Source organism: Arachis ipaensis, chromosome B2, assembly GCF_059453495.1.
Source record: "Arachis ipaensis isolate K30076 ecotype BB chromosome B2, ASM5945349v1, whole genome shotgun sequence".
NCBI lineage: Eukaryota > Viridiplantae > Streptophyta > Magnoliopsida > Fabales > Fabaceae > Arachis > Arachis ipaensis.
This window is the reverse complement of record NC_142437.1, coordinates 82,775,089-82,919,267: the sequence shown is the minus strand read 5'-3', so window position 1 is coordinate 82,919,267 and position 144,179 is coordinate 82,775,089. Positions and strand designations below refer to the sequence as shown.

The 144,179-nt window shown below is 35.1% G+C and overlaps 3 protein-coding genes and 3 non-coding genes across 10 annotated transcripts; 1 reads left to right on the top strand and 5 right to left on the bottom strand.

Annotated features, from left to right (window-relative positions):
* Positions 1–21,331: 21,331 nt before the first annotated feature.
* On the bottom strand, positions 21,332–21,439 carry LOC148574618 (small nucleolar RNA R71). The gene has a single exon (XR_015906569.1). It is a non-coding gene; the product is annotated as a small nucleolar RNA R71 (small nucleolar RNA).
* A 41,164-nt stretch (positions 21,440–62,603) lies between these two features.
* On the bottom strand, positions 62,604–62,711 carry LOC148574617 (small nucleolar RNA R71). The gene has a single exon (XR_015906639.1). It is a non-coding gene; the product is annotated as a small nucleolar RNA R71 (small nucleolar RNA).
* An 8,357-nt stretch (positions 62,712–71,068) lies between these two features.
* On the bottom strand, positions 71,069–72,079 carry LOC148574616 (uncharacterized). Its single transcript, XM_088505922.1, has 2 exons — positions 71,999–72,079; positions 71,069–71,533 (listed from the first exon to the last, which is right to left on the bottom strand). The coding sequence occupies exons 1-2, from the start codon at positions 72,077–72,079 to the stop codon at positions 71,069–71,071; spliced, it is 546 nt and encodes a 181-aa protein (XP_088362048.1).
* A 10,020-nt stretch (positions 72,080–82,099) lies between these two features.
* On the bottom strand, positions 82,100–90,179 carry ARP (apurinic endonuclease-redox protein). Of its 5 annotated transcripts, none has more exons than XM_016328037.3 (12): positions 90,014–90,179; positions 89,677–89,860; positions 89,167–89,267; positions 88,987–89,069; positions 88,608–88,817; positions 88,150–88,463; positions 86,441–86,551; positions 85,564–85,701; positions 85,430–85,477; positions 84,760–84,840; positions 83,637–83,796; positions 82,100–82,327 (listed from the first exon to the last, which is right to left on the bottom strand). In XM_016328037.3, exons 1-12 carry the CDS (start codon positions 90,061–90,063, stop codon positions 82,206–82,208), a joined length of 1,602 nt encoding a protein of 533 aa, XP_016183523.1. In that variant the 5' UTR covers positions 90,064–90,179; the 3' UTR covers positions 82,100–82,205. The 5 variants fall into 5 exon arrangements, with proteins under 5 accessions (XP_016183523.1, XP_088359542.1, XP_088359543.1 ...); XM_088503416.1 differs by having other exon boundaries at positions 89,677–89,852; XM_088503417.1 differs by having other exon boundaries at positions 89,690–89,852; positions 90,014–90,175.
* A 10,670-nt stretch (positions 90,180–100,849) lies between these two features.
* Positions 100,850–104,967, top strand: LOC107625413 (Glycosyl transferase family 4 protein). The gene is made up of 11 exons (XM_016328039.3): positions 100,850–101,443; positions 102,184–102,271; positions 102,389–102,480; positions 102,575–102,693; positions 102,785–102,900; positions 102,966–103,093; positions 103,196–103,282; positions 103,690–103,750; positions 103,843–103,883; positions 103,971–104,091; positions 104,679–104,967. The coding sequence occupies exons 1-11, from the start codon at positions 101,040–101,042 to the stop codon at positions 104,736–104,738; spliced, it is 1,317 nt and encodes a 438-aa protein (XP_016183525.1). The 5' UTR covers positions 100,850–101,039; the 3' UTR covers positions 104,739–104,967.
* A 26,040-nt stretch (positions 104,968–131,007) lies between these two features.
* On the bottom strand, positions 131,008–131,115 carry LOC148574615 (small nucleolar RNA R71). The gene has a single exon (XR_015905836.1). It is a non-coding gene; the product is annotated as a small nucleolar RNA R71 (small nucleolar RNA).
* Positions 131,116–144,179: the final 13,064 nt, after the last annotated feature.

Genomic DNA, 144,179 nt, shown 5'->3' with positions numbered 1-144,179 from the left:
TTTGATTCTTGCAATTTATTTTCTTGTTCCTTATTTCAAAAACCCAAAAAGATACTTTCTTCCATAACCAATAATAAATCATACTACTCTGTAATTCCTTGAGAGATGACCTGAGGTTTAAATACTTCGGTTATAAATTTTATTGAGTTTTGTTACTTGTGACAACCAAAACTTTTGAACAAAGGGATTCTTGTGGGTTTAGAATCTATACTTATAACGGGAATTTAATTGCGAATTTCTAAACCACACAAAAGTCCTCTCATCAGTCCTTCTAGGTTGCTCATTTCTATTTGAATCCATGGTGAGCTCCTTCCTGTTTTTGCACACACACAAACAGAAAACAAGGAAAAGTGGAAATCTCTATGTCACAGTATAGAGAATTCCCGGTGAGGTATCCTATGTAAAAAGAAATAAAATAAAATAAAGCGAGCAATTAAACTAAGAATTTTGAAAACCAATAAGAAAGAGTAAACCAAAAATTTTGAAAATTAAACAAAGAAGAATACTAATATTCTCGAAAACTTCCAAAAGAAAATCACTAACGGGACACCAAACTTAAAATCAGAAATTAAGGGAGAATAAACAAAACCTAATTCGAAAACTTAAAGAAAAATAAACAAATAAACAAAACTAAGAAAAATACCTAATCTAAGCAATCAGACAACGAGTACTTGTTAATCACCGTCAGTCCCCAACAACAGCGCCAAAAACTTGGTGCGAATTTTTGGAATATCCATAATTGAACTGGGAAGTGCACCGAGTTGTCCAAGTAATACCTCAAGTGAGTGAGGGTCGATCCCACGAGAGTAATTCAAGAGTAAAAAAAGCAAATGAGAGAACTGGTGAGAAATTAATGAGAGAAAATAGTTAAGGTATCGGAGATGTTTACTTTTTCGGATTAAGTTTTCTTGCCAACTATTTTAATCATGCAAGATTCATTTCATGGCAAACTATAATTGACTAAACCCTAATGTCTTAGTGATTTAGACTCTTTTAACCTTCATCAACCGCCAATGTCTTGGTCACTTGATTCCGATTAGAGGGTTAAGTTCAAATCTAGTTTATGTCACGTATCCCGATTAGTTCAAGTAATTACAAATTTAGGAGGAATTTATTTTCAAGGTATTGTTCAGGTGAGATCCTCTTCCAAGGGTCACAAGAACGCAAATAGAATAAGGGTCATATTTTCTTTCCACCCAAATTCATAAAATAAAGAACGAAAGTAATCCTTGAAATTGAATTAATACATTAATTAAAATAGAAAAGCAATAGTCTTAATCCATAGAAATAAATAGAGCTCCTAACCATAACCAAGGAAGTTTAGTGGCTCATGACTTACAGAGAAAACAAGGATTCTGAAAAGTGTGAAACTGCCGAAGTGAGAAGATCCCCCTGAAAGGTGAATCTTTTCCCTTTTATATCTAACCTAATTTTGATTTGAAACTAAAAATAAAATATTAAATCCTAAAACTAAAAGATATTGTTTGTAAATAAAAATTACAAAAATAAAATAAAAGATAACTAATAAAAGCTAAATCCACTCGAAGATGCTTCATTAATGAGGCTTCAATTTAGATTTTCCAACGCTAAATGACAGGAGGGCGTTTAGCACCCAAAGAGGCAAAAAGCTTCCCGTTTTGTTGTGTTGCTAGCGCTAAACACCAGTTGGGCGTTTAACGCCTATAGAGGCAGCTTCAAATCTTCTCTTTTTAGCATAAAACTCTGTCAAATTGCTCCGAATCTTACCTGAAACTATAAAAATACTAAAACAACTCAAAGTAGCATCCAAAGAGAATTTTTTCACTAAAATATAATAAAACTTAATAAATTCTAACTAAAATTACTAGAAAACAAGGAAAATGGGTACAAGATGCTCACGCATCAGGTTGCATTACAAATGGCAAATAAATCTCTAAAACTGGCACATGGTATAGTGTAGAATGTCTTGGTCAAGATTGGAGAACTTTTCCTCCATGCAGATTTTGTAATCCTTGACATGGGGAGGATGAGAATGATTCCATTATCCTAGGAAGATCATTTTTGGCCACTAGGAGAGCTTTGATTGATGTGGAGCAAGGTAAATTGGTTCTGAAGATGCGTGAGAATTACTTGGTATTCAAGATTTTATATCTTTACATCACTCTGATGAAGGAGGCTATAATCCAAGTCTCTAAGTATCTTTGACTGAGGTAAAGCAAAGCTCACCGCTGAAGCCTCCTTTGGTGGGAGTTAATACCATCCCCTTTGACATCAAACCTAAGTTTGGTATTGGATGTGCATCATCCACCTAGGAGGGGAGCCCCAAGAAGAAGGTGCCCAAGGGTTAGAGGAACAAGAAAATTCCTACTGATGATTTTTTACCAGGAATGAAGGTGATAATTACTAAAAGTCCAATCCTACCTCATACAGTAAATAGGATCCTATCTCTTGAGCATATTGAGTTAATCCATGAGAGCACAGGAAAGAAGTTCATAGTGAGAGGTGAAGAGCTAAGTCCCTATGACTATCCCCCTCCTTAGTGGAGCTGACCATCAAGCTAGTGACGGTAAAGAAGGGCTTGTTGGGAGGCAACCCAACACTGAGTATCCTTCAATTTTTCTTTTAGTTTGTTTTCTTTATCTTTGATTTTTATTATTATTAGTATTCATAGTTTTCCTTGGTTTTCTGATGATTATGGTCATGCAAAGTGTGTAGAACAGGGACAGGAGGACTCTGGAGGAGAAGCAAAACACCCTGGAAAACAATTCACTTTAGTGCCTTGGCGCTAAATGCCAGGCTGGGCGTTTAGCGCCAGGAATGGAACCAAGGGCGCCAATGTTAAATTCCAGGAGGGCGTTTAACGCCCTGAAGGGCAGGAAGAAGCTGGCGTTAAATGCCAGGTGGGCATTTAACTCCCACAAGGAGCTTAATTTCAAGAATGGCCATACCCCCAAGGGCGCTAAACCCCAGGTAGGCGTTTAGCACTAGGCCTCGTCCCCATAAAAAAAAAAGTTTCAATTCTGGTGTTGAACGTCAGGAGTGGCATTTAACGCCCAGGATGACATGAGCAGTACCACGTTGGGGCGCTAAACGCTGGAGCTGGCGTTTAGTGCCAGCAATGTATATTTTTTAATTTTTGAAGAAACCTTTACCATTTCCAACGGTTAATATCCTCTCCCCCTCCCCCTTCCCTTTAACCATTCAACCTCCTTCTCCCATTCTCTCTCTCTCTCTCCCTTACCCACTATACCATCTACATTCATTCCCTATTTCCCAAACAACCTTCAAATCACCCTCACATCACCCAATCAACCCCCCTCAATCCCACCACTTCTTTCTCCTCCCCATTACCCAACGGTTACACCCCTCCCCCACACACCTCCATTAGTTTCATTAACCAACCAACCCCCTATCCCCTTTTACCGTAACCCCCCTCCATTCCATCTATATAAACCTCACTCCTCCCTCCTTTTACTTTTACCACACCTCCATACACCCCTCTCATTTCCTTACATCCATTTTTTTCCATTTCTTTTCCATCTTAACTGTGCACCCCTCTTCCCCCTTCCACTATTCTTCATTTTTTTTACTTCACTTTCACCACCGCCACCATAACTAAAACCACCCTCTCTCCACTCTCATCTTTCCATCACTTTTTTTCTTCACACTTGTAGCCAACCCCTATCCAGCATCTCCTTTCCCTCTTACATTTCTTTTCACTCTTCTATTTCTCTTTACTTGGAGACAAGCAAACTTTTAAGTTTGGTGTTGGAACACTCCACTTTTTCTTTATTATCATTATCCACATGGTTCCTAAAACTGGTAAATCTTCTTCAAGAAAAAGGAAAGAGAAGGATCCTGCATCCGGCCCATATGACTTCACCCTGTTTTTTTCTAAGACCTACGAGGATCACTTCAATGAAGTTGTCGGCAAAACGAAAGTGATCCCGGAGGTCCGCTTTGATCTGCAGCCAGGCGAGTATCCAAAAATCTGGGACCAGATTCTGAGAACAGGTTGGAAATTTCTAACCAACCCTGTGACCGATATAGGCGGGCTTATGGTTAGGGAGTTCTACGCCAATACTTGGGTGACTTACAAGCATGTCACAGACGTGAACCCAGACCCAAAGAACTGGCGCACTATGGTCCAAGGGAGCATCCTCGAGTTTAGTCAGGAGAGAGTGAGGGAAATACTTTAGTTACCACCTTCTAAAGACGACCCTCATTCTTACCCTCAGAGGATCAACACTGACCAGAGGCTGGACCAGATCCTCACAGATATATGCCTTTCTAAAGCACAGTGGAAGAGGGATGCTAGGGGTCAGCCATACCAGCTGGGCAAGCATGATCTGAGGCCAGTTTTTTGAGGATGGTTAGAGTTCATTCAGCGCTTTATCATTCTTACGAGTAATCGGTCCAAGGTTACTATTGACCGAGCCATGATGATTCATTGCATCATGCTCGTTAATGAGGTAGAGGTGCATCAGGTGATCCCGTAGGAGTTATACAGAATAGTCGAAAAGGCCTCCACCTCGGCTAGATTGGTCTTCCCCCACCTCATATTCCGCCTGTGTGAGGATGCCCGAGTCTGTATTGATGGAGATATCCCTATTGCTATTGATAGACCTATCACTAGGAGGGATATGGAGTATGCTAGGAAGATTGGACATGCACCACCTCAGGAGCCAGTTCCCACTCCTCAGCAGAAGCTGCCGGAGATGCCTCAGAGATTCTATTTCCCTCCTTGTGACTATTGAGTTCAGTTGACTACATCTCTAGGGGAGCTGACATCTTCTATTGATAAGCTGAGGATTGTGCATCATGACCACTTAACCCTCCTCTATTAGCTAGTATAGGAGCAGCTGAGGCAGAGGCGCAACTTGGATGAGCTGAAGTGCTAGAGAGGATTTCCGGGAGGGAGCAGCAGCCACCAGGACTGAGGTGGTTGAGTTTCAATATCTTCTGCTTATTTTATTTTCTGTTTTTCAGTGTTTATCTTATTTCCTGATTTCTGTTTGAAAGTTTTGCATGAGTAGTAGTAGTAGTTTATTGTTTTCTAGCCTAGTGATTTATTTTAATGTTTTATTTTTATTTTGAAAGAGGTCTCATGTATTTCTTACTGAGCTTAAAAAAATCAAAAGAAAAAGAAAAGAAGTAGTAAAATGCATGAGACTTAAGTTATATGTTATGAGTTATTTTAATTACTTTGATGTTGTGGTATTGTCTATGATTCTGAATATATGAACTGAATAGTGCATATTTGATATTGAAGTTAAGAATGTTGATTCCTGAGGTACAAAAACTTAGAGAAGTATTATGGATTCTCTAAAGTAAGTAAGAGATTGGTCTTGGAACCAAAATAAACAGCAAAAAGAAAAATAAAAATTAAAGTCCAAGGCTCTGAGAATCAATGGTTAGGAAGGTCAAACATGATTAAAAGCTCAAAGAGTTATTTTTCTTACCATATGCTTATGGTGTGAATCTGTCAAGTTACCCTTGAAACAGAGCACTAAGAGTCGAGACCAAGTATAATTATAGAGTATGCCAAGGGCTCTGAGCACCACTGACTAGGAGAAATTAAAAAAAATTCTAACTTCAAAAAGTCCCTAGTGATGTGCTTGTGGTGTTTTTGTGTCAAGCTAAATTTGAGACAAAACACTTAGAGTCATGGTTAGGCTCAAGATGAAAAGCACCAAAGAAAAGATAAGAAAAAGCTGTGTTCAAGGATTAATCAGAGCTTCAAGAAAAAGAAAGTCTATAATATCATTCGAGTTCTAATTCTGAAGGATATCAATATTTCTGAGCTTTAAAGGATAGTGAGATGCTAAACCAATTCAGAATTATAGTGTCATTAGCCCCACTGTGTGATTGGACATGAGCTTGAATGAGCACTCAAGTCTTAGGCATTTTCTCTTCTCAGTCCTATATTGTTTTTAGTTGCTTGACGATAAGAAACAGTTCAAGTTTGGTGTTGTGATATGTGAGCATCTTTCCCTTATTTTCTGTTTATTTTAAGTTAGAATTTATTGAGTTTAAGTATATTTTAGTGTTAAAATCCTCCTTGGATGCTACTTTGAGTTGTTTTGGTGTTTTAATTATTTCAAGTGAAATTCGGATCAGTTTGGCAGAGTTTTGTGCAAGAAAGAGAACAAATGGAGCTGCCCACTAGGGCGCTAAATGCCAAGCTGGCGTTTAGCGCCAGCAACTCATCGAGATCAGAGGAGTTTCTGCCCTCAAGGGTGCTAAACGCTGCAACTGGCATTTAGCGCCAGGCAATCTGGATCACACTTCACTCTTGGAGCATCTTTAGTTAGACTTAGCTCTTCTTAATTATTATCTTTTATCTTATTTTGGTTATTTTTTATTTACAAACAAAATTTTTTAGTTTTAGAATTTATTATTTTATTTTAGTTTCAAATCAAATTAGGTTAGATATAAAAGGAAAAAGATTCACCCATCGGGGAAATCTTCTCACTTCCGCACGTTCACATTTTCCGAACCCTAGTTTTTTCTCTGAAGCATGAGCCACTAAACCTCCTTGGTTAAGGTTAGGAGCTCTGTTTATTTCTATGGATTAAGACTATTACTATTCTATTTTAATTAATGTATTGATTCAATTTCAAAGATTACTTTCATTCTCTATCTTATGAATCTGGGTAGATCAGAAGAATAACCCTCATTCTATTTGTGTTCTTATAATTCTTGTAAGAGATATCTCACCTGAAAAATAGCTTGAAAGTAAATTCCTCCTAAATCGTTAATTACTTGAACTAATCAGGATATGTGACATACTATCCTCTTAGCTTTGGGTAATTAGAGTTTTTGTGGCCATAAACTAGAATTGAACTTAACCCTCTAATCAAAATTAAGTGACCAAAACATTAGCGGTTAACTAGGTTAGAGGAGACTAAATCACTAAGACATTAGGGTTTAGTCACTGACAGTTTGCCATGAAATGAATCTTGCATGATTAAAATAGTTGGCCATAAACTAAATCACTAAGACATTAAGGTTTAGTCACCTTAACTACTTTCTCTCGTATATTTCACATCATTATCACTGTTTGCGTTTTCTACTCTCTAAACTATTATGCTTTTTGAACCCTCAAAATATCACTTTCTGCTTGCCTGACTAAAGAATCATTCAACCATTATTGCTCAATCCATTAATCCTCGTGGGATCGACCCTCACTCACCTAAGGTATTACTTGTTACGACCCGGTACACTTTCCAGTTAGTTTGTGGTTTTGAAATACCCAACAGTTGGTAACTTGGGTAACCTTGAGTTACTAATGTTCAAGTTGATTGATAATATTGAGATTTTAATTAATCTTATTTCCATTGACGCTAATTTTTTGCTAATTCAATTAATAAGTTGGTTAAGACTTATGAATTAGGATTAATTAAGCTCATTTAACTTTCCTTCGATGTTGTGGATGACGAAGTGTGATTGCTCGTTGTAATTATCATGTTGTGGTTAGTGGTATGCGAAATTGTTACTCAGGTTGTGAATTATTGTTCAAAATTGATTCCCTGGCAATGGCACCAAAAACGGATGCACAGAACCATGGTCTAAACATATCTTCACAACTTCGCATAACTAACCAGCAAGTGCACTGGGTCGTCCAAGTAATAAACCTTACGTGAGTAAGGGTCGATCCCACGGAGATTGTTGGTATGAAGCAAGCTATGGTCACCTTGTAAATCTCAGTCAGGCAGATATAAAATAGTTATGGAGTTTTCGAAATTAATACTAAAATAAGGATAGAAATACTTATGTAAATCATTGATGAGAATTTCAGATAAGCGTATGGAGATGCATTCATTCCTCTGAACATCTGCTTTTCTGCTGTCTTCATCCAATCCGTCTTACTCCTTTCTATGGCTGGCTTTATGTAAGGATGTCACCGGTGTCAATGGCTACTTTCAATCCTCTCGGGAAAATGGTCCAAATGCTCTGTCACAGCACGGCTAATCATCTGGAGGCATCACCCTTGTCGTTGGTTGCATCCTATTCCTCTCTGTGAAAATGGTCCGATGCGCTGTCACTGCATGGCTAATCATCTTGGAGGTTCTCGATCATACTGGAATAGAATTTACTATCCTTTTGCGTCTGTCACTACGCCCAGCACTCGCGAGTTTGGAGTTCGTCACAGTCATTCAATCCCAGAGTCCTACTCGGAATACCACGGACAAGGTTTAGACTTTCCGGACTCTCATGAATGCTGCCATCATTCTAGCTTATACCACGAAGATTCTGATTAAGAGATCTAAGAGATACTCATTCAATCTAATGTAGAACGGAAGTGGTTGTCAGGCACGCGTTCATAGGGAATGATGATGATTGTCACGTTCATCACATTCAGGTTGAAGTGCGAATGAATATCTTAGAAGCGAAATAAGATGAATTGAATAGAAAACAGTAGTACTTTGCATTAATCTTTGAGGAACAGCAGAGCTCCACACCTTAATCTATGGAGTGTAGAAACTCTACCGTTGAAAATACATAAGTAATGAAGGTCCAGGCATGGCCGAATGGCCAGCCCCCAAACATGATCAATAGATCAAAAGATAATCCAAAGATGTCTAATACAATAGTAAAAGGTCCTATTTATAATAAACTAGCTACTAGGGTTTACAGAAATAAGTAATTGATGCATAAATCCACTTCCGGGACCCACTTGGTGTGTGCTTGGGCTGTGCTTTAAGTCTACACGTGGAGAGGTCATTCTTGGAGTTGAACGCCAGCTTTTGTGCCAGTTTGGGCGTTGAACTCCACTTTGCAACTTGTTTCTGGCGTTGGACACCAAAATTGGGCAGAGAGCTGGCGTTGAACGCCAGTTTGCGTCATCTAAACTTGGGCAAAATATAGACTATTATATATTGCTGGAAAGCCCTAGATGTCTACTTTCCAACGCAATTGGAAACGCGCCATTTTGAGTTCTGTAGCTCCAAAAAATCCATTTTGAGTGAAGGGAGGTCAGAATCCAACAGTATCAACAGTCCTTCTTCAACCTCTGAATCTGATTTTTGCTCAAGTCCCTCAATTTCAGCCAGAAAATACCTGAAATCACAGAAAAACACACAAACTCATAGTAAAGTCCAGAAATGTGAATTTAACATAAAAACTAATGAAAATATCCCTAAAAGTAACTAGATTCTACTAAAAACATACTAAAAACAATGCCAAAAAGCGTATAAATTATCCGCTCATCAGTTAGCAACAAGGATAGTACGTAATCCTTAACCATCAACTCTTGCCAAGATATTTCTTAGTTAATTTTCTTAATTGTCTTAGTTGAATTTCCTTTGCTATTTACATATTACTTACTTATTTAATTTTTTGCTATTTACATTTTTATTTATTGCTATGACAACTCCTGTCTCCTCCATAGCCAATGATATGTAAACCTGATTGCAAATCATTAGGAGAATGACATGGGATTTAAAACTTCCGGCTATTTGATTTAGATTGTGATAATTTTTTCTAAACTTTGATATGGTTATTTGCTGGTTTAGGACTATGTTTGCAACAAAATTCGAATTTTATAACTTGTGAAATTTTAAACTGGTATCTAGCCATCATCAATTTAATATCTAAAATTCGATACCAAATAATAAAAATACAAAAGGATAAAGAAGATAAGAATTGAAATTTAATAAAAAAAATAAAATAAAAAAGATATATTGAAATTGAATGAAAGAGAACCACTCTATCTTCTATACAGTTTCTTGACATAATAAAAAAGGAATTTATTCTATTTCACTTGTCCACATATTTAAAATAAATTGAAATTGAATGGATTCTACCTTCTATCTAATTTTCCGATAAAATAAGAGAGGAACTTGCTTAACGTTACTTGTCCGCACTTCGCATTATAATTTTATCACAAAATCAAAAGTAAGTTTTCACCTCTCTAGTTTGTCTATTACAATAGTTTAAGGAAAAAAAAACTAAGTCCACTAACATAAAAGTTTAATATACTAATTAAATAAATAAAATTAAAATACATAAAATTAAATTAAACATTCTAATATTTAAATATATAAATAAATAACTACTAAATAATACTTATACTCATCATATCACAATCTAAAACACATATTAAGAGTGACGATAACAATAGAAATTGCAAGTGACAATAGGTTCAATTCGAACCATAAAAAGAGAAAGGTGGTGGTTAGGGTCCAAGGGCCAGGAAGAGCAAGAGTGGTGGGAATGATGGATTAATTTTCATTTATTTGTTTGTTTACTTTTTGCAATGTTAGTGACAGTGAAACAAAAAATGACCAAAAAATAATTTTGAAATATTAAAAGATTTTTGGACAGTCAATAAAAATTTAAAGTCTAGATACTTTAGGCAAATAAAAATTTATCTTTTATAAATATGATGTTGATTTTAATTTTTTTTATGGATAATTTTATTAGTATTTTGAATATTCATTATTAAAAATGATAATTTACTCATGAATTAGTTATTAATTTTAAAAGTTAAAATAAGCATAATTTTCTCTAATGATCTCGTATCTCAGTTTGTGCGTATTTAATGGATGTGATACAAAAATACATAAAAAAATAAATTTTTTGTATCTATGAATTTTACAAATATTGATAAAAATATCCATTAAAAAAAATTAACTTTGTATCCATAAAAGATGTATTCTATATAATAAAAGTACTCAAATTTTGAATTTTTGTTCACTTGTTAATAAAATTTTTAAATTATTCTCATTCTTTATCTTCAACCTCAACTCCACTCCTATTTCTTCTTTTCAAAATCCCAAATTCTTACAATCTTTCATTGTCAGTCACCTTAACCACCATCTTTCTTCTCTGCTACTCCACCACCGCTGCCACCATCACCACACATCAACTACCTCAACTTTTTTACCCCATCAATTCCACATTCCTTTATTTTCACTATTACAGCCATAATTACATCATCCTTTAACAACAACAATAACGACAAGTAATCAAACCATAAAAGCATTCAAATTTTGTTTTTTTTTTTTTAAATCAAGGGAAGGATGAAGAAGAGAGATGGAAGGATCTTGGGTACCTTGAAGAAGATGGCGCTATTGACGACGTTAGCATTAATGGAAGAAAGATCCACGCCGACTACGTCGCGAAGGACAAAGATAGTGATCAAGTCACAAAGGTTAGGGTAACAGGCTACTATCACTGCCACCTCGGCTTCTCTCACACACACATGCGCACGCACACGCGCATACACACATCCTTCGTCGTTGTTTTTCTTTTTTCGTCTAGTTTGATCTATTTCTAACTTTAATTTGCTTTTTTTTTGTCTCTCTCATCTTTGTTGTTGTTAGTAAATGTGTGTGGATTGTGACAGTGGTGAAATAGTACCGTGAGTAGAAAAATATAATGTTAGGATTGATGTAGAGGTGAGTCATGAATGTAGTGAAAAGTGATGAGAAAAAGGTGATGAAATATATGGAGATCACTTTAATAAAGACACTAAAAATGTTTTTTTTTAAAGAGGTTTACACATGTCATGTTATTATTGGACATTATTATTGAACTAGTTAATAAAAATAAACCAAAATAAAATCAGTTTATTATAGCAACAATAATAAATTCAATTGTCTGTATTATAATGATTAGACCTGATTTGATCCGATCAAATTATACCATTTAAATCGAATATCTTTAAATTTTTTGATAAAAAAAATAATTATATTCCTGACTTTTTATTTTTCAGACATTTAAATCCCTAAAATTTAAAAATGCGATTAAATTCCTAAAAAAAATTAAGTTTATTGTTATTGTTATAAAAAAATTGGTTTTATTCTAATTTATTAAGAAATTCAAAAATAACATGTTCATTAATACGTCCAATAATAATTCGACACGTAAATATTTTTATAAAAAGACGTTTTACGCATTTTTACGAGAACATCCCCTACTAATAAATGATTAAAAATGTCCACCCCAACTAATAGTCATTTCACTCCTTTTTTTTGCCTCCATCATCAGATTGTACCCCATAGTGATAGTCTAGATGATGGTACCATGAGGGCAAATTTGTGTATTTTAAAAACAAGTATTTTTATTCATAAATTTTATAAACGTTAGTAAAAATATTTATCAAAAAAAAATTAACATCATATTTATAAAAAATAAAATTTGTGTGACAAAAATAGTAAAATTTTAAATTTTTATTAATTTTTAAATAAAATTTTTAAATTATTCTATTTTTTATTTTTAATTTCAATTCTACCACCCTTTTATTTTTAAATCTTAAACTTTTACATTTTTTTTATTATTATCACTTTAATTTCATCTTCCCTCTTCCACTAAAATTCTACATGATATGTGTAAACGTCTTTAAAAAAAATATTTTTAGTGTCTTTATTAAAGTGATCTCCATATTAGTATTGTAGCATTCTTTCTCTAAAACAAAGTCTTCGCCTTCTTTCCTATGCTCAAATCTTCAGAGGTTCCACGTTAATGTATCTCAAGAAAAGAAACTAATTGATAACGTGATTATGAATATTTACGTTAAACTTATTATTCATGTTTTTTAGCCGTACTCAAATGCTCAAAGTTTTAAAGAACTTGTTGCACCAGATGATTTTTATTGCCTTCATTTGATTATATGGGATCTCGTGCTCTAATATCAAACTATCCATCTAATGATTTAGTGTGTTTAGCATTTGCACAAATAGATGTTTGTATAAATTTACATTCTTTTTGGAATCAACTAGTACTAGATTTAGTACATATTTTCTTTTCTTTATATTTACTTTGCACTTAAACAAATCGAAAAAATTCTATAATTAAGTGAATTATTTAACTAAATTGTTATAATTATTTTTTTATTATGTTATGTTTATACTAAAATTAATCATTAAAATTAGTTATTAGTATAAAATATATGTTGGAATATAAATACATATTAAAAATAAATTAAATCACACATATATTTATATATAAATACATTATTGATTGATTTTAGTGTACAAATAATATTTTTACTATTTTTCACATCACGTATGCACCACTTATTACTGTATACTTTTCTTCATCTTCTTCAAACGCGTTTTTTTTTTCTTATTCTTCTTACTTACACCTTCCTACTTTTTCTTCTTTCTTTTTTCTCATCTTTTTCTTTCGTCATCGTCGTCGTCGTCACCACCACCACTTTCTCCTTCTTTTTTCATTTAATTTATTCTTTTCCTTTTTTTTTGTTCCTTCGTTATCATCACCATTGTCATTATCTTCTTCGTCTTAGTTAAATATCACATAATTAATTTAACGATAAGAAAATACATTATATTTCTATGTCATGGTTAAAAAATTTCAGTGCTAAAACTTTTTATGTAGTTAAAAATTTTCGGTGCTATTTTTCTGATAAATTCTACACAATTTTAATCTTCTTCATCATCATCGTCGTCATTATCATCATCATCAATTCATCATCTTCTTCTTTTTTTTTCTTTTTCTTCTTCTTGTTTCACATTCTCATAATTCTTGTTTCACCCTTTTAACAAGAATCCTGTATCACCGCTACGAAATTTCGGTGTTAAAATTAAGAAATTTCTGGTGTCACAGTTAAAAAGTTTCGGTGCTATTTTCTAATAAATTCTGCATAACTCAAAACTCTTCCTCCTCTTTTTCTTCTTTTTTTCAGTTTAATACACACAATCTATTCAATGATAACAAAACACATTATTTGGTTAAAACTAACACATAAATTTTTGGTAAATGACACAAGAAATCTTTAAAAAGTCACAAGTCCAAAATCTTAACTCAATCAACTATCAAAATATATTCAAATATGTTTTAGAACTAAAAAATATATCAATTTGTTATAAATACCACATAAATAACTAAACCTCTTATATATAAATTTAATACCATCCAATTAATTCAATAATAAGAAAAGTACATCATTTAGTTGAAAATGACACGGTTAACCAGTTTTGGTATTATTTTCTGATAAATTCTACATAACTCAAAACTCCTCATCCTCTTCTTCGTATCATCATCTTCTTTTTTTTCTTGTTCATTTTCTCATTTTTGTTTCACCTTCTGATAATTCTTCTTATTTTATTCTTTTAATAAGAATAAAAAAAGAAAAAATCAAATAAAAAGAAGAAATATATCAGCAATAAAAGAACGACGATGAAAAAAAAATATGCGAAGAAACAGAAGGAGGAAGAATGCGAGATATGAACGTTCAAGATAATGGAGAATTGGAGCGTGTAGATACACTTTCATTAACAAAACTGGTTTTTATTGGCCTTGAATTAACTTTGTTAAACTTAATTGCCAAAAAGATTTGGATTTGTAGTAGGACTGAATATTAACTAAATCTTTATTTTTTTTTTTTACTAAAAGTACTGAAACTTCTTTTTTTTTCCAAAGTTATATCATTTTATTACTAAAAGATAAAGCTAAAACCAGCTGTCTACATAGTATATAGAGAGGAGAAAATCCAAACATAGCCAAAGGCAAATATGATACTTAGATTCTAATCAGGAAGGATAAAAACAAAGGAAAAATGGAAGATAATGTCTTCTGAGAGACCAGAGCTTCTGTCTATGGCGACGAAGCTCTTCGAACTTGGTAGTGCCGGAGAAACTCCTCCTCTGCTTGCATGGCCCGAGACAGAACTTCCTCGAGAGGTATTTTCTTCTTGTCAAAAACGAAGTTGTTCCTGGCAAGCCAAGAAAGCCATAGAAGGTAAGCAAGTTGGGCACTTCTAATCTGATAATTATCTTGCTTCTTCAGTTCTTCAGTCGTGTGATTCCACCACTCCTATTCTTCTAATGTTGGGTCTCTGTTAATTGAACTGGCTAGAGGGGATAAATTCCACAACTCTACCATTTCAAGACATAGTACAGTGGCATGAATTAGGGATTCTGCAACGATAAAGCATCTGAGGCAATTAGCTGAAATTTTGGGTATTCTTCTATTCAACTTTTTCATAACTGCAATTCCTTCATGAATTAATTTCCACACAAATAATTTTACTTTCGGTTGTGCTTTTATGTTCCAGAGCATTTTCCATATTTCTTTATGCTGGAAGCGCTGATGGAGTTGTTCTTGTGGGGGATGGTAAAACGGGTACGCAATTGCATATCCTAATTTTATTGTAAACTCTCCAGAATTATTATGCACCCAATATACTGAGTCTTCTTCTTGTGTGATAGGGAGCTGACAAATTTTCTGTGCTGTTTCATGGCCAAAGTTTAGACTGACGAGTGTTTGATTCCATTTACCAGACTCTAAAAATAGTTGTCTAAGCCAGGTAAGGTTTTCATTTCTGCACTCTCCATTAGGTATAAGAAATGGTGGCTGAGCTCCAAACCATGGATCCTCCCTTATTCGAACACCTCCTTGTTTAGTTACATTCTATTTCACCCCTTTTTCTAGTACCTTTCGGCCCTCTAGTAAGCTTTGCCATGCCCAGGATGGTCTGTGTCCTGCTTTAGCTTCAAGAAAGGAAGAGTAGCGAAAGTATTTATTTTTGACTATTTTATGGAACAGTGAGTGAGGTTTCTTGAGCAATCTCCAGCCTTGTTTGCCTAGCATAGCCAGGTTAAAGGCTTTTAGGTCTTTGAATCCTAGTCCTCCATTAATATTTTTCCTGTTTAGTGTGTCCCAACTGATCCACTGCATCTTTTTTTCACGTTCTCTCTGTCCCCACCAAAATTGCAGCATCATCCGATGAAGCTCATCTAAGAGGGTGTCCGGCAATTTAAAGCAGCTCAGTGTGTAGACTGGTATGGCTGAACCTACTGCCTTAATCAATACTTCCTTGCCACTTGTAGAGAGAAAAGAGCGTTTTCAGTGAGCTAGCTTTTTTTATACCTTATCTTTAATAAATGCAAAAGTGCTTTTCTTAAATCTGTTGACTATTGAAGGAAGTCCTAGGTACCTATCTTGTGCCCCCATATTCGGTACGCCTAGAACATTAGATAGGTCTTCTCGAACTTGCTGATCTGTATTTTTGCTGAAAAATACTGCGGAGATTTTGTGAAATTAATCACTTGCCCACTCATGTTTCCATAGTTTTCAAGAAGCTGTAGTAAATTAAGACAATTTTGCTGGTTTGCTTTGCAAAATAGGAGGGAATCGTCTGCAAAGAGCAGATGGTTGATAGATGAACATCTAACATTCACTTTGAGTCTTTGAAACAAACTACTGTGGAGCAGATAGGACAAACTTTCTGCACAAAAAAGAAAAAGGTACGAAGATAGGGAATCTCCTTGACGGAGTCCCCTACTTGGTTTAAAGAAACCAGTTGGTGAGCCTTCCACAATAACAGAATAGGTGATTGTAGATACACATTCTTTCATCCACCCAATCCATTTAGAATAAAAACCCAACTTTCGCATCATAAACCAAACAAATGACCATTCCACCCTATCATATGCCTTACTCATGTCAATCTTTAGGGCCAATTCTTCTCCTCCATAGGTTTTATTTTTCAAGAAGTGCATGCATTCATGTGCCACCAATATGTTGTCACTAATTAATCTACCCCTTATAAAGACACTCTGGATATCACTTATAAGTAAATTCATGAGAGGCTGTAGTCGATGAACAAGTACCTTAGAGATAATTTTGTAGAAGGTTGTGTTGAGACTAATTGGCTGAATCTGCTGCATGGAGGTTGCATTTGGCACTTTAGGAATTAAACAAATTTGTGTATGATTAAAACCTTTTAGGATACTTCTTTCGTTAAAAAAACTTTTCGCTGCTCTGCAGACACCCGTTTTAATAGTCTCCCAATAAAATTGAAAAAACTTAGCTGTGAAACCATCTTCTCCCGATGCTGCCTCTAAATTAATTGAGAATACCGCTCGTTTTATCTCTTCTTCAGAAGCTGGCCTTGTGAGTCTGTGATTCATCTCTGACGTAATCTTCTGCTGAATACCAACAAATTCCTGTGAGGATTCTTGGGAAAGCGTGATGTGAATAACACCTGAAAATACCTCTCTGCTCTATTACCAATTGTCTCCGGAGTAGTACACCATGATCCATCCTCATCTTTCAGCTTCCAGATTTTATTTCTTCTGTTTCTTGCTTGACTTTTCATATGAAAAATCGAGTATTCTGGTCCTCTCCCCCCCTACTTAAGCCAGTTAACTCGAGATTTCTCTTTCCAAAAGCATTCTTCATTCATCATTGCTTTGGAGAGATTATCCTCAATCTGCAGAATCTGAGCTTTCTCTATGTGTAGGATAGATTCCTTTGCCACAGCTAGAGAAGCTTCAAGTCTCTCAATTTCTCTTCTTGAGTTACTTGCCCCTGATGATAGCCATTTTACTATTTCATGTCTGCATCTCTTAAGCTTCTGGAATAGGTTAAACATTGGGGAACTGATGAGCGGATAATTTATACGCTTTTTGGCATTGTTTTTAGTATGTTTTTAGTAGAATCTAGTTACTTTTAGGGATGTTTTCATTAGTTTTTATGTTAAATTCACATTTCTGGACATTACTATGAGTTTGTGTGTTTTTTTGTGATTTCAGGTATTTTTTGGCTGAAATTGAGGGACTTGAGCAAAAATCAGATTCAGAGGTAGAAGAAGGACTGCTAATGCTGTTGGATTCTGACCTCCCTGCACTCAAAGTGGATTTTCTTGAGCTACAGAACTCGAAATGGCACGCTTCTAATTGCGTTGGAAAGTCGATATCCAGGGCTTTCCAGCAATGTATAATAGTCCATACTTTGACCGAGTTTAGATGACGTAAAAGGGCGTTGAACGCCAGTTCTACGCTGCTGTCTGGAGTTAAACGCCAGAAACACGTCACAAACCAGAGTTGAACGCCAGAAACACGTTACAACCTGGCGTTCAACTCCAGAAAGAGCCTATGCACGTGTAACATTCAAGCTCAGCCCAAGCACAAACCAAGTGGGCCCCGGAAGTGGATTTATGCATCAATTACTTACTTCTGTAAACCCTAGTAGCTAGTTTATTATAAATAGGACTTTTTACTATTGTATTAGACATCTTTGGACGCCTAGTTCTTAGATCATGGGGGCTGGCCATTCGGCCATGCCTGGACCTTTCACTTATGTATTTTCAATGGTAGAGTTTCTACACTCCATAGATTAAGGTGTGGAGCTCTGCTGTTCCTCAAAGATTAATGCAAAGTACTACTGTTTTTCTATTCAATTCAACTTATTCCGCTTCTAAGATATTCATTCGCACTTCAACATGAATGTGATGAACGTGACAATCATCATCATTCCCTATGAACGCGTGCCTGACAACCACTTCCGTTCTACCTTAGATTGAATGAGTATCTCTTAGATCTCTTAATCAGAATCTTCGTGGTGTAAGCTAGATTGATGGCGGCATTCATGAGAATCCGGAAAGTCTAAACCTTGTCTGTGGTATTCCGAGTAGGATTCAGGGATTGAATGACTGTGACGAGCTTCAAACTCGCGAGTGCTGGGCGTAGTGACAGACGCAAAAGGAGGGTGAATCCTATTCCAGTATGATCGAGAACCTCAGATGATTAGCCGTGCTGTGACAGAGCATTTGGACCATTTTCACAAGAGGATGGGATGTAGCCATTGACAACGGTGATGCCCTTACATAAAGCTAGCCATGGAAAGGAGTAGGATTGATTGGATGAAGACAGCAGGAAAGTAGAGGTTCAGAGGAACGAAAGCATCTCTATGCGCTTATCTGAAATTCTCACCAATGAATTACATAAGTATTTCTATCCTTATTTTATTATTTAATTTTGAAAACTCCATAACTATTTTATATCCGCCTGACTGAGATTTACAAGGTGACTATAGCTTGCTTCATACCAACAATCTCCGTGGGATCGACCCTTACTCACGTAAGGTTTATTACTTGGACAACCCAGTGCACTTGCTGGTTAGTTGTGCGAAGTTGTGAATGAAAAGCGATTTATTAAGACGTGCGTACAGAGTTTCTGGCACCGTTGCCTGAGATCACAATTTCGTGCACCAAGTTTTTGGCGCCGTTGCCGGGGATTATTCGAGTTTGGACAACTGACGGTTCATCTTGTTGCTCAGATTAGGTAATTTTCTTTTGTTTTATTTTCAAAAATCTTTCAAAAATTTCTCCTTTGTTTTCGAAAAAAAAAATTTTAAAATAAAAATATTTTCAAAAATATATTTTTCTTCAGAGTTTTTAAGAATGAATTCTAGTGTTTCATGAAGCATGTTGAAGCCTGGCTGGCTGTAAAGCCATGCCTAATTCTTCTGGAATGGGTATGTCAGGCGTGTCATGTCTGAGTTACATACTAAAGCTTGGCTGGCTATTAAGCCATGCCTGACCCTTTGATTGGAGCTTTAGACTAAAGAGCATAAGATTCCTGGAATTCATATTAAAAATTTTGGAATCCTTATTTTTCTTTTTCAAAATGATTTTCGAAAAAATTAAAAGAAAATACAAAAAAATCATAAAATCGTAAAAATAAAAAAAAAATATTTTGTATTTCTTGTTTGAGTCTTGAGTCAGATTTAAAGTTTGGTGTCAATTACATATTCATCTTGCATTTTTTGAAAATTCATGCATTCATAGTATTCTTCATGATCTTCAAGTTGTTCTTAGTAAGTCTTCTTGTTTGATCTTGATGTTTTCATGTTTTGTGTCTTTTCTTGTTTTTCATGTGTATTTTTGCATCCATACAGTCTAAATATGAAAGATTTCTAAGTTTGGTGTCTTGCATGCTTTCTTTGCATTAAAAATTTTTCAAAAATAAGTTCTTGATGTTCATCTTGACATTCAAAGTGTTCTTGGTGTTCATCTTGACATTCATAGCATTCTTGCATGCATTCATTGTTTTGATCTAAAAATTCCATGCATTGAGCATTTTTAGTGTTTTTCTCTCTCATCATAAAAATTCAAAAAAAAATAAAAAAAAAATATCTTTCCCTTTTTCTCTCTTAAAATTTTGAAAATCAGATTTGACTTTTTCAAAAATTTTTAAAATCTAGTTGTTTTTATGAGTCAAATCAAATTTTCAATTTAAAAATCTTATCTTTTTCAAAATCTTTTTCAAATATCAAATCTTTTTCATTTTTCTTAGTTATTTTCGAAAATTACAAAAATATTTTTCAAAAATCTTTTCTTAATTTTATCTCATAATTTTCGAAAAAAACATCATCAATTAATGTTTTGATTCAAAAATTTCAAGTTTGTTACTTGCTTGTTAAGAAAGATTCAAACTTTAAGTTCTAGAATCATATCTTGTGATTTCTTGTGAATCAAGTCATTAATTGTGATTTTTAAAAAAAATCAAATCTTTTTCAAAAAACTAATTTCAATCATATCTTTTCAAAAATATCTTCTTATCTTATCTTTTTCAAAAATTTGATTTCAAATATCTTTTCTAACTTCCTAACTTCTTATCTTTTCAAAATTTGTTTCAACTAACTAACTAACTTTTTGTTTGTTTCTTATCTTTTTCAAAACTACCTAACTAACTCTCTCTCTCTAGTTTTCGAAAATATCTTCCCTCTTTTTCAAAAATTCTTTTTAATTAACTAATTATTTTAATTTTTTATTTTAATTTTCGAAAATTACTAACCTTTTTCAAAAACTATTTTCGAAAATCACTAACCCTTTTTCAAAAATAATTTTCGAAAATCCTTCTCCCTCATCTCCTTCTAATTATTTATTCATCTACTAACACTTCTCTTCATCTCACTTCACTGCTCCTATCCTTACCCTTGTGTTTGGATTCTTCATTTTTCTTCACCCCTATTCCTTTTCTTCTTCTTCTAACAATAAGGAACCTCTTTACTGTGACATAGAGGATTCCTCTTCTTTTCTTGTTCTCTTCTCTTTCTTTTGAGCAAGAACAAGGAAAAGGGCATTCTTGTTGAAGCTGATCCAAAACCTGAAAGGACTCTGAAGAGGAAACTAAGAGAAGCTAAATTGCAACAATCCAGAGACAACCTTATTGAAAATTTCGAACAAGTAAAGGAGATGGCAGCCGAACCCAATAACAATAATGCAAGAAGAATGCTTGGTGACTTTACTACACCAAATTCCAATTTACATGGAAGAAGCATCTCCATTCCTACCATTGGAGCAAACAATTTTGAGCTGAAACCTCAATTAGTTTCTCTGATGCAGCAGAACTGCAAGTTTCATGGACTTCCATCTGAAGATCCTTTTCAGTTCTTAACTGAATTCTTGCAGATATGTGATACTGTTAAGACTAATGGAGTAGATCCTGAAGTCTACAGGCTCATGCTTTTCCCTTTTGCTGTAAGAGACAGAGCTAGAATATGGTTGGACTCTCAACCTAAGGATAGCCTGAACTCTTGGGATAAGCTGGTCAAGGCTTTCTTAGCCAAGTTCTTTCCTCCTCAAAAGCTGAGTAAGCTTAGAGTAGATGTTCAAACCTTCAGACAGAAAGAAGGTGAATCCCTCTATGAAGCTTGGGAGAGATACAAAGGACTGACCAAAAAGTGTCCTTCTGACATGCTTTCAGAATGGACCATCCTGGATATATTCTATGATGGTCTATCTGAATTGGCTAAAATATCATTGGATACTTCTGCAGGTGGATCCATTCACCTAAAGAAAACGCCTGCAGAAGCTCAAGAACTTATTGACATGGTTGCTAATAACCAGTTCATGTACACTTCTGAGAGGAATCCTGTGAGTAATGGGACGCCTATGAAGAAAGAAGTTCTTGAAATTGATACTCTGAATGCCATATTGGCTCAGAATAAAATATTGACTCAGCAAGTCAATATGATTTCTCAGAGTCTGAATGGAATGCAAGCTGCATCCAACAGTACTCAAGAGGCATCTTCTGAAGAAGAAGCTTATGATCCTGAAAACCCTGCAATAGCAGAGGTAAATTACTTAGGTGAACCTTATAGAAACACCTATAACCCCTCATGGAGAAATCACCCAAATCTCTCATGGAAGGATCAACAAAAGCCTCAACAAGACTTTAATAATGGTGGAAGAAATAGATTTAACAATAGTAAACCTTTTCCATCATCCACTCAGCAACAGACAGAGAACTCTGAACAAAATACCTCTAATTTAGCAAACTTAGTCTCTGATCTATCTAAGACTACTGTAAGTTTCATGAATGAAACAAGGTCCTCCATTAGAAATTTGGAAGCACAAGTGGGCCAGCTGAGTAAAAAGATCACTGAAATCCCTCCTAGTACTCTCCCAAGCAATACAGAAGAAAATCCAAAAGGAGAGTGCAAGGCCATTGAATTGATCACCATGGCCGAACCTGTAAAGAAAGGAGAGGACGTGAATCCTAAGGAGGAAGACCTCCTGGGACGTCCAGTGATCAATAAGGAGATTCCCTCTGAGGAACCAAAGGAATCTGAGGCTCACCTAGAGACCCTAGAGATTCCATTAAACCTCCTTATGCCATTCATGAGCTCTGATGAGTATTCCTCTTCTGAAGAGAATGAGGATGTTACTGAAGAGCAAGTTACCAAGTACCTTGGTGCAATTATGAAGCTGAATGCCAAATTATTTGGTATTGAGACTTGGGAAGATGAACCTCCCTTGTTCACTAATGAACTGAGTGATCTGGATCAACTGACATTGCCTCAGAAGAAACAGGATCCTGGAAAGTTCTTAATACCTTGTACCATAGGCAACATGATCTTTAAAAAGGCTCTGTGTGACCTTGGTTCAGGGATAAACCTCATGCCCCTCTCTGTAATAGAGAAACTGGGAATCTTTGAGGTACAAGCTGCTAAAATCTCATTAGAGATGGCAGACAATTCCAGAAAACAGGCTTATGGACAAGTAGAGGACATATTAGTAAAGTTTAAAGGCCTTTACATCCCTGCTGATTTCATAATCCTTGATACTGGGAAGGATGAGGATGAATCCATCATCCTTGGAAGACCTTTCCTAGCCACAGCAAGAGCTGTGATTGATGTTGACAGAGGTGAATTAGTCCTTCAATTGAATGAGGACTCCCTTGTGTTTACAACTCAAGGTTACCCTTCTGTAAACATGGAGAGGAAGCATAAAAAGCTTCTCTCAAAACAGAGTCAACCAGAGCCCCCACAGTCAAACTCTAAGTTTGGTGTTGGGAAGTCTCAACAATGCTCTGCACATCTGTGAGGCTCCATGAGAGCCCACTGTCAAGCTATTGACATTAAAGAAGCGCTTGTTGGGAGGCAACCCAATTTTTATTTATCTAATTCTATTTTTCTTGTTCTTTCATGTTTTATTAGGTTCATGATCATGTGGAGTCACAAAATAAATATAAAAATTGAAAACGGAATCAAAAACAGCAGAAGAAAAATCACACCCTGGAGGAAGACCTTACTAGCGTTTAAACGCCAGTAAGAAGCATCTGGCTGGCGTTCAACGCCAGAACAGAGCATGGTTCTGGCGCTGAACGCCCAAAATGGGCAGCATCTGGGCGTTTGAACGCCAGAATTGCACCCTGGAGAAGAGCTGGCACTGAACGCCCAGAACAAGCATGGTTCTGGCGTTCAATGCCAGAAATGGGCAACAAATGGGCGTTCAACGCCCAGAACAAGCACCAATCTGGCGCTGAATGCCCAGAGTTGTGTGCAAGGGAATTTTGCATGCCTAATTAGGTGCAAGGTTGTAAATCCTTGAACACCTTAGGATCTGTGGATCCCACAGGATCACCTCAGGATCTGTGGACCCCACAGGATCCCCACCTACCTCCACTCACTTCTTCTCACTCCTCTTTCACACAATCCCATAAACACTCTTCCCCAAAACTCTTCACCAATCACCTCAATCTCTCTTCCCTATCACCACTTCACCACTCACATCCACCCACTCTTCCCCATAAACCTACCTCATAAACACCACCTACCTTCAAAATTCAAAATCAATTTCCCACCCAAACCCACCCTATATGGCCGAAACCTTACCCCCTTCCCTTCCCTATATATAGCCCTCCATTCTTCTTCAAATTCACACAACAAAACCCTCTCTTCCCCTTCTTGACCGAAACACATCTCCCTCTCCCTCTCCTCCATTTCTTCTTCTTCATCTCTTCTTTCTTCTCTTGCTCGAGGGCGAGCAATATTCTAAGTTTGGTGTGGTAAAAGCATAAGCTTTTTGTTTTTCCATTACCATTGATGGCACCTAAGACCAGAGAATCCTCTAGAAAAGGGAAAGGGAAGACAAAAGCTTCCACCTCCGAGTCATGGGAGATGGAAAGATTCATCTCCAAAGCTCATCAAGACCACTTCTATGATGTTGTGGCCAAGAAGAAGGTGATCCCCGAGGTCCCTTTCAAGCTCAAGAAGAATGAGTATCCGGAGATCCGACATGAAATCCAAAGAAGAGGTTAGGAAGTTCTAACAAAACCCATCCAACAAGTCGGCATCCTAATGGTTCAAGAGTTCTATGCCAATGCATGGATCACTAGGAACCATGATCAAAGTAAGAACCCGGACCCAAAGAATTATCTCACCATGGTTCGGGGGAAATACTTAGATTTTAGTCCGAAAAATGTAAGGTTGGCATTTAACTTGCCTATGATGCAAGGAGATGTACGCCCCTACACTAGAAAAGTCAACTTTAATCAAAGGTCGGACCAAGTTCTCATGGACATATGTGTGGAAGGAGCTCAATGGAAGATTGACTCCAAAGGCAAGCCGGTTCAACTAAGAAGACTGGACCTCAAGCCTGTGGCTAGAGGATGGTTGGAGTTCATCCAACGCTCCATCATCCCCACTAGCAACCAATCTGAAGTTACTGTGGATCGGGCCATCATGATTCATAGCATCATGATTGGAGAGGAAGTAAAAGTTCATGAAGTCATCTCTCTTAAACTCTACAAAAGGGCTGAAAAGTCCTCCCCCATGGCAAGGCTAGCTTTTCCTCATCTTATTTGCCATCTATGTTACTCAGCTGGAGCTTTCATAGAAGGAGACATTCCCATTGAGGAAGAGAAGCCCATCACTAAGAAAAGGATGGAGCAAGCAAGAGAGCCCATTCATGGAGCTCAAGAGGCGCAGGAAGTTCATCACCATGAGATCCCAAAGATGCCTCAAATGCATTTTTCTCCACAAAACTATTGGGAGCAAATCAACACCTCCCTAGGTGAATTAAGTTCCAACATGGGACAACTAAGGGTGGAACATCAAGAGCACTCCATCATCCTTCATGAAATTAGAAAAGATCAAAAAGCAATGAGGGAGGAGCAACAAAGACAAGGAAGAGACATAGAAGAGCTCAAGGACATCATTGGTTCCTCAAGAAGGAAACGCCACCATCACTAAGGTGGACTCATTCCTTGTTCTTATATTCTCTGTTTTTCGTTTTCTATGATAAGTGCTTATCTAAGTTTGTGTCTTATTACATGATCATTAGTATTTAGTAACTATGCCTTAAAGTAGTGAATATGAATCCATCACCTCTCTTAAATGAAAACTGTTTTAATTCAAAAGAACAAGAAGTACATGAGTTTCAAATTTATCCTTGAACTTAGTTTAATTATATTGATGTGGTGACAATGCTACTTGTTTTCTGAATGAATGCTTGAACAGCGCATATGTCTTTTGAAGTTGTTGTTTAAGAATGTTAAATATGTTGGCTCTTGAAAGAATGATGACAAGGAGACATGTTATTTGATAATCTGAAAAATCATAAAAATGATTCTTGAAGCAAGAAAAAGCAGCAAAGAATAAAGCTTGCAGAAAAAAAAAGAGAAAAAAAAATAGCAAAAAAAATTTAGAAAGAAAAAGAAAAAGCAAGCAGAAAAAGCCAAAAGCTCTTAAAACCAAGAGGCAAGAGAAAAAAGCCAATAACCCTTAAAACCAAAAGGCAAAGGCAAATAAAAATGATCCCAAGGCTTTGAGCATCAGTGGATAGGAGGTCCTAAAGGAATAAAATTTTGGTCTAAGCGGCTAAACCAAGCTGTCCCTAACCATGTGCTTGTGGCGTGAAGGTGTCAAGTGAAAACTTGAGACTGAGCGGTTAAAGTCAAGATCCAAAGCAAAAAAAGAGTGTGCTTAAGAACCCTGGACACCTCTAATTGGGGACTTTAGCAAAGCTGAGTCACAATCTGAAAAGGTTCACCCAATTATGTGTCTGTGGCATTTATGTATCCGGTGGTAATACTGAAAAACAAAGTGCTTAGGGCCACGGCCAAGACTCATAAAATAGCTGTGTTCAAGAATCATCATACTGAACAAGGAGAATCAATAACACTATCTGAACTCTGAGTTCCTATAGATGCCAATCATTATGAACTTCAATGGATAAAGTGAGATGCCAACACTATTCAAGAGGCAAAAAGCTACAAGTCCCACTCATTTAATTGGAGCAATGTTTCATTGATAGTTTGGAATTTATAGTATATTCTCTTCTTTTTATCCTATTTGATTTTCAGTTGCTTGGGGACAAGCAACAATTTAAGTTTGGTGTTGTGATGAGCGGATAATTTATACGCTTTTTGGCATTGTTTTTAGTATGTTTTTAGTAGAATCTAGTTACTTTTAGGGATGTTTTCATTAGTTTTTATGTTAAATTCACATTTCTGGACTTTACTATGAGTTTGTGTGTTTTTCTATGATTTTAGGTTTTTCTGGCTGAAATTGAGGGACTTGAGCAAAAATCAGATTCAGAGGTAGAAGAAGGACTGCTGATGCTGTTGGATTCTGACCTCCCTGCACTCAAAGTGGATTTTCTAGAGTTACAGAACTCAAAATGGTGCGCTTCCAATTGCGTTGAAAAGTAGACATCCAGGGCTTTCCAGAAATGTATAATAGTCCATATTTTGACAGAGTTTAGATGACGTAAAAGGGCGTTGAACGCCAGTTCTACGCTGCTGTCTGGAGTTAAACGCCAGAAACACGTTACAACCTGGCGTTCAACTCCAGAAAGAGCCTCTGCACGTGTAACATTCAAGCTCAGCCCAAGTACACACAAAGTGGGTCCCAAAAGTGGATTTATGCATCAATTACTTACTTCTGTAAACCCTAGTAGCTAGTTTATTATAAATAGGACTTTTTACTATTGTATTAGACATCTTTGGACGCCTAGTTCTTAGATCATGGGGGCTGGCCATTCGGCCATGCCTGGACCTTTCACTTATGTATTTTCAACGGTGGAGTTTCTACACTCCATAGATTAAGGTGTGGAGCTCTGCTGTTCCTCAAAGATTAATGCAAAGTACTACTGTTTTTCTATTCAATTCAACTTATTCCGCTTCTAAGATATTCATTCGTACTTCAACATGAATGTGATGAATGTGACAATCATCATCATTCCCTATGAACGCGTGCCTGACAACCACTTCCGTTCTACCTTAGATTGAATGAGTATCTCTTAGATCTCTTAATCAGAATCTTCGTGGTGTAAGCTAGATTGATGGCGGCATTCATGAGAATCCGGAAAGTCTAAACCATGTCTGTGGTATTCTGAGTAGGATTCAGGGATTGAATGACTGTGACGAGCTTCAAACTCGCGAGCGCTAGGCGTAGTGACAGACGCAAAAGGAGGGTGAATCCTATTCCAGTATGATCGAGAACCTCAGATGATTAGCCGTGCTGTGACAGAACATTTGGACCATTTTTACAAGAGGATGGGATGTAGCCATTGACAACGGTGATGCCCTTACATAAAGCCAGCCATTGAAAGGAGTAAGATTGATTGGATGAAGACAGCAGGAAAGCAGAGGTTCAGAGGAACGAAAGAAAGTGGTGGTGGTTGGGAGTGATTGGATTAATACTTGCCCCAGTTGTTGAACGGTTGCCTGAAATTTAATTACTGTCTCCCTTAGGCGATCCTCTGCTTCTCGGGTTGCCGAACTTGGACATGATACAAAAGAAAGTGGTGGTGGTTGGGAGTGATTGGATTGGAATTGGGGTGGTTCTATATATGGTTCATATTGCTCATAAGGTGGTTGGTATGGTGGATGTGGGTTAGGGTCGTATGGAGGTGAATGGCGGAAAGAGGCTTGTGAGTATGGCGGTCCCAAGTTGTGTTGAGGAGGTTCATAGGCATATGATGGTGGTTGTTGATAGTCCATTGGAGGTGGTTGTTGCCATGAGGGTTGATTAAATCCTTGTGACTCCTCCCATCTTTGATTGTTCCAACCTTGATGCCTGTTCTCATTGTAATTTCTTCTTCCTGCAACATAATTGTAACCAGACTCATAGCCAAAGGAGTGAGAGTTCATAGTAGTAAATAAAAATTAAAAATAAAAATAAAAATAAATTTAAATTAAAAAGTTATTTAAATTTTGAATTTGAAAATTAAATTTTGAAATTTGAAATTTTGAAATTTGAATTTTGACATTTGAATTTTTGAAATTTGAATTTTGAAATTTGAATTTTAAATTTTTTTTAGATTTGAATTTTTGAAATTTGAAATTTGAATTTTGAAAATTTTTAAATTTCAATTTTGAAAATTTTTAAATTTGAATTTCGAAAATTGATTTTTGAAATAAGATAAGATAAGAATAAAATTTTAAAATTAAAAATCTGAAAATATTATTTTTTTTCGAAAAAAATTAATAAAAAATATTTTTGAATTTAATGTGAAAAGAGAAAAACAATAAAATGACACCAAATTTCAAATTTTTAGATCAAAACGAAGAAAACAACTAAGAACAGCTTGAAGGTCAAGATGAACGTGAAGAACAACTTGAAGATCAAGATGAAAACTAAGAACAAATTTTTGAAAAAAAAAATTTTTTTAATAACTAAATAAAAACCAATAACCTCTTAATTTACGAAAAAGCAAAAATAAAAACAAAAATAAAAACAAATAAACAAGAAAAACTCAAAAAATATTTACAATAACCAATAATAAGGCACACGTTTGCAATTCCCCGGCAACGGCGCCATTTTGACGTTAGGATTTTTGCCAGTAAAGAATGTCATAAAAACAGTCGCGTTGTAGATATAGTCTCTAAACCGACAAAAATCCCTTCGTACAAACGTTTTGGTTGTCACTAGTAACAAACCCCTAAATAAATTGATAACCGAAGTATTCAAACCTCAGGTCGTCTTCTCAAGGAATTGCAAGGAGGTATGTTCTTATTATTGGTTATGAAGATTGTAAATTGGGGGTTTTGGAAGTAAGGAAGCAGTATGTTGCACAAAAAGAATAAAATAAAATAGTAATAATAAAATAAACTCTTGGCAAGGTATGAAAACTGGAGGTCCAATCCCAGTTATCCTTATCAATTGTAATGAGAATTGGATTTTTCTCCCACTTTATTAACCTCTAACTATGAAGGTAAGTTAAGTGGATGAATTAATTCTCGAAGAATTCCAATTCTCAATCAACAATGAGTTTGATAACTCAAGAGTTACCAATTATTTAACCAAAGCCAAAAGGAAGAAAATGTGTAAGTTAAATTGAAAGCACTTATAAATAAAGCAAAGCAAAATTAAATCTGAAATTACCTCGAATTGCATTAATAATAGAAGATCAATCTGAACATAAAGAGTTCATAAATTAAATTGAGAAAAGAAATAAAAATAAAGAACCTGGGATTGAGAGCTACTCCTAAAACTTAAGAGAAATCCTAAATCATAATCCTAAGAGAGAGGAGAGAACCTCTCTCTCTAAAAACTACATCTACTCCTGAAATTGTGAATGTGTGAGAGCCTCCCTCTGAATGGATGCATTCCCCCACTTTATCGCCTCTAATCTGTGTTTTCTGGGCCGCAAACTGGGTCAGAAACAGTCCAGAATTCGCTGGGTTCGAATTTTAATGCGCTGATTTCCGTCACTGCGACGCGGCCGCATGGATCACGCGGTCGCATCACCTAGCGTCAGGGGAAATATAGCATATTATATATCAAATCGAAGCCCCGGACGTTAGCTTTCCAACGCAACTGAAACCGCGTCATTTGGACCTCTGTAGCTAAAGTTATAGCTGTTTGAGTGCAGAGAGGTCAGGCTGGACAGCTTAGCAATTTCTCCAACTTATTGCATTCCTTCCACTTTTGCATGCTTTCTTCCCATCCTCCAAGCCATTCTTGCCTTATAATATCTGAAAACACTTAACACATATATCAAGGCATCTAATGGTGATAAGAGAGGATTAATAATAAGCAAATATAAGATCAAAGAAGCATGTTTTCAATCAAAGCACATAATTAGGAAGGCAAATGTAAAACCATGCAAATAGTATGAATAAGTGGGTAAAGAGTAGATAAAAACCACTCAATTGAGCACAAGATAAACCATAAAATAGTGGTTTATCAGGCACCAAGTTGAGCAGTGCAGTCTTTATTTCAAAGTCTGTAGCCACTGCTGGGTGATGCGCTTGAAACGGTTGCATTGTGAAATCAGGGGCTCCAGCCTCCTGGATAGTAATTTTCCTAGGTGCTGCCATGTCACCTACACGTAAATCAACCGAATCAGCAGAAAGGGAGCTTGTTTCTTCCTTAAGTGACGTTTCAGATTCGTCCTCAGAGAGGACTAACCGACGCCGAGCTTGTCTTATTCGTGAGATAGTTCTTTCAATCTCAGGATCAAATACTGGCAAGCTTGGATCAGGAGGTGAACGCGTCATTTAATGAAAGAAACATGTAGCTCATAGTAGCAAAAATAAAATAAAATACAAATAAATAAATTCCAATCAATAACTTAGCACTCAGTTGCAACTCCCCGGCAACGGCGCCAAAAATTGACGTAGCAGAAATTGGCGAGTTAAGAATTTATTATAAGAGATACGTTGCAAGTACAGTTCTTAACCAACCAAAAATCCACTTATCAATTTAGAAGGGTTGTCACAAAATTAAAATTAAAATACTGCGAGTATGAATCCCAGGTCGTCTCACAAAATTAAAAATAAAAATAGTTCTTATATAAATAAATTCTAGAAATAATCCAATAATAACTCTGAGTAAATACAGAACATGAAAGAGTAAGTGACAAGTAAGAAAACAAACTAGAATGATGAAGTCTTGATGGAGGTAATAACTCTTCCCAATGTTCCGATCCAAAAAGCAATAAAATCAAATCCTAAAAACTATGGATGTGTAGAGAGAAAACCTAGAGGAGAGGTAAAATCAGATCTAAAAAACTAAAACTATGTGGAATGAATGTTCTCTTTTGTCTCTGCATGTTCCCTGGCTCTAATCTGCTTTTCTGTGCCAAAAACTGGGTTAAAACAGGGCCCAAAATTGCCCCCAGCGAATTCTGCAGATTCTGCAGATCGCGCATGTCACGCGATCGTGTCATCCAGGCGTTCGCGTCATCCAGCGTTTTGCCTTGCCGCGCGTGCGCGTCGTCCACACCTTCGCGTCACTGGTGTAGTTTCCAATCCACGCGGTCGCGTGAGCCATGCGTCCGCGTCACTGCAATTTCGTCTATATCGCGCGGTCGCGTGAGCCATGCGTCCGCGTCACTTCTCGCTGGTCATCTCCTTAATTTCTTGTGTTCTTTCCATTTTTGCAAACTTCCTTTCCAATCTCCAAGTCATTCATGCCCTATAAAGCCTGAAACACTTAACACACAGATCACGGCATCGAATGGAATAAAGGATAGTTAAAATACAAAATGGAAAGTCTCTAGGAAGCAAGTTTTCAACCATAAAGTATTTTTAGGAAGGAATTATAAATGCATGCTTATTTAATGAATAAATGGGTAAAGATTTGATAAAACCACACAATTAAACACAATATAAATCATAAAATAATGGTTTATCAGGAGCCTCAGCAGGCAGAGCCCCAGCACGAGGAGCCCCAACAGGCATAGCCCCATCACGAGGAGCCTCCGCAGACACAGCTAGCAGATCCATCGGCCCCTATACAGGCAGAGCCTCAGGCACCTTCATTGCCAGAGCCTATAGAGACAGCATCAGCACACTATTCCGGAGGTGATGACTCTTCACACCCAGCTTGATTGAGCATCGAGGACGACGCTATTATTTAAGTGTGGGGAGGTCGCCATCTCTGGTGAATTTTATTTTGGTGAACTATTTAGACCCTTTTTATCCTATTTTGTTTCATTTTCTGTATTTTTATTTTATCTTATTTTCTTTACAGTACTTGCACATTTTCCTTTACTGTATTTCTGTTTATTTCTACTTTATTACATTTTGCACTTTGGGCTGTATATATCTTAGATATTTAGCTTGATTTGCACTCTTAGCTTATTAGTTGTGATATAGAAAATATAGATTATTAAGTTTAGTCTACTCTTTTTAACATATGAGAATTTGGTTTAATTGAAAATAGAGAGTAAACTAGAAATTTTTAGTTTTTCATAATCACAACAATCCACTTAGTATATATATAGATATATAATAATAAATGTTGGTAAATTGACGACATTTTTCAAGGAATATATTTATTTCTATAAAAGCCATTCAAACATTCACATTGATTAGAGTTGAAACTCTTTATTCTTACTTGCATGATATACGTAAATGTTATATGGTTTTTGAGCCAAAGAACACACAACCCGTAAGTTTTTGAGCTTAATTGCATGGTTACATTATTTAACCATAGTTTTCATTCCTGTGTGTTTCTTCACTATGATTGTAATCTTTTACTTTGTTCCATCCTATATGTCCAATATAGAATGTATTTACATGCTTGCATATGATTGAGGCCATTACTTATTTTTGCTCACTTATCCCAAATAGCCTACCCTTTTAAGTCACCCTTGTTTTCTACCTTGAGCCTTTTAATCCCCATTTATTCTGTATTTTATCACATCACTAGCCTTAAGCGAAAAAACAAATTATATCACCCCAAATTGAATCTTTGGTTAGCTTAAGATAGAGATTGTATATCAACTAAGTGTGGGGAACCGTGGGAACATGGGTTGATAGGAAAAGTATTCAATTGATAAATAAGAATTTGGGTACCTACTCATGTGAAACCAGAAAGTTTGGAAATCCATATGCATTGATAAGTTATATTTATGCTTCAAAAAAAATTCCTATAATTAAATAAATAAGCTTAGGGGACAAATTTACCCCAACAATGAGTTTAGTAAAAAAATCAATGCATCTGTGATAAAATTAAAAATAATTTGGTACATGAGTATGTGATACAAAAATGGAAAAATTGGGTAGCTAGGCATAATTTAAGAATTGTATAAGAGTATGTATATGTTAGGTGAGATCTTAGACTAATCAAGGATTCAATTTATAGCTTACTTAGCCATATATATATACCCTCACCTTTGCCTTAACCCCATTACAACCTTGAAAAGACCTCATGATGTTTGCATGTGTACATTAAATATTTGTTGATTGATTAGATGAAGAACAAAGTTTTAGAAAACATGACTAGAGAAGAGTAGAATGATTAACCCCAAACACTGAGTGATTAGAGTGTATATACAAATCCAGTGAGGGTTCAATAGCTCATTTCCATATATCCATGTTTAATCATTGATTGTCTTGCAAGTTTGTGAACTCTTTTGACTAACTCAACTCAACTGTGAATGTGTTTTAACATGATTTAGCCTTGGTTGTGCATATATAATTCCTTGAAAATTTTGACTCAATTTAACCACATATAAGCTTTATATATATAGGTGGATAATAATTAGAATTGCATGATTCATTTAGGTAGCTTGCATTTAGATAGATTGCATTGCATAGATTCCACCATTCTACCTTTACTCTTTTTTTTTTAGTTTCTCTTGAATTTAGCATGAGGACATGCTAATATTTAAGTGTTGGGAGGTTGATAAACCACTATTTTATGATTTATCTTGTGCTAATTTTAGTGGTTTTTATCAATTCTTCACTCACTTATTCATATAATTTGCATGGTTTTACAATTCCTTCCTTATTATGTGATATATGTGAAAACATGTTTCCTAAGCCTTAAAAATGTTAATTTTAATTATCCTTTATTACCATTCGATGCCGTGATCTGTGTGATTAGTATTTTCAGGCTTTATAGGGCAGGAATGGCTTAGAGGACAGAAAGGAAACATGCAAAAGTGGAAGGAACGCACAAAAATGAAGTTTTGAAGAAACTGACAGTGATGCGCGCGCATGGACGACGCATACGCGTGACAAGAAAAATCTCCAAATGACGCGCACGCGTAACCTACGCGTACGCGTGATAGACGCCATATGCAAAAAGTTACAGAAGTCGCCCCCAGCGATTTCTGAGCTATTTTTGACCCAGTTTTCGGCCCAGAAAACACATATTAGAGGCTATAAATTGGGAGAATCTATTCATTCATAGGGACAACTTCTCATTATACATAATTTTTAGGTTTTAGATGTAGGATTTATTCGTTTTCTCAATTCCATGTTCAATGTTCCTTTAATTTATGTGTTCTTCTACTTTTATTTATTCTAGTTTATCTATTTCTCCTATTGATCACTTTCTGTTGCTATTTGATTTATGAATTCTTATGTTTAATTTGATTTTCTATTTAATACAATTTGAGGTATTTCAGAGTTAAGATTGCTTTCTTCAAATTCATGTTATTGATGCTTTTTAATTTAATTTAGATTTTTCCCCCTTTGCTTTGGTTGAGTAATTGGTGACACTTGAGTTATCAAACTCAGCTATTGATTAAAAATTGGAATTTGTTGATTGATTTGGATTCCTCTAAAGCTAGTCTTTCCATAAGGAGTTGACTAGGACTTGAGGAATCAAATTGATTAGTCCACTTGACTTTCCTTTATTTAGTAAGGGTTAACTAAGTGGGAGCAATAAACAATTCTCATCACACCTGATAAGGATAACTAGGATGGGATTTCCGGTTCTTATACCTTGCAATGGTTTTCATGATTATTAATTTACTTTGATTCTTGCAATTTATTTTCTTGTTCCTTATTTCAAAAACCCAAAAAGATACTTTCTTCCATAACCAATAATAAATCATACTACTCTGCAATTCATTGAGAGATGACCCGAGGTTTAAATACTTCGGTTATAAATTTTATTGAGTTTTGTTACTTGTGACAACCAAAACTTTTGAACAAAGGGATTCTTGTGGGTTTAGAATCTATACTTACAACGGAAATTTAATTGCGAATTTCTAAACCACACAAAAGTCCTCTCGTCAGTCCTTCTAGGTTGCTCATTTCTATTTGAATCCATGGTGAGCTCCTTCCTGTTTTTGCACACACACAAACAGAAAACAAGGAAAAGTGGAAATCTCTATGTCACAGTATAGAGAATTCCCGGTGAGGTATCATATGTAAAAAGAAATAAAATAAAATAAAGCGAGCAATTAAACTAAGAATTTTGAAAACCAATAAGAAAGAGTAAACCAAAAATTTTGAAAATTAAACAAAGAAGAATACTAATATTCTCGAAAACTTCCAAAAGAAAATTACTAACGGGACACCAAACTTAAAATCAGAAATTAAGGGAGAATAAACAAAACCTAATTCGAAAACTTAAAGAAAAATAAACAAATAAACAAAACTAAGAAAAATACCTAATCTAAGCAATCAGACAACGAGTACTTGTTAATCACCGTCAGTCCCCAACAACAGTGCCAAAAACTTGGTGCGAATTTTTGGAATATCCATAACTGAACTGGAAAGTGCACCGAGTTGTCCAAGTAATACCTCAAGTGAGTGAGGGTCGATCCCACGAGAGTAATTCAAGAGTAAAAAAAGCAAATGAGAGAACTGGTGAGAAATTAATGAGAGAAAATAGTTAAGGTATCGGAGATGTTTACTTTTCCGGATTAAGTTTTCTTGCCAACTATTTTAATCATGCAAGATTCATTTCATGGCAAACTATAATTGACTAAACCCTAATGTCTTAGTGATTTAGACTCTTTTAACCTTCATCAACCGCCAATGTCTTGGTCACTTGATTCCGATTAGAGGGTTAAGTTCAAATCTAGTTTATGTCACGTATCCCGATTAGTTCAAGTAATTACAAATTTAGGAGGAATTTATTTTCAAGGTATTGTTCAGGTGAGATCCTCTTCCAAGGGTCACAAGAATGCAAATAGAATAAGGGTCATACTTTCTTTCCACCCAAATTCATAAAATAAAGAACGAAAGTAATCCTTGAAATTGAATCAATACATTAATTAAAATAGAAAAGCAATAGTCTTAATCCATAGAAATAAATAGAGCTCCTAACCATAACCAAGGAAGTTTAGTGGCTCATGACCTACAGAGAAAACAAGGATTCTGAAAAGTGTGAAACTGCCGAAGTGAGAAGATCCCCCTAAAGGGTGAATCTTTTCCCTTTTATATCTAACCTAATTTTGATTTGAAACTAAAAATAAAATATTAAATCCTAAAACTAAAAGATATTGTTTGTAAATAAAAATTACAAAAATAAAATAAAAGATAACTAATAAAAGCTAAATCCACTCGAAGATACTTCATTAATGAGGCTTCAATTTAGATTTTCCAACGCTAAATGACAGGAGGGCGTTTAGCACCCAAAGAGGCAAAAGGCTTCCCGTTTTGTTGTGTTGCTAGCGCTAAACACCAGTTGGGCGTTTAACGCCTATAGAGGCAGCTTCAAATCTTCTCTTTTTAGCATAAAACTCTGTCAAATTGCTCCAAATCTCACCTAAAACCATAAAAATACTAAAACAACTCAAAGTAGTATCCAAAGAGAATTTTTTCACTAAAATATAATAAAACTTAATAAATTCTAACTAAAATTACTAGAAAACAAGGAAAATGGCTACAAGATGCTCACGCATCAGGTAGCATTACAAATGGAAAATAAATCTCTGAAACTGGCACATGGTATAGTGTAGAATGTCTTGATCAAGATTGGAGAACTTTTCCTCCATGCAGATTTTGTAATCCTTGACATGGGGAGGATGAGAACGATTCCATTATCCTAGGAAGATCATTTCTGGCCACTAGGAGAGCTTTGATTGATGTGGAGCAAGGTGAATTGGTTCTGAGGATGCGTGAGAATTACTTGGTATTCAAGGTTTTATATCTTTACATCACTCTGATGAAGGAGGCTATAATCCAAGTCTCCAAGTATCTTTGACTGAGGTAAAGCAAAGCTCACCGCTGAAGCCTCCTTTGGTGGGAGTTAATACCATCCCCCTTGACATCAAACCTAAGTTTGGTATTAGATGTGCATCATCCACCTAGGAGGGGAGCCCCAAGAAGAAGGTGCCCAAGGGTTAGAGGAACAAGAAGATTCCTACTGATGATTTTTTACCAGGAATGAAGGTGGTAATTACTAAAAGTCAAATCCTACCTCATACAGTAAATAGGATCCTATCTCTTGAGCATATTGAGTTAATCCATGAGAGCACAGGAAAGAAGTTCATAGTGAGAGGTGAAGAGCTAAGTCCCTATGACTATCCCCCTCCTTAGTGGAGCTGACCGTCAAGCTAGTGACGGTAAAGAAGGGCTTGTTGGGAGGCAACCCAACACTGAGTATCCTTCAATTTTTCTTTTAGTTTGTTTTCTTTATCTTTGGTTTTTATTATTATTAGTATTCATAGTTTTCCTTGGTTTTCTGATGATTATGGTCATGCAAAGTGTGTAGAACAGGGACAGGAGGACTCTGGAGGAGAAGCAAAACACCCTGGAAAATAATTCACTTTAGTGCCTTGGCGCTAAACGCCAGGCTGGGCGTTTAGCGCCAGGAATGGAACCAAGGGCGCCAATGTTAAATGCCAGGAGGGCGTTTAACACCCTGAAGGGCAGGAAGAAGCTGGCGTTAAATGACAGGTGGGCATTTAACTACCACAAGGAGCTTAATTTCAAGAATGGCCATACCCCCAAGGGCGCTAAACCCCAGGTAGGCGTTTAGCACTAGGCCTCGTCCCCATAAAAAAAAAGTTTCAATTCTGGTGTTGAACGTCAGGAGTGGCATTTAACGCCCAGGATGACATGAGCAGTACCACGTTGGGGCGCTAAACATTGGAGCTGGCGTTTAGTGCCAGCAACGTATATTTTTTAATTTTTGAAGAAACCTTTACCATTTCCAACGGTTAATATCCTCTCCCCCCTCCCCCTTCCCTTTAACCATTCAACCTCCTTCTCCCATTCTCTCTCTCTCCCTTACCCACTATACCATCTACATTCATTCCCTATTTCCCAAACAACCTTCAAATCACCCTCACATCACCCAATCAACTCCCCTCAATCCCACCACTTCTTTCTCCTCCCCATTACCCAACGGTTACACCCCTCCCCCACACACCTCCATTAGTTTCATTAACCAACCAACCCCCTATCCCCTTTTACCGTAACCCCCCTCCATTCCATCTATATAAACCTCACTCCTCCCTCCTTTTACTTTTACCACACCTCTATACACCTCTCTCATTTCCTTACATCCATTTCTTTCCATTTCCTTTCCGTCTTAACTGTGCACCCCTCTTCCCCCTTCCACTATTCTTCATTTTTTTTACTTCACTTTCACCACCGCCACCATAACTAAAACCACCCTCTCTCCACTCTCATCTTTCCATCACTTTTTTTCTTCACACTTGTAGCCAATCCCTATCCAGCATCTCCTTTCCCTCTTACATTTCTTTTCACTCTTCTATTTCTCTTTGCTTGGAGACGAGCAAACTTTTAAGTTTGGTGTTGGAACGCTTCACTTTTTCTTTATTATCATTATCCATATGGTTCCTAAAAGTGGTAAATCTTCTTCAAGAAAGAGGAAAGAGAAGGCTCCTGCATCCGGCCCATATGACTTCACCCTGTTTTTTTCTAAGACCTACGAGGATCACTTCAATGAAGTTGTCGGCAAAACAAAAGTGATCCCGGAGGTCCGCTTTGATCTGCAGCCAGGCGAGTATCCAAAAATCTGGGACCAGATTCTGAGAACAGGTTGGGAAGTTCTAACCAACCCTGTGACCGATGTAGGCGGGCTTATGGTTAGGGAGTTCTACGCCAATACTTGGGTGACTTACAAGCATGTCACAGACGTGAACCCAGACCCAAAGAACTGGCGCACTATGGTCCAAGGGAGCATCCTCGAGTTTAGTCAGGAGAGAGTGAGGGAGATACTTTAGTTACCACCTTCTAAAGACGACCCTCATTCTTACCCTCAGAGGATCAACACTGACCAGAGGCTGGACTAGATCCTCACAGATATATGCCTTCCTAAAGCGCAGTGGAAGAGGGATGCTAGGGGTCAGTCATACCAGCTGGGCAAGCATGATCTGAGGCCAGTTTTTCGAGGATGGTTAGAGTTCATTCAGCGCTTTATCATTCCTACGAGTAATCGGTCCAAGGTTACTATTGACCGAGCCATGATGATTCATTGCATCATGCTCGGTAATGAGGTAGAGGTGCATCGGGTGATCCCGTAGGAGTTATACAGAATAGTCGAGAAGGCCTCCACCTCGGCTAGATTGGTCTTCCCCCACCTCATATTCCGCCTGTGTGAGGATGCCCGAGTCTGTATTGATGGAGATATCCCTATTGCTATTGATAGACCTATCACTAGGAGGGATATGGAGTATGCTAGGGAGATTGGACATGCACCACCTCAGGAGCCAGTTCCCACTCCTCAGCAGAAGCTGCCGGAGATGCCTCAGGGATTCTATTTTCCTCCTTGTGACTATTGAGATCAGTTGACTACATCTCTAGGGGAGCTGACATCTTCTATTGATAAGCTGAGGATTGAGCATCATGACCACTTAACCCTCCTCTATTAGCTAGTATAGGAGCAGCTGAGGCAGAGGCGCAACTTGGATGAGCTGAAGTGCTAGAGAGGATTCCCGGGAGGGAGCAGCAGCCACCAGGACTGAGGTGGTTAAGTTTCAATATCTTCTGCTTATTTTATTTTCTGTTTTTCAGTGTTTATCTTATTTCCTGATTTCTGTTTGAAAGTTTTGCATGACTAGTAGTAGTAGTTTATTGTTTTCTAGCCTAGTGATTTATTTTAATGTTTTATTTTTATTTTGAAAGAGGTCTCATGTATTTCTTACTGAGCTTAAAAAAATCAAAAGAAAAAGAAAAGAAGTAGTAAAATGCATGAGACTTAAGTTATATGTTATGAGTTATTTTGATTACTTTGATGTTGTGGTATTGTCTATGATTCTGAATATATGAACTAAATAGTGCATATTTGATATTGAAGTTAAGAATGTTGATTCCTGAGGTACAAAAACTTAGAGAAGTATTATGGATTCTCTAAAGTAAGTAAGAGATTGGTCCTGGAACCAAAATAAACAGCAAAAAGAAAAATAAAAATCAAAGTCCAAGGCTCTGAGAATCAATGGTTAGGAAGGTCAAACATGATTAAAAGCTCAAAGAGTTATTTTTCTTACCATATGCTTATGGTGTGAATCTGTCAAGTTACCCTTGAAACAAAGCACTAAGAGTCGAGACCAAGTATAATAATAGAGTATGCCAAGGGCTCTGAGCACCACTGACTAGGAGAAATTAAAACAAATTCTAACTTCAAAGAGTCCCTAGTGATGTGCTTGTGGTGTTTTTGTGTCAAGCTAAATTTGAGACAAAACACTTAGAGTCATGGCTAGGCTCAAGATGAAAAGCACCAAAGAAAAGATAAGAAAAAGCTGTGTTCAAGGATTAATCAGAGCTTCAAGAAAAAGAGAGTCCATAATATCATCCAAGTTCTAATTCTGAAGGATATCAATATTTCTGAGCTTTAAAGGATAGTGAGATGCTAAACCAATTCAGAATTATAGTGTCATTAGCCCCACTGTGTGATTGGACATGAGCTTGAATGAGCACTCAAGTCTTAGGCATTTTCTCTTCTCAGTCCTATATTGTTTTTAGTTGCTTGACGATAAGAAACAGTTCAAGTTTGGTGTTGTGATACGTGAGCATCTTTCCCTTATTTTCTGTTTATTTTAAGTTAGAATATATTGAGTTTAAGTATATTTTAGTGTTAAAATCCTCCTTGGATGCTACTTTGAGTTATTTTGGTGTTTTAATTATTTCAAGTGAAATTTGGATCAGTTTGGCATAGTTTTGTGCAAGAAAGAGAACAAATGGAGCTGCCCACTAGGGCGCTAAATGCCAAGTTGGCGTTTAGCGCCAGCAACTCATCGAGATCAGAGGAGTTTCTGCCCTCAAGGGTGCTAAACGCTGCAACTGGCGTTTAGCGCCAGGCAATCTGGATCACACTTCACTCTTGGAGCATCTTTAGTTAGACTTAGCTCTTCTTAATTATTATCTTTTATCTTATTTTAGTTATTTTTTATTTACAAACAAAATTTTTTAGTTTTAGAATTTATTATTTTATTTTAGTTTCAAATCAAATTAGGTTAGATATAAAAGGAAAAAGATTCACCCTTCGGGGAAATCTTCTCACTTCCGCACGTTCACATTTTCCGAACCCTAGTTTTTTCTCTGAAGCATGAGCCACTAAACCTCCTTGGTTAAGGTTAGGAGCTCTGTTTATTTCTATGGATTAAGACTATTACTATTCTATTTTAATTAATATATTGATTCAATTTCAAGGATTACTTTTGTTCTCTATCTTATGAATCTGGGTAGATCAGAAGAATAACCCTCATTCTATTTGTGTTCTTATAATTCTTGTAAGAGATATCTCACCTGAACAATAGCTTGAAAGTAAATTCCTCCTAAATCATTAATTACTTGAACTAATCAGGATATGTGACATACTATCCTCTTAGCTTTGGGTAATTAGAGTTTTTGTGGCCATAAACTAGAATTGAACTTAACCCTCTAATTAAAATTAAGTGACCAAGACATTAGCGGTTAACTAGGTTAGAGGAGACTAAATCACTAAGATATTAGGGTTTAGTCACTGACAGTTTGCCATGAAATGAATCTTGCATGATTAAAATAGTTGGCCATAAACTAAATCACTAAGACATTAAGGTTTAGTCACCTTAACTACTTTCTCTCGTATATTTCACATCATTATCACTGTTTGCGTTTTCTACTCTCTAAACTATTATGCTTTTTGAACCCTCAAAATATCACTTTCTGCTTGCCTGACTAAAGAATCATTCAACCATTATTGCTCAATCCATCAATCCTCGTGGGATCGACCCTCACTCACCTAAGGTATTACTTGTTACGACCCGGTATACTTTCCAGTTAGTTTGTGGTTTTGAAATACCCAACAGTTAGTAACTTGGGTAACCTTGAGTTACTAATGTTCAAGTTGATTGATAATATTGAGATTTTAATTAATCTTATTTCCATTGACGCTAATTTTTTGCTAATTCAATTAATAAGTTGGTTAAGACTTATGAATTAGGATTAATTAAGCTCATTTAACTTTCCTTCGATGTTGTGGATGACGAAGTGTGATTGCTCGTTGTAATTATCATGTTGTGGTTAGTGGTATGTGAAATTGTTACTCAGGTTGTGAATTATTGTTCGAAATTGATTCCCTGGCGATGGCACCAAAAACGGATGCACAGAACCATGGTCTAAACATATCTTCACAACTTCGCATAACTAACCAGCAAGTGCACTGGGTCGTCCAAGTAATAAACCTTACGTGAGTAAAGGTCGATCCCACGGAGATTGTTGGTATGAAGCAAGCTATGGTCACCTTGTAAATCTCAGTCAGGCGGATATAAAATAGTTTTGGAGTTTTCGAAATTAATACTAAAATAAGGATAGAAATACTTATGTAAATCATTAGTGAGAATTTCAGATAAGCGTATGGAGATGCATTCATTCCTCTGAGCCTCTGCTTTCCTGCTGTCTTCATCCAGTCCGTCTTACTCCTTTCTATGGCTGGCTTTATGTAAGGATGTCACCGGTGCCAATGGCTACTTTCAATCCTCTCGGGAAAATGGTCCAAATGCTCTGTCACAGCACGGCTAATCGTCTGGAGGCATCACCCTTGTCGTTGGTTGCATCCTATTCCTCTCTGTGAAAATGCTCCGATGCGCTGTCACTGCATGGCTAATCATCTTGGAGGTTCTCGATCATACTGGAATAGAATTTACTATCCTTTTGCGTCTGTCACTACGCCCAGCACTCACGAGTTTGGAGTTTGTCACAGTCATTCAATCCCAGAGTTCTACTCGGAATACCACGGACAAGGTTTAGACTTTCCGGACTCTCATGAATGCCGCCATCAATCTAGCTTATACCACGAAGATTCTGATTAAGAGATCTAAAAGATACTCATTCAATCTAATGTAGAACAGAAGTGGTTGTCAGGCACGCGTTCATAGGGAATGATGATGATTGTCACGTTCATCACATTCAGGTTGAAGTGCGAATGAATATCTTAGAAGCGAAATAAGATGAATTGAATAGAAAACAGTAGTACTTTGCATTAATCTTTGAGGAATAGCAGAGCTCCACACCTTAATCTATGGAGTGCAGAAACTCTACCGTTGAAAATACATAAGTAATGAAGATCCAGGCATGGCCGAATGGCCAGCCCCCAAACGTGATCAATAGATCAAAAGATAATCCAAAGATGTCTAATACAATAGTAAAAGGTCCTATTTATAATAAACTAGCTAGTAGGGTTTACAGAAGTAAGTAATTGATGCATAAATCCACTTCCAGGGCCCACTTGGTGTGTGCTTGGGCTGAGCTTTAAGTCTACACGTGGAGAGGTCATTCTTAGAGTTGAACGCCAGCTTTTGTGCCAGTTTGGGCGTTGAACTCCACTTTGCAACTTGTTTCTGGCGCTGGACGCCAGAATTGGGCAGAGAGCTGGCGTTGAACGCCAGTTTGCATCGTCTAAACTTGGGCAAAATATGGACTATTATATATTGCTGGAAAGCCCTGGATGTCTACTTTCCAACGCAATTAGAAACGCGCCATTTTGATTTCTGTAGCTCCAGAAAATTCATTTTGAGTGCAGGGAGGTCAGAATCCAACAGCATCAACAGTCCTTCTTCAACCTCTGAATCTGATTTTTGCTCAAGTCCCTCAATTTCAGCCAGAAAATACCTGAAATCACAGAAAAACACACAAACTCATAGTAAAGTCCAGAAATGTGAATTTAACATAAAAACTAATGAAAACATCCCTAAAAGTAACTAGATTCTACTAAAAACATACTAAAAATAATGCCAAAAAGAGTATAAATTATCCACTCATCACAACACCAAACTTAAATTGTTGCTTGTCCCCAAGCAACTGAAAATCAAATAGGATAAAAAGAAGAGAATATACTATAAATTCCAAACTATCAATGAAACATAGCTCCAATCAGATGAGCGGGACTTGTAGCTTTTTGCCTCTTGAATAGTTTTGGCATCTCACTTTATCCATTGAAGTTCAGAATGATTGGCTTCTATAAGAACTCAGAGTTTAGATAGTGTTATTGACTTTCCTAGTTCAGTATGATGATTCTTGAACACAGCTATTTTATGAGTCTTGGCCGTGGCCCTAAGCACTTTGTTTTCCAGTATTACCACCGGATACATAAATGCCACAGACATATAATTGGGTGAATCTTTTCAGATTGTGACTCAGCTTTGCTAAAGTCCCCAATTAGAGGTGTCCAGGGTTCTTAAGCACACTCTGTTTTTGCTTTGGACCTTGACTTTAACCGCTCAGTCTCAAGTTTTCACTTGACACCTACACGCCACAAGCACATGGTTAGGGACAGCTCGGTTTAGCCGCTTAGACCAGGATTTTATTCCTTTAGGCCCTCCTATCCACTGATGCTCAAAGCCTTGGGATCCTTTTTATTTGCCCTTACCTTTTGGTTTTAAGGGTTATTGGCTTTTTGCTCTTGCCTCTTGGTTTTAAGAGCTTTTGGCTTTTTCTGCTTGCTTTTTTTTTTCTTTCTATATTTTTTTTTCGCCTATTTTAAATTTTTTTTTTCTTCAAGCTTTGTTCTTTGCTGTTTTTTCTTGCTTCAAGAATCATTTTTATGATTTTTCAGATTATCAAATAACATGTCTCCTAGTCATCATTCTTTCAAGAGCCAACATATTTAACATTCTTAAACAACAACTTCAAAAGACATATGCACTGTTCAAGCATACATTCAGAAAACAAGAAGCATTGTCACCACATCAATATAATTAAACTAAGTTCAAGGATAAATTCAAAACTCATGTACTTCTTGTTCTTTTGAATTAAAACATTTTTCATTTAAGAGAGGTGATGGATTCATAGGACATTCATAACTTTAAGACAAAGTTACTAACTACTAATGATCATGTAATGAAGACACAAACATAGATAAGCACTTAACATAGAGAAAACGAAAAACAGAGAAAGTAAGAACAAGGAATGAGTCCACCTTAGTGATGGTGGCGTTTCCTTCTTGAGGAACCAATGATGTCCTTGAGCTCTTCTATGTCTCTTCCTTGTCTTTGTTGCTCCTCCCTCATTGCTTTTTGATCTTCTCTTATTTCATGAAGGATGATGGAGTGCTCTTGATGTTCCACCCTTAGTTGTCCCATGTTGGAACTTAATTCTCCTAGGGAGGTGTTGATTTGCTCCCAATAGTTTTGTGGAGGAAAATGCATATAAGGCATCTCCGGGATCTCATGGTGATGAGCTTCCTGCGCCTCTTGAGCTCCATGAATGGGCTCTCTTGCTTGCTCCATCTTTTTCTTAGTGATGGGCTTCTCTTACTCAATGTGAATGTCTCCTTCTATGGAAGCTCCAGCTGAGTAACATAGATGGCAGATAAGATGAGGAAAAGCTAGCCTTGCCCCAGGAGAGGGCTTTTTGGCTATTTTGTAGAGTTCAAGGGAGATGACTTCATGAACCTCTACTTCTTCTCCAATCATGATGCTATGGATCATGATGGCCCGATCCACAGTAACTTCATATCGGTTGCTAGTGGGGATGATGGAGCGTTGGATGAACTCCAACCATCCTCTAGCCACAGGCTTGAGGTCCAATCTTCTTAGTTGAACCGGCTTGCCTTTGGAGTCAATATTCCATTGAGCTCCTTCCACACATATGTCCATGAGGACTTGGTCCAACCTTTGATTAAAGTTGACCCTTCTAGTGTAGGGGCGTTCATCTCCTTGCATCATAGGCAAGTTAAACGCCAACCTCACATTTTCCGGACTAAAATCCAAGTATTTCCCCCGAACCATTGTAACATAGTTCTTTGGATCCGGGTTCTTACTTTGATCATGGTTCTTGGTGATCCATGCATTGGCATAGAACTCTTGAACCATTAGGATGCCGACTTATTGGATGGGATTTGTTAGAACTTCCCAACCTCTTCTTTGAATTTCATGTCGGATCTCCGGATACTCATTTCTTTTGAGTTTGAAAGGGACCTCGGGGATCACCTTCTTCTTGGCCACAACATCATAGAAGTGGTCTTGATGAGCTTTGGAGATGAATCTTTCCATCTCCCATGACTCGGAGGTGGAAGTTTTTGTCTTCCCTTTCCCTTTTCTAGAGGATTCTCCGGTCTTAGGTGCCATCAATGGTAATGGAAAAACAAAAAGCTTATGCTTTTACCACACCAAACTTAGAATATTGCTCGCCCTCGAGCAAGAAAATAAAGAATTAGATGAAGAAGAAGAAGAAAAGATGGAGAAGAGGGGGGAGGTGTGTTTCGGCCAAGAAGGGAAGAGAGGGTTGTGTTGTGTGAAAATGAGGAAGAATGGAAGGCTTTATATAGGGAAGGGAGGGGGAGTTAAGGTTCGGCCATATGGGTGGGTTTTGGTGGGAAATTGATTTGAATTTTAAAGGTAGGTGGAGTTTATTGGGTAGGTTTATGGGGAAGAGTGGGTGGATGTGAGTGGTGAAGGGTTAATAGGGAAGAGAGATGGAGGTGATAGGTGAAGGGTTTTGGGAAAAAGTGTTTATTGGGAATAGAGGATGATTGAGAAGAGAGAAGAGAGTGAGTGGAGGTAGGTGGGGATCCTGTGGGGTCCACAGATCCTGAGATGATCCTGTGGGGTCCACAGATCCTGAGATGATCCTGTGGGGTCCACAGATCCTGAGGTGTTCAAGGATTTACAACCTTGCACCAAATTAGGCATGTAAAATGCCCTTGCACACAACTCTGGGCGTTCAGCGCCAGGTTGGTGCCCATTTTGGGCGTTCAACGCCCATTTGTTGCCCATTTCTGGCGTTGAACGCCAGAACCATGCTTGTTCTGGGCGTTCAGCGCCAGCTCTTCTCCAGGGTGCAATTCTGGCGTTCAGCGCCCAGATGCTGCCCTTTTTGGGCGTTCAGCGCCCAGATACTGCCCATTTTGGGCGTTCAGCGCCAGAACCATGCTCTGTTCTGGCGTTGAACGCCAGACAGGTGCTTCCTCCAGGGTGTGATTTTTCTTCCGCTGTTTTTGATTCTGTTTCTAAATTTTTCGTTTATTTTGTGACTCCACATGATCATGAACCTAAGAAAACATGAAAAACAAAAATAAAATTAGATAAATAAACATTGGGTTGCCTCCCAACAAGCGCTTCTTTAATGTCAATAGCTTGACAGTGGGCTCCCATGGAGCCTCACAGATGTGCAGAGCTTTGTTGAGACCTCCCAACACCAAACTTAGAGTTTGGATATGGGGGTTTGACACCAAACTTAGAGTTTGGTTGTGGCCTCCCAACACCAAACTTAGAGTTTGACTGTGGGGGCTTTGGTGGACTCTGCTTTGAGAGAAGCTTTTTCTGCTTCCTCTCCATGGATGCAGAGAGAGATCCTTGAGTTGTAAACACAAGGTTGTCCTTATTTAATTGAAGGATCAATTCTCCTCTGTCCACATCAATCACAGCTCTTGTTGTGGCTAGGAAAGGTCTTCCTAGGATGATGGATTCATCCTCTTCCTTTCCAGTATCCAGGACTATGAAATCAGCAGGGATGTAAAGTCCTTCAACCTTTACTAACACGTCCTCTACTTGTCCATAAGCCTATTTTCTTGAATTGTCTGCCATCTCTAATGAGATTTTAGCAGCTTGCACCCCATAGATTCCCAGTTTCTCTATTACAGAGAAGGGCATGAGGTTTATTCCTGAACCAAGGTCACACAGAGCCTTAAAGATCATGGTGCCTATGGTACAAGGTATTATGAACTTTCCAGGATCCTGTCTCTTCTGAGGCAATGTCAGTTGATCCAGATCACTTAGTTCATTGGTGAACAAGGGAGGTTCATCTTCCCAAGTTTCAATACCAAATAATTTGGCATTTAGCTTCATGATTGCACCAAGGAACTTGGCAGCTTGCTCTTCAGTAACATCCTCATTTTCTTCAGAAGAGGAATACTCATCAGAGCTCATGAATGGCATAAGGAGGTTCAATGGAATCTCTATGGTCTCTAGATGCGTCTCAGATTCCTTAGGTTCCTCAGAGGGAAGCTCCTTATTGATCAGTGGACGTCCCAGGAGGTCTTCCTCCTTGGGATTCACGTCCTTCTCCTCTCTTGTGGGTTCGGCCATGGTAATTAATTCAATAGCCTTGCACTCTCCTTTTGGATTCTCTTCTGTATTGCTTGGGAGAGTACTAGGAGGGATTTCAGTGATCCTTTTACTTAGCTGGCCCACTTGTGCTTCCAAATTTCTAATGGAAGACCTTGTTTCATTCATGAAACTCACAGTGGCCTTAGATAGATCAGAGACTAAATTTGCTAAGCTAGATAGATTCTGCTCAGAATTCTCTGTCTGTTGCTGAGTGGATGATGGAAAAGGCTTGCTATTGCTAAACCTGTTTCTTCCACCATTATTAAAGCCTTGTTGAGGCTTTTGATCCTTCCATGAGAGATTTGGGTGATTTCTCCATGATGGATTGTAGGTGTTTCCATATGGTTCACCCATGTATTTTAACTCTGCTATTGCAGGGTTCTCAGGATCATAAGCTTCTTCCTCAGAAGATGCCTCTTGAGTACTGTTGGATGCAGCTTGCATTCCATTCAGACTCTGAGAAATCATATTGACTTGCTGAGTCAATATTTTATTCTGAGCCAATATGGCATTCAGAGTATCAATTTCAAGAACTCCCTTCTTCATAGGCGTCCCATTACTCACAGGATTCCTCTTAGAAGTGTACATAAACTGGTTATTAGCAACCATGTCAATGAGTTCTTGAGCTTCTGCAGGCGTTTTCTTTAGGTGAATGGATCCACCTGCAGAAGTATCCAATGACATCTTTGATAGCTCAGATAAACCATCATAGAATATATTCAGGATGGTCCATTCTGAAAGCATGTCAGAAGGATACTTTTTGGTCAGCTGCTTGTATCTTTCCCAAGCTTCATAGAGGGATTCACCTTCTTTCTGTCTGAAGGTTTGAACATCAGCTCTAAGCTTGCTCAGCTTTTGAGGAGGAAAGAACTTGGCTAAGAAAGCCGTGACCAGCTTATCCCAAGAGTTCAGGCTGTCTTTGGGTTGAGAGTCCAACCATATTCTAGCTCTGTCTCTTACAGCAAAAGGGAAAAGCATGAGCCTGTAGACTTCAGGATCTACTCCATTAGTCTTAACAGTATCACAGATCTGCAAGAATTCAGTTAAGAACTGAAAAGGATCTTCAGATGGAAGTCCATGAAACTTGCAGTTATGCTGCATCAGAGAAACTAGCTGAGGTTTCAGCTCAAAATTGTTTGCTCCAATGGTAGGAATGGAGATGCTTCTTCCATGTAAATTGGAATTAGGTGCAGTAAAGTCACCAAGCATTCTCCTTGCATTATTGTTGTTGGGTTCGGCTGCCATCTCCTTTACTTGTTTGAAATTTTCAATAAGGTTGTCTCTGGATTGTTGTAATTTAGCTTCTCTTAGTTTTCTCTTCAGAGTCCTTTCAGGTTCTGGATCAGCTTCAACAAGAATGCCTTTTTCTTTGTCCCTGCTCATAAGAAAGAGAAGAGAAAAAGAAAAGAAGAGGAATCCTCTATGTCACAGTAAAGAGGTTCCTTATTGTTAGTAGAAGAAGAAAAGGAATAGGGGTGAAGAAGAATGAAGAATCCAAACACAAAGGTGATGATAGGAGCAGAGATGAAGAGAAGTGTTAGTAGATGAATAAATAAATAGAAGGGGATGAGAGGAGGAGAGAATTTTCGAAAATAATTTTTGAAAAAGAGTTAGTGATTTTCGAAAATAGTTTTTGAAAAAGGTTAGTAGTTTTTCGAAAATTCAAATAAAAAATAAAATAATTAGTCTAATTAAAAAGAAATTTTGAAAAAGAGGGAAGATTTTTTCGAAAATTAGAGAGAGAGAGTTAGTTAGGTAGTTTTGAAAAAGGTAAGAAACAAACAAAAAGTTAGTTAGTTAGTTGAAACAAATTTTGAAAAGATAAGAAGTTAGGAAGTTAGAAAAGATATTTTGCAATCACTTTTTTGAAAAAGGTAAGATAAGAAGATATTTTTGAAAAGATATGATAGAAATTAGTTTTTGAAAAAGATTTGATTTTTAAAATCTCAATTAATGACTTGATTCACAAGAAATCACAAGATATGATTCTAAAACTTAAAGTTTGAATCTTTCTTAACAAGTAAGTAACAAACTTGAAATTTTTGAATCAAAACATTAATTGATGATGTTATTTTCGAAAATATGATGTAAAATTAAGAAAAAGATTTTTGAAAAATATTTTTGAAATTTTCGAAAATAACTAAAAAAATTGAAAAAAGATTTGATTTTTGAAAAAGATTTTGAAAAAGATAAGATTCTTTTTAAATTGAAAATTTAATTTGACTCATAAAAACAACTAGATTTTAAAAATTTTTGAAAAAGTCAAATCTAATTTTCGAAATTTTAAGAGAGAAAAAGGGAAAGATGTTTTTTTTTATTTTTGAATTTTTATGATGAGAGAGAAAAACAAGAAAAATGATGCAATGCATGAAAGTTATGGATCAAAACAATGAATGCATGCAAGAATGCTATGAATGTCAAGATGAACACCAAGAACACTATGAAGATCATGATGAACATCAAGAACACATTTTTGAAAAATTTTTAATGCAAAGAAAACATGCAAGACACCAAACTTAGAATTCTTGAATGCTTATACATAAAGAATTCAGGAATGCATATGAAAAATAAGAAAAGATACAAAACATGCAAATGCAAAGATCAAACAAGAAGACTTACCAAGAACAACTTGAAGATCATGAAGAACACTATGAATGCATGAATTTTTTCGAAAAATGCAAGATGAACATGCAATTGACACCAAACTTATAACATGACTCAAGACTCAAACAAGAAACACAAAAAATATTTTTGATTTTTATGATTTCTAATTTTTTTGTATTTTTTTTGAAAATTATTTGAAAAATAAAAATAAGGATTCCAAAATTTTTAATATGAATTCCAGGAATCTAGCATTCTTAGTCTAAAGCTCCAATCTGAGGGTTAGGCATGGCTTAATAGCCAGCCAAGCTTTAGTATGTAACTCAGACATGACACGCCTAGCATGCCCTATCTAAAAGAATTAGACATGGCTTTACATCCAGCCAGGCTTCAACATGCTTCATGAAACACTAGAATTCATTCTTAAAAATTTTGAAGAAAAATATATTTTTGAAAACATTTTTTTTTCGAAAACAAAGGAGAAATTTTTGAAAGAATTTTGAAAAATTTTTGAAAATAAAACAAAAAGAAAATTACCTAATCTGAGAAACAAGATGAACCGTCAGTTGTCTAAACTCGAACAATCCCCGGCAACGGCGCCAAAAACTTGGTATGCGAAATTGTTACTCAGGTTGTGAATTATTGTTCGAAATTGATTCCCTGGCGATGGCACCAAAAACGGATGCACAGAACCATGGTCTAAACATATCTTCACAACTTCGCATAACTAACCAGCAAGTGCACTGAGTCGTCCAAGTAATAAACCTTACGTGAGTAAGGGTCGATCCCACGGAGATTGTTGGTATGAAGCAAGCTATGGTCACCTTGTAAATCTCAGTCAGGCGGATATAAAATAGTTATGGAGTTTTCGAAATTAATACTAAAATAAGGATAGAAATACTTATGTAAATCATTGGTGAGAATTTCAGATAAGCGTATGGAGATGCATTCATTCCTCTGAACCTCTGCTTTCCTGCTGTCTTCATCCAATCCGTCTTACTCCTTTCTATGGCTAGCTTTATGTAAGGATGTCACCGGTGCCAATGGCTACTTTCAATCCTCTCGGAAAAATGGTCCAAATGCTCTGTCACAGCACGGCTAATCGTCTGGAGGCATCACCCTTGTCGTTGGTTGCATCCTATTCCTCTCTGTGAAAATGGTCCGATGTGCTGTCACTGCATGGCTAATCATCTTGGAGGTTCTCGATCATACTGGAATAGAATTTACTGTCCTTTTACGTCTGTCACTATGTCCAGCACTCGCGAGTTTGGAGTTCGTCACAGTCATTCAATCCCAGAGTCCTACTCGGAATACCACAGACAAGGTTTAGACTTTTCGGACTCTCATGAATACCGCCATCAATCTAGCTTATACCACGAAGATTCTGATTAAGAGATCTAAGAGATACTCATTCAATCTAATGTAGAACAGAAGTGGTTGTCAGGCACGCGTTCATAGGGAATGATGATGATTGTCACGTTCATCACATTCAGGTTGAAGTGCGAATGAATATCTTAGAAGCGAAATAAGATGAATTGAATAGAAAACAGTAGTACTTTGCATTAATCTTTGAGGAACAGCAGAGCTCCACACCTTAATCTATGGAGTGCAGAAACTCTACCGTTGAAAATACATAAGTAATGAAGGTCCAGGCATGGCCGAATGGCCAGCCCCCAAACGTGATCAATAGATCAAAAGATAATCCAAAGATGTCTAACACAATAGTAAAAGGTCCTATTTATAATAAACTAGCTACTAGGGTTTACAGAAGTAAGTAATTGATGCATAAATCCACTTCCGGAGCCCACTTGGTGTGTGCTTGGGCTGAGCTTTAAGTCTACACATGGAGAGGTCATTCTTGGAGTTGAACGCCAGCTTTTGTGCCAGTTTGGGCGTTGAACTCCACTTTGCAACTTGTTTCTGGCGCTGGACGCCAGAATTGGGCAGAGAGCTGGCGTTGAACGCCAGTTTGCGTCATCTAAACTTGGACAAAGTATGGACTATTATATATTGCTGGAAATCCCTGGATGTCTACTTTCCAACACAATTAGAATCGCGCCATTTTAAGTCCTGTAGCTCCAGAAAATCCATTTTGAGTGTAGAGAGGTCAGAATCCAACAGCATCAGCAGTCCTTCTTCAACCTCTGAATCTGATTTTTGCTCAAGTCCCTCAATTTCAGCCAGAAAATACCTGAAATCACAGAAAAATACACAAACTCATAGTAAAGTCCAGAAATGTGAATTTAACATAAAAACTAATGAAAACATCCCTAAAAGTAACTAGATTCTACTAAAAACATACTAAAAACAATGCCAAAAAGCGTATAAATTATCCGCTCATCAGTTAGCAACAAGGAGAGTACGTAATCCTTAACCATCAACTCTTGCCAAGATATTTCTTAGTTAATTTTCTTAATTGTCTTAGTTGAATTTCCTTTGCTATTTACATATTACTTACTTATTTAATTTTTTGCTATTTACATTTTTATTTATTGCTATGACAACTCCTGTCTCCTCCATAGCCAATGATATGTAAACCTGATTGCAAATCATTAGGAGAATGACATGGGATTTAAAACTTCCGGCTATTTGATTTGGATTGTGATAATTTTTTATAAACTTTGATATGGTTATTTGCTGGTTTAGGGCTATGTTTGCAACAAAATTCGAATTTTATAACTTGTGAAATTTTAAACTGGTATCTAGCCATCATCAATTTAATATCTAAAATTCGATACCAAATAATAAAAATACAAAAGGATAAAGAAGATAAGAATTGAAATTTAATAAAAAAAATAAATAAAATAAAAAAGATATATTGAAATTGAATGAAAGAGAATCACTCTATCTTCTATACAGTTTCTTGACATAATAAAAAAGGAACTTATTCTATTTCACTTGTCCACATATAATTTAAAATAAATTGAAATTGAATGGATTCTACCTTCTATCTAATTTTCCGATAAAATAAGAGAGGAACTTGCTTAACATCACTTGTCCGCACTTCGCATTATAATTTTATCACAAAATCAAAAGTAAGTTTTCACCTCTCTAGTTTGTCTATTACAATAGTTTAAGGAAAAAAAACTAAGTCCACTAACATAAAAGTTTAATACTAATTAAAAAAATAAAATTAAAATACATAAAATTAAATTAAACATTCTAATATTTAAATATATAAATAAATAACTACTAAATAATACTTATACTCATCATGTCACAATCTAAAACACATATTAAGAGTGACGATAACAATAGAAATTACAAGTGACAATGGGTTCAATTCGAACCATAGAAAGAGAAAGGTGGTGGTTAGGGTCCAAGGGCCAGGAAGGGCAAGAGTGGTGGGGATGATGGATTAATTTTCATTTATTTGTTTGTTTACTTTTTGCAATATTAGTGACAGTGAAACAAAAAATGACCAAAAAATAATTTTGAAATATTAAAAGATTTTTGGACAGTCAATAATATTTTAGTGTACAAATAATTGATTTTAGTGTACAAATAATATTTTTACTATTTTTCACATCACGTATGCACCACTTATTACTGTATACTTTTCTTCATCTTCTTCAAACGCGTTTTTTTTTTTCTTATTCTTCTTACTTACACCTTCCTACTTTTTCTTCTTTCTTTTTTCTCATCTTTTTCTTTCGTCGTCGTCGTCGTCACCACCACCACTTTCTCCTTCTTTTTTCATTTAATTTATTCTTTTCCTTTTTTTTTGTTCCTTCGTTATCATCACCATTATCATTATCTTCTTCGTCTTAGTTAAATATCACATAATTAATTTAACGATAAGAAAATACATTATATTTCTATGTCATGGTTAAAAAATTTCAGTGCTAAAACTTTTTATGTAGTTAAAAATTTTCGGTGCTATTTTTCTGATAAATTCTACACAATTTTAATCTTCTTCATCATCATCGTCGTCGTTATCATCATCATCAATTCATCATCTTATTCTTTTTTTTCTTTTTCTTCTTCTTGTTTCACATTCTCATAATTCTTGTTTCACCCTTTAAACAAGAATCCTGTATCACCGCTACAAAATTTCGGTGTTAAAATTAAGAAATTTCTGGTGTCACAGTTAAAAAGTTTCGGTGCTATTTTCTAATAAATTCTGCATAACTCAAAACTCTTCCTCCTCTTTTTCTTCTTTTTTTCAGTTTAATACACACAATCTATTCAATGATAACAAAACACATTATTTGGTTAAAACTAACACATAAATTTTTGGTAAATGACACAAGAAATCTTTAAAAAGTCACAAGTCCAAAATCTTAACTCAATCAACTATCAAAATATATTCAAATATGTTTTAGAACTAAAAAATATATCAATTTGTTATAAATACCACATAAATAACTAAACCTCTTATATATAAATTTAATACCATCCAATTAATTCAATAATAAGAAAAGTACATCATTTAGTTGAAAATGACACGGTTAACCAGTTTTGGTGTTATTTTCTGATAAATTCTACATAACTCAAAACTCCTCATCCTCTTCTTCGTATCATCATCTTCTTTTTTTCTTGTTCATTTTCTCATTTTTGTTTCACCTTCTGATAATTCTTCTTATTTTATTCTTTTAATAAGAATAAAAAAAGAAAAAATCAAACAAAAAAGAAGAAATATATCAGCAATAAAAGAACGACGATGAGGAAAAAATATGCGAAGAAACAGAAGGAGGAAGAATGCGAGATACGAACGTTCAAGATAATGGAGAATTGGAGCGTGTAGATACACTTTCATTAACAAAACTGGTTTTTATTGGCCTTGAATTAAATTTGTTAAACTTAATTGCCAAAAATATTTGGATTTGTAGTAGGACTGAATATTAACTAAATCTTTATTTTTTTTTTTTTTACTAAAAGTACTGAAACTTCTTTTTTTTTCCAAAGTTATATCATTTTATTACTAAAAGATAAAGCTAAAACCAGCTGTCTACATAGTATATAGAGAGGAGAAAATCCAAACATAGCCAAAGGCAAATATGATACTTAGATTCTAATCAGGAAGGATAAAAACAAAGGAAAAATGGAAGATAATGTCTTCTGAGAGACCAGAGCTTCTGTCTATGGCGATGAAGCTCTTCGAACTTGGTAGTGCCGGAGAAACTCCTCCTCTGCTTGCATGGCCCGAGACAGAACTTCCTCGAGAGGTATTTTCTTCTTGTCAAAAACGAAGTTGTTCCTGGCAAGCCAAGAATGCCATAGAAGGTAAGCAAGTTGGGCACTTCTAATCTGATAATTATCTTGCTTCTTCAGTTCTTCAGTCGTGTGATTCCACCACTCCTATTCTTCTAATGTTGGGTCTCTGTTAATTGAACTGGCTAGAGGGGATAAATTCCACAACTCTACCATTTCAAGACATAGTACAGTGGCATGAATTAGGGATTCTGCAACGATAAAGCATCTGAGGCAATTAGCTAAAATTTTGGGTATTCTTCTATTCAACTTTTTCATAACTGCAATTCCTTCATGAATTAATTTCCACACAAATAATTTCACTTTCGGTTGTGCTTTTATGTTCCAGAGCGTTTTCCATATTTCTTTATGCTGGAAGCGCTGATGGAGTTGTTCTTGTGGGGGATGGTAAAACGGGTACGCAATTGCATATCCTGATTTTATTGTAAACTCTCCAGAATTATTATGCACCCAATATACTGAGTCTTCTTCCTGTGTGATAGTGAGCTGACAAATTTTCTGTGCTGTTTCATGGCCAAAGTTTAGACTGACGAGTGTTTGATTCCATTTACCAGACTCTATAAATAGTTGTCTAAGCCAGGTAAGGTTTTCATTTCTGCACTCTCCATTAGGTATAAGAAATGGTGGCTGAGCTCCAAACCATGGATCCTCCCTTATTCGAACACCTCCTTGTTTAGTTACATGCTATTTCACCCCTTTTTCTAGTACCTTTCGGCCCTCTAGTAAGCTTTGCCATGCCCAGGATGGTCTGTGTCCTGCTTTAGCTTAAAGAAAGGAAGAGTAGCGAAAGTATTTATTTTTGACTATTTTATGGAACAGTGAGTGAGGTTTCTTGAGCAATCTCCAGCCTTGTTTGCCTAGCATAGCCAGGTTAAAGGCTTTTAGGTCTTTGAATCCTAGTCCTCCATTAATATTTTTCCTGTTTAGTGTGTCCCAACTGATCCACTGCATCTTTTTTTCACGTTTTCTCTGTCCTCACCAAAATTGCAGCATCATCCGATGAAGCTCATCTAAGAGGGTGTCCGGCAATTTAAAGCAGCTCAGTGTGTAGACTGGTATGGCTGAACCTACTGCCTTAATCAATACTTCCTTGCCACTTGTAGAGAGAAAAGAGCATTTTCAGTGAGCTAGCTTTTTTTATACCTTATCTTTAATAAATGCAAAAGTGCTTTTCTTAAATCTGTTGACTATTGAAGGAAGTCCTAGGTACCTATCTTGTGCCCCCACATTCGGTACGCCTAGAACATTAGATAGGTCTTCTCGAACTTGCTGATCTGTATTTTTGCTGAAAAATACTGCGGGGATTTTGTGAAATTAATCACTTGCCCGCTCATGTTGCCATAGTTTTCAAGAAGCTGTAGTAAATTAAGACAATTTTGCTGGTTTGCTTTGCAAAATAGGAGGGAATCGTCTGCAAAGAGCAGATGGTTGATAGATGAACATCTAACATTCACTTTGAGTCTTTGAAACAAACTATTCTGTTCTCCTTTGTGGAGCCGATAGGACAAACTTTCTGCACAGAAAAGAAAAAGGTACGAAGATAGGGAATCTCCTTGACGGAGTCCTCTACTTGGTTTAAAGAAACCAGTTGGTGAGCCTTCCACAATAATAGAATAGGTGATTGTAGATACACATTCTTTCATCCACCCAATCCATTTAGAATAAAAACCCAACTTTCGCATCATAAACCAAACAAATGACCATTCCACCCTATCATATGCCTTACTCATGTCAATCTTTAGGGCCAATTCTTCTCCTCCATAGGTTTTATTTTTCAAGAAGTGCATGCATTCATGTGCCACCAATATGTTGTCACTAATCAATCTACCCCTTATAAAGACACTCTGGATATCACTTATAAGTAAATTCATGAAAGGCTGTAGTCAATGAACAAGTACCTTAGAGATAATTTTGTAGAAGGTTGTGTTGAGACTAATTGGCCGAATCTGCTGCATGGAGGTTGCATTTGGCACTTTAGGTATTAAACAAATTTGTGTATGATTAAAACCTTTTAGGATACTTCTTTCGTTAAAAAAACTTTTCACTGCTCTGCAGACACCCGTTTTAATAGTCTCCCAATAAAATTAAAAAAACTTAGCTGTGAAACCATCTTCTCCCGATGCTGCCTCTAAATTAATTGAGAATACCGCTCGTTTTATCTCTTCTTCAGAAGCTGGCCTTGTGAGTCTGTGAATACCAACAAATTCCTGTGAGGATTCTTGGGAAAGCGTGATGTGAATAACACCTGAAAATACCTCTCTGTTCTATTACCACTTGTCTCTGGAGTAGTACACCATGATCCATCCTCATCTTTCAGCTTCCAGATTTTATTTCTTCTGTTTCTTGCTTAACTTTTCATATGAAAAATTGAGTATTCTGGTCCTCTCCCCCCTACTTAAGCCAGTTAACTCGAGATTTCTCTTTCCAAAAGAATTCTTCATTCATCATTGCTTTGGAGAGATTATCCTCAATCTGCAGAATCTGAGCTTTCTCTATGTGTAGGATAGATTCCTTTGCCACAGCTAGAGAAGCTTCAAGTCTCTCAATTTCTCTTCTTGAGTTACTTGCCCCTAATGATAGCCATTTCACTATTTCATGTCTGCATCTCTTAAGCTTCTGGAATAGGTTAAACATTGAGGAACTGATGAGCGGATAATTTATACGCTTTTTGGCATTATTTTTAGTATGTTTTTAGTAGAATATAGTTACTTTTAGGGATGTTTTCATTAGTTTTTATGTTAAATTCATATTTCTGGACTTTACTATGATTTTGTGTATTTTTCTGTGATTTCAGGTATTTTCTGGCTGAAATTGAGGGACTTGAGCAAAAATCAGATTCAGAGGTAGAAGAAGGACTGCTGATGCTGTTGGATTCTGACCTCCCTGCACTCAAAGTGGATTTTCTGGAGCTACAGAATTTGAAATGGTGCGCTTCCAATTGCTTTGGAAAGTAGACATCCAGGGCTTTCCAGAAATATATAATAGTCTATACTTTGACCGATTTTAGATGACGTAAAAGGGCGTTGAACGCCAGTTCTACGCTGCTGTCTAGAGTTAAACGCCAGAAACACGTCACAAACCAGAGTTGAACGCCAGAAACACGTCACAACCTGGCGTTCAACTCCAGAAAGAGCCTCTGCACGTGTAACATTCAAGCTCGGCCCAAGCACAAACCAAGTGGGCCTCGGAAGTGGATTTATGCATCAATTACTTACTTCTGTAAACCCTAGTAGCTAGTTTATTATAAATAGGACTTTTTACTATTGTATTAGACATCTTTGGACGCCTAGTTCTTAGATCATGGGGGCTGGCCATTCGGCCATGCCTGGACCTTTCACTTATGTATTTTCAACGGTAGAGTTTCTACACTCCATAGATTAAGGTGTGGAGCTCTGCTGTTCCTCAAAGATTAATGCAAAGTACTATTGTTTTTCTATTTAATTCAACTTATTCCGCTTCTAAGATATTCATTCGCACTTCAACATGAATGTAATGAACGTGAAAATCATCATCATTCCCTATGAACGCGTGCCTGACAACCACTTCCGTTCTACCTTAGATTGAATGAGTATCTCTTAGATTTTTAATCAGAATCTTCGTGGTGTAAGCTAGATTGATGACGGCATTCATGAGAATCCAGAAAGTCTAAACCTTGTCTGTGGTATTCCGAGTAGGATTCAGGGATTGAATGACTGTGACGAGCTTCAAACTCGCGAGTGCTGGGCGTAGTGACAGACGCAAAAGGAGGGTGAATCCTATTCCAGTATGATTGAGAACCTCAGATGATTAGCCGTGCTGTGACAGAGCATTTGGACCATTTTCACAAGAGGATGGGATGTATCCATTGACAACGGTGATGCCCTTACATAAAGCCAGCCATGGAAAGGAGTAGGATTGATTGGATGAAGACAGCAGGAAAGCAGAGGTTCAGAGGAACGAAAGCATCTCTATGCGCTTATCTGAAATTCTCACCAATGAATTACATAAGTATTTCTATCCTTATTTTATTATTTAATTTCGAAAACTCCATAACTATTTTATATCTGCCTGACTGAGATTTACAAGGTGACTATAGCTTGCTTCATACCAACAATCTCCGTGGGATCGACCCTTACTCACGTAAGGTTTATTACTTGGACAACCCAGTGCACTTGCTGGTTAGTTGTGCGAAGTTGTGAATGAAAAGCGATTTATTAAGACGTGCGTACAGAGTTTCTGGCGCCGTTGCCTGAGATCACAATTTCGTGCACCATGTTTTTGGCGCCGTTGCCGGGGATTGTTCGAGTTTGGACAACTGACGGTTCATCTTGTTGCTCAGATTAGGTAATTTTCTTTTGTTTTATTTTCAAAAATCTTTCAAAAATTTCTCCTTTGTTTTCGAAAAAAAAATTTTAAATAAAAATATTTTCAAAAATATATTTTTCTTCAGAGTTTTTAAGAATGAATTCTAGTGTTTCATGAAGCATGTTGAAGTCTGGCTGGCTGTAAAGCCATGCCTAATTCTTCTGGAATGGGTATGTCAGGCGTGTCATGTCTGAGTTGCATACTAAAGCTTGGCTGGCTATTAAGCCATGCCTGACCCTTTGATTGGAGCTTTAGACTAAAGAGCATAAGATTCCTGGAATTCATATTAAAAATTTTGGAATCCTTATTTTCTTTTTCGAAATGATTTTCGAAAAAATTAAAAGAAAATACAAAAAAATCATAAAATCATAAAAATCAAAAAAAAAATATTTCTTGTTTGAGTCTTGAGTCAGATTTAAAGTTTGGTGTCAATTGCATATTCATCTTGCATTTTTCGAAAATTCATGCATTCATAGTGTTCTTCATGATCTTCAAGTTGTTCTTAGTAAGTCTTCTTGTTTGATCTTGATGTTTTCATGTTTTGTGTCTTTTCTTATTTTTCATGTGCATTTTTGCATCCATAGAGTCTAAATATGAAAGATTTCTAAGTTTGGTGTCTTGCATGCTTTCTTTGCATTAAAAATTTTTCAAAAATAAGTTCTTGATGTTCATCTTGACATTCAAAGTGTTCTTGGTGTTCATCTTGACATTCATAGCATTCTTGCATGCATTCATTGTTTTGATCTAAAAATTCCATGCATTGAGCATTTTTAGTGTTTTTCTCTCTCATCATAAAAATTCAAAAAAAAAATAAAAAAAAAATATCTTTCCCTTTTTCTCTCTTAAAATTTCGAAAATCAGATTTGACTTTTTCAAAAATTTTTAAAATCTAGTTGTTTTTATGAGTCAAATCAAATTTTCAATTTAAAAATCTTATCTTTTTCAAAATCTTTTTCAAAAATCAAATCTTTTTCATTTTTCTTAGTTATTTTCGAAAATTACAAAAATATTTTTCAAAAATCTTTTCTTAATTTTATCTCATAATTTTCGAAAAAAACATCATCAATTAATGTTTTGATTCAAAAATTTCAAGTTTGTTACTTGCTTGTTAAGAAAGATTCAAACTTTAAGTTCTAGAATCATATCTTGTGATTTCTTGTGAATCAAGTCATTAATTGTGATTTTTAAAAAAAATCAAATCTTTTTCAAAAAACTAATTTCAATCATATCTTTTCAAAAATATCTTCTTATCTTATCTTTTTCAAAAATTTGATTTCAAAATATCTTTTCTAACTTCCTAACTTCTTATCTTTTCAAAATTTGTTTCAACTAACTAACTAACTTTTTGTTTGTTTCTTATCTTTTTTAAAACTACCTAACTAACTCTCTCTCTCTAGTTTTCGAAAATATCTTCCCTCTTTTTCAAAAATTCTTTTTAATTAACTAATTATTTTAATTTTTGATTTTAATTTTCGAAAATTACTAACCTTTTTCAAAAACTATTTTCGAAAATCACTAACCCTTTTTCAAAAATAATTTTCGAAAATCCTTCTCCCTCATCTCCTTCTAATTATTTATTCATCTACTAACACTTCTCTTCATCTCACTTCACTGCTCCTATCTTTACCCTTGTGTTTGGATTCTTCATTTTTCTTCACCCATATTCCTTTTCTTCTTCTACTAACAATAAGGAACCTCTTTACTGTGACATAGAAGATTCCTCTTCTTTTCTTGTTCTCTTCTCTTTCTTATGAGCAGGAACAAGGAAAAATGCATTCTTGTTGAAGCTGATCCAAAACCTGAAAGAACTCTGGAGAGGAAACTAAGAGAAGCTAAATTGCAACAATCCAGAGACAACCTTATTGAAAATTTCAAACAAGTAAAGGAGATGGTAGCCGAACCCAACAACAATAATGCAAGAAGAATGCTTGATGACTTTACTACACCAAATTCCAATTTACATGGAAGAAGCATCTCCATTCCTGCCATTGGAGCAAACAATTTTGAGCTGAAACCTCAATTAGTTTCTCTGATGCAGCAGAACTGCAAGTTTCATGGACTTCCATCTAAAGATCCTTTTCAGTTCTTAACTGAATTCTTGCAGATATGTGATACTGTTAAGACTAATGGAGTAGATCCTGAAGTCTACAGGCTCATGCTTTTCCCTTTTGCTGTAAGAGACAGAGCTAGAATATGGTTGGACTCTCAACCTAAGGATAGCCTGAACTCTTGGGATAAGCTGGTCAAGGCTTTCTTAGCCAAGTTCTTTCCTCCTCAAAAGCTGAGTAAGCTTAGAGTGGATGTTCAAACCTTCAGACAGAAAGAAGGTGAATCCCTCTATGAAGCTTGGGAGAGATACAAAGGACTGACCAAAAAGTGTCCTTCTGACATGCTTTCAGAATGGACCATCCTGGATATATTCTATGATGGTCTATCTGAATTGGCAAAAATGTCATTGGATACTTCTGCAGGTGGATCCATTCACCTAAAGAAAACGCCTGCAGAAGCTCAAGAACTTATTGACATGGTTGCTAATAACCAGTTCATGTACACTTCTGAGAGGAATCCTGTGAGTAATGGGATGCCTATGAAGAAAGAAGTTCTTGAAATTGATACTCTGAATGCCATATTGGCTCAGAATAAAATATTGACTCAGCAAGTCAATATGATTTCTTAGAGTCTGAATGGAATGCAAGCTGCATCCAATAGTACTCAAGAGGCATCTTCTGAAGAAGAAGCTTATGATCCTGAAAACCCTGCAATAGCAGAGGTAAATTACTTAGGTGAACCTTATGGAAACACCTATAACCCCTCATAGAGAAATCACCCAAATCTCTCATGGAAGGATCAACAAAAGCCTCAACAAGGCTTTAATAATGGTGGAAGAAATAGATTTAACAATAGTAAACCTTTTCCATCATTCACTCAGCAACAGACAGAGAACTCTGAACAAAATACCTCTAATTTAGCAAACTTAGTCTCTGATCTATCTAAGGCCACTGTAAGTTTCATGAATGAAACAAGGTCCTCCATTAGAAATTTGGAAGCACAAGTGGGCCAGCTGAGTAAAAGGATCACTGAAATCCCTCCTAGTACTCTCCCAAGCAATACAGAAGAAAATCCAAAAGGAGAGTGCAAGGCCATTGAATTGATCACCATGGCCGAACCTGTAAAGAAAGGAGAGGACGTGAATCCCAAGGAGGAAGACCTCCTGGGACGTCTAGTTATCAATAAGGAGCTTCCCTCTGAGGAACCAAAGGAATCTGAGGCTCACCTAGAGACCCTAGAGATTCCATTAAACCTCCTTATGCCATTCATGAGCTCTGATGAGTATTCCTCTTCTGAAGAGAATGAGGATGTTACTGAAGAGCAAGTTACCAAGTACCTTGGTGCAATCATGAAGCTGAATGCCAAATTATTTGGTATTGAGACTTGGGAAGATGAACCTCCCTTGTTCACTAATGAACTGAGTGATCTGGATCAACTGACATTGCCTCAGAAGAAACAGGATCCTGGAAAGTTCTTAATACCTTATACCATAGGCAACATGATCTTTGAAAAGGCTCTGTGTGACCTTGGTTCAGGGATAAACCTCATGCCCCTCTCTGTAATAGAGAAACTGGGAATCTTTGAGGTACAAGCTGCTAAAATCTCATTAGAGATGGCAGATAATTCCAGAAAACAGGCTTATGGACAAGTAGAGGACATATTAGTAAAGTTTAAAGGCCTTTACATCCCTGCTGATTTCATAATCCTTGATACTGTGAAGGATGAGGATGAATCCATCATCCTTGGAAGACCTTTCCTAGCCACAGCAAGAGCTGTGATTGATGTTGACAGAGGTGAATTAGTCCTTCAATTGAATGAGGACTCCCTTGTGTTTACAACTCAAGGTTACCCTTCTGTAAACATGGAGAGGAAGCATAAAAAGCTTCTCTCAAAACAGAGTCAACCAGAGCCCCCATAGTCAAACTCTAAGTTTGGTGTTGGGAAGTCTCAACAATGCTCTGCACATCTGTGAGGCTCCATGAGAGCCCACTGTCAAGCTATTGACATTAAAGAAGCGCTTGTTGGGAGGCAACCCAATTTTTATTTATCTAATTCTATTTTTCTTGTTCTTTCATGTTTTATTAGGTTCATGATCATGTGGAGTCACAAAATAAATATAAAAATTGAAAACGGAATCAAAAACAGCAGAAGAAAAATCACACCCTGGAGAAAGACCATACTAGCGTTTAAACGCCAGTAAGAAGCATCTGGCTGGCGTTCAACGCCAGAACAGAGCATGGTTCTGGCGCTGAACGCCCAAAATGGGCAGCATCTGGGCGTTTGAATGCCAGAATTGCACCCTGGAGAAGAGCTGGCGCTGAACGCCCAGAACAAGCATGGTTCTGGCGTTCAACGCCAGAAATGGGCAACAAATGGGCGTTCAACGCCCAGAACAAGCACCAATCTGGCGCTGAACACCCAGAGTTGTGTGCAAGGGCATTTTGCATGCCTAATTTGGTGCAAGATTATAAATCCTTGAACACCTTAGGATCTGTGGATCCCACAGGATCACCTCAGGATCTGTGGACGCCATAGGATCCCCACCTACCTCCACTCACTTCTTCTCACTCCTCTTTTACACAATCCCATAAACACTCTTCCCTAAAACTCTTCACCAATCACCTCAATTTCTCTTCCCTATCACCACTTCACCACTCACATCCACCCACTCTTCCCCATAAACCTACCTCATAAACACCACCTACCTTTAAAATTCAAAATCAATTTCCCACCCAAACCCACCCTATATGGCCGAAACCTTACCCCCCTCCCTTCCCTATATATAGCCCTCCATTCTTCTTCAAATTCACACAACAAAACCCTCTCTTCCCCTTCTTGACCGAAACACATCTCCATCTCCCTCTCCTCCATTTCTTCTTCTTCATCTCTTCTTTCTTCTCTTGCTCGAGGGCGAGCAATATTCTAAGTTTGGTGTGGTAAAAGCATAAGCTTTTTGTTTTTCCATTACCATTGATGGCACCTAAGACCGGAGAATCCTCTAGAAAAGGGAAAGGGAAGACAAAAGCTTCCACCTCCGAGTCATGGGAGATGGAAAGATTCATCTCCAAAGCTCATCAAGACCACTTCTATGATGTTGTGGCCAAGAAGAAGGTGATCCCCGAGGTCCCTTTCAAGCTCAAGAAGAATGAGTATCCAGAGATCCGACATGAAATCCAAAGAAGAGGTTGGGAAGTTCTAACAAAACCCATCCAACAAGTCGGCATCCTAATGGTTCAAGAGTTCTATGCCAATGCATGGATCACTAGGAACCATGATCAAAGTAAGAACCCAGACCCAAAGAATTATCTCACCATGGTTCGGGGGAAATACTTAGATTTTAGTCCGGAAAATGTAAGGTTGGCGTTTAACTTGCCTATGATGCAAGGAGATGCACGCCCCTACACTAGAAGGGTCAACTTTAATCAAAGGTCGGACCAAGTCCTCATGGACATATGTGTGGAAGGAGCTCAATGGAAGATTGACTCCAAAGGCAAGCCGGTTCAACTAAGAAGACTGGACCTCAAGCCTGTGGCTAGAGGATGGTTGGAGTTCATCCAACGCTCCATCATCCCCACTAGCAACCAATCTGAAGTTACTGTGGATCGGGCCATCATGATTCATAGCATCATGATTGGAGAGGAAGTAGAAGTTCATGAAGTCATCTCTCTTGAACTCTACAAAATGGCTGAAAAGTCCTCCCCCATGGCAAGGCTAGCTTTTCCTCATCTTATTTGCCATCTATGTTACTCAGCTGGAGCTTTCATAGAAGGAGACATTCCCATTGAGGAAGAGAAGCCCATCACTAAGAAAAGGATGGAGCAAGCAAGAGAGCCCATTCATGGAGCTCAAGAGGCGCAGGAAGCTCATCACCATGAGATCCCGAAGATGCCTCAAATGCATTTTCCTCCACAAAACTATTGGGAGCAAATCAACACCTCCCTAGGTGAATTAAGTTCCAACATGGGACAACTAAGGGTGGAACATCAAGAGCACTCCATCATCCTTCATGAAATTAGAGAAGATCAAAAAGTAATGAGGGAGGAGCAACAAAGACAAGGAAGAGACATAGAAGAGCTCAATGACATCATTGGTTCCTCAAGAAGGAAACGCCACCATCACTAAGGTGGACTCATTCCTTGTTCTTATATTCTCTGTTTTTCATTTTCTATGATAAGTGCTTATCTAAGTTTGTGTCTTATTACATGATCATTAGTATTTAGTAACTATGCCTTAAAGTAGTGAATATGAATCCATCACCTCTCTTAAATAAAAACTGTTTTAATTCAAAAGAACAAGAAATACATGAGTTTTGAATTTATCCTTGAACTTAGTTTAATTATATTGATGTGGTGACAATGCTTCTTGTTTTCTGAATGAATGCTTGAACAGCGCATATGTCTTTTGAAGTTGTTGTTTAAGAATGTTAAATATGTTAGCTCTTGAAAGAATGATGACAAGGAGACATGTTATTTGATATTCTGAAAAATCATAAAAATGATTCTTGAAGCAAGAAAAAGCAGCAAAGAACAAAGCTTGCAGAAAAAAAAAAGAGAAAAAAAATAGCAAAAAAAAATTTAGAAAGAAAAAGAAAAAGCAAGCAGAAAAAGCCAAAAGCTCTTAAAACCAAGAGGCAAGAGCAAAAAGCCAATAACCCTTAAAACCAAAAGGCAAGGGCAAATAAAAAGGATCCCAAGGCTTTGAGCATCAGTGGATAGGAGGGCCTAAAGGAATAAAATCCTGGTCTAAGCGGCTAAACCAAGCTGTCCCTAACCATGTGCTTGTGGCGTGAAGGTGTCAAGTAAAAACTTGAGACTGAGCGGTTAAAGTCAAGGTCCAAAGCAAAAAAAGAGTGTGCTTAAGAACCCTGGACACCTCTAATTGGGGACTTTAGCAAAGCTGAGTCACAATCTAAAAAGGTTCACCCAATTATGTGTCTGTGGCATTTATGTATCCGGTGGTAATACTGGAAAACAAAGTGCTTAGGGCCACGGCCAAGACTCATAAAATAGCTGTGTTCAAGAATCATCATACTGAACTAGGAGAATCAATAACACTATCTGAACTCTGAGTTCCTATAGATGCCAATCATTCTGAACTTCAATGGATAAAGTGAGATGCCAACACTATTCAAGAGGCAAAAAGCTACAAGTCCCGCTCATTTAATTGGAGCTATGTTTCATTGATAGTTTGGAATTTATAGTATATTCTCTTCTTTTTATCCTATTTGATTTTCAGTTGCTTGGGGACAAGCAACAATTTAAGTTTGGTGTTGTGATGAGCGGATAATTTATACGCTTTTTGGCATTGTTTTTAGTATGTTTTTAGTAGAATCTAGTTACTTTTAGAGATGTTTTCATTAGTTTTTATGTTAAATTCACATTTCTAGACTTTACTATGAGTTTGTGTGTTTTTCTATGATTTCAGGTATTTTCTGGCTGAAATTGAGGGACTTGAGTAAAAATCAGATTCAGAGGTAGAAGAAGGACTGCTGATGCTGTTGGATTCTGACCTCCCTGCACTCAAAGTAGATTTTCTGGAGCTACAGAACTCGAAATGGCGCGCTTCTAATTGCGTTGGAAAGTAGACATCCAGGGCTTTCCAGCAATGTATAATAATCCATACTTTGACCGAGTTTAGATGACGTAAAAGGGCATTGAACGCCAGTTCTACGCTGCTGTCTAGAGTTAAACGCCAGAAACACGTCACAAACCAGAGTTGAACGCCAGAAACACGTTACAACCTGGCGTTCAACTCCAGAAAGAGCCTCTGCACGTGTAACATTCAAGTTCAGCCCAAGCACACACCAAGTGGGCCCAAAAATGGATTTATGCATCAATTACTTACTTTTGTAAACCCTAGTAGCTAGTTTATTATAAATAGGACTTTTTACTATTGTATTAGACATCTTTGGACGCCTAGTTCTTAGATCATGGGGGCTGGCCATTTGGCCATGCCTGGACCTTTCACTTATGTATTTTCAACGGTAGAGTTTCTACACTCCATAGATTAAGGTGTGGAGCTCTGCTGTTCCTCAAAGATTAATGCAAAGTACTACTAATTTTCTATTCAATTCAACTTATTCCACTTCTAAGATATTCATTCGCACTTCAACATGAATGTGATGAACGTGACAATCATCATCATTCCCTATGAACGCGTGCCTGACAACCACTTCCGTTCTACCTTAGATTGAATGAGTATCTCTTAGATCTCTTAATCAGAATCTTCGTGGTGTAAGCTAGATTGATGGCGGCATTCATGAGAATCCGGAAAGTCTAAACCTTGTCTGTGGTATTCCGAGTAGGATTCAGGGATTGAATGACTGTGACGAGCTTCAAACTCGCAAGTGCTGGGCATAGTGACAGACGCAAAAGGAGGGTGAATCCTATTCCAGTATGATCAAGAACCTTAGATGATTAGCCGTGCTGTGACAGAGCATTTGGACCATTTTCACAAGAGGATGGGATGTAGCCATTGACAACGGTGATGCCCTTACATAAAGCCAGCCATGGAAAGGAGTAAGATTGATTGGATGAAGACAGCAGGAAAGCAGAGGTTCAGAGGAACGAAAGCATCTCTATGCGCTTATCTGAAATTCTCACCAATGAATTACATAAGTATTTCTATCCTTATTTTATTATTTAATTTTGAAAACTCCATAACTATTTTATATCCGCCTGACTGAGATTTACAAGGTGACTATAGCTTGCTTCATACCAACAATCTCCGTGGGATCGACCCTTACTCACGTAAGGTTTATTACTTGGACGAACCAGTGCACTTGCTGGTTAGTTGTATCGAAGTTGTGAATGAAAAGCGATTTATTAAGACGTGCGTACAGAGTTTCTGGCGCCGTTGTCTGAGATCACAATTTCGTGCACCAGGAACCTATCACTTGTGTCTTCCAAACCTCTATCACAATTTTGTCAATTAATTCAGAACCATACCATCTTTCTTGGAATCTGAAATGCCGCTTACTTTTAATAACATCCGGGTTTAAGCACAAGAGTAGAGATTTACGATCAGACCCGATATCTTCTAGGTGCATGATTGTTGCCATTGGATATTCCCCTCTGAGTCTGGTAGATATTAGCCCTCGGTCTAACCTTTCTCGAATAGCTCTCCCCTAACAACTTCTGTTCCACCATGTAAATTTTTCTCCAATGTAACCTATATCAGAGAGTTGTCTCCTATTAACAAAGTCTTGGAAACTTTAAATGGATTGGGCAGATTTCTTCCTACCTCCTTCCTTCTCGTGAGTAGCTAAAATGCGTTGAAATCTCCTATAAAAAATCATATAATTATCCCCGAGATTCCTACATATTTCTAGCAACCTCTCAAATTGTTGAGTCCAGATCAGATCATTGCTATTTAAATGCACACCCACTATCTTCCATGTGGTTTGTTGTTCATTGTCCTCTATTGAAAATGCAATGAAAAATTCCTCACTCTGAATAATCTCCACTTGGTCCCATTTCTCCATGCTAGTGATAGGCCACCTACTGTTCCCACAGGTTCAACATGATAAAACTCTGAGAAATCACACAATCTAAACTGTCTCTCCACATACGGAGGCTGCTGTTTTGTTTCACAGAGAAACAGCATCTCGGGGGAATGGGAAATCGACATCCCTTTGATGTTGTGAACTGCCAGAAATTTTCCCAAACTCTGGCAGTTTCACATTATCATCTTCATGACCGTAGGGGTGCCAATTGTGGGGTGGCACCCTGCTCCCGTTTAGCATTTATCATCATTATCTCTCCATTTATTTCATGTTCTGCCTCTGCTTCCACTGTCCAGTGCTTCTTTTTGCTCCCATCAGCTGGTGTACATTCTTTCTATCCTCTGTTCTCCTAGCCAAATGTTTTAGCTTAAGTTTTTTATAACTCCTTGCAGACTGCCCCTTATTACTTCCTAAATGAAAACTGCATGTGAAGTCCCATGGTGTCCCTATTGTGCATTCCTCTCTTCTTATTTTGTTGTCGACTGCAGTTATGTGAAGTAGGGAATTGGTGGGTTGTATTTGTGGCTGTGCTTGGGTGTTCTGAATTATGTGGCTAGTTGGTTCAGGGTAGGATTGTTGTGATGTATTTTGGGTATATGTGGGTTGGATTTGGGTAATTATGTGGCTAGTTGGATTTGGGTATAATGTTGGAATTTCTATGTGAAGGAATTGGTTAGGTTGTATTTGCTACTTTGAATGGTGCATTTGTGTTGATTTGTGACTATTGTTTTGCTTGACTACTGCTGAAGGTGTTAAGGCTTGGGTTTGTGAGTTTTGGTGGTTAAAACTAGGTGTATTGCCGGTTGGTTCATTGATTGAAAGTCTGGAAAAGCTTTCGAGGAGGTTGACTGGTGTAGGTTTTTTGTTGTAGTGGTTTGGACCTATCTCCCTCTTGGCCTGGTTTGGATTGAAATTTTCTTTCTGCTCCTCGACCCTCCACCTGATTTGATCTGCCTTCAATTCTGCACTCCATCGCTCTCTTTTTCTCCTTGTTCCTTTGCAGATTCATTATGGTTGGAACAAATTCAATTTTCATATCTAATAAAGCCACATAGAGTGCAATAAGTTCTTATTTTTTCATACTTCAGCAGTATCTCATATATCGACTTATCTGGACTATAAATTCTGATAGATTTGCTTTAGAATTTTTGTAATGTTGAGCACCACTCTAACCTTCATAATCCTATCCTCCCTTCTTTTCATTGAAAAAGTAGCAACATCAATGATTTCTCCAAGTCGCTCGGTCGCTCCCCTATCTTCCTTGCTACCTCTTTTGTTTTACAGAATTCTGGCATGCCCCACATCTGCACCCAGATTGGAATCAAGGTGAAGTCCTCATCTTCAATCTTTCTCGATGCATTCCATCTTTTTAGATGGATGACAAATTGCTTGAATAACCATGGTGAACCCTTTTCTACTCTAATTAGATCTGACTCATCGTTAAAGAAGAATTGAAAAACATTATCCCCATGTGCTTTAACCCGTAGGCCTTCTGGGTGATTCCAAATAGCACCAAATGCTGCATCCATCGTACCTCCACTGAATCCACGATCTGCCATCAGTCTACCTATCAGGCTTTTAGAACAATTTTCTATTCTGGCTCTAACATCTTCTGCCTCCAGACATACCACATCATCGCTCTTTGGTCCCAACAAATTAGAATTCTGCGTACATCAGCAGCAGCCATAGTTTTTGTTTCACTCACTCTCAAGATATTCTTTCACAAGGAATCCTCTCTGAATTACACTCAGAATGGTCAATGTGATTGTAGGTCAATTGGTAAAACCTTAATAGGCACACAAAATCCTAGCGCACACAAAACCTCATGGCACACTAACCCTAATGGCACAAGTACTGAAACTTCTTCTTAATAATAATAAGAGAAAGTGTATTCTAATTTAATAATAGATATAGTAATTTTGAATACAGTGAAAGAAAAATAACATTTAATTATAACTGCAAATAAATAATATTAGTTAGAATAAAATTTAGTTCAAAAATATTTTTTTTTTCAAAAATATTATTAACATTTAAAATTAATTACTATACATTTATATATAAATAGATATATTATTTAATTAATTTTTATTATATATTTTCTATTTTTAATATATATTGATAACACTTGCCATGGCCAGCTTGTGATCAAGAGAAAGACAAGTAGCTATCTCAAGAGGAGAATGAGGAGCAACATTGTTTCCCTTTGCCATATCCACAAGGCTAATATAACAATGGAACAAGCTTTAGTAAGCATTTAGGAAGATGAGTAAAGAGGGTTTAAATTTTGAAAGGAAAAATGGTTGACGCTGTATTTATAAGATAGCGTTTGAAAGGAAGATTGAGATTGAGACGGATAGACAGAAACTAGAAGATAAATACAAAAAGTTATAAACTAAATTAAGTTTTTATACTGTATTTAGCGTAAAATATGTAAGATTGAATTATGTTTTAATATCTTATTTGTTAAGATAAATACAGAGACGAAAATAAATAAAATTATTTAAATACTCTTATTAATTAAAAAATAAAAACAAAATAAGCGACCCTAGTCGGATTCTAATCACAACATCTGATGAAAGCTACTACACATCGAGGACGCTATTGCACGAAGATGTTCGAGTTTCTGATTCAGTTGCTCTGTATACTTTCCCTATTCAGGAAATATTTAAATGACATTCAACTTTTCGTTTTTTTTTTTAACAAAATTAAAAGAACATATACTTTAATGTGTAACAATATATATATATATATATATATATATATATATTAGTGACAATTATTTGTTTAATTCAAATAATAATATATTTATTATCATTATAATAAAGTTTTTATTTTTAATATTTTATCACGTAATATAAATTTTTGAACTTCTTACAAAATATTAGGAATGATAAGGAAGAGAAGATAGAAAATGAGTGTACGAGGTAAAACCTCCACTATTTCTTATGATTTAGATTTTTCGAAAAATTCTAACATCTCTTTTTTTGAATGTACTCTCTGCACGCCTTTGATTAGCTTTTTCACATTTTGTTCTTTCACATCTTATCTGCAGTGAAATTGGGGTTTTTCAATGATAGGAGAGTTATGATAGGAAGAAACAACGTACTAAAATAGTTTCTCCATATCAACCAAAAAACAAAAAAAAAATACTGTTAAAAATGTTAATTATATAAGATCATTTTAGTATCACCATGTTACGGTGATTATAATATTTAAGAAGTGTTTAAAATTAAAGAATTTTTATAATTAAAAACCGCTTTTTAAAAAGTATTGTTAAAAAAATATATTTAATTTTAAAAAAAATATGAGGAGCCAATAGAATATTTGTACAATATGTACAATGGAGGATTTAGGATAACCATACTTTTCTAGTTACCATAGCTATAGTAGTATAGAGTATAGAGATATTAGAATCCACCAATTATATATTTGTTATTCTCATCACAATTAGCCATTAATTCAACAGTAATATACTAAAACTGGGTTTTCCCCCAACTATTAAAGGTGACGTGTCGATCTCTCATGCTTCCGTTTTCCCTCCAAAACGAATAAAATTTTTTTTATTCTAAATTATTTTATTGTAATTATATTATAATTAATACTAAATTAATAATATATAATTATACTAATTTAGCAACATATTTTCATTATAATTATATTAAATCAATATTTAATGCACTATTAAACTACTTATCAATTATCAATTAAAATACTTTTAATAATTTTAATGATAATAATAATATCAATAATAGTAATAATAATAATAAAAAATCTTTGTTACCCTATTCACGTATATCAAATAATTTTTCTAAATTATTTTATAAAAAATATCTTTAATATAATTATATTATAATTAATATTTAATAAATAATATATAATTATACTAATTTAGAAACATATCTTCATTATAATTGTATCAAATCAAAATTTAATGCATTATTAAAAAATTACCTTAATAATAGGTAATTTACATATTTATTTTTGTTTTACTAAAGTCTATATATAGTATTTTTCTGTGGTACATGAATCTAAATTTGAGAACATATATTTTATTAGTGGCAAGTTGTTAACCCATTTATATTGATAATAATAATAACTTTATTAGAATAAATATCAAATTCTATTCCTAATATAAAAATATAAAATTTAATTCCTTCCATCTTCATTTTACCACTATAAAAGACCATGTATACTAGAAGAAAATATCATTCGTTTACCAATAAATCTTTCATTTGATAGCTTTTACAACAATTCTTTTTTTTCCTATGAGGCGTCGTTGCAAGAAGGCAACTATCGTGGACACAAACTACCACACTCTCCAACTTTCGTGCTCATCATTCGGAACTATATAAGATATGTTATCTATGAAGTATTTATAGACCATGGTGTTATCATGTATGCATAAATAAAAAATGTTTCGTATTTAAATTTAAGTCATTTACCTGTTTGTAGTATATTGTAGTGTGAAATTACTTTCAATATGTATTGTGTAACGATATTATTATGTTCTAATTTAAACTTTTACTTTAGAACTGTATTATGATTTTATCTCATCATTTTTTCTTAGATATCAAGTTGACGTATTTTTATTTATTATTATTATTGAAACGGATGTGATATGAAATGTACCCAAAAAAAACTCTCACATTCAATTTATTTTATTGTAGTCTTCTATCTATTCTATTTATTTTTATTTTCTTCTTATTCATTTTATTTTCTTTTTAAATGTTATATAATTTATTATAATTTATACCAATCTATCTACTTAATATACTAAAACTGAATTTTTTTCCCAACTTATGATGGTGAGGTGTCATTTTCTCGTGAATCCATTTTCCCTCCAAAATGATTGCACTATTTCTCTCTTTCAAATTTATTTTTAAAAATTATCTTTAATTGATATAATTGTATTATAATTAATATTTAATCAATGATACATAATTATACTAATTTAAGATAATCTCTTTATTATAATTATACTAATCTCTTTTAAATTTATTTCAGAAAATTATCTTAATTATAATTATATAACAATATTATACTTAATATTTAATGAATAATTCATAATTATACTAATTTAGAAAAATATCTCTACTATAATTATATAAAATTAATAATTAATGCATTATTAACCTAATTATCAATCAGAAATATTTTTAACTATTTTAATTATATTGATATAATTCTATTTTTTATTCATTATCCTAAAATTTTATTAGTGACAAGTTATTATCTTTATAGTGACCTATACATTATTAATAATAATAATAATAATAATAATAAGATAGAAAATAATATTTTAGAAAAATATAAATTGGTTATTAATAATAATAATTATATGATTAATTTTTAGTAATCATTAAATATATTTAATATAAATAACTAAGTTTAATTAGTTAACAAATGAAAGAAAATATTATTGCACGATTGTAGAAGTAACAATAAATATATATATATATATATATATATAACTAATTTAATATTAATAACGATAATTATCGTTATTATTCAATAATAATAATAATAATAATAATAATAATAATAATCTTTTCTTTAATTAAAACACTCATCTAATTGAATTAATATAAATATTTAATGAAAATAAAGGATGAATTTTTTGGTTTGAAGGATAATACAATCGAATATTCTTGAAGATTTTAAAGTTGTGAGTATATATTCTTTCTATATTAATATACGCATGCATATTACCTCCTTTTTTCCATAAATGGAAAATAACATTTACCCGTTAAATTTGTTAGTTGCTCAATCGATTCATCTTATTTATTGTGATTGAGATTGATATATAAACAAAGATTTTTTTTCTTTCATTAATTTTAGTAAAGAAATCCATGATGTAAAATAAAATAAAATAAAGTCAGTATCTACTTTTTTTCTCAATATTTTTTATATTTACGGTAAATATTAAATATAGAAAAGAAAAAAAATAATATTAATTATTATCACTTTTATTTATTTACATTCATAATTAAATTTAATATAATTATAGTAAGTCTCTATAATTATAACAATTTATATCTGTTACATATATAATAATTATATTATATATAATTATATATCTCCTCTTTTATATATACTTAGCAAGTATTTCTATTTATATAATCTACTTAATATATTAAAATTAAGTTTTTTCTCAACTAATGAGAGTGAGGTATGAATTTCTCATGAATTCATTTTTCCTCCAAAATGAATGCATTTAATGAATAATGCATAATTATACTAATTTAGGAAAATATCTTTATTATAATTATATAAAATCCATATTTAATATATTATTAAACTACTTATCAATTATCAATCAAAAATATTTTTAATAATAATAATAATAATAATAATAATAATAATAATAATAATAATAATAATAATATACTTCTACTTTATATATTAAAATTGTATTTTTTCCTAATTAATTGAAGTGATGTGTCAATTTTTCATAAATTTATTTTTCTTCTAAAATGAAATCACTATTCTCTCTTCTAAATTTATTTTAGAAAAATATCTTTATTATATTTATATTAAAATTAACATTTAATGAATAATGTATGATTATACTAATTTAGGAAAATATATTTATTATAATTATATAAAATTAATATTTAATGCATTATCAACTAATGAAAGCGAGGTGTCAATTTTTAATGAATTCATTTTCTCTCCAAAATAAAAGTACTATTCTCTCTTCTAAATTTATTTTAGAAAAATAAAAATTTCATGCTGAATATAGGTGGCAAGTTAAAAAAAATAAGCAAGTTAATGGAATCAAATCATATTTCTATAACATATATAAGAATGTATATTTTTATTATATAAAAATTGAATTTCTGTACTTCATGATGAGCGTGGGATACTTCTTAGCGTGTTTCTTAATTTATTTTTTATAACTCATTGAATACAATTTATTACAGTAAATTAATTATATCAACTAATTGATTTGATTAGGTATTTAAATATCACACGATTTATTATAATTTATATCAATCAAATAATTATAATTTATTATATCAATTATTTTAATTCATTGATTTATAAGGTACATAATAACATAAATGATTTGTTACTTATACTGATTAAATACAATAAATACATATTAATTTAGTTAAAAAAATTATTGTCTCCTATGTTTTCTATTTATTTTTTTTAATTCATTAAATCCAATCAATTATAATAAATTAATTATATCAACTAATTAATTCAATCAATTATTTTTAATTTATTTTTTTGAATTCAATAAATCAAATAAAATTAATTATATTAATTATTTGTATCGACTAATTGATTTGGTTAATTCTTAAAAATATTTTTATCTAATTTATTTTATTTATTTAAATATAGCTAATTAGTTATTTAATTTTATTAGGATAAATATCAAATTCTATTTCTAATATAAAAATACAAAATTTTATTCCTTCTGTTTTTATTTTACCACTATAAAAATACTAGAAGAAAATATTATTCATTTATAAATTACTCTTTTGTTGGGTAGCTTTTACAACAATTCTTTTTCTTCCTATGAGGCGTCGTCACAAGGCAACTATCATGGACACAAATCAGCACACACTCTTCAACTCATGTGCTCATCATTCAGAGCAATATATGATATATTATCCATTAAGCATTTATAGACCATGGTGTTATCATGTATACATAAATAAAAAAAATCCGTAAAAAATTCGTAATTAAGCTTAAGTTATTTACCTATTTGTGTGGTATATTGTAGTGTGAAATTACTTTTAATTTGTGTTGTGCAATGATATTATGGTTTAATTTAAACTTTTATTTTAGAATTGTGTTATGATTTTATCTCATCATTTTCTCTTAGATATTAAGTTGATGTATTTTTATTTATTATTATTGAAGCGGATGTGATATAAAATTTGTAAAAAGAAAAAAAAAAACTCACATTCAATTTATTTTATTTTAGTCTTCTATTCTTCTATTTCTTTTGTATTTTTTGTATTCATTTTATTTTTTTAATATCATATAATTTATTATAATTTATACCAATTAATTAATTATAATTCATTATATCAGTTAGTTTAATTAATTAATTTATAATATACATGATAAAATATATCATTTGTTACTTATACGTTTATTTTTCTAAAATCTAAATCTGAATAATTATATTTTCAGTTTTTGTTATGAACAAAATATTATTAATAATGAATAATAATTAACCACTCATACTTTTGATCAAAGTATTTAGATAATTTTTATATTTATTAATATTAATTATTGATTATTTTTTCATAAATAAATTATATTATAATTTTATGTTAGTTCATAATTGATCAATGATTAATGTTTATGAAACTATGTTATTCTAAATTTTATATTTTATAAATATTTTATTTAAATATAATTTTTTTTAACATAAAAATCTATTATTTTTAATAATATCATAATTTTATATTTTTTAATTATTCTAAATGAATATTTTATCAAATACTAATTAAAGTCATTCTTCTATTTGCTTTTACTAATTTATTATCTAACTATTATATAAAATTAAAACCGTATTAATTAATTTAATATTAAAATTAATTTGACTTTTTATTATTTAGAGTGTTTTTCAATCAATAATTTTATACTCTTTATTTTTCTTTTCAGTTTCATTTTGAATTTTAATTTAGTACACAAAGGTAGTGAAATTCCATTGATACTGAAATAAAGTTACAAAAGGGTCCATAGGGTAGAATAAGTAAAATAATGTGATACCCACATTGCAACATCTAAATAAAACAACTTAGAATCTAAAATGTTTATCTTTCTCTTTCTCGTCGTCTATTATATTATCTATTCTATTATATAAAAATCGAATTTTTACCTTTAATAATAGAATCAACATAGCATGCTTCTACTTTATTTTGTTTAACTCATTAAAGACAATTCATTATGATGAATTAATTATATCAACTAATTGATTTGAATAGATATTTAAGTATCACACAATTTAAAATTAGGTATATTAATTATTTGATTTAATTTTTATGATATATAAATTTAAGAAATAAATTAAAATAAGATAATTTATTACTTATTTAAATTGAATACAACAAATATAAATTAATTTAGTTAAAAATTTACTATTTTCTAATCTTCTATACATAAAAATGACAAAATAAAATTATAAAAATAATATTTTTATCACTTTTGCTATTTTAATTTTTTTTTTTTTGCTTTTTTATGTATAATTTTATTTTATATTAACTTTGTTTATTTAATAATAAAATATACTCATATTAATTCTATCATATAATAATATATTTTTCTCCTATATTAATCGAAGAATTTTAATAGTTATCAACTACATCTAATAGAATAACTAAGAAGTGAGAACTACGAGAAGTTAAACCTAGGTTCAAAATGTTGAAACAAAGAAAAGAAAACGGTGAATATATGATTAGAGAAAAATGTATAATAATGACAAAATATACTAAAACTAGATTTTTCTCCAACTAATAAAAGTGGGGGGTTAATTTCTCATGAATTCATTTTTTTTCTAAAATAAAATCATTATTTTCTTTTCTAAATTTATTTTAGAAAAATATATTTATTATAATTATATTACAATTAACATTTAACGAATAATGCATGATTATACTAATTCAGAGAAATATTTTTATTATAATTATATAAAATCAATATTTAATACATTATCAACTAATAAAAGTGAGGTACAATTCCTCGTGAATTCATTTTTTCTCCAAAATGAAAGCACTATTCTCTCTTCTAAATTATTTTAGAAAAATATCTTTATTATAATTTTATTACAATATTACAATTAGCATTTAATGAATAATACATAATTATAATAATTTAGACAAATAAAGTCCAGTAATTTATCTTCCGACTGCACACGTGTGTAGAATAATTTTTAAGAAGGAGTCATGTATAGTAAATACGGTCGATGATTGTAAAACTGTATGCTAATATTGATATAATATTATTTTAAGTATATATTTTGCAGGCATCAAAGAAAAGTGTTGAGTTGTTTTTTAGTAGATTTAAATTATTTATTGTTTATTAGAGAATTTTGTGCATTAGAATTCTCTAATAATTTATTATTTATTTTGAGTTAATTTTGATATGTTCTTACTTGACAGTAAAACAACATATAAAAATTTGTTGGTGGGTCTAAGTATTATTAAGTTATTTATGGTCACATTGAGTATATATGTTTGATTTATTGATGAAAGTAGATTACTAAAACCAATTAATAACTATTTTAAAATTAATATATTTAATACTAGATTAAGAAAAAACAAATAAATCATAACATATTATATTTTTATTAATCAAATTATTATAATTTAAATTAATCTTAACAAAATAATTTAAAATTATAATTTTAATCTTATCACGTGCATGGCATGGCACGGGTCATTTTGAGCTGATTTTGATATTTTCTTACTTCACAGTAAACTAACATATAAAACTTTGTTGGTAGATTTAAGTATTACTAGATTATTTATGGTCATATTGAGTATATATGCCTGATTTATTGAAAAAAGTAGATTAAATAACTATTTTATAGTTAATACAATTAACACTATATTAAAGAAAGAAAAACAACGCATACAAGTTATTCTTTTATTAATTAAATTATTATAATTAAAATAAAATTTAACATAACAACTTAAAATTATAATTTCAATCTTATCATGTACATGGCACAGGTGATTAAACTTGTTGTTAGATGAAAAGTTAGTTTTCTAATTGGAATAATATAGTTGTTTATTTGTCATTTTAAATATAATGGAACAATTTATATTCAAATAAGTTTCATTATTTCATCTTTTTCTTTCATCTTTCCTATTATTCTTCGTTAACCATTTGATCATTACATTTAAATGAGTTGTTGTATCATGTTTTTTTATGCATTGTAGTACCACAAATTTTCGTATGTATATATTCTACCTTACTTTGTTGAAAATACATGAACAACTACCAAAATTAAAATTAAAGTGTTATAATTTTGGGTCATTATTTACACATATTTACAATTTATTTGAAGTAAAAGCCAATAAGAATGAATTGAAATTTGTGTATGCAATACAAACTTTAAATTTCAACAATAATAACAATAGAATCAATAGAATGTACCGTCTGATGAAATAACTTAAGTATAATAAGAGCCGTTTGGAAAACTTTGAAAGTAACTTTTTTTAATTTTTGACTTATGAAAAGTAGTAGTATTAATGTCGGGTGCAATTTTCAAAACCAAATTGCAATTTTCTAAGAAGTTATTTAGGAGCTTATAGAGAAGTTAAAAAAATGACTTCTCTCATAATACTTCTACTTTTCATCACATTTTTATAAAATAAGTATTTTTAGAGTTAAAAATCCAAACACAAAATAACTTATTTATAAGTTACTTTTAATAGAGTCATTTATTATTTAAATTATTTTATCAAAAAAGAGCTTAATTAAGTTACCCAAACTGGACCTAAGTCAAGTTTATAGAAGTTTGATGCTGAGATATTATGACCATGATTACATTTTCTAGGAGGAAAGTGAGGGTGAGTATGAATGAGAATATATTGTGTAGTTAATGATTGAAATTATAAATAACTAAGACCGAATGCAATTGTAATAATTTATCGAATCGCTATGAATAGAAAGTAAGTTTGTCTGGCAAAGTGGCAATGTAAAGAAAAAAAATAGAATTATACGATGTCAATTACTCATTGTGTAACAATATTAATATTAACTTTTACATAACATAAATAAATTAATTAATTGATAATAGATTTTTATAAAATAAAATTTGTTCAACAAATAAGATATATAAATACAATACTAAATATAGACTTTTTATATGAACTAATGTTCTCTATAATATTTTTTTATATAATGTTAATTTGATGCAAAAAATTATAAAATTGATACCAAAATTATTATTTAGATGTACTCTATATGATAGTATAAATATAATTATGCAGATAGATTTTTTCTGTTGTTATAAACTAAATTTAGCAATAATATGGTAAATTAGTAGAAACTTAAAAGCTTTCGCTTAATACTATGTTGGTCTAATGTAGTTATATAAGTATATTTTTTTCTACGTAGTTACGAACTAATTTTGGTATTGATGTCATTTATTAAAAAAAAAATTCATGCCGTTTACTTACTATGACACTATTTTAATCTCTTTTATATATTATATAATATATAGATAGATAGATAGATAAATAAAAACAAAAGTAAAATAAAAAAAAAGTAAAAGTTCTGCCATTGATAAATAATCATTGATAATATAAAATAATAATTTAAACAAAAAAGGTTTTCCTACAAGGTCAGACCCAGTGTTCCGCTTTAAAGCTTAAGAATGAGGCCAATAGGACAATGATCACTCCCAGTAACATCAGGGATAATGTACGAGTCATGAACTTTGTCAGCTATGGATTCTGATACAAGGAAATAGTCTAGACGCCACCCTGTTTAACAGTTTGGAAATAAATAAATAAATGAACGAAAATCATTGAGAAACAAAGAATTTATTTGAAATGTAAGATGACAATAGCTAGAATATTTAAAGGCAAAGAATTAAAAAAAAAATAAGATTGTATGAAGAAATGCACTTTAAAGACAACATGGAGTAAGAAAGAAAGTGGAAGTATTCGTAGGGAGTAGATGTTTGGCTTCTATTTGGTGTATATCTGATGATCTTTATAGAAGACTTTCCCTTTCAGACATGGTGAGAGATTGGAATGCTATACTTTATAGATTGCTCTTCTGATTGTTTTCTGCTGTCGTATAGAGGACTTCTTATCCTCTATCTTGTATCATTCTTCTCTCCATCTTAATGAAACTCTCCTTTTATAAAATAAATATATAGTGGTGTTTCTTCCATTACTAGTGCTTAGATACCAAGTCCCTGATGGTATGTTGTGAGCCAACATGGAGTGCAGCTAGGAAGGTTGGAGAGGAAGACTGAATGGAATCTTATCGGCAGCCAGATTGTTAAAGATCAGGAGGGGGCTAATGAACATCGACAAAGGAGTAAAGCTGCAGCCAGACACAAAAATGGTAAACAAAAAGCTCTTCAAGGAAGATGAAACTCGATAAAGGAGGACATCCACCACGAAAGATTTGGCCCCTGAATCTACTCGTCTTGAAACAAAGAGTGAGAAGGGAAACAGTGACAACAATGAGAAGGGTGAACATTCAAGTTATCTGGGTAACATGGAAGAATGGAAGATCGCATACGAAAACTCTCACTTAACAAATTGTGACTCGAGCACCAAAGTTGAATGACCTGCTGAGGCATGATGAAGGAAAACAGAAAGACAAAAGGGAAGGAGTGTGCAATTCCATGGAGACCTCAAGGGAGCAAAAGTGAAAGGAAAATTAAAAGGAAGCCGCCAAAATGAGAAGAGTAGGCTGATGATAGATCTCATGCAAACCCTATTCTCTCTCTGCTATTTTCTTTACATTAAATGGATTCTTTTTTCTGCAAAACGTTTTTTTACCTATATCATAATGAATAGTTTAGTCAGATTTGATGCCAATAATCCAACTAGAGCCAAAGCACGCCCAACAACTTAGTTCTTACTGGGGTTCTTACATAATATCCAACAATGGAGATCTCACAGGAGAAATTGAACAATATGGACCAACTCCATGACCAGCTGTGCCACACTCCATTGGCAAAGGAACGTTATTTATTTTCAACCATAACACAAAAATTATACGAAAACCATTTAAGTATATAATGAATCAATTTTAGGCGTACTCATGAAATACCTTTGTTAGTCTTGCGCCCACCATGCCGATAACCCCAGTAAGTATATCCAACAACTCCAGGGTGCTGCCTTCTAAAAGTATCTACAAATCCCTTGGACAAGAAGTTTGTTGCAAATGATTGCCTCTCTTCATCTGTAAACCCAGCACTTCGTTTGTTACCCTGTATATTATGTTATCAGAAGAGATTTTTTAAGAAAAAAGTAGCTGATTTTCCATGCTCAGCAACCTAGCAGTTCATTATTTACCATGAATGAAACTGAAACGAACAAATTGTCAGTTTATTAAAAATTAAACCAAATAGACAAATTTAATAAGCCCAACCAGGTTAGCCAAAAAAGGTTTTTTCCGTGGAACTTCAGCTATTGAATATGCCTCATATGCATTATATTCTCATCAATTGTATGCCATCTAAACATACTCTCAGCTGATAGTTTCCCAAGATGTTGTCAACAATTCAACCCCGCATGGTTCTACCCATCTCAAGAAATCTACAATGTTGACATGGTTACAAGTTCGTTGTCGCACTGTGAATTTGAGACATTGATAGAAAATATGCCTACTTATGGTAGCTACTAGCACATAACTCCTACAGTTAAAACCAATTCATCCTCGGTCGTTAATAACAGGATCATTTATTCAAGTTTATGTCCTGCACACATCACATTGATCTGAGACTTTATCATTTATCACATACACCCACTCAGTTAAGGGATATCCAGTTCATATTTGCATCAAGGGATGTATCAAATAAATTCTAAATGACCAAGAATTCAAACAAGGGTAACCTTTTGTAACTTGAACAAAACAATGCAAATATAAGCATTTTTAAAAACGAAAATCAATTTAGAAAAGACGATCCAAAAAGTTGATTCAGGCAATCGAATAAGTACAAGTAGTCAAGTAGAATTCTTTTATAGTGATGTTGAAATATTCAGAAATGAAATTTTTCTTTCAAATTATAGAAAAATATATTTCAAATTTTCCTAGGTATACTAAACTTCTTGAATTCCTTCTCTACCCTTCCAGCCTTTCCAGATCCAGTAATTTCTACTTGAAACAATTGCCTCACTTCATTGGTGTTCTTTACTGTTTACAATGAAACTGTTAAATTTGAATTACTTACAGCAGGGTTATATATGTCAATCTCTTCATGAGCGCAGTTCAGATCACCAGTCAAAATTACAGGCTTTGATTTTTCAAGCTCCTGTAGAAAGCAGAAAATGAATCACGAATCCTGATAATGGAAGAAAAAATATAAATTTTATGATTCTGTTAATATTTCTTCTGAGAAAATAATGCCTACCCTAAATCAATAGCAAAGAGAGAGGAGGGAGTCTAAGAATGTAGAACATATAAAGCATCTTGCTAATCCAAAATTGTAACATTATAATAAAGCAATAGATTCCATAGTCAGTTGAATACGATGAGCATAAAGAACCATGTTAATTGGCATCTTAAATGAAGAACTAACAAGTAGAAATTTTTGTTACTCAGATTGCTCAACAGATCAACACCATTCACAAATTTGAAACCTATGCTCAGAATGCCCAACATCATAAACCATTTTTCAATTTGCAAGGAGTTTGTTAATACCAACACTCAGCATTATAGGAATTCGCTAGCACAAGTTATATATATAAACCAAATTTGACATAAAAGTCAAAAGGAAGCATTTGGATGGGTGTTGTTCTGACAAAAAGGGAAAATAACAAGGGGTAAAAGGAGCAATATACACAGACAAACAACAACAATTAACCTTATCTAACAAGGAGGAGGAAAGAAGCTCTACATACTTTCAAATAATTGCTGAGAGATGCATCCCATTCAGTCACCCTATATGTCTAGATTCAAATACAGAAACATAATCAGATAAGGATACTGTTCCCAGAGTGAAATGAAAAGATATAAAAGGAAAGCAATGTAATACCAGTCTTCTCAAGCCATCTCCAGAATTAGGGACGTATCCACATATCAAGTAAAATGTATCAAACTCTGCAGTCACAAGTCTCCCCTCACCATCATGATCAGATACACCAAGGCCATATCTAACAGAAAGTGGCTTTATCTGCCAGAATTCCATTTACAAGGAAATTAATATTTGAAAGAATTACTTATGTCAACACTAGTCGTGAAATTTATAATGACGATGCAAATGGTTAGACTATCAGATAGAATCAACATCATGTCACCTTTAGCTTCAACCTAAATTCTAGAAGTTAATGATTAAGCAATGGCCTATGATACTCTCATAATTTAGTAAAAAAATTAGCTATGTTGGGAAGGAATATTATTAAAGTAGGTAGCAGTAAGAGCTACATTGAAAGTAGGTAGAAATATTTTTTTTTCCCACTACGATTAAACTCATTACAAAAAAGTTTTTACCTGGAGAAAATTTTTGGGTCACAATATTTCTTATAATCACAAGCAGCATTAAATACGAGGCTTTTTTTTCATATTTCCATTTTCAATTAGTATGCTTTCATTGATAATTACAAAAACACCCCGTTCTGTTTGTTTTGTTTTCTATGTCATAAGTTTGTTGAAGAAAAGGATGAAAACAACTTTTCTTGTTTTCAGCATTTCCTTCACAAAACTTTTATGACAAGAAACAAAACAAAGAAGGTTTTAAGTTTACAATTACTAATGCAAACAGATAATCCAAACACCGTCTTATGTCCCCATAATAAATTTAGCATGAATCAGTTATGCAAGGAATAGTCTTTACAAAAACAGTCTTTATGGTAAAAACTATGAGTAGAAGTTCCATTATGTATGAAGAGACGGAATGAACGAGGTCAACATACCCTTGAGATTATGGATGTTCCAGAATAACCAAGCTTAGAAACACTACATGTCCAAAAGCTGTTATCATAGCCATCCACTAGACGCTGTTTGATTTGCTTGATATCTTTCTCCTGTTAGGATAATCAGAGCAATCACAAACATAATAAGAGAAAATAAGGGGTGATGAGTATGAATTTTAATATAAATATCCATGCCACAGTTCATCACCACTCAAATTTTTAGGATTTTCAAATGAACTATTAGAACTGGTATCAGTTAACCACGGAAAGGGTAGAAAAGCATGTATTAAATTCGAAATCCTTGACAATGTGTCAAGAATCTAAGGTAAAAAGCTAGGAAATTCTCTCCTCCAAGGAATGTGAAACCACAGCTCTCAGTTCAGTTACAGAAAAGTTAGGACATCCCAAACTAGCTAGCATTCACCTTTTGTATATTCAGCCCAGCCCCCAAATTTGTCTAACTGTTATCCCTCAAAAAATCCTACCAGAAACTTCCTAACAAAATCAGTTGCTTGCCACTACTTGGCCTGCCATGTCACTCCTCTGACTCTTCTTCCTTTTTCCGGCTATATACTAATATATTAATTTAAAATAAATTCCTAACATAAACATTAGTTGCTGATACTATGCAGCGATTTCAGTCTAGCTCTATCTGTTAAATGGCACAATTTCAAAATTTACCTGTTATACCATAAAGTTTTTTTCTGCTATACAACAACTAGCACAAGGATTCCCTTGGACCAAGAATGTTTTAAAGTAAGCCTGTTTCTCAGTCGATACCATACTGATTTTGTTGAAGAAACAGGGTTTTAACAGTTGATATCCATTTACAATTTCAAAAATTGTCAATTAATTTGAGGGATTATATTGTTGACAGAGAGCCTTGGAGTAATGGTTGAGTTGTTTCTTTGTGACCTTAAAGTCAGGGGTTTAAACCATGGAATCAGCCACTATGTATCATCATGTTAGGCTGCCAACATTACACACTTCGGGTGTGGCCCTTTCTAGGACCTTTTGTAATGCGGGATGTTTTGCACCCTGCAGTTTGGCCCCCTAACAAACAAGATTTATCTTCTAACATTTTTTTTCTCATTTCCCAAAAGTTAGAAATTCTTCAGAAAACTCTTGCACTTCAAATACATGCAAAACTGGCACCTTTACCAGATGTCTATAGTGATCAGCGTAGCTGAAGAAGTAGAAGGGATTGGCCAGAAAGATTAAGTGAAAATGGAACAAGTATGGTATAGTAAATCACAATAACTTTAGGGTCACTATCTTACAAAACATTATTAACTTTGTTTTATTGATGTCAAGAACATTCCAAAAGCCACTATAAGGTCATACAACAAGTAAACCCTGTTCACTTGGTGAGGTCGACTACATGGTCAGACAACACAACAGTGTTTAAAACATTACCATATCAATCTCTTTTAAGAGACAAAAGCAATTTATGTCGATCGTGACTCACAAAATGTTCATTCATGTTTTCCTCCACCCTTCTTTGTTTATTTTTGTCATACTTACCTACTTTTGTTACTCACTTGGAAACAGCTAACTGATGTCAGAAGCATCCACAAACCAGTCAAAAAGAAAAAGGGCAAATAATAAGTTATCAATGCTATTTTTATATACAAGCCACTCCTAGCTGAAACTGAGGACCGTTGCAAAATAAGACTCTTCAAGGCATAAAATGAGCACCAATATTCTACCTGCAGTTTAGTCTCTTGCAAGCACAATACATCGAAGTCTTCCCTTCGAGCAAGTGCAGAAAATCCTTCTAGTTTTAGCAATGCTCTCAATCCATTGACATTCCATGACAAAATCTTGACAAATTTTGTATCCTGAGTAAGAGGCGGGGGCCTCATAGTTCTAGGATTATATGCAATCCAACCTTTTTGTGGTTTCTTGTGTGCAAAAAGTGTCCATGGTTCAGTTTGAATAGCTGTACTGATCTCCTCTGATTGTGCAACAACACTAATGATATCTGAAGATACTTTTCTCTTTTCTCTAGAAGGCTTACAACCTGGCAATAAACACACGTATAAGATTAATTGAAAGTTGAATTACTCACACCTGAACCAAAACTGAAAAGTTAGAAAATAAAAGGCATTAAGAACTCAAAAAATAAACACTAAGTTATGTTCAAAGTTATATTCTACCAGACAACCTGAAACATCATCTGATTTCACTGACAACTTCTTCTTGTTTGCCACCTTGACAGTTTTCTTTGCAGATCTGGATTGCTTTAATCTTCTATCATTGACATCATCAACAGGGTCTTCATCAAATACCTTCTTAGTTGTCACTTCCATAGATGTATTTTCTGAAGCAGCTAAGAGTCTTTTCTCATGTTCTTCTCGTGCTTGAGGATCTAGCTCTGCTCATGAAGAAACGTGTTAACCATTGGAATTATACAAGTTTTTCAAGAGAGACATCAAGCTTAATGAGCATAATAATTGATGACTTTGATAGAAAGAAACTCTTAATTTCCTTATGTTCCCAGATACAATAAAAGTTCACATTACTAAGAGAACAGTATACAGTACCGCAAGAGTCATTATTGTCCATGAAACTCTTCAAGGCAGACAAAAGATCATCTTTACGACCTTTAGCGGGGACCTTTATACTCCTGATAAATATAAAAACCATTCCTGAGATATAATCCAAACAATATTGTTTTAGAACTAAAAAGCAACTGCTGGCTGAAAAAGGACCTATAATCTTACCTCAATGTTTTCCGTAGTTCCTCAACAGTCAATGTGTCCATTTTGGCCGGGTCATTCCTTAACCTCTCAATCTCAATGGAATGGCTGTTAACATCACTTTCCTACATTACCAATATCGACTTAAACCAAATAACCAATAATAAAAAAGGGTTAATGTAAGAGAGAATACAAAAACACAAAGTAGTATTAAGATAATGATAAATATTTACATTCTCCCGGGATGCATTTAATGTGTGTTCTATAAACATTTACTATCACTCACTCTTGATATCTATAGGACAACTGCATTAACACAGGGTCTGGAAAAAGGCCGCACTCAAAGAGCGTAACATAGGCAGCCTAGGCTAATAACCATGGCTTGAACACCTTGAGATCAAATGGAAATAACTCAACTATTGTTCCAAGCTTATATATATATACTGGTAAATGTTTCAGGGCACAAGTTAAATGTGCTACAGGAGAATGCAAGTATCTCTACTAAGCACAGAACCCTATAAGAATCAATTAAACCTTTGCAATATACTTTTTGGAAACTGGACTTGCTTCCAACCCCTTAAGCTTCTTATCTTTCTTGTTCTCAACAACTGGTAAAACAGGTTCTGATGAATTCGAAAAACGTCTTTTAGACCTCATTGCTTTCACAGTAGGAGAAACCAATGTCTTCGTATTCAAATGCTTCTGAATCACTGCAAAACTACAATATTCAGTTCAGAAAACCTAGATAGCTTACGATTAGAGTAAAATGCTGGAAACTAGGGACATTCAAAATAATATATTTCCGATTGAAAAGTTAAATGCAAAGATATAGGATATGGAAAATGAAGCGACGCAGAAACAGAAAACAAACCTGTTGAGATTGGTAGAGGTTGTAGACAGGAATTGCAAGAATTGTTTCATATCAGGTCTTTGTATCGAACCGAGAAAGATAGAAGGGGAACCACCAAAAAAGCTGAGAAATGAGAACGCAAAGGCCTGAAGTACGAAAAGTCGAAAACAGTGGCAAAGCTATGTATGATTAACGAGAAGATAACCCTTTATTTTAATTTTTTTTTTTTATTAATTAGCCATTTTGGATTAAGGCTATGTTTTTTTTTTTTTTGGATTAAGGCTATGTTTGATAGAGAGGAAAGAAATAGAGAGAAAAGAAAGGAAAGAAAAGAAATTGAGTGAATTTTTATTTTGTTTAGATGTGTTTGAATGGAAGGAAAATAAGAAGGAAAGAAATGTTATAAAAAGATAATTTTATCCCTATATTATAAAATATATTGAAAATAGAGAGAAAAATATTAGTTTTCTCTTTATTTTCTTTCCAATATTGGAAGGAAAAAATTAGTGGGTCCCACCAATTTTTTTCCATTTATTTTTTTTTTTTTTCTAATTTTTCTTTTCAACCAAACAAAGGAAAATAATCATTTTCCTTCCCATTTAAAATAAATGTGGTAAAATAAATTTTAAAAAAATAAATATAAAATAAATAAGTGTAAATAAAGAATTATAGGATTAATATTCACTAATATTATTATCTCAATATAATTGAGATAATTTATATATATATATATTCACTCTTTCATATGTTGATGAGCGTACATGTATACGACATACGGGAGACGAGTGGAGGTCTCACCCTCCTCCCCCAGCTTTTTTTTTTTTAAATTAATAGTAATAAGTTATTAAGTATGATTTAATTTTTTTAAAAATTTATTTAATATTTAATCTAGTATAAATAAAAGCCCGGTCCAACTTAAATATTAATGATTTTTAATATCTAAAATGTAAGTAATAATATTTAAAAAATCTAAAAAAGATATTATTACTAATTTTTTTAATCAAATAAAATTTTTCAAATCCTATAAAGTGGATTCTTTTTCTTTTTGTGACTGTCTTTCTTGATTCATTTGGTATTAATTCTCTCTGTTTCAACTGGTACAACTGAAAGATCTTTTTTAGTTATGAATATTGTGAAGAATGACTCAGAAATAAAATGAAAGATGAATTTCTTGCACTTGTCTTTTAATTATACTGAAAAGAAAATTGCTGAAAATTTTGACACATATTCTATTATCGATGAATTTTATGATACGAAGAATCGACCACTTCATTAGTAAAAAGTACACACATATTTTTTGCACTTTAAAAAATATATTCTCTATCAGTATATTTTTGTGATACATCTTACATTATATAATTTTTTGCATAATTTTTTAATATTATATATGTTATTGACCCCATAATAATATTTCTAGATTGGTCCTGCATGTATAGAGAGAAGTATTTTATGCTAGTATTGTGTATATTGTCTCAAACCATGTTATTCTATTTATATGCGTATAAAAGTCATTATTTTCAAACTTCATTAAATTCAATCTACCTTAATAATGATCCTTCCACTATTAAAAAATTGAACAGTTGATATTGTGAAAGAAATCATACATTATTAAATGGACATCTATATTACAATACTCTCCTTTGGATGTCAATTTAGAATTATGTCTCATTAAAATTTTACTAAAGAAAATCTAATAAAAAAAATTTTAGGGAAAAAAAATGAGTACAATATCTTTTGTAATGAAGATTACTTTGTTAAACACATTGTCAAGAAAAATTCAATAGGGACAAAAACTTGACCAAAAAAAAAAATATAGCCTCCCACTCTTATCACATTATTTAATATCTCAAAATCGATACACCCCAGTTTGATGTACCAATCTTTCAAAAAAAAATTTGAAAATAACTTTGTAAATAATAATAAAACCTAAAGAGTACGCAAGAAATAAGCAATATGCATTTCTTGATTGAATAAATTACAAAGGCAACGTTAAATATATAGGCTAAAATTGTAACCAAATTAATTCTATTGGGCTGAATTTATGGGTCGGTGTGAGACTTTTTTGTTGTTGTCATGAGTTAAGGTGAAAGAGTATTTTAAACGGGCCGCAAGATGGAGGATGAAAGATGTCTCGAACCAAACGACAATCAACCTCTAAATATTTTGTCCGTTTATGAAAAACTGGATTAGCAGCAATATGAAGGGTACTCTAATTATCACAATATAAAACTGGTGGACAGATAAGAGAGGTGCGTAAAAATTGTAACACATTTAGTATCCATTGAAGTTTACAAGTTGTGTTGCCAAGTGCACAATATTCTGCTTCAGCGGATGAGCGGGCAACGGTGGTTTGTTTCTTGGTCTTCCAAGAGATTAAAGAGCTACCCAAGAAGAAACAATAACCTGTTAAAGATTACCGAGTGTCAGGACATCCGACCCAATCAAAGTCACTAAAGTCGAGAAGCTGAATTTCTGATTCTCTTGGGAAAACAAAGTCCTTTGTCAGGGCTAGTTTTCAAATATCGTAACACACGCTTCGATGAGAGTCAGTAGGAGATACTATAAATTGACTTAATTGTTGAGTGGAATACATGATATCTGGTTGGGACGTGGTGAGATAGATACGACACCCAACTAAACGGAGATAAATAAAAAAGTTAAATAGCAGGAGATTATTATCTTAATATAGTCTTGTGGCACTATCCATTGGAATAAAGGCAGGTTTAGCACCTAATAAATTAGAATCTTCCAAAAGATCAAGACAGTATTTTTTTCTGAAATAAGCAAAATTTCTTTGCTGACCTCAATACCTAAAAAAGATTTTAACGGGCCAAGTCTTTAATTCGAAAGTGTTGGTGCAAAATAGACTTAATGCCAGTAAGTTCAGAAATGGAATTATCAGTGAGAACAATGTCGTTAACATAGACTAGAAGGATAGAAATTTGAGTACCAGTGAATTTAACAAATAGACTATAATCAGATAAGGCCTGCTGATATTCATGAGATAGCAAAAGATGAGAAAGTTTGTCATACCACGTACGTCCAAATTTTTGTAAACCATACAATGACTTCTGTAACATTCTACCACACAAAACTTTATGCTTAAATTGTAAATTATGGGTGGTGAGGTATTACGACCTCTAAAAGACAAAATACGTACTTATGTATATATATGAAGAATAGTTTTTAACTAGGAGCCTTGAACAAAGGATAACAAAATAAAAATAGAAAAATCGCTTCACACACGAACGGTTAAGAATAGAACGCGTAGGTAATAGTGAAACAGAAAAAACATAATACATACGAGATAAGATTTTCCAAAGAAATACATATTAACAAGCTCCAGACTCGACCTACGAAGTAAAGGTCAACCAGAGTTTATATATACATATATACAACCCATAGTTTATCAAAACACAAAATATAAATTCTGTTTTTTAAGTCAACCTCTAGGAGGGACAAAGTACAAATCTATACAAAGGTGGAGAGTACTACACATATATATACAAAATACAAAACATAAAAATCTCCAAAAGTAGATTTTCGCTTTAGCAGAGCCTCCAACATGCTCAGCGAAGTGCCTCATATCTTGCATATAAAAAAATAGAACATGTATAAAATGAGAACTGTAATTACTATAATCTTAATAATTAAGCTAATTAAAATAATAATTATTTAGGACTTATGTTAAAATGTAATTAATTATTTATTATGTGTGTGTAGAATAAACCTATTTATTAATTACATTCGTTTATATGTGTCGTTAGAAATAAGATCTATATGATTTTGTCTAGATATCGTTGATACAAAAATTAGTTATTATGATAATTAAGTTAAAATTAATTTACCGGATAATTTTATTACATATACTAGTTATTTTAGTATAGAGGTTAAATTTTTTTTTGTTAATATTCTTGTTAGTTTAATGTTAATTATAAGTCTTTTAATTTTTTATTAATTAATTAATTCAGACTACTTAAGTTACTATTTGTCCATAATTTATAAGGTATACGAAATTTGAGATGTTTTCACATAAATTCACCGGATGCATACAATTCAATTGTCGAACCTCTTCTGCGGGCCACTAGGTTTTATTATGCATGTATCTCAAATTAGAGTGATCTAAGATTAACCGGCCTTGGTAATAGCTTTGGTAAAGAGATGGCATCCAAACACTCATATCTTTTATCTTCTAACTAGTGAGTGTGCCGTTACATTAGAAGATATAGCTCTAATCCTAAGCATTTTGATAGATAATCTTCCTGTGATATGAATGACTATGACTAGTTACGAGGTTAGAAGTTGGAAGCTGAATTCAAGCATCAGTTTAGGATGCACCTAGGATCAGTAATTGTAAAGAAAATTATATCAAGTTAACCTGGATTAGAAATGTGAAAGATGAATTACATTTGAATGATCGAGTTGTCATTGAGAGGTACATGAAGTATCATATCTTGTTGTTGTTTGGGTCAATCTTGTTTGCTGAAAAGTCTAGGTCAATGGTTCACTAGAAATTTATGCCGTTGCTTCACGACTTTTCTCAGATTCACGAAATTAGTTGAGGATCGGCATCCCTAACACACTTGTACAGAGCGTTGTGTAGAACATCTTGCTTTGACTGTAAAGAGATTGATGGTCCACTAACATTATTACATCTTTGGGCTTGAATTCGTATGTCATTTTTTATCCCAATTCCTAGTTTCTCGTGACATTTCCCACTTGCTAACTTGTAACATTAATTGTTAAGAACTTTACACTGTATTTCACTTTGTATTTTAATGTCTAGTCACATAGTTTATGAAAGAAAAAAAATGATGTCAGGTGGCATAACTGGAAGTATGCTAATCGGCCGTATGTATTTCATATTGTTGCTTACTTTAGGGGTTTATTAGATGAGGTGGAAGAAGGAAGTATATTCTCATAAAATAATATAAAATCATTTTGATATCCATGTATGTTGAACCTTTGTGTTATTTGGTGAATAATCCTCTATTTTTTATACAAAATTGACCCACCAATTTGTCAATGGGTGAAAATTAAAAAAAAAATCCTTCACAAATCAAAGCCTTTTATTTAGGACAATTTACTGAAATAAATATTTTGGCCTCCAAATTTATCAGAATACACATTTTGCAAAATGGATACTGAAATGCATTTTTTCCATAAACTATGTAAACCGCTACAGGGGTCCCGCGGTTTACGAATGCACGTAATCTGCTACAGGGGTGTCGCGGTTTACATTCGAAGCAAACCTTCACATAATCCGTGGTAGGGGTGTCGCAGTTTATGTGTGATTTGCAAACCTGCATAAACCGCTACAAGGGTCTAGCGGTTTATGCTTTGTCAAATTCGCTTATATATACCATTCAAGATAGGGAGTGGGGTAATTGTAGAGAGTCATTTTCACACTTTCACAAATGGATAGTGAGGAGAGCTTTTTGGTTCTAGTCCACTACTCTGGTAAAATAAAAAAATTAATAGGCATAGTGTTAAGTTTACTGATAAAGAACCGCTGAGCGTTTTTATCCGTTTGACTAATACTTTGTCGGATCTAAAGAGGAACATATTGCAAAAGGCAGGGTTGTGTGGGGCCAAGTTGGTAAAGAAGGTATTCTACAAAATTCCAATGGCAGTTATGTCAAGTGGTGTCCAGTATGAAACATTTGTGATAGGGTCGAATGAAGACACGGAGGTCTTGTTTCATTGTCGGCGGAGTTTTCCGGAGGTGAGAATACACGAGTTGTTTGCCAAATTGGAAGACGGTGTCGACAGTTCTGGGGCTTCAGCGCCAAATCCTCAGTCGACGACGGTGGGGGTGCTTCTACTTCGATGCCTGTCGTTGCACCTGGTTCTCTCTTAGCTACACCTCCACTTGTTCTAGCACCGGCAGCTAGGTCACCTGGTTTGATTACTGGTCTTGTTAGTAGTGGTGAGCCAGATCACGTTGAGGATGCGATGTGGGAAGATGATTCAGACGATGAGCCTGATCACATATCGGGGGATAGTGAGGAGGAAACCTCGATGGCCCCACCTGCACCTCAGGGGACATCCAGTTTTGGGTCCCACCAACAACCATCACATTTCTCGATGCTGAACTTGAAAGCAGTGAGTCAACAATCGGATGAGGCACACACCTTCGGAGGCCAAGGATTACACGAGGACAATACTTCTGGGGAATTTCAGATTGGCCAATCTTTCCAGAAGAAAATCGCACAGATCTATGGGGATTGCGAAGAATCGTATGCCGAGTTGCCTCAGTGGATCCTTGGGATGAAAGCAATGATGGACGGAATTGTTGCTTTGTTGAAGACTTCTCCAGTGCGTGTAGGTGATGAGGTTGATGAGTCTACAGAGTACTTTCATCGTCTTTTCTGGACATTCCCTCCATGCGTTGAGGCTTTCAAACATTGCAAGCCACTAATCAGCATTGACGGTACGCATCTGTATGGGAAGTATGGCGGGACTTTGCTTCTGGCTATTGCGCAAGATGGAAACTCGAATATATTGCCGGTTGCGTTTGCACTTGTTGAGGAAGAGAATGTTGAGTCGTGGGCTTTTTTCTTATCCCACTTGCGTCAACATGTGACCCCACAAAAAGGCATTCTAGGGATCTTTGACAGACACAACAGCATTAAGGCTGCACTGGAGGCATCAGACAGTGGTTGGCTACCACTTCATGCATATCGAGCGTATTACATTCGACATGTTGCAGTTAATTTTGCTCTCAGTTTCAAGGGCCACGATGCAAGGCGAATGCTCGTGAATGCGGCGTATGCCAAGACTGAGGCAGAATTTGACTACTGGTTTGATATTATGAGGACTGAGAATCTGGCCATGTGTGATTGGACCAACCGACTGGAGTACGATAAGTGGACCCAACACCAGGATGGAGGCAGACGGTTCGGCCACATGACGAAGAACATATCCGAGTGTGTTAACTTTGTATTGAAGGGGACACGGAATCTGCCAGTTACTGCACTTGTGAAATCTACATATGGGAGGTTAGCAGAGCTTTTGTTGTCTGAGGGTAGACAGTAGAAGCGCAATTGGGATAAGGCCAACAGTTTTGCCAGGCGCTGGTCAAGGCGATAGAGCGCAACGTGAAATATTCGAGGTGCTTCACGGTTACTCTGTTTGACAGACATCAGTCTGAGTATACCGTGGCTGAGACGAGTCCTACCGGTAACTTTTCGCTTGGGACTATCGGGTTTCCCTTAGAGATTGCACTTGTGACTGCGGGTACTTTCAAGCTCTCCATTACCCGTGCTGCCATGCGATTGCATGCTGTGCTCAGTCTCAGTTAGAGTGGGCTACATACGTCCATGAGGTTTATACCATGAGTAAGGTGTTCAGTGTATACCAGATGGGGTTTTTGCCCCCTGTTCCAGAGGGTCTGTGGCTACCGTTCGACGATCCTATTGTCGTTCCTGATCCTTACATGAGATGTACCAGAGAATGGTGACCGAGGTCAACAAGAATCCATAACACCATGGATGAGGCCGATACTAATCGGCCGAAGCGATGTGGGCTATGCAGACACACGGGACACACTCGCAGTCCTTGCCCTCAGCGATGATCCGCACCCATAGCCGAGGTATACGTGTCATTAGGTCGTCATGATTAGCTTTCATTTTTCTTTTCTTATTTGTGTTGTTGTCCTGTTTTAGTCTATGCTTTTCCATGTATGAATGTAAGTAAAGTTGTACTTACTGTTCGTTTTACGCTGATGTGGTTATTGTTAGCGATTTTCTACGTAGTTGTGATTCTCTTAAATAAAGGTGTTCTAATTTTGTTGGTAATTCTATGAGTTCAAGAGACTAATTTCAATTAAATCAAAGCACCAACCTATGTTGCACCATACATAAAAAAGGCATACCAAAATTTCATCCAATAACTCATACTCCATGGAAAATGAACTAAGTCCACACTAAAGTATAAACCGCTAGACCCCTGTAGCGATTTATGCAGGTTTGCAAATCACACATAAACCGCGACAGCCCTACCACAGATTATGTGAAGGTTTGCTTCGAACGTAAACCGCGACACTCCTGTAGTGAATTACGTACAATTGTAAACCGCGAGACCCCTGTTGCGGTTTACATAATTTATAAAAAAAATATATATTTCGGTATCTATTTTACAAAATATATATTCTGATAAATTTGGAGTCTAAAATATTTATTTCAGTAAATTGCCCTTTTATTTATGTTCCCTACCTATCGAACTCACATAGCTAAAAATCTAATCCTCAAATTTTTATTCAAATATTACCTCTTGCAAATCTGAGGCTAGCATTTGGTAATTAAATTAAAAAATATTCTTTCAATATGGATTAAATCACACCATTTTTTCATAACAAACGATAACACAACAACTTCATCCGTTATTAAAAAAATGAGCCAACATGCGAAACTCTTTATTTTAATCTATTTCATATTTACAGTAAGCGAATTATGTTGACGACAAAAATAAGAGATAATATGTAAAATGGTAACTAATTATATTTTTGTATAATATAGTAAGGATAAATCACTAAAAATACATCTGAATAATTTTGTCACTGATAAAAATATATTCAAATTTTGTTAAATGCCCTCAAATAATTTAAAAACGCAATCAAAATGTCCAATATTAAATATGTATTCTCAAAAAATACCTGAAAGATTGAATTTTGATGTGCTTTTTTGTAAGCATGGTTAAAAAGATGGGATATTTTTATCTTTAAAATTTCGTAATTTTTCATTAAGAATATATCTTTTATTTTTTTTTGTCAACAACCAATAATACTTTTAAAAAATAAAATAAAAATATAGAGATCAAATTTTCATCTCATTTTTTATGTGTATTTCTTAAACAGTTATCTAAACATGCTTATAAAATTTTGGATCAAATTCATAAGTGATTTGTTAAATACAAAAGTTATTTGCCACTTACAAAAAATAATATTCTTTTTGAATATTTTTGTCATGATTTTAAATTATTTAAAAGTATTTTTGTGAATAATAAAATTTGAGCATATTTTTGTTAGCGATAGAATTATTCGAGTATATTTTTAGTAGTTTATCCAAATGGTAATTGATAAATATGTAATTTTTTGTTTATCAAAAAAGGAATATTCACCTATTTTGGTCTCCAAAGAATTTCGAACCAGATACTTTAGCTGCGTTTATTTACAGGGACAGAATACTGAGACAGCGATACCGAGACACAAAATCGTGTTTGACAGAAGAAATATTGACGGAGATAATGTGTCCATGGACACTGGATTAGTGTATTTTGTGTCCTTCATGACAGAAACGACACATAGACACTAATAATGGACACAACTTATTTTTTATTTTTTCTTTCATTATTTTTGTTAATTTTTTATAATTATATTTTTTATTATTATATTTTTGTCTCAAATTTTTTAATAAAAAAAATAAGAATAAATTAGATTTTTATAATTTGTTCCAATTTATCACCAAACAGGATACAAGAACACAAAATTTTGTGTCTCTGCCTTTTATGTCTTGTTCTCAGTGTCTTGTCTTATTCTGTTCTAAAAAACAAACGCAGCCTTTAGTCCCCAACCAAAATTAATTACTCAATTGGTCCTTAACAATTAACTCCGTCGGTCACTTAGGTCCTTTGCTCCGTCAACTCTAACGGAGGACAAAATGGTCCCTGACAACTCTAACAGGAAAAAATGGTCCCTAATCCCCTCTGTTCGAAAATGATACCGTTCTCTCCCAATTTCCATCATATCTCACATAACCCTAACATTTATACTCTCCTTCTTCACCTTCAGAGTCTTCTTTTCCATCTTCTCCTTCCTCCTCTACAACTCCAAGATCAAGCCATGGTGTAACTGCCACGCATATCGCACCTATATCAACATATCATGGACCACACACTTTCCAAATTTCTGTGACTAATACACTACCCACCTCCTTCGCACTTCACCCACCAGAACCATTCACCTCCACATCCTCGAAAATAGTATCACCTCCAACCACAACAACGTCCACCATATCTTCAAGACCAAGTTTCACAACTATTCCAAGGGCACGCCTTTTTCTACTCTCCGGCAAGCAACATAGATTGTTGGATATTATGACATCATATGCAAATTCTCATTTGAAATGGACTCCAAGTCCTTCATTCCTTCTCTCTTGGAGTTCAAGCTAGCAGACAGTTTCGACCTTGCATCCAAGCTATTAGTACAGCGAGCAATGTTGCTATCACCGCTCATATGAAAACTGAAGTGATTACTGAACATTGGTTCAGAGAAGAAGTTGAAGGAAACGATCAGAGTGGTGGACAATGTGGCCATGAAGATGATAAGGCAGAGGAGGAAGGAGATAGCGATGGCGACAAACGACGGATCTTAACAAATCGGATTTGCTATCTAAATTCATGGGATCTATCGAGGATGACAAGTACTTGAGGGACATAGTTTTCTGAGTATAAATTGCTTGAGAACAAGTTAAGGATTTTTCTTCTTGTGAATATTGAAATTACAAAGTGTGCATTATGAAGTTTGAAATTGCAGTGTTAGACTGTTAGGGTTATGTGAAATATGATGAAAATTAGGAAAAAACAATATCGTTTTTGAATAGAGGAAGTAGAGACTATTTTGTCTCTTATTAGATTTATCAGGAACTATTTTATCTTTCATTAGAATTAATAAAATAAATAATTTAAATAATTGACAGAATTAATTGTTAAGAACTAATCATTTAATTAATTTAATTAAAAATTAAAATATCTAACCGAAAATTTGTTGGAGACCAAATAGATAAATACTCTTGAAAAAACAACAAACCGAAGAGAACACGCTTATTTCTAAACACAATTTTTTCTCCTTTAATTCTTATTCCGCCCAAAAAATAGTAAAGTTTATACAAAGACTGCACCATTGCTCTCTCTGGATGACTTGGCACCTTCTCATTGGTGCTAGTGACCACTAATGAAATGAAACATTGAAAACCGAACACTTTCTTGCAAATCTCCAATGTCCCTCGCATCCTGAAAGGGAAGAAAAACAACACCACCAACGGCATCAATGGCTCCGCGAAAGAGAATCTCCAAAACAGAACCTTCGTCACCCGAACACCCTTCTTCTTCATCAAAGGGAAACAACAACGTCACCACCACCGTTGCCGCCGCCCCAATCCCCACACACCGCAAGCCACCACTGCAAACCAATGACCCTCCAATTGCGCCTCCAAAATGGGGTCTCATTCTGAAACTCTCTCTGTTTTCTATCCCTTACGCGTATCTTCTCTTCTACCATTACAAAATCGAGCCCGAGCTTCAAAGATCCGTGATCATCAACGCTGGGATGAGCGTCGCGGGGTTCCTTGTGACCGTTAAATTGATCCCTGTCGCTTCCAAATACGTTTTGAAGAGGAATCTATTTGGTTTTGATATTAATAAGAAGGGTACCCCTCAGGGCAATGTCAAAGTGTGAGTCTTCCATTTTTAATTGCGTTTTGTTTAATGTTTATATTTCCAATATATGAAATTGGTAGGTTGCCGATTTTGGTTTTTAAGATCTGGAATTTTCCAATTTTGTATGGCTTAGCTGCATTTTGGTTTTCTTTCGTTTTGATTCTTGATTGAGCATTTTGGTTGGATTTTGGTTCAAATTATGTTACTTCTTTATATATTTGTGAAACATAGCTGCTGTTTCATTTTGCAGTTCACATTTATGCACTAAAATTTGAGATTTGTGCAATTCCATGTAGGCTGTTATCTCCCTTTTTGGGAAATAATTGGTTTCTATTATTTATATGTTGATGTTGACTTTTGCACGAGGTTCTCTTTGGTTTCAACTAGTATGCATTTTGATTCATAATTTCTAAAACTTCTATGATATCACCATCTATTAGATGAATCAAGTATATGTTAATTATCAATTCTATTTTTTCCTTATTCCTTTGTCCTTGGTGTCCTTGAATTGACATTTGCAATTTATGTTTTGTAATTGAAAACATATGAACCATAATGTCCGCAGTATAGTTACCCTTCCTATGCATAGTGTTTTGTTAAATTTCCGAAATAGCACTATGGTGCCAATATAGCATATATTTGTCAACCTTGGTTGAAGAAGTGGTCATTTCCAAAATGAGGGAGAAGGACTATTTCATATGTCATAATGTCATAAATTTAGTTCTCTGCTGACTTTGCTACATTTTTCTGTGCAGGCCTGAGTCATTGGGTATAGTTGTTGCTATTGTCTACTTAGTTGTGGCAATCTTATTTCAGTATTTTAACTTCACAGCAGATTCAATCGTAAGTATATATTGTTTTACAAGTACAGTAATCTGGCAGTGCTCGTACTTTCTGAATTCTGACTGATATCAATAAAAGAGCTGAGCATTTAATTTATGTACTATTTTGATATTTCAGTGGCTTGTTGAGTACAATGCAGCATTGGCTTGCATCTGTTTCATGACATTGCTTGGATTTGTTGACGATGTCCTCGACGTCCCATGGAGAGTGTGAGTATGTAAATTCATTGTTTGGTTACAGGATTTGTGTCTGTAAACTAATTTTAGAATGGTTATTTTTAATTAATGGCAATTCGAAGAGCAGAAAATTAGTACTCCCGTCTATTGCTGCGCTGCCTTTGTTAATGGCATACGCTGGACACACAACAATAGTTATACCAAAGCCACTTGTCCCACATGTTGGGATGGAGGTTTTGGATCTTGGTATGCTTTCCGTATCTTCATGCCACTGACACTTTTGTAGCTACTAGTTAATACAAAGATTCGCTAGTTTGACTATTGTTTGATGAAGCAGGATGGATATATAAACTGTATATGGGATTGTTGGCTGTTTTCTGCACAAATTCCATCAATATTCATGCCGGATTAAATGGCCTTGAAGTTGGGCAGACAGTGGTTATTGCAACAGCTGTAAGCGTCAAAGCTTTTCAAAGTAATTTTGATCATAAAATGTTATACTTACCTTTGATTCGCAGATTGTGGTACACAATATAATGCAAATTGGAGCATCATCAGATCCTGAATATAAGCAAGCACATGCATTCTCTATATACCTTGCTCAGCCCCTGCTAGCTACATCGCTGGGTTTACTCTCTTATAATTGGTAATTACTCCTTAATCGATATCAAGATCATGTCTTTTGAAATCTTCAATATTGCATGATCAAGAGCAGTTTACCAAAAGTCTGTTGTGCTTGTCTTTCTAGGTATCCTTCTTCAGTTTTTGTTGGTGACACATTCACTTACTTCGCTGGAATGACAATGGCTGTGGTCGGTATTTTAGGCCATTTTAGGTATTTACTTACTTTTTCTGACTGAAGTATTAATCTGGCTATTATTGTGTGTGTTTTTGTCTGACACTTCTACTTGAGCATAGTACAAAAAAGCAACATCGGGGAAAAGGAAAGAAAGGAAGAGAAGGGGGGGGGGGTGTTTACAAATAGAATATTTCTTTCCTTGTCTTAGTTTTCACTTTGGTATGATGTATTTAATAGAAACTGGACCAGAATCTGAGAAAGAAATGTGAATAATAGTCCCGTGGTTTCTCTCTAAATTTTCCTTAACCTTCTCAATTGATTTCTCATTCTACTACCCTGTTCAATTAACACCTCATTCTACGTGCGTGCAATTACTCTTCTCAAATTCAGTTTGTGTGATATTTGAGCAATCTTTTGATTTTATTTTTATTTTTTTTCCTCAGTGAAACGCTTTTGATTTTCTTCCTGCCTCAAGTTTTGAACTTTCTCATGTCACTTCCCCAGGTTTGACACTAACCAGTTTTCTGCATTTTTTTTTTTTAATTTGTGATACTATATTCTTCTCAATATGCCTTAACATATACATTTTCCTCCAGCTTTTTGGGTTTATTCCATGTCCACGCCATAGACTGCCAAGGTAGGCTTTAAATTTAACCTATTGATTGTTTCAGGCATCTTGGTGTTTTTGGGTTTTGATGAAACCTTATATTGTCTGTTTATTCAGGTTTGACCCTCAAACTGGACTATTGACTGGGACAAAGGATGGGACACTCGTTAACTTCTTCCTAAGAAATCTTGGCAGGAAGTCCGAAAAGGCACTTTGCATTTATCTTCTTGGGTTCCAGGTGATTTTTTCTTTCCTTTTTTCTTTCTGTTTTTCACTCTGTAGCTGCATTTATGGTCTCCTTTTTCATTGTTTACTTTTTGGTTTTCACATTATAAACAAAAATTTAAGTCCATGGTCTTGACCTAAGTCCTAACCCACTTACCCAGATAACATTGAACTTTATTTTGTTTAGAGCTACTATGAAGAATTCCCTAACTGGCTAAAACTCTTCAAAATTTCATCAATATTTTATCCATTCATGTGCTTGTAATTTGTTTTGTTTTCATGCAGCTTGCATTTTACAATCGACTGTGAATTATATTGAATAAGGCACTATCGTTAATTTTGCATATTAACTTATTTCTTCAATTGAGATAGTACTGACTACTGATAATTTGCACATATATAATTATTAGAACTCACATTTATTTTGTTTTTTTGACATTTATTTGATTGTTATGATAATAGTAACCTGTTCAAATAGCAATGTAAAAAGTTTGCAACAAGATCGACATAGACAGAGTTAACCTGTTAACCTGTTGTTGGATTTAGAAATTTCTATTGCAGTTTTTAACCTGTTTTTTATGCAAACACATTATTGGACAGGCTATTGCATGCTGCTTCTGTTTCTTGCTGAGGTACTTCCTTGCTGGTTGGTACAAATGAAAAAGGCAACTGGCATATAGAAGGCAGATATGGATGAGAACCACCCAGGAAGCAGGAATGTGTTATATAATCATTTTTGTAGATTAACATTTATTCTTTTAGTGTCACTGATAAGGATATAGGATTTGATTCCGTTTTTGTTATTTGAATGCTATGTACTAAATATTAATTTAAGTGCACCATGCCGCTTTTGATCCGGAAGGTGCTTAATACAACAATTTTGTTTGTCAATCGCCTATGATGCACGGATACTGACATAGAACATGACACGATACAGAACACGCAGACACACGAAATTAAAATTCTTATAAGACATGGAGACATGTTATATATATAAATATAAAGTATTTTTTAAATAAATTGTAATGATATTTTAGTATTTTATTAATATTAAAATATAAATAATTTTTTAATTATTTTTAATGTTTTTTTTTTAATTATATAAAATATTTAATTTTTTTTAATTATATATTATTTTTAAACTCATTTTAAGAATACATGTTTTAGAATAAGACGTGATGGTATTTAGGTATGTCCAAACGTATTTGGAGAAGAATTTTTTGTTTTTTATTAGATGTGCGTGTCGGACGAATGTCAGTAAGTGTTGTATTTAAAATATATCCAACATGCGAATAAGAAAAATGAGGATGCTGTTTGAATATATTCCATGTGTTTTGGAGAACAATATGATATCTATAACAATATAAAGGAGATTCTCTTCAAAAAAAATAAAAAATAAAAGTCAATTTGGTGTCCAAATTATTTTCCAATTTTGTCTTTAGAAATGTCTTTCCAGTTTCCATGGATCAATAGTAGAGTATAAAAGGATAAATAAGTAAATATCCTTACCTAACCCACTATTTACAAATTATAGTCACTACATTTCCACCAACCGCTTTTTTCTGTTATTTTTCATTTCAACATTCACAATTCAGTTACTAGTTTACTACACCTTTTTCTATTTCTCTTATTCATATGGATATAATTTTTTTTTAATTTGTAACAGCAACACAATATTTTACATACATTTTGACCCTCTTTTTAGGTTGAATAAACAAATATAAGAAGGCACTATTGTTTATTATAAGACTCTGGATTTTTAAAAAGTACATAATAAATTATTTGTAATTTATTATGTTTATTTATGATATCAGAATAATCTTTCTTGTAGAGCCCGAAAAATGAATTTATTATGCTTTATTGCATACTCTGAGTGTCTGTCATATTGTAAATCTTGTCGGAATGACGAGAATTAGAGTATTATGTTCATGACTGTCTACTGATTAACTTTGTTAGTCTACCATACACATTTCATGGTATTTGCTCCGGCCAACCTAATGCTATTGATTTGTGTATTTGGGGACACTAATAGGTTATCATAAACAAATTAAAATCAATAAGTCATGGTAATCGCTAAGTTTGGAAACGTTAGGTATTCTTCTTCAATTAGTTTACATTGACGAATGTGTTTTAAACGTGCCGTGTGATCTTATGAATCGTTTATTCTTCTATTCTTCATCTTGAAATTCTTTGTTTCACTACCTCTCTATCTGATTATATTCCTGGTTATTTCTTAGATTCTTGACATTACAGTTCTTGACTTTGTATTCCTCTATATGAACAATGTAGCCCTTTAATGTAATCTGAACTTGTTTTAGTGGATGTATTATTTCTTACAATATCCTCTTGAAGTTCTTGTTTCAGATCTTTATTGAAAGAGTTTTAATTTGATTATTATCTCCTGATCGTATCTCCTAATCATTTCCATAAATCTTTGTACTTCTCTTCTTAAGTTTTCTATCCCTTTTGAGTAAATTTGAGTTTGTTTCAATGTCATGTGCGATCCCTAAATATAGCAAGCGATACGTTAGTTCTTTAGGACACGACTTGTGAACGTGGAAGGTGAGACTTGTAAGTGTGCAACGTCCAAGAAGTTATGAAGATAGGTTATGCTGAAGTTTGGAAAGTTGAAGCTCTGAGGATTGGCGTGAGACCAGTGTACGAATGTTAACTACGTTGTTTTAACGCAAACCCATTTTGTAATCTTTTCATTGCATTATACATCCATCTCATGTTTAATAGTGATAAAACTATGTGATCTTTTATATATTATGTTAATTTTTGAGGACAAAAATTTTTGTAAGTGGGGTAGAACGTAAGACTCTGGATTTTTAGAAATTAAATAATGACTAAAAATCTTTTGAATATGCAATTGTATATGAGTAAGTGAAAAATGGGTTTTTAGAAAATAAAGTAATAACGAACACAAGCTTCTATAAAGAAGAAAGAAAGAATAGAAAAGTTTTGCCACTAGGGTTCGGTGAAGAACAAAAGGGTTGTTACCAATTTCAAGCAAGTTTCAGGACAACAACAAGAGGAAAGATTTCTTCAAAAGGAGAATCACAAAAAGGTGATTTCTCCATTTGTGCTTCATCAAGGATTATTGAAGAAATCAACTGGGTCACAAGCACCGTTCTGGAAATATGAAGAAACTGAAGTCAATGGTACTCTGCTTGAAATCTATGGTCAAGAAACAAACTTGGGGCCAAAGCAAGAACGCACGGCTCAGATTCAAGATTCTTGAAGAAAAAGGTTGAAAGAGAAGATTGAAGGTATGGTTGCATGTCACTGCTTCTACCCTTTCTCTCCTCTGTGAACGCCGTTGCTGCATCTGTGTATTAGGAGAAGAGAACCAACATGTGTTGAAGAAGGTTTCAAGCCCTGGAAGCTTCACTCCTCTATAATAGGGGTGAACGGCTAAGGATTGGGGCAAGGAGTGAGAGCACAAGTTTAGGTTTTCATAGCTCTTTGAGCTGTTTATTCTTCTCTTTCATGGTTTTCGTTAAATATTTCTTTTTTTCAGTTTAATCTGTCTGTGTTTCATTGGTAAAAGGAAAAATGTGACGTTTTGTAAGAAAAAAGCCAATGAGTGGAAAAAGGCAGATAGTTAAACTTGGAGAAAAAGCCATAGTTATCTTAGAAATCCTTTGTATGTATTTCTGTTTTGTTATCATGATCCTGAGGGGATTCCCTTGCAAGTTGGGTTAACACTTTGCTGTTGAAAGCTAGGTTGAGTCCTAGTCAAATTCAGGTTAGGTTAGAATCTGGACTTGTCCCAGATAGGATTGGGTAGATCCTAGGGAGAATTGGTGAATGTAATTTTGTTGAATGATAGTGAAATTCCATCACTGTTGTGATGGAGACTGGATGTGTAGGCTACATTGCATTAGGTAGCTGAACCAGGATACATCTGTGTGTCACTTCTTCTTCTCTACTTCACTTTTAATTCTGTTACTTAGGAGAAAAAAATTAAAGTGTCTCTCAACTCGTTACAAGACAAAGGCAAAATATCTCCTAAATTTCATTGAAAAAGCAAAAAATAATTTTCACAAGAGAAGGAGCCTAAGATTCAACTCCCCCTTCTCTTAGCCACTGATAACCATCAATTGGTACCAGAGCTTAGTTTGGTTTCAAAGCGATCAAGCTTTACAGCTTGGAGGAAAGATCCTGATGGTGAACAACAATGGTTCCAATGTGGTGGCTTATACTTTGATAGAAGGACAGTCCAACAACAGACATTCATTCTTTAATGAGAAAACCAATGGTTTAGTTAGTGAATAACAACCTGTGGAAGATAATCATAAATGGTCCTCAAATCCCTACAAAAACTGGCGCTGATGGTGTTGTCACTCCCAAAGCTGAAACAGAATGGAATGAAGATGATAAGATAAAGGTGAAACTAAATGCCAAGGATGTTTACATGCTGAACTGTGCAATCAGCTTCGAGGAATACCGGAAGGTTTTAAGATGCAAAACATCAAAGGAAATCTGGGATAAACTCTAAGTCACACATGAGGGCACCACACAAGTAAAAGAAATCAGGATTGACATGCTAAGCAAAGAGTATGAGATGTTCTTTATGAAGGAAGGAGAATAAATTAATGACATGTTCGAGAGATTCTCTATCATCATCAATGGCTTGGATGCTATGGGATTACTCATTCTGAACAGGTGCTAGTGACGGAAAGTCTTGAGAAGCCTGACAAGAGAGTGGAAAACTAAGGCCACTGTTATCTCTAAAAGTAGTAACCTAAGTCAAATGACCTATGATGAGCTAAGAGAAAAGTTACTAGCATATAAAATCACACACATAAAAATGATACAAAAAGAAAAGGAGTGGCCCTTAAATCTTGCACTGAATCATTGGATGATGAATCCAGTGACTGTTTATCAGATAACGAGTTTGTATTTTTTACTAGGAAACTTAGAAGGATTATGAGACTCAACGGAAGAAGCGAAGGTGGCATCTCAAAGGAACCAAAGAAGAAGGTACTTATAGCTTCTTGGGAGGATCTCAAGATTGACTCAGATGAGGAAGAAGACTCCGAAGATGAAGCATGAATCTATTTCATGGCTGATGAAGATCAACAAGAAGAAGTAAATTACTATGACTTATCTCCTGATGATTTGCATGTTACTATTGATGATCTCACTCATTATTCTAAAAAATTGCTAAATAAATACAATAAATACAAATCGAAAATATAGTTTTGAAAGCTGAAAATGAGTTTTTTGAAAGAAAAGGTGAAGGAGACCAAATATGCTTTTGATCTCATTGAAGAAAATAGGTTTTTAAAATCTGAAATTAAAAAGTTCATAGGAAAGCACATTATTGATCTCTCTCAAGAACCTGTTGCTGAAAATAAAATGATCAAAAGTTTGAATAATGATTTAGCAAAATCTGCACATAGTTTAAGCAACTTGGACAAATTACTTGCTAATCAAAGACCTTTGTTTAAAAAATCAGGTTTAGGGTATGTAACAAAAAATTATGCAATTTTTGAAAAATCACTTGCAAAATTCACAGCATCATCTTCAAAAATAAAATCATCATTTGATAAATCTGGTCTTGAATATTCATCTAACATTGATGCTGATTTTGAAAAGCCATATTTTGATAAAAATGCATCTTATTTAAAATCTGAACCTGCTTCAAAAAACTCTGGTCTGTGTTACATCTTTACCAATGAGGCCTTTTTAGAAAATTCCTCTTTCACAAAAGAGCCTCACGATCTAGAAACCCATTTGTGTCAAGAAATTCTAGTTTACGTTTTTTTGCAAGAAGAGGTGCTAATGTTAGAAATGGATCTTCCAAAAGAAATACACTATTCTCAAATACCAGAAAAATCAAACCTTTCATTCACCATCAGCATCATAACTTCAAGCATCTTCAGCAACATGTTCACACAAATCACTATTTTAATTGCAATAAACCTAGTCACTCTTCTTCCGAATGCTTTATCGACAAAAGAAATTGTGTGATTTATGTTATTTGGTTATTTTCAAGAAATTAAAATGCTTGGTGGTGTAAAAAAAAATCAGTGAAATATTGTTTGAAGCTAAAAGATGCAATAATGTGTGGACCAACCTTAGAGGAACTAAGAGAACAAAATGTAGCTTATTTTACTTTCATAGAATCTGAAAAATGGTTATAGCACAAGAAATTGGGACATGCAAGCATATTTTAAATTACTAAGCTTGTGAAAAAGAATTTCGTTAGAGGTCTTTGAAAGAACTGGAGATTGATGGTTTAGAAGTTATAGTAAATACTCGTTGCAAGTATAGTTACTAAACCAAGCAATCAACCTTTCTTACAAATATTTTGGTTGTCACAAGTAACAAACCCCTTTAAAATTGATAACCGAGTATTTAAATCTCGGGTCATCTTCTCAAGGAATTACAGGGAGGTGTTCTTATTATTAGTTGAGTTTGTAAATTGGGGGTTTTTAATGTATAAGATAAAAAGCGAGAATAGTAAATGGCAAGAAAGTAAATTGTATTAAATTAAATAGATAATAAAACTTTTGGCAAGGTATGAAAATTGGAAGTCCTATCCTGGTTATCCTTATCAATTGTAATGAGAATTGGATTTCTCTCCCACTTTGTTAACCTCTAATTATGAAGGCAAGTTAAGTGGATGAATTAATTCTGATTCCTCAAGCCCTAGTCTTTCCTTGGGAAAAGTTAGAGTTAGTAGAACTCGAATTAATTCTTGAAGAATTTCCAATTTTTAATTAACAATGAGTTTGATAACTCAAGAGTCTCCAATGACTCAACCAAAGCCAAAAGGGAAAAATTCAAATTATTTATATAATAAATAAAAGAAAGCAATCATAATTCTGAAATACCTCAATTAGCACTAATAAAGATATCAAATGTAACATGGAAGAGTTCATAAATTAAATTAGGAAAATAAATAAAAGGAACATTGAACCTGTGATGAAGAAGAAATAATCCTGAATTCTAAAACTAAATCCTAAGAGAGAGGAGAGAACCCCTCTCTCTAAAAACTACATCTACTCCTAAAATTGTGAATGTGAAAGCTTGTTTATGAATGGATGCATTCCCCCACTTTATAGCCTCTAATCTGTGTGTTCTGGGCTGAAAACTGGGTCAAAAGCAGCCCAAAAATCGCTCCCTGCGATTTCTGTTACGTTCAGGTTGCGGGCAAGTGACGCGGAGGCGTCGTCCACGCGTCCGCGCGGATTGAAGTTCGCAGATGCGATGCGGGCGCGTCATTCACGCGTTCGCGTCGCCTAACTTCGGGGCAGCTATGACAAATTATATATCAAATCGAAGCCCCGGACGTTAGCTTTCCAACGCAACTGGAACCGCGTCGTTTGGACCTCTGTAACTAAAGTTATAGCCGTTTGAGTGCGAAGAGGTCAGGCTGGACAGCTTAGCAGTTTCTCCAACTTCTTGTATTCCTTCCACTTTTGCATGCTTCCTTTCTATCCTCTGAACCATTCCTGCCCTGTAATCTCTGAAATCACTTAACACACATATCAAGGCATCTAATGGTGATAAGAGAGGATTAATATTAGCAATATAAAGGCCAAAGAAGCATGTTTTCAATCATAGCACAAAATCAGGAAGGAAGACATAAAGCATGCGATTAGTATGAATAAATGGATAAAGAGTTGATAAAAACCACTCAATTGAGCACAAGATAAACCATGAAATAGTGGTTTATTAACCTCCCCACACTTAAACATTAGCATGTCCTCATGCTAAGCTCAAGAGAAGCTATAAAGGTGAAGAGGAGTAGTAGAATGTATGAAATGCAACCTATCTATATGAATGCAACTACATGCAAAATGATTCTACCTACTTTGTTAAAAATAAATAAGTTCTCCAAGACAAACATGAATCAGATTTCACTAATTCAAATTATTCAATAAAAGACAAGTAAACTTGTAAGAAGATAGCTCATAAAAGCAGGGAACATAGAATCAAGCACTGAACCCTTACTGGTAGTGTATATGCACTCCAATCTCTCAAGTGTATAGGGTAATTCACTCTACTCTCCTCTAGTCATGCTTTCTAAACTTTGTTCTTCATCTAACCAATCAACAATATTTAATATACCAATGCAAACATCATGAGGTCTTTTCAAGGTTGTAATGGGGCTAAGGTAAGGGTAAGGGTATATGTATATGGTTAAGTGAGTTTTATAAATTGAATCTTTAATTAACCTAAGCTTTCACCTAACATACATATACTCTATATACTGTTAAATTCATGCCCAGCTACCCAAAATTCTCACTTTTGTATCACATACTCATGTATCAACTTTTCTTTAATTTTATCACATATGCATTGATTTTTTTTTCATTAATTTAATATTGGGGTAATTTTGTCCCCTTATTTAATTTGCTCTTTTTCTTTTCTTTTTCTCTTTCTCTCTCTTTTTTTAATATAGAAAAATAAACATAACTTATCAATGCACATGTATTTTTAATTTTTCTAGTCTCATATGAGTAGGTACCCAAATTCCAAATATTTTATCAAATTAAAAATATAACACATTCCCTTATTAACCAATGTTCCCACAATTTCCCCACACTTAGTTGATGCACAATCTCTATCTTAAGCTAACCAAAGATTCAATTGGGGTATTTTAATTTGTTTTTCTGCTTAAGACTAGTGATGTGGTAAAATATAGAATAAATGGGGATTAAAAAGCTCAAGGTGGCTAACAAGGGTGATGTAAAGGGTAGGCTTATTTGGGATAAGTGAGCTAAATCCAAATAATGGTCTCAATCATATGCAAACATATAAATACACTAAATAATGGACATATAGACTGAAACAAAGTAAAGATCACAATTATAGAGAAGTAAACACACAAGAATAAAATATTTATGGTTAAATAATGTAACCACGTAAATAAGCTCAAAAATCTCACAGGTTGTGTGTTCTTTGGCTCAAAAACCATGTTCCAAATACAACTTCTAACAAATTTAACACAAGTTTTAATTTAAATTAGTGAAATACTATAAAAATTTCCTGAAAAAGAAAATATTACTTCAACCAAGTAGTAACTAAATGCATAAAATCAAACAAATATGCAAAATATGCAAATGCAACAATGAACAAACAAAGAAAATAAAATATTGGTGTTGAGATAGAAGAGTAACTAACCCATGGAGATCGGTATCGACCTCCCCAGACTTAAAGATTGCACCGTCCCCGGTGCATGCTGAGATGTGCAGGTGGACGGGTTGTTCCAACTGGCGCTTTTCTTCAAAGATTGTGCAGATGGACTTGTCTTGTTTCCCCATGTAAACGTCTTCCGGTTCCCTTCCGGGTGGCCATCCTGAAAGAAAAAGAGAAGAAAAGTAACCCAGAAATAGAGATAAGAAAATAAATGAAGTATGGGTGGGTTAATGCCAAATGAAAAGGGTCTCATTTACATGGAAGCTTCAACATGTACGTGAGAAAATAATAGAAGCCATGACATACCAGTGGTACAAAATTTGTAACAATGGGGAAGAGTGTGGGTAAGGAGAGGTAATGTAAATTCATGTCAATGCAAAATTAATACAGGTATAAAAGATTGGCATTGATTTAAATAATATTACCTAACTAGAATAAAACAGGTCACTAAGCACCCAAAATAATTCAAGAAAAGATGCAACAGTTAAATAAGAAAATTTTAACACCAACAGAAAAGTAATAAATTTAGAAAAGAAAGTAAAAATATACACAAAATTAAAATGCAATGAATGAAAGTATGCAAATAAATTAAGTAAAAATAGAATGAAGGTGAAAAAGAATGACAAGTGAAAGAAATAAAGTCAGAAAGAATAAGAAAAGATAGAAAAATTAGGATTAGAGAAGAAAAGATAAGAAAATTGGCTGATCTGGATATTCTGTGCGCCGCTTGTGACGCGGACGCGTGAGTGACACGGTCGCGCGGATAGCGCTTCTATGAAATGACGCGGACGCGTCATCCACGCGGTCGCGTGGATCGATCTGTGCCATTAGCGCGAGGGCAGCCGCGCGGTCGTGTAACTTTCTGTTTGAAGCTCATATTGCTAAATTTTAGGGTGACGCGGTCGCGTGGGGGACCAATATTGGGATATGACGCGGACGCGTGGGGCACGCGTTTGCGTGGTAAGGTCTGGGCGTCTAGCGCCAGTCCAACATCACTCCAGCTCATCTTTCGGCCATGCACCATTTTGACGTCGATTTTCAGGTCACGCGGCCGCGTGGGTGACGCGGTCGAGTGGGAAGCCAATGTTCCCACCTGACGTGGACGCGTCAGCGACGCGGTCGCGTGGGGTCAAATTATGCTAAAGGCGCGCCTCCAGCCACGCTCTCGCGTGACTTTCTGTTCGTTTTTTTTCTTTCCATTGCACTGGTGACGCGGACGCGTCAGCGACGCTACCGCGTCGCGTGAGTTGCTTTTTTTTTAATCTCAAAAAAATGCAGAATGCAGTGTTAATATGAATGTGATGCAAAACTCCAGGTTCAAAATAATAAAATAAAACTCGAAAACAAATAAAACTAAATAAAAATAAAAAAGGAACGATCATACCATGGTGGGTTGTCTCCCACCTAGCACTTTTAGTTAAAGTCCTTAAGTTGGACATTTGGTGAGCTCCCTGTTATGGTGGCTTGTGCTTGTATTCATCCAGGAATCTCCACCAATATTTGTAATTCCAATATCCTCCGGGATCCCAAACTAGGCGCAAAAAGCCTTCAAGTAAGTTAAAGCAAGTGACAAAGTCCCAAGAGTGTTGATTTCTAGATTGAATTCCGGGGTCCCAGACCTTGCCTTTGCACCCCTCTTCTAGTTGATTATCATGATTCCATCCGGGTGGTTCAGTTTTAGAATTCTCACTGAAGCGTCCAAACAACTTCCCAGACCCATTCAATTGAGCTCTACACCAACCTTTGCGTTTAAACTTAAAGCTTCCAACCATAATGAACCTTGCAGGACAATTCTTACCACTGACCATCTTCCTCTTACTCTTAATGTCACAAAGAGCTCTAAGTTGACCATCCGTCTCCAGTAGCCCATATTCAAGTGGAATTAGAAAGCTAAGGGGTATGAATTTTACCCACTTGAATGTTGTGAAGGATGATGGCAACTTAGGGGGAGGGGTCTCCAATAACTTTGGCAAGGTGATTCCAAGCTCCACTCCCTTGTGCTCTTTGACAACTTCCACCTCTTTGCAAGCTTCTTCAATTTCAACCTCTTCCTCTTGGTAGCTTTCTTCCAATTCAATCTCTTCTTCATTGCTTACCGAGGGCATGGGAGGCTGTGCTTCTTCTTCGTTAATCTCCATCTCTTGATCGACCTCTTCCAAGTCCTTAATCATGATATGCCTTGGAGGTTGTACACCCTCCTCAGCATCAATTTCAATCGCCTTGGAAGGAGGTTCTATAACCTGACTTTCCCATGGAGGTTCAGCATCTCCTAAGTCTGCAACCACTTCTTCCTCTTCAATAATTACAGCTTCCTCCACTTGTTTCAGTACAAAGTCATGCTCCGTACTGTCCATTGGAGTTTTTAGTATCTCCTTCATGCTATGTTCTTCATTAGATTGTCCACATGAAGCCATGGGGGTTCCTTGAGTGTCCGAAAGTCGGGAAGCTAATTGATTTATTGCTTGATTCAATTGATGAAGTGTGGCATTAAATTTTTCACATGTTTCCTTGAGTTGCTCCGTTGATGCTTGGGGTGATGGATATGGACATGATGCATAGGAAGGTGGTGGTTCTTGGGAGTAATTGGGTTGGAATTGGGGTGGTTCTATATATGGTTCATATGGTTCATAAGGTGGTTGGTATGGTGGATGAGGGATAGGGTCATATGGAGGTGAATGGTGAAAATGGGCTTGTGAGTATGGTGGTCCAAAGTCATGTTGAGGAGAGGGTTTATAGGCATATGGTGGTGGTTGTTGATAGTCCATTGGAGGTGGTTGTTGCCATGAGGGTTGATCAAATCCTTGTGGCTCCTCCCATCTTTGATTGTTCCAACCTTGATGCCTGTTCTCATTGTAATTTCCTCTCCCTGCAATATAATTGTAACCAGACTCATAGGCAAAGGGGTGAGAGTTCATAGTAGCAAATAAAAATTAAAAACGAAAATAAAAACAAATTTTAAATTAAAAGGTTATTTAAATTTTGAATTTGAAAATTAAATTTTGAAATTTGAAATTTGAAATTTTGAAAATTTTTAAATTTGAGTTTTGAAAATTTTTAAATTGAATTTTGAAATTTGATTTTTAAAATAAGATAAGATAAAAATTTTAAAATCAAAATCTGAATTTTTTTATTAACTAAATAAAAACCAATAACCTCTTAATTTATGAAAAAGTAAAAATAAAAACAAAAATGAAAACAAATAAGCAAGCAAAAAGTAAATATTTACAATAACCAATAATAAGGTACACGTTTGCAATTCCCCGGCAACGGCGCCATTTTGAAAGAACTGGAGATTGATGGTTTAGAAGTTATAGTAAATACTCGTTGCAAGTATAGTTACTAAACCAAGCAATCAACCTTTCTTACAAACGTTTTGGTTGTCACAAGTAACAAACCCCTTTAAAATTGATAACCGAGTATTTAAACCTCGGGTCGTCTTCTCAAGGAATTGCAGGGAGGTGTTCTTATTATTGGTTATGAGTTTGTAAATTGGGGGTTTTTAATGTATAAGATAAAAAGCGAGAATAGTAAATGGCAAGAAAGTAAATTGTATTAAATTAAATAGATAATAAAACTCTTGGCAAGGTATGAAAACTGGAAGTCCTATCCTGGTTATCCTTATCAATTGTAATAAGAATTGGATTTCTCTCCCACTTTGTTAACCTCTAATTATGAAGGCAAGTTAAGTGGATGAATTAATTCTGATTCCTCAAGTCCTAGTCTTTCCTTGGGAAAAGTTAGAGTTAGTGGAACTCGAATTAATTCTTGAAGAATTTCCAATTTTCAATTAACAATGAGTTTGATAACTCAAGAGTCTCCAATGACTCAACAAAGCCAAAAGGGAAAAATCCAAATTATTTATATAATAAATAAAAGAAAGCAATCATAATTCTGAAATACCTCAATTAGCACTAATAAAGATATCAAATGTAACATGGAAGAGTTCATAAATTAAATTAGGAAAATAAATAAAAGGAACATTGAACCTGTGATGAAGAAGAAATAATCCTGAATTCTAAAACTAAATCCTAAGAGAGAGGAGAGAACCTCTCTCTCTAAAAACTACATCTACTCCTAAAATTGTGAATGTCAAAGCTTGTTTATGAATGGATGCATTCCCCCACTTTATAGCCTCTAATCTGTGTGTTCTGGGCTGAAAACGGGGTCAAAAGCAGCCCAGAAATCGCTCCCTGCGATTTCTGTTACATTCAGGTTGCGGGCAAGTGACGCGGAGGCGTCGTCCACGCGTCCGCGCGGATTGAAGTTCGCAGATGCGATGCGGGCGCGTCATTCACGCGTTCGGGTCGCCTAACTTCGGGGCAGCTATGACAAATTATATATCAAATCGAAGCCCTGGACGTTAGCTTTCCAACGCAACTAGAACCGTATCGTTTGGACCTTTGTAGCTAAAGTTATAGCCGTTTGAGTGCGAAGAGATCAGGCTGGACAGCTTAGCAGTTTCTCCAACTTCTTGTATTCCTTCCACTTTTGCATGCTTCCTTTCTATCCTCTGAGCCATTCCTGCCCTGTAATCTCTGAAATCACTTAACACACATATCAAGGCATCTAATGGTGATAAGAGAGGATTAATATTAGCAATATAAAGGTCAAAGAAGCATGTTTTCAATCATAGCACAAAATCAGGAAGGAAGACATAAAGCATGCGATTAGTATGAATAAATGGGTAAAGAGTTGATAAAAATCACTCAATTGAGCATAAGATAAATCATGAAATAGTGGTTTATCAATCTTCCTAAAATAAAATTTGACAAAGACATCACTTGTGATGCTTGTCAAGTGGGTAAACAAACCAAAAAATAAATCTTTCAAATCCAAGGATGACATCTCTACCAAAAGACCATTAGAAATGCTACATATTGATCTTTTTGGTCCTACAAAGACTCAAAGTCTTGGTGGTAAGCACTATGACTTAGTGGTGGTTGATGATTACACTAGGTTTGATGAACTCTTTTCTTAGCTCATGAGAATGATGCCTTTCTTGCTTTTTCAACTCTATGCAAAAAGGTTCAAAATGAAAAAGATTAGAAAATAGATTTCATAAGAAGTGATCATGGAAAAGAGTTTGAAAATCAAGACTTTGAATCATTTTGTGATGAATTTGGTATTTCACATAATTTTTCATATCCTAGAACACCTTAACAAAATGAGGTTGTTGAAGGAGAAATAAAAGCCTTCAAGAAAATGATTAGGGCTATGCTTTGTGAAAATGAAATTCCAAAATTCCTTTAGGTTGAAGTTATTTTGAACCAAACTATCATTAGAAAAATTTTAAAGAAAACACCATATGAGCTTTGGAAAGGAGTACCACCCAATCTTAAGTACTTTCATATTTTTGGATGCAAATATTTTGTGTTATAACACTAAAGATAATCTTGAAAATTTGATCCAAAAATCTTATAAAGGTGACTTTGTTAGATATTCAACCACTAGTAAAGCTTATAGAGTTTACATCAAGGAACATAGAATAATTGAGGAGTCCATACATGTCACTTTTTGAGATTTTAACTCCATTTCAAGTGTTGTTGAGAAAATTGATGCAGGAACCGAGATTGCACAAAATTCAGATAGAATTCAAGGAAAAGACAGACCTGAACCTACAATGGAAGATGTTGTTTACGATTCTGCAGACCAGAATCTAGGAGACGATTTTGTTTTGTCTCCTCTTGATACAGAGATTTCTGAAAATCTCAATGGAACTGATCCTGTTCATACTCAAGCTGAGATCACCTCACCAAAGCCAAAAGAATGGAAGTTTTTAAAGAACTATCCACATGAATTCATTATTGGAGATCTCTCTCATGGAATTACCACAAGATTCTTAAGTAGAAAGAGAGCCGAACTCAATAACTTTGCTCTTACATCACAAGTGGAACCCCAAAATGTGAAGGAAATACTTGAAGATCCCTCTTGGATAAAGGCAATAGAGGAAGAGCTAGTCCAATTTGAGAAAAATGAGGTTTGGACTCCAGTGTCTTATCCGAATGGTAAGAAGGTAACATGTATCAAATAGATCTTTAAAAATAAATTAGGAGAGGATGATAGTATTGTTAGAAATAAAGCTAGATTAGTAGCTCAAGTGTATGATCAAGAGGAGAGAATTGACTTTGATGAGTCATTGGCTCCAGTAGCTAGAATGAAAGCAATAATATTATTGCTTGCCTATGCTGCCCATAAAGGACTTAAACTCTTCCAAATGGATATTAAGTGTGCCTTTTTGAATGGATTTATTGATAGGGAAGTATACGTAGCTCAATCCCCCGGTTTTAAGAATAAAGATCTTCCAAACTATGTTTTTTAACTTTTTAAAGCTCTTTATAGTTTGAGACAAGCTCCAAGAGCTTGGCATGAAAGACTTAGCTCTTTATTATTGAAAAATGGCTTTCAAAGGGGTACTATGGATACAATCTTTTCATTAAAGAATCTAATGATTATTTCATACTCATTCAAATTTAAGTGGATGACATTGTGTTTGGATTGGCACATGAAGCCTTGTCTGATGAATTTGAAAATTTTATTACTAGTGATTTTGACATGAGTATGATGGAAGAAATCACATTTTTTTCTAGGACTCCAAATCAAACAAACTCCTAGTGGAATTTTTGTACACCAAAGGTAAATATGCCAAGGAGTTAGTAGAGAAATTTGATTTAGAAAATTTCAAACCAATGAGTACACCTATGCATCCAAATTTTAAACTTGAAAAGGATGAAAAAGAGAAAGATGTTGATGAAACAAGGTATAGAGGAATGATAGGATCTCTCATATATTTATCCTCCTCTAGACCGGATATTGTTCATAGTGTGGGTGTGTATCTAGATTTTAATCACAACCCAAAGGAATCACATCTTTCAGCTGTTAAATGAATCATTAGATATATTAAAGGCACATCCAACCTCCGTTTATGGTATTCTAAAACTAATGAATTTTGTGTAGTTGGGTATTGTGATGCAGATTTTGCTGGAGATCGTGTGAATAGAAGCAGCACTTCAGGGATTTGTTGCTTTCTTGGATAATCCTTGAATGTGTGGTCAAGCAAGAAGCAAGCTACTGTTGCTCTGTCAATGGTTGAGGCTGAATATATCTCAACTTCCTCTTGTTCTCAATTGACTTGGTTTAAAACACAACTTGCACATTACAAATTACAAGTCAATAGTATCCCTATATTTTGTGACAACTTGAGTGCAATAAATATTTTTAAAAATTCTGTTTTACACTCAAGAACTAAGCACATTGAAGTAATATTTTATTCCATAAAAGAACATGTGCAAAAGGGAACAATTGACATACAATTTGTGAAATCTGAGGATCAATTGGTTGACATTTTTACAAAACCTCTATGTGAAGATAGATTTTGTAAATTGAGAACTACTCTAGGGACTGTTGATTGCTGAGTTTTTGAACTAAATATGCTTAGAGATTTTTCTGGTTGTTTTTGTCTCTCAGGTTACAGGGAGACAAAACTAGGCAGATGATGCCTCTCTCTAGGTTTCATGAAGTTCAAACTATGTGTTGATAATTTTAAATGAATCTGGATCTGAACTAAGTCCTTGGTGGTCAAATGTGTTTCCTTAAAACCATTACCAAGTCCAATAGGAAGTTGTTTTGTTTTATGAAGTGGGTCTTATTGCTTGTTTTGATCATATACACAAAAAAGAGAGTATTTGCATACATCATTTTTCAAGTCAAATCAGTGTCAAATTATTTTCAATTTTTTATTTGACTTGTCATTTCAAAATTACTTGCATTGTTTTTAAAATTCAAAATTCTTTAAATCTCATTTTATTAAATTGGTTTGTGTTTTTAAAGGATTTTTGAGCATTTAAAGTAGTTATTATGATAACTTCTCATCTTCTCCACTACTCGCATTTTTCCTTACATATGGAATATTTTTAACTTACATTTTTGAGTATTTTGGTATTGATATCAGCAATGAAACCTAAGACAGAATTTTATATCTTAAGAGTAGTGGTGCTGTAAAGTAATCTAAGGAAAATGGCACAAAGGCAGCCAAGGATACGATTTTAAAAGAAGAAGAAGATTCTCTTACAACCGAAGATGAGGGATCTGATGTCTAGCCTAATTTGATGTTGCTATTTTCTTAGAATCTGTTTTCGGATGATACAATTTTTTATAATTTCTGATGACACTAACACTATTACCTATTTTGCACTTGTGGTTTGCATATTGAACTGTTTTTTTTTTTGTGCAGGTTTACTATCCTTGATAATAACAGGAGGAGTAAGTATTGTGTGAAAATAAATCAAAATAGTTATATTAAAACTGTTGAACTTATGATGCTTGAGACTGACTGCAAATTTTCTTTGTTTTAAACCATTATTTCACGCAACTATGATTATGCATATTGCTCTGATTGTGAATATTGCTTATACTTATTATAGCTTTTTGTTTTATTTTGGTATCTGAGTTTTTGATTAAGGATGCTCCATGATGTTGCTGCTGAAAAACTGCTTCTAAAGCATTGGTTTATCATTAGTTTTTATTCTATTTCTGGATTTTAGTTGTTGAACTCTGTTGGGTGACTGTAACTTAACCTTTCACTTTTACCTGCTCTACATTTTTTTGCATATGTGTTGAACTGTTTTTCCATGTAGGTGTCCCTCCTTAATGACAAAAGGGGGAGAAAGAAAAATGAATTGGAAGGCTGCTGTCTGTTTCTATCTTGATCTATGATGATGATGTTTGAAGCTACTGTTATAATTTGAATTTGTTGCTATTTATTATTTAAATTTTTGTTTAAATATTTTTAGTTTGATTTGGTTGCGAATATTGTTTATAGCTTAGCATATGAGCTCTTGAATAAATAGTATTTAATTAATATTTGGATTAACTTTGATTCATGCTTTTTCCAAGACTGGCTAATGATTTTTGTGAATTGATAATAGCCTTGTAATCTTTGACATATGATCGAACAGGTTCCTTAAGATACAAATTAGTTTGAAAAGTATTGAATGTTTAGCATTATTTCAGTGTAAAACTTGTTGGTATCAGGCTATGAAAAGTAAACATTTAGGGGGAGTTTGGAGATCAAAAGAAAGGGGGAGTTTCAAACCAAAGAAAACATCAAAGGGAATTTTCCAAAAAAAAAAAAAACTCCTCTCATTCAATTTCAATTTATTTAATAATGTTTGTAATCAAGAGGGAGATTGTTGAGTTTAGAAAACTAAACTATGATTAAGATTATGACTAAACATTATTGGGTTATTAGTTTGTATGATTTTGTTGTGTTTGTGTGCAGGAAATTAATTAATTTACATTGGCCAAAAAACATGAAAAACAAGCCCATATTACATTTGGCCCAATGTGATTTAAACAAAGCACTCATATCATATAACGAATGGCTATGAAAGCAAGCAATCTGAACAAGGAAGATAAGAAAAGAAATACGGTCCAATATCAAGTTTAGCTTGAACAAACTATTCATTCCAACAATCTTGATCCAAAGATTGAATGGCTGATCCATGAGGAAGAAAGAAAATAAATAAGCCCAAGAACATAAGCAAGCCCATAATCAAACCAAAGTCCAATGCTAGTCAACATTCAAATCTACTCATTCATGTAGATAGTAGCTAAGTGATTCAAATTCTATCTCATTGGAACCATCACATGACATTACTTCATTTCAATTGAATTAATTATATTCACTTCATCCACCGAAAAGTCAAACTCTATTTTCTCTCTCCTCTCACATTTATCACATCACTCTTTGAACAAAGAAGAAAGAAAGAATAGAAAAGTTCTGCCACTAAGGTTCGGTGAAGAACAAAAGGATTGTTACCAATTTCAAGCAAGTTTTTCCATTTGTGCTTCATCAAGGATTATTGAAGAAATCAACTGGGTCACAAGCACCGTTCTGGAAAAATGAAGAAAGTGAAGTCAATGGTGCTCTACTTGGAATATACGGTCAAGAAATAAACTTGGGTCCAAAGCAAGAACGCACGGCTCAGATTCAAGATTCTTGAAGAAAAAGGTTGAAAGAGAAGATTGAAGGTATGGTTGCATGTCACTGCTTCTACCCTCTCTCTCCTCTGTGAACGCCATTGCTGCATCTGTGTATTAGGAGAAGAAAACCAACATGTGTTGAAGAAGGTTTCAAGCCCTGGAAGCTTCACTCCTCTATAATAGGGGTGAATGGCCAAGGATTGGGGCAAGGAGTGAGAGCACAAGTTTGGGTTTTCATAGCTCTTTGAGCTGTTTATTCTTCTCTTTCATGGTTTTTATTAAATATTTCTTTTTTTTCAATTTAATCTGTTTGTGTTTCATTGGTAAAAGGAAAAATGTGAGGTTTTGTAAGAAAAATCCAATGAGTGGAAAAAGGCAGAGAGTTAAACTTGGAGAAAAAGTCATAGTTATCTCAGAAATTCTTTTTATGTATTTTTGTTTTGTTGTCATGATTCTAAGGGGATTCCCTTGCAAGTTGGGTTAGCACTTTGCTGTTAAAAGCTAGGTTGAGTCCTAGTCAAGTTCAGGTTAGGTTAGAATTTAGACTTGTCCCAGATAGGATAGGGTAGATCCTAGGGAGAATTGGTGAATATAATTTTGTTGAATGATAGTGAAATTATGTCACTATTGTGATGGAGACTAGATGTAGGCTACATTGCACTAGGTAGCTGAACCAGGATACATCTGTGTGTCACTTCTTCTTCTCTACTTCACTTCGGATTCTGTTACTCAGGAGACAAAAATTAAAGTGTCTTTCAACTCGTTACGAGACAAAAGCAAAAATATCTCCTAAGTTTCTTTAAAAAAGCAAAAATTAATTTTCACAAGAAAAGAAGTCTAAGATTCAACCCCCATTCTCTTAGCCACTGATAACCATTAGTATCCATTCATACATGTGTTATGGAATATGGAGTATCCTATAAAAAGTATTTTTAAGCCAGTTGTTTATTTATCTTTTAACCACTTTATATTTTGGCCTTGAATTCGTTTTTCAAAGGAATTTTGTATTATTCAAGATTTATTTTTGTGCTTCACTTTTTGTTAACACAGAAAAGTACTTATATCATTCAACCTTAATTTTAGATCTCAGGACCAATGAAAAGATGAAGTTTTTCTTCTGAAAAAAGATCATTCAAAAGATACTTATGATACAGAAAATTAAGTTTATCTATTGACTACAATTCTGAGAGTACAACATGAAGAATAAAAACTTGTATTTCTTTTCTTTGTTGAATTGAGAAATAATAACAATTACATCATAATTTTAACGGTAAATACCCTTTTCGGTCCCTGAAAATTTGCTGTAGAATATTTTGTCCCCTAATCATCACTAAACCTCAAGCAGCTCCCCACCCATCTATGTAACTTGACCGTTCGACCCTTATAACCAGTTCCTAATGGGTTGCTAGTATGGCGTATCAGTTGGAAGCTGAGTTGTCTATATCAAGTGCCACATGTCAATTGGAATTGTTTGAGGGACAAATGACCTCCTCTCTACAAGTGAAACGTCATTGTTGCTTGCCACTCCCATATATATAAAATGCATTTACATTATATCCTGTTTCATGTCACTCATTCGCAGAAAAGCCCTATCACTTCACCTTCCACAATTGTTTTCCTCCAAAACCTTTGGACGAAGCTGGTGTTGAGAATACGATAATGAGTATGGAATTGTCGTGTGGAAGGTTCAGACGGCGACCGCGTGACACAGCAGTGAAAGGTAAGTTTTCAGTTTTAGTTTTTCTCATTATATTAGTGAAAGGTTAGATGACAATGAACTTGTTTTCCACGCATGTCTACGAGGAATGAACTACCTACTGTTTGTTATGATGATTATGAGTTAATCGATAATGTTTTTAACGAATGAACATTATTTTTTATTAGGGTTCGATAATGCTAGGTTTTGAGAAACGTAGTCAACATTCCAGGAAATTAAATTCTTATAGTGTTTTTAGTCATGTTATTCGTTGCTGTTGTTGTGCATTACGGGAAAACCTTCATGATTCTGGTAAAAATACTACAGATGTCTATGTTTGTGATCCCTGTATTTAACCATGGAGGAAAACTTGTAAAACATGCAAATGGAAAGCTACGTTACTTAGGTAGGAAGGTAGAGAAATTTTCTCCAATGGATGTTGACTTCATAAATAAGAAGGACCTGGAGAAACTGTTCAAGAGATTGAGATATTTGGCCTACAAACAAATGTACTGGCATCACTCAACTGCCATTGAGTTTGGGGATGGTCCGCATGTGCTTTGTGGTGACAAGGAGATCAATAATATGTATGATTTCATTATGAGGCATAATCTAAATGACTTCCACCTTTACTTCGAGCATAGAGTGGATGCGCCTATATTAACTGAACATGATCCTGTGGTTGAGGAGGAGGTTTCCAAAGATGAGGAAGTGCTGGTGGTGACAGAGTCTTTAAAATCATCGTCCTTATCATCTGATTCCTACGAGAGTGCCGAAGATGAACCCTACAAGCCTCCTTCGCCTGGGTATGAGAGCGAGAGTAGTGAGGACTCTATAGAGGTACAAAAAAAAAAGAAGAAAAAAGTGAAATCTTCCTCACTTAAGACCATGGCAAAAAGAAGGGCCTTCAGGAGATACACTGGTGCGAAAAGGAGGAAACATGTTCTAAATGGAGAAACACAAAGTGGGCCTAGCACTGAAGATTCAGGGTTGGGTCAAGCCCAAGGTAGTAGAGGAGTTAATGGGCCAGAAATAGGTAATATGAAAGGCCTAAATAGAGCTGATGATGTAGGGCAAAAGGGAGTTTCAAATGATGCTGGTGAGAATGTTCTGGATGGCAGTGAGGTTGTATATGAGTATGAGTTTGAGGGGTTTGTCACTCTAGTTTCATCAGATGATGAGAGGGGCTCTACTGGTCCAGATTTCAATGAGGACAATGCATTTAAAGATGTGCAATTTGAGCTAGGTATGCAGTTTGCAACTATAGAACAGTTTAAAAGAGAACTTAAGGATGTGTTTGTGCAAGATGGGAGAGATTGCATGTATATTAATAATGAGCTTGGGAGAGTTAGAGCAACTTGTGTAGAGGGAGGATTGTCCTTGGTTGATCTATATGTCAAAAAGCTCGGTTTGCAAGGCTTTTGAGATAAAGACTTTGCACAATAAACACACATGTGGCAGGGATTATAAAAGCAACTTTACGGAGTATATGAAGACGGAACTGAAGTTGACATCTAGGGAGGCAGTGGAGTATATGAAGGAAGATTACAATGTTCAATTGAATGGAAATATGATTACAAGGGTATTGAAGTAGGCTAGGGAGATTGGTCTTGGCAGTAAAATGGCATAATTTTGGAAGATGAGGGACTATCTGAATGAGATACATGGGAGCAATCTAGGGAGCACAACTCATATAAACACTTTATCCTAGCCACAAGGTCCAAACCTGTTTGAGAGAGTGTATATCATTGTCGATGCTTGCAAAAGAAGGTTTGAGAATGGGTGTAGGCCACTCATAGGGTTGGATGTGTGTTTTTGAAGGGATATTATGGGGGGTCAGCTTCTTTCTATAGTGATACAAGATGCAAATAACCATGTATTTTTCATAGCATTTGGTGTAGCCAAGGCTGAGAACACTGAGAATTGGAAATGGTTTCTGAATTGCCTACAAGATGATTTTGGGGCAAACATGCTATTTGGATGGCATCTGATGTCTGATCAACAAAAGGTATATGAACTATTTGAATTTTTTAGCTTTTCCTAGTATGAGTTGTGGTTAAATGAATTCTATTATGAAATTTCGTGTAGAGTTATTGATGAGCGGATAATTTATACGCTTTTTGGCATTGTTTTAGTATGTTTTTAGTAGAATCTAGTTACTTTTAGGGATGTTTTCATTAGTTTTTATGCTAAATTCACATTTCTGGACTTTACTATGAGTTTGTGTGTTTTTATATGATTTCAGGTATTTTCTGGCTGAAATTGAGGGACTTGAGCAAAAATCAGATTCAGAGGTTGAAGAAGGACTGCTGATGCTGTTGGATTCTGACCTCCCTGCACTCAAAATAGATTTTCTGGAGCTACAAAACTCAAAATGGCGCGCTTCCAATTGCCTTAGAAAGTAGACATCTAGGGCTTTCCAGCAATATATAATAGTCCATACTTTGGCCAAGTTTAGATGATGCAAACTGGCGTTCAACGCCAGCTCTCTGCCCAATTCTGGCGTCCAGCGCCAGAAACAAGTTGCAAAGTGGAGTTCAACGCCCAAAATGGCACAAAAGGTGGCGTTCAACTCCAAGAATGACCTCTTCACGTGTAGACTTCAAGCTCAGCCCAAGCACACACCAAGTGGGCCCCGGAAGTAGATTTATGCATCAATTACTTACTTCTGTAAACCCTAGTAGCTAGTTTATTATAAATATGACTTTTTACTATTGTATTAAACATCTTTTGATCATTTTCAGATCTCTAGACCTCCATGGGAGGCTGGCCACTCGGCCATGCTTACCCCCTATTCACTTATGTAATTTTAACGGTAGAGTTTCTACACTCTATAGATTAAGGTGTGGAGCTCTGTTGTTCCTCAAAGATTAATGCAAAGTACTACTGTTTTTCTATTCAATTCAACTTATTCCGCTTCTAAGATATTCATTTGCACTTCAACCTGAATGTGATGAACGTGACAATCATCATCATTCCCTATGAACGCGTGCCTGACAACCACTTCCGTTCTACTTTAGATTGAATGAGTATCTCTTAGATCTCTTAATCAGAATCTTCGTGGTGTAAGCTAGATTGATGGCGGCATTCATGAGAATCCGGAAAGTCTAAACCTTGTCTGTGGTATTCCGAGTAGGATTCTAGGATTGAATGACTGTGACGAGCTTCAAACTCGCGATTGCTGGGCGTAGTGACAGACGCAAAAGGAGGGTGAATCCTATTCCAGCATGATCGGGAACCTCAGATGATTAGCCGTGCTGTGACAAAGCATTTGGACCATTTTCACAAGAGGAGGGGATGTAACCATTGACAACGGTGATGCCCTTGCATAAAGCCAACCATAGAAAGGAGTAAGACTGATTGGATGAAGACAGCGGGAAAGCAGAGATTCAGAGGAACGAAAGCATCTCTACACGCTTATCTGAAATTCTCACCAATGAATTACATAAGTGTTTCTATCCTTAGTTTATTATTTATTTTCGAAAACTCCATAACTATTTTATATCCGCCTGACTGAGATTTACAAGGTGACCATAGCTTGCTTCATACCAACAATCTCCGTGGGATCGACCCTTACTCACGTAAGGTTTATTACTTGGATGACCCAGTGCACTTGCTGGTTAGTTGTATCGAAGTTGTGACAAATTATGAATTGAGATTAGAGCACCAAGTTCTTGGAGCCATTACTAGAGATCACAATTTCGTGCACCAAGTTTTTGGCGCTGTTGCCAGGGATTGTTCGAGTTTGGACAACTGACGGTTCATCTTGTTGCTCAGATTAAGTAATTTTCTTTTTGTTTTCTTTTCAAAAATTTTTCAAAAATCTTTCAAAAAAATTCTCCTTTGTTTTCGAAAAAAAAAATTTTCAAAAATATATTTTTCTTCAGAATTTTTAAGAATGAATTCTAGTGTTTCATGAAACATGTTGAAGCCTGGCTGGCTGTAAAGCCATGTCTAATTCTTTTGGACTGAGGCTTCCAAACCATCAGCATAGATGCAAGTTAATTTGATAAGTAATGAGCAGTATATTCTGATATCATATGCTAAAGCTTGACTGGCTATTAAGCCATGTCTAACCCTCAGATTGGAGCTTTAGATTAAAGAGCACAAGATTCCTGGAATTCATATTAAAAATTTTGGAATCCTTATTTTTCTTTTTCATATAATTTTCGAAAAATACCAAAAAAATTAGAAAATCATAAAAATCAAAAATATTTTTTGTGTTTCTTGTTTGAGTCATGTGTCATGTTATAAGTTTGGTGTCAATTGCATATTCATCTTGTATTTTTCAAAAATTCATGCATTCATAGTGTTCTTCATGATCTTCAAGTTGTTCTTGGTAAGTCTTCTTGCTTGATCTTGATGTTTTCTTGTTTTGGGTCTTTTCTTGTTTTTCATATGCATTCTTGCATTCATAGAGTCTAGACATGAAAGATTTCTAAGTTTGGTGTCTTGCATGTTTTCTTTGCATATAAAAATTTTCAAAAATAAGTCTTGATGTTCATCATGACATTCAAAGTGTTCTTGGTGTTCATCTTGACATTCATAGCATTCTTGCATGCATTCATTGTTTTGATCCAAAATTTCCATGCATTGAGCATTTTTAGTGTTTTTCTCTCTCATCATAAAAATTCAAAAAAATAAAAAAAATATCTTTCCCTTTTTCTCTCTTAAAATTTCGAAAATTAGATTTGACTTTTTCAAAAATTTTTAAAATCTAGTTGTTTTTATGAGTCAAATCAAATTTTCAATTTAAAAATCTTATCTTTTTCAAAAATAAAATCTTTTTCATTTTTCTTAGTTATTTTCGAAAATTTTAAAAATATTTTTCAAAAATCTTTTTCTTATCTTTTACATCATATTTTCGAAAATAACATCATCAATTAATGTTTTGATTCAAAAATTTCAAGTTTGTTATTTACTTGTTAAGAAAGATTCAAACTTTGAGTTCTAGAATCATATCTTGTGAATCAAGTCATTAATTATGATTTTTAAAAATCAAATCTTTTTCAAAAACTAATTTCAATCATATCTTTTCAAAAATATCTTCTCATCTTATCTTTTTCAAAAACTTGATTTCAAAATATCTTTTCTAACTTCCTAACTTCTTATCTTTTCAAATTTGTTTCAACTAACTAACTAACTTTTTGTTTGTTTCTTATCTTTTTCAAAACTACCTAACTAACTCTCTCTCTCTAATTTTCGAAAATATCTTCCCTCTTTTTCAAAAATTCTTTTTAATTAACTAATTATTTTAATTTTTGATTTTTTATTTTCGAAAATTACTAACCTTCTTCAAAAACTATTTTCGAAAATCACTAACTCTTTTTCAAAAATTATTTTCGAAAATTTCCCTCTCTCATCTTATTCTATTTATTTATTCATCTACTAACATCTCCTCACCTCACATCTCTGCTCTCCTCACCCTTGTGTTTCTTTCCTTACATTATATTCTTTGTCCCTTTCCTTTCTTCCACTCACACAGGGACTTCTATACTGTGGTATAAAGGATCCCTATTATTATTATTATTTTTTTTTTTGTGCCCTCTTCTTTGTCATATGAGAAGGAGCAAGGACAAGAATATTCTTGTTGAAGCAGATCCAGAACCTGAAAGGACTCTGAAGAGGAAACTAAGAGAAGCTAAATTACAACAATCCAGAGAGAACCTTTCAGAAATTTTCGAACAAGAAGAGGAGATGGCAGCCGAAAATAATAATAATGCAAGGAGGATGCTTGGTGACTTTACTGCACCTAATTCTAATTTACATGGAAGAAGCATCTCCATTCCTACCATTGGAGCAAACAATTTTGAGCTGAAACCTCAGCTAGTTTCTCTGATGCAGCAGAACTGCAAGTTTCATGGACTTCCATCTGAAGATCCTTTTCGGTTCTTAACTGAATTCTTGCAGATCTGTGATACTGTTAAGACTAATGGAGTAGATCCTGAAGTCTACAGGCTTATGCTTTTCCCTTTTGCTGTAAGAGACAGAGCTAGAGTGTGGTTGGACTCTCAACCCAAAGACAGCCTGAACTCTTGGGATAAGCTGGTCACGGCTTTCTTAGCCAAGTTCTTTCCTCCTCAAAAGCTGAGCAAGCTTAGAGTGGATGTTCAAACCTTCAGACAGAAAGAAGGTGAATCCCTCTATGAAGCTTGGGAAAGATACAAGCAGCTGACCAAAAAATGTCCTTCTGACATGCTTTCAGAATGGACCATCCTGGATATATTCTATGATGGTTTATCTGAGCTATCAAAGATGTCATTGGATACTTCTGCAGGTGGATCCATTCACCTAAAGAAAACGCCTGTAGAAGCTCAAGAACTCATTGACATGGTTGCTAATAACCAGTTCATGTACACTTCTGAAAGGAATCCTGTGAGTAATGGGATGCCTATGAAGAAGGGAGTTCTTGAAATTGATACTCTGAATGCCATATTGGCTCAGAACAAAATATTGACTCAGCAAGTCAATATGATCTCTCAGAGTCTGAATGGAATGCAAGCTGCATCCAACAGTACTCAAGAGGCATCTTCTGAAGAAGAAGCTTATGATCCTGAGAACCCTGCAATAGCAGAGGTGAATTACTTAGGTGAACCTTATGGAAACACCTATAATCCATCATGGAGAAATCATCCAAATCTCTCATGGAAGGATCAACAAAAGCCTCAACAAGGCTTTAATAATGGTGGAAGATACAGGTTTAATAATAGTAAACCTTTTCCATCATCCACTCAGCAACTGACAGAGAACTCTGAACAAAATACTTCTAATCTAGCAAACTTAGTCTCTGATCTATCTACGGCCACTGTGAGTTTCATGAATGAAACAAGGTCTTCCATTAGAAATTTAAAAGCACAAGTGGGCCAGCTGAGTAAAAGGATCACTGAAATCCCTCCTAGTACTCTCCCAAGCAATACAGAAGAAAATCCAAAAGGAGAGTGCAAGGCCATTGAATTGATCACCATGGCTGAACCTGTGAAGGAAGGAGAGGATGTGAATCCCAGTGAGGAAGACCTCCTGGGACATCCAGTGATCAATAAGGAGTTTCCCTTTGAGGAACCAAAAGAATCTGAGGCTCAACTAGAGACCATAGAGATTCCATTAAACCTCCTTATGCCATTCATGAGCCCTGATGAGTATTCCTCTTCTGAAGAGAATGAGGATGTCACTGAGGAGCAAGTCACCAAGTACCTTGGTGCAATCATGAAGCTGAATGCCAAATTATTTGGCATTGAAACTTGGGAAGATGAACCTCCCTTGTTCACCAATGAACTAAGTGATCTGGATCAACTGACATTGCCTCAGAAGAAACAGGATCCTGGAAAGTTCTTAATACCTTGTACCATAGGCACCATGATCTTTAAGGCTCTGTGTGACCTTGGTTCAGGGATAAACCTCATGCCCCTCTCTGTAATAGAGAAACTGGGAATCTATGGGATACAAGCTGCTAAAATCTCATTAGAGATGGCAGACAATTCAAGAAAACAGGCTTATGGACAAGTAGATGACGTGTTAGTAAAGGTTGAAGGCCTTTACATCCCTGCTGATTTCATAGTCCTAGATACTGGGAAGGATGAGGATGAATTCATCATCCTTGGAAGACCCTTCCTAGCCACAGCAAGAGCTGTAATTGATGTTGACAGAGGTGAACTAGTCTTTCAATTGAATGAGGACTCCCTTGAGTTTAAAACTCAAGGACATCCTTCTGTAAACATGGAGAGGAAGCATAAAAAGCTTCTCTCAAAACAGAGTCAACCAGAGCCCCCACAGTCAAACTCTAAGTTTGGTGTTGAACTCCCATATCCAAACTCTAAGTTTGGTGTTGGGAAGTCTAAACAATGCTCTGAATATCTGTGAGGCTCCATGAGAGCCCACTGTCAAGCTATTGATATTAAAGAAGCGCTTGTTGGGAGGTAACCCAATTTTTATTTAATTATATTTTTCTTGTTCTTTCATGTTTTATTAGGTTCATGATCATGTGGAGTCACAAAATAAATATAAAAATTGAAAACGGAATCAAAAACAGCAGAAGAAAAATCACACCCTGGAGGAAGACCTTACTGGCGTTTAAACGCTAGTAAGAAGCATGTTTTGGGCATTCAACGCCAGAACAGAGCATGGTTCTGGTGCTGAACGCCAGAAATGGGCAGCATCTGGGCGTTTGAACGCCAGAAATGCACCCTGGAGAAGAGCTGGCGCTGAACGCCCAGAACAAGCATGGTTCTGGCGTTCAACGCCAGAAATGGGCAACAAATGGGCGTTCAACGCCCAGAACAAGCACCAATCTGGCGCTAAACACCCAGAGTTGTGTTCAAGGGCATTTTGCATGCCCAATTTGGTGCAAGGTTGTAAATCCTTGAACACCTCAGGATCTGTGGACCCCACAGGATCCCCACCTACCTCCACTTACTTCTTCTCACCCCTCTTTCACACAATCCCATAAACACTCTTCCCCAAAACCCTTCACCAATCACCTCAATCTCTCTTCCCTATCACCACTTCACCACTCACATTCATCCACTCTTCCCCATAAACCTACCTCATAAACACCACTTACCTTCAAAATTCAAAATCAATTTCCCACCCAAACCCACCCTAAATGGCCGAACTTACCCCCCCTCCCTTCCCTATATATAACCCTCCATTCTTCCTCATTTTCTCACAACACAACCCTCCATTCTCTTCTTGGCCGAAACACACCTCCCCCCTCTCCATATTTTCTTCTTCTTCATCCATTCTTTCTTCTCTTGCTCGAGGGCGAGCAAAATTCTAAGTTTGGTGTGGTAAAAGCATAAGCTTTTTGTTTTTCCATTACCATTGATGGCACCTAAGACCGGAGAATCCTCTAGAAAAGGGAAAGGGAAGACAAAATCTTCCACCTCCGAGTCATGGGAGATGGAAAGATTCATCTCCAAAGCCCATAAAGACCACTTCTAGGATGTTGTGGCCAAGAAGAAGGTGATACCCGATGTCCCTTTCAAACTCAAGAAAAATGAGTATCCGGAGATCCGACATGAAATCCAAAAAAGAGGTTGAAAAGTTCTAACAAACCCCATCCAACAAGTAGTCATCCTAATGGTTCAAGAGTTCTATGCCAATGCATGGATCACTAGGAACCATGATCAAAGTAAGAACCCAAATCCAAAGAATTATGTTACAATGGTTCAGAGGAAATACTTAGATTTTAGCCCGGAGAATGTGAGGTTGGCGTTTAACTTGCCTATGATGCAAGGAGATGAGCGCCCCTACACTAGAAGGGTCAACTTTAATCAAAGGTTGGACCAAGTCCTCATGGACATATGTGTGGAAGGAGCTCAATGGAAGATTGACTCCAAAGGCAAGCCGGTTCAACTAAGAAGACTGGACCTCAAGCCTATGGCTAGAGGATGGTTGGAGTTCATCCAACGCTCCATCATCCCCACTAGCAACCGATCTGAAGTTACTGTGGATTGGGCCATCATGATCCATAGCATCATGATTGGAGAGGAAGTAGAAGTTCATGAAGTCATCTCCCTTGAACTCTACAAAATAGCCGAAAAGCCCTCTCCTTGGGCAAGGCTAGCTTTTCCTCATCTTATCTGCCATCTATGTTACTCAGCTGGAGCTTCCATAGAAGGAGACATTCACATTGAGGAAGAGAAGCTCATCACTAAGAAAAAGATGGAGCAAGCAAGAGAGCCCATTCATGGAGCTCAAGAGGCGCAGGAAGCTCACCACCATGAGATCCCGGAGATGCCTCAAATGCATTTTCCTCCACAAAACTATTGGGAGTAAATCAACACCTCCCTAGGAGAATTAAGTTCCAACATGGGACAACTAAGGGTGGAACATCAAGAGCACTCCATCATCCTTCATGAAATAAGAGAAGATCAAAAAGCAATGAGGGAGGAGCAACAAAGACAAGGAAGAGACATAGAAGAGCTCAAGGACATCATTGGTTCCTCAAGAAGAAAACGCCACCATCACTAAGGTGGACTCATTCCTTGTTCTCACTTTCTGTTTTTCGTTTTCTATGTTAAGTGCTTATCCATGTTTGTGTCTTCATTACATGATCATTAGTAATTAGTAACTTTGTCTTAAAGTTATGAATGTCCTATGAATCCATCACCTCTCTTAAATGAAAACTGTTTTAATTCAAAAGAACAAGAAGTACATGAGTTTCGAATTTATCCTTGAACTTAGTTTAATTATATTGATGTGGTGACAATGCTTCTTGTTTTCTGAATGAATGCTTGAACAGTGCATATGTCTTTTGAAGTTGTTGTTTATGAATGTTAAATATGTTGGCTCTTGAAAGAATGATGACAAGGAGACATGTTATTTGATAATCTAAAAAATCATAAAAATAATTCTTGAAGCAAGAAAAAGCAGCAAAGAACAAAGCTTGCAGAAAAAAAATAGGCGAAAAAAATAGAAAGAAAAAGAAAAAGCAAGCAGAAAAAGCCAAAAGCTCTTAAAACCAAGAGGCAAGAGCAAAAAGCCAATAACCCTTAAAACCAAAAGGCAAGGGCAAATAAAAAGGATCCCAAGGCTTTGAGCATCAGTGGATAGGAGGGCCTAAAGGAATAAAATCCTGGCCTAAGCGGCTAAACCAAGCTGTCCCTAACCATGTGCTTGTGGCGTGAAGGTGTCAAGTGAAAACTTGAGACTGAGCGGTTAAAGTCAAGGTCCAAAGCAAAAGAAGAGTGTGCTTAAGAACCCTGGACACCTCTAATTGGGGACTTTAGCAAAGCTGAGTCACAATCTGAAAAGGTTCACCCAGTTATGTGTCTGTGGCATTTATGTATCCGGTGGTAATACTGGAAAACAAAGTGCTTAGGACCACGACCAAGACTCATAAAATAGCTGTGTTCAAGAATCATCATATGGAACTTGGAGAATCAATAACACTATCTGAACTTTGAGTTCCTATAGATGCCAATCATTCTGAACTTCAATGGATAAAGTGAGATGCCAAAACTATTCAAGAGGCAAAAAGCTACAAGTCCCGCTCATTTAATTGGAGCTATGTTTCATTGATAGTTTCGAATTTATAGTATATTCTCTTCTTTTTATCCTATTTGATTTTCAGTTGCTTGGGGACAAGCAACAATTTAAGTTTGGTGTTGTGATGAGCGGATAATTTATACGCTTTTTGGCATTGTTTTTAGTATGTTTTTAGTAGAATCTAGTTACTTTTAGGGATGTTTTCATTAGTTTTTATGCTAAATTCACATTTCTGGACTTTACTATGAGTTTGTGTGTTTTTCTGTGATTTCAGGTATTTTCTGGCTGAAATTGAGGGACTTGAGCAAAAATTAGATTCAGAGGTTGAAGAAGGACTGTTGATGCTGTTGGATTCTGACCTCCCTGCACTCAAAATGGATTTTATGGAGCTACAAAACTCAAAATGGCGCGCTTCTAATTGTGTTGGAAAGTAGACATCCAGGGCTTTCCAGAAATATATAATAGTCCATACTTTGCTTAAGTTTAGATGATGCAAACTGGCGTTCAACGCCAGCTCTCTGCCCAATTCTGGCGTCCAGCGCCAGAAACAAGTTGCAAAGTGGAGTTCAATGCCCAAAATGGCACAAAAGGTGGCGTTCAACTCCAAGAATGACCTCTCCACGTGTAGACTTCAAGCTCAGCCTAAGCACACACCAAGTGGGCCCCGGAAGTGGATTTATGCATCAATTACTTACTTTTGTAAACCCTAGTAGCTAGTTTATTATAAATAGGACTTTTTACTATTGTATTAGACATCTTTTGATCATTTTCAGATCTCTAGACCTCCATGGGAGGCTGGCCACTCGGCCATGCTTACCCTCTATTCACTTATGTAATTTTAACGGTAGAGTTTCTACACTCCATAGATTAAAGTGTGGAGCTCTGCTGTTCCTCAAAGATTAATGCAAAGTACTACTATTTTTCTATTCAATTCAACTTATTCCGCTTCTAAGATATTCATTTGCACTTCAACCTGAATGTGATGAACGTGACAATCATCATCATTCCCTATGAACGCGTGCCTGACAACCACTTCCGTTCTACTTTAGATTGAATGAGTATCTCTTAGATCTCTTAATCAGAATCTTCGTGGTGTAAGCTAGATTGATGGCGGCATTCATGAGAATCCAGAAAGTCTAAACCTTGTCTGTGGTATTCCGAGTAGGATTTTGGGATTGAATGACTGTGACGAGCTTCAAACTCGCGATTGCTGAGCGTAGTGACAGACGCAAAAGGAGGGTGAATCCTATTCCAGCATGATCGGGAACCTCAAATGATTAGCCGTGCTGTGACAGAGCATTTGGACCATTTTCACAAGAGGAGGGGATGTAACCATTGACAACGGTGATGCCCTTGCATAAATCCAGCCATAGAAAGGAGTAAGACTGATTGGATGAAGACAGCGGGAAAGCAGAGATTCAGAGGAACGAAAGCATCTCTACACGCTTATCTGAAATTCTCAGCAATGAATTACATAAGTTTTTCTATCCTTAGTTTATTATTTATTTTCGAAAACTCCATAACTATTTTATATCCGCTTGACTGAGATTTACAAGGTGACCATAGCTTGCTTCATACCAACAATCTCCGTGGGATCGACCCTTACTCACGTAAGGTTTATTACTTGGACGACCCAGTGCACTTGCTGGTTAGTTGTATCGAAGTTGTGACAAATTATGAATTGAGATTAGAGCACCAAGTTCTTGGAGCCATTACCAGAGATCACAATTTCGTGCATCAGTTATATTAGGGCAGTCAAAGAAGTTATGCCGAATGCATATCATAGGAACTGTATGTTGCATATTGATGAGTCCATATTTGATGGTAAATTTTATCTTGAATTGAGTGGACTTCATCACATAAACTCACATTAATTCACTTGAATAGCATACTTTTGTGATTTCTCTCTAAATTGTACCTAATTGTGAAAACATGATCAATTTAATTTTACTTTGATCCCATTCGATGCCGTGATATGTTCTGTTGAGTAATTTCAGGTTAAATAGGCAAGAATGGCTTGGTAGAAGTGGGAGGAAAGCATGCAAAATAGAAGAATACATAAAGAAATAAAGGAGAAGTACATACTCCAGTGTGCGTACGCACACCTTCCTATGCGTACGCATAAGTGACGAATTAGCTAGTGTGTGTACACATACAACCATGTGCGTACGCATAAGTCCTGACGCGTGACTTCATGTGGCTCGCGATTTTGGGGGCCTCTTGGCCCAATTTTGGATTTTATGAAGTTGATTTGGAGGCTATATCAAAGGGGCAACATTCTATATCAAAGGGCATTATTACACACATTACATACATCATTAGGAGTATGAGTAGGTTTAGAGTAGTTTTCTCTCAATTCTCTCTTAGGTTTTAATTAGGGTTTATAGTAGAACTTCACTTTTACATTTTGATCTTGGATATTTGCTTGCCTTCATTGTAAGTAAGCTTTAATTTTCTCTTTAATTACACTACTCTTGGTACACTCTCTCATAGTTGAAGTTGCTTTATTAATATATCCAATTTCGATTTCTTGAATCTTTTGTTGATAAATTTGATGTTTTATAATTTATATATGCTTGATTGAGTCTCTATTGTTGATTTTGTGCATAGATTGGTTGTAGTTTTCATTATCTTTTGTAATTTGCTATGTTTTATTTTTATACCCACAAAGTGTTTGTGAAAATGCCAATTATGAATTTTGAGTAGATTTTCACCTCTTGGCTTAGGAAATGAGTAACTAGGATATTAGAGTCATAATGTCCGACATTTAGTAGTAATTTTAGGTTGTTAGTTGCTCTTGTTTTCACTAATGCTAGCTTTTAACTAAGTTAATTAGTAAGTTAGCTAGGATTTATGGATTAAGACCAATTATGCTCACTTGATTTATCCTCGATGTTAGGATTGATAAAGTGAGATTAACTCATTGTAATTGTCATAGTTGTTGTTATGACAAGGATACAATTTCTTAACTCTCATTCTCAAGTTAAGGTTCTTTTATGCACTAAATCACATTTTCACTAGTTTTGATCAAGGTTGTGAGAACCGAACCGGTCAATAAACCGGTGAGGTCACTGGTTCAATGGTTCACTGGTTCGACCGGAGTTCAACCAGGATTCAACCAGTTTAATTAAATATTAAATAAAATTATTAAAAAACCTAAAAATAATTTTAAATATATAAATTTAATAATTTCTAACTTAATAAAATTTAAAATTTCACATAATAAATTATCCATAACTTAATATTAGAGGTTCACAAACAACTTCAAACATCAAAGTTTATAACTAAACAACTTCATAGATCATTAAGGAAGAGAAATATAGTGATACTAAGAATTTGAAAAGTGCCACGTTCAACTCTTAAGTAGCATGTTTAAAAACAGAGCAATTTCTAGAAATTTGGGCAGCAAGTAGCAGCAAAATATAAGCACATGAATCCAAAAATTGCAATTAACATGAGAAAAGCATGGATTGCACGTACAGAGGTAGCATCAAACTTAATTTCACAAGTACAGTTCAGCAGGGCAGCAGGTAGAATCAGATCACATGAAATAGAAACAACACAACAATGATCACACCAACATCATTCAGCAAACAAGCAGTATTAAGCCATGTTGGATAATCAAGAACGGAGCAATTATCAGGCCTAGAATCCTCTAACCACAACCTAGCTACCTAACAGCATATATATTTATCTATCCTAACAAATAGAATTAATCAGCAATCTAACTAAAATTAACAATAGAATTAATAAAAGAAAGTAAAGAAACAGAGCAGGAAGCAGGGATGAGGCAGGGGACCTGGAATGTAGCAGAGACAGACTGGGAAATGGAAAGCGAAAGAAGAGCTGAAGTAGTGCCGCCTAGAGTTGGTGGTGGCCGGCTGAGCTCGCAGCGGTGCAGAGAGCGGCGCGAGCGGCGGAATGATGTAGGGCAGAGAGATTCAGCTTCTCTCTGTGGCAGTGACGAGAGCTGGTGGGGCAGAAGCAAATCAAAATCGCAAACACATAAATCAGAAAATCAAAAACCATGAACAAATAAATAATTCTTCAAAATCATGAGGAAGCAAATAAGCAAATCAAAATCGCAAACAAATAAATCAGAAAATCAAGCACATGAAATCAGAAGGCAGAGAAGAGGAATAACTGAATAAGTGAATAACAGAGTATTACTTACCGGCGGCGAGTAATGGCGACGAAAGAGGAGGCGAGCTCGACGACGACGAAAGAGGAGGCGGTGGTGGTTGCGGTGGTCAACGCCGTCGCTGCTGTGGCTGCGGGATGCGGTGGCGACGGCGATGGGCTGCTCGATTGATGGTGGTGGCGACGTCGTGATTCCTCTTCTGGCTTCTGGGTGTTACTGAAGAGTGAAGATTAGGGCTCTGAAGAATTGAAGATTGATTAGGGCTTCGTTGTTTAGGCGTTTAGCCTTTCTTTTTTTTTTAAAAAAAAGACAAAACGACGCCATTTAGGGATTTTACCTTCAAACAAAAAACCCGTTAAAAAATTGGACGGTTCGGCCGGTTCACCAGTTAACCGCCGATTTGACCAGTTTTTCACCGGTTTTTTGCCAAACGGTTTCTGACCTTACCCGGACCGGCTAGGTGACCGGTTTCCGGTTAATCCGATTGAACCGGCTGGTCCAGTTCGGTTTTCAGAACCATGGTTTTGATCTTGTTTTCTTCTAATTTGCATTAATTGTCTTTTGATCCATTGTTAGTTCATTTATTCTTTAGTTCTTTTAAATTTTCATTCTATGCTCGAAACCCCTTATTTTCACAACCAAAAGTGTGCGCACCTAATTTCTAGTCCGAGGAAAGATGACTCGGGACTTAAACCTCCAGGTTTATATTTGAATTGAATTGTAACATCTTTATTCTAAACTTTGATTGTGAGGATTGATCGTCGGTCTAGGCTATACTTACAACAAAGAGATTCTTTTATTGAAAAATTTCTAGATCGGCATAAATCCATACATCACATATGTGGAAGAATTGTGAACTAAGATTTCAGGATAAACAAGTGAAGGGGTGTGTTTGGGAAGGCGCAAGGAGAACTACTCGAGTTCAATTCAAGGCTGCCATGGATAGGTTGAAAAGTGTGAATCATGGAGCATTGGAATATATGAGTAAGTTTGATCCTAAGGTATGGTGTAGGGAATTTTTTAGTCACTACCCTAAGAATGTTGCTATCACAAATAATATGTGTGAGAGCTGGAATGCGATTATAGTGGCAGCTAGGGAGAAGCCGATTTTGACATTGTGTGAGGAGCTAAGTGTCCATATTATGAAAAAAATGGTCACACAAAAGAGAATCCTACGGGCATACAAAGGAAAATTGGCACCAGTGCAGCAAATGAAGTTGGATAAATATATTAAGCCAAGAAGTCACAAGTGAAATGCTCAGTAGTGTAGGGACAATGACAAGGTTGTGTTTGAAGTCTGCAGAAATTCACACAAGCTTGGGGGTAATCTGAAAAATCACACATGCTCCTGTAATTTGTGGCAGTTTTCAGGTTAGGTGTACAATTATATATCCTATTTGCAAATCTGTTATAACATTTATAATAGCTATTCTATTTAGCAACATGTAAGATGGTTCAAATATACTATTTTCTTCAGATATGAAATTTAGATAGGCTATTTTGGATATTCTATCTTGTAGGTGTACCTTGTTTTCATGCTGTTGTAGCAACATCAAGAGTGAGAGTAAAATCAGCAGATGATTTTGTGTCTCTATTACTCACCATGGAAGCCATAAGGAAGACTTATGATATCTATATCAACCCTATACCTAGTAAGGAGTTCTGGGAACCAACTAACTAATTGAAGCCTAATCTACCTAGAATTGTAAGGTTTGCTGATAAACCAACTAAGAGGAGAAAGGAAGTAGTTGAACCTTCTGCATGAATCAATGGCCATAAAGTCAGAAGGACCTTTCAGGTTACCTGTAGCAAATATGGAGAAAAAGGGCACCACTTCAAAACATGCAAGGGAGCCCCTAAAAATTCTAACTGGCAGCCAAAAAGAAAGAAATAGAAAAAGGTATCTTTGGAAGTTGCACTGTTAATCAAGATGAAAACAATAATGATGCTACTATTGTATCTACTGATCCTGCACCACTGGCTGCGCTCCTCCAATTCAGGTTAACTATATTATAGAATAGTACCTATTCAATATTCATGCATGGAATTCTAGGTTAAGGATGACCTACTCCTTTTTTGATGTTGCAGGATGGATCCTCTGGTCAGACTCACACTAACCCAAAGCTTCAGAAGCTTTCTTCATAAGAAATTAGGATCAGAAAAGTGAAATGTCCTTGGCTATGTTTTTTGTTTTTTTGTTTTTAGAACTGTTTGCTTGGCTATTTATGGTGTGGCATGTGATTGAAATTCAATAGTTACCCTCTTTTTTTTTGCATACTTTCCTTTCCAAATGAAATAGTGCAAGCATAAGAAGAATAAGAGAAAGATGCCAAAGAGGCCACATGCCCCACAAGATGGACAGGGGAAAATCCAAATCACTTAGTCTGCTCCTCAGTGGTAAATGCTCCTCTCTATTCCTTTTGGCCTGCTACATTATTGTGTACTTTAATTTATTGTGAACTAACCTAATCTTGTGCATGTTGTTGCATAGCAATCTCATTACGAATCTATACTACCAGTCCAGCCAGCTATCGGATTCAGGCCCAAGCAGAGGACTTTTAGGCCACCAGCTCCTCTGAATCTACTACCATCATTCGTCTATAAACCCACTCCTCTTGCACCAACTCAAGCTACTTTAGGTCAGCTGACTACTACATCAAAAAATTCTAAGATAATCTCCAAAGAAATAGTGGTTATAGCAAGTGGAGGAACTTCTTCAAGACTACTCAAGTTCATTCCAACACTAAATTTCAGGCCACCCAAGCAGAATTAGTTATTTAGGATGCCATATCATAAGACATCATATTTAGTTATTTGTTTTTGTGTTCCTCTTTGGTTGCTAATCTTGTGTTTTGGAAACTAGTTTGGGGTTTAGACATATTTGGTGATACATTTTGTATAATGTCAAAAACATGGTTGGTGTGGTTGCATGTTGGAAACTTTGCCTGACAGATTTATGAGATACATTATTCAAACTTTGCCTCACAGGATTTGTTAGTTACATTTTGAAAATTTTGTCTTACAGGGTTTGATAGATACCTTTTGAAAACTTTGCTATTGTGAAATGAGAATATCCCATCTTTGTGTAACTGAGCATTGTGATTATGTTTTCTATTTTCTCAATTCAGGATTCTGTGTTTCAATTATGCACAAGTCATGAAATGTGAAAAACAAGAATAAATGAATATACAATCTCTATTATTTTAGGACCATAATTTACTACAATTTCAATATTTAGCTTCAACTGCATTCTCAATATTTAGTCACTTGCAAAACCTTAAAATTACACAAATAAAAGCACACTACAATTATGGTGTTGTAATTACACTAAACTCCTTTCCTATTACAATGTCCAACAAAATCAACCTAAACAATTATCACTTGCTAAGAGTACTACTGTCCTTCTCAATATTTTTGCATTCAACCAACTTCTTTTCTATCTCTGCAATCCTTTCTTCCATCTTCTTCATTTTGTCTGCACCTCCATTTTCTGGCACTTCATCAATAGAAAAAGAGGCAATATACTCATCTAGCCAAGAAAAATATTTGCAATGTCATGCGTTATTTTATAGCAAACATAACTAGTGCTAAACTCTAAAAATCACTAAATAACTCATCACATCATTAGCTTGAAACATGTTCAAACTGGATTAAAGAAGTATAAATTTTACAAAAGAAAGATAATTAACATCAGTGGTAAGGTTCATAAGAATTGAAAAATTTAAAACAAATTTAGGTTATCTTTTTAAAAGAAAAGACGTGGAATAAATATTTTTCAAATGAAATCATAAAAACGTAAATTTTTGTGTTACGTCAAAACAATCTCAAGTTAAAAATAAAATATACAAAATTTGCAAAATAAAAATTTAATTAGAATAAAGAAAAAATTTTTTCTTCAAAAATCTTGGGGGTTACTTAGGTATATAGTTAAGTAAAAATATGCATGAAAATTCGAGTAAGGTTGGAGAAGGATCAAATTATGTTCAAAGAAGGAAATTTAATGTAAAGTGTTCCAAAAAAGTTAATAAAAAAATAGGTAGTACTTTTAGAAATAAGTATGTTTTAGCTACATAAAGAAATAATTTATTTCTTGTAGGGAAGTGATAGCAAGAATCGTGTTGGTTAGGAATTTCTCTTA

Coding starts and splice junctions, on each gene's coding strand:
- LOC148574616 (XM_088505922.1), bottom strand. CDS start 72,079: ATGGCAAAGGGAAACAATGTTGCTCCTCATTCTCCTCTTGAGATAGCT. Junction 71,534..71,998: donor TTGATCACAAGCTGGCCATG/GCAAGTGTTATC, acceptor TGATGTACGCAG/AATTCTAATTTGTTGGGACC.
- ARP (XM_016328037.3), bottom strand. CDS start 90,063: ATGAAACAATTCTTGCAATTCCTGTCTACAACCTCTACCAATCTCAAC. Junction 85,702..86,440: donor GAACATCCATAATCTCAAGG/GTATGTTGACCT, acceptor GAATTCTGGCAG/ATAAAGCCACTTTCTGTTAG. Junction 84,841..85,429: donor CTCTCAGCAATTATTTGAAA/GTATGTAGAGCT, acceptor TGCTTTCTACAG/GAGCTTGAAAAATCAAAGCC.
- LOC107625413 (XM_016328039.3), top strand. CDS start 101,040: ATGGCTCCGCGAAAGAGAATCTCCAAAACAGAACCTTCGTCACCCGAA. Junction 101,444..102,183: donor CCTCAGGGCAATGTCAAAGT/GTGAGTCTTCCA, acceptor TTTTCTGTGCAG/GCCTGAGTCATTGGGTATAG. Junction 102,694..102,784: donor GATGGAGGTTTTGGATCTTG/GTATGCTTTCCG, acceptor TTGATGAAGCAG/GATGGATATATAAACTGTAT.